This window comes from Tinamus guttatus, unplaced genomic scaffold (genome assembly GCF_059628265.1).
Source record: "Tinamus guttatus ecotype Peru unplaced genomic scaffold, ASM5962826v1 Tinamus_guttatus_pri_ptg000208l, whole genome shotgun sequence".
NCBI lineage: Eukaryota > Metazoa > Chordata > Aves > Tinamiformes > Tinamidae > Tinamus > Tinamus guttatus.
Genome location: NW_028288742.1, coordinates 10,329,760 through 10,473,938, shown reverse-complemented (window position 1 = coordinate 10,473,938; position 144,179 = coordinate 10,329,760). Strand labels below are relative to the sequence as shown.

Here is a 144,179-nt window from a genome sequence, read left to right as displayed (position 1 = left end):
CCTTGCTTTCTTTTTACTGTCTTACTACGTTTACACATAAGCTTCTTTCTTAGGACTCTAATGCCTGCCAGAAAGTAACATCACCATGATAATTAGATCTCCCTTGGTAAAGAAATGACAACTCCAGTCCTTGTTATTCTGCTAGCAAATGCTCATGCAACTTTTCTGATCTTGTAGGATTTCTGTATGAGAAGATTGGAAAATCCCTATGGACATCCAGAAAGCTTCAACCAGAACATCCTTCGAATTCCTTCTCAGGTCTTTCCTCCTCCAGGTCTTCTGGGCAATCGTGGATTTTCTGGAGGGTGAATTAAGACTACTCTGTAGCATGCAGCATCACTTGGAAGAAGCTCTGCCTCCCCTGACACAGACAGCAGCAGCAGTGAGATCTGAGAGTCTTCTGCCGCAGCGAATGGGAGGCTGGGGAGACAGAGGAAACAAGTTTTCTTTATTTTTTTTTTCTGCTTATAAGCACCAAAGACCTTTCATTAGAGAGAGAGAAAAAGAACAAGGTAAAAAATGACACAGTCATCCTCCTGCCAGAGATTTCTACCATCATCGACAGCTCAGTCACATTGTTGGCTTGGTGCTTGGTACAGGTGACAGGGGAAGGCATTTTGAGCAAGCAGTAAGGAAAAGCCAGGACTGTGTGCTGGGAAAGGATAGGAGCCTCTTAAATTGATGATTAATTTTGTGAAGATGATAATTAGAAAGCTGGTCATCATTAACAAGCTTTACTCCACATGCTCCATTCAGAATTTTTTTTTTTTCAACTTAGAGATGCTAATATATTCAGGAAAATGAAAAAATAAAAAAAGACAATGTTAGTATGTAAAATGCATATTAATTCCCATCGTAGTAACTTTAACAAGCTAAGATTTCCTTCGGCTTGGTGGGTAGACGTATCAGTAACTCTGGGTTCTGTGTGGCTGGTTCCTGGCTGCACCTGAATCATAAAGGGAAGGCCTTGGGTTAAGTCTGCACCCAGCACAACACCACGCACTAGACCTGTACTGATGACAAATTCTGTGTTACCTCACTCTCCCATCACAGTAACCACTCTGCCTTTTTTATCTTGTTATCACTAATCTGGGTCAAAGGCCTTGATGTCTGTATGGCTTTAGGAATGTATGGCTTTTAGTTTCGTGGACAAAACTCTAGCTATTTGACTCCTCTGGTTAGGAAAAAAACATGAGTATTTTCATAACTTCTAGTATTTCCTTTTGTAATAGACCTGGTGGGATAGATCTGCGGCAGTTAACCAGCTGAGACAAAACAAAACAAACAGCTGTCAATTTATTTGCCTTGGTTATATGAATAGGAGTGCATTTTGTTTCTCAGATTGTGCTAGGGGAAACTCCAGACGTGACCATCAGCAGAAGTTAGAATTCAGAAGATTGACGAGCACATGAAGGCAGAGAAAGAATGTGACTATTTTCAAGCACAGCTGACCAACAAGGAGGGCGAGATAAACACACGGCTGAAGATGAAAGCACCAAACTGTAGCCTGAGCAAAGCAGCTCAGGCTGAGCTGGAGAAACTGAGGCTGGATGTGAAGCTAATCGCGCTGAATGCCTGTATGAGAAGCAAAGGAAACAGCAGCATGAAGAGAAAACAGAGCTGCAAACATCACCAACAAATGTAAGTCTTGCTTAGAAAGTGAGGACGTTTCCAGAGGTAATAGTTGTGAAGTGTTGTCTCCTTGTGTTCAAAGAAAGTGGATTCCGGGTTAACATAGCTGGATTCCTCGGAAGTTTTGAGCACAAAGGGAGCCACACTTTGGCTTCCTATTCCATCTGGATAATCTGCCTTTCAACAATCCTTCCAAGTAACTAGACAAGGCAGAGGAGAAGCCAGCAGAAGTCCCTGCCCTCCTCAGCACGGCCCCTTCCCACCTAGCTGTAACAACCTTTCCCTCTAGCCCTGGAGAGCTGAAGGGAGCTCCCTCTTACCCTCAGTTGTAGGCGTCAGCTCTGGCATCCAATGAAGGAAGCAAGTCCCTTTTCACTGCCTTGCCCCAAGCCCACTCACTGTTCTCAGGCACCTCCTGGCTTGTGGATATCCTCCAAGGGGCAGCTTCACCATGGAAAAATCTGCCTTTCCAGCATTTCCAGCTAACTTTCTGTGCAATACCTCAGAAACAGCATCCCTCGGCGAGGAGGAGCAAGGCCCAGAGCCTGCTCTCCCCTACAGTACCTGGACGGACAGTCATCTTTCCACAGTTTCTTGCTACAGTCTAACCATGACTGGAGTATATATCCCCAAATTTCTTCGGTTGGAGGGGGAATATAAACAAGGCATAGCTGAGGTTCAAACCTGTATTACCGAGGTCAGATTTTTTTTTCTTTTTCTTTTCAATCAGCTCAAAAAATACCCTGTGGCTGAAAAAATTCTGAAGCAACTGAAGAGGAGATTACAGGACCAAATCCCAAGCAAGGGAAAACAAGCAGTTTTGATGATTAATAGACACAAGGACAGCTCATAGGAAAAGAATAATGAGACATGAAGCATGATGTAAAAGAAACAGGCCAGATGGCAGGACAGCTGTGGAGAAACTCGGCTAGCCCCGAACTGAGAGCCCTCAGTTATTCAAGCTGCTGGCTGCACATCCAAACCCCGGACTGCAGAAAGGCTCAGGGTGTCTCAAGCAAGTGGCAGTTTGTTCACAACCACTGAGCTGAGAGCCAAACGGAGCAGGTGCTGTTGAGAAACCTGCTGCGGCGATCCTGACACAAGAACTCCGCTCTGGTGTGCCTCTCTCTATTCCAACAGCACGGATTCAGCAGATGCTTTGGAAAGTGGAGGTGTGACTTAAACCTTAAGCGACGTGACAGCCAAAGGCTTTATTCTGCACGTGGTTATCCAGATGAGGTCAGTTCCAGGAAGTCTTTCGAGGTCATACAATACCTCCTTTGATAACTCAGCACGAAAATGGGAAAATGAACCCACAAAGGGGCATGATGAAAGAAGCTGAAGATGTATTAGTATGGGATTTCATGTATTTCATTAACTCTTGCAATGACAAAGATCACAAGGGGAAAAAAAAAAACCCTAATCCAAGGAAGTCTTAAGGGACACCCATGCTTAATTTTATCCCTGATCCTCATCAGAAAAATAATCCTACATCTCACTGTTAGAGCAGATAACAGCTGCCTAATACAGAGCATGGTGCTGTTTTTATAACAGTCAAGAGGAGCAGTCAAGTGTTTCAGTTCTGGGGCAGGGAGAGGAATGGAGGTCCCCAGAGCCTGTTCTGGGTGACGGCTCTATGAACTACGAGCAACTCCAAGGGGGTTACAAATGAGCAGCAGCAGCAATGGTTTCAGGGGACCTCACACACACATTCCTACACCCTGCATGTTACTTCTATTGGCTAGGCATCTGAGTTTTATAAATAAATAAAATATAAACAGTGGCCAGAAAATTGCTCTTCCTGCCTATGATACGAGAGCAGAAAAGCAGCTTTGAGCACAAGAATGACAGAATGCAGTGCTAACTAGGTATCCAGAGAATTCTTAGGGTAAACCATAAGGCGCTAGCTGAATGGATTCCCTAATGAAGCAATGCTGCAGTCTGTAATGCATTGGCAAGCTCCCATGCAATTATACTGTTTTTCAGTGCATCATGATAAGAATCGGTGTCAAATGCATGTCCTTCAATATTCATGGCTGGATTAGGCTGTCATTCCAAGGGGAGGTAAACTGTCCACCACAGTCTGAACAGCGCTAGTGAGGGCAGAAATAGTGCATTGCATCTCCCCACCTGAGCTCTCCTCTGGATGTCACCAGTTCCTGCTGTGTTTTTTCCACAGCCCGTTGAAAGATTACAGGACCTCTGTGCGCCCCAAGACCAATTTGTTCTGTTCTTGTACTGCTCCATCTTCATCTATCTTATCTTTGCTTTTCTTTTTTGCTGAAAAGCATTACTTGTTTGTGACTGCAGTGACCCTGCATATCATATTAAAAATCTCTGGAATTGTTTGCTTGTTACCAGTTCTTCCTTTCCACTATCAACCTTTGCTGAAATTCCTAATTGTAGTGCACAGTGCTCAAATGTGAGAGTGAAAGAAGGATTACAAGGCAGATTAGTCATGCGATATGAGTCATTGGTGAGTTTTTTTGTACTTTGCTCCTGAGGAGCTCGTCTTCCTATTTTATTGATATTTAACTATTTTGCCTTTCAAAAAACACCCAAACGTTTAACTAATTTCGTACAGTTAGGGAATGGATGTGCCAAAGACTGGCTACATGATCTGATCAGCTTCTTAGGAGCTAACAAGGTACTTTCCCTAACGGTCTGTGCAATGCCATCTTAGATAACCCAAGCAAGAGGATCTCATTTTCCTACGAGAGGCTACTCTAAAATACAAAAACTATTGCCAGGAACATCTCATGACATGTAACATTTTCCTTTTGATATTTCCATGATTTCTTCTCCAGGTATTAGTTGAGAGCTCTGCTTTTAATAAGTAATGGCCAGATTGTGCTCGCTTTAAACAGTGCTGAGTAGTCAGGCTCTAGATTAAAGAGACTTCTGTCAGGCGCCTTGATTCTGGATGACTGGTAAGCAGGAAAAAGAAAAGCAATAGCTAAGCAAAAACAAGTGAGGAAAGAGAAACTAATGGAAGATCAGAAGAGCAAAGAAAGAAAAGGGGAAGAAAATAGTAGGAAAGATTTGTTAAAAGGAAGACTGAGGTTTCCAGATAAAGTCCTAATACATTGCTGAGATGGGCAGAAGGTGCTAAGAGGTTGTTCTGAGCCCTGAGGAAGTTCACTTGAGACACTGCACACAGTCCATTATTTTTACGCTGATTAGAGTCGACTGAAGGGCATAAAGGACATTGTATGGCATGGCTGCCTGCAAGAGCTGGGGACAGAAACCAGGAAGTCAGTTCCAGTCTTGTCTTTCCAATTCAACCTGCATTATACATTATACAAAAACCCCACTGTGAGCCTGGAAACCATTTAGAAAGAATAGATTCATGTACTCAAACCTCTCTCCAGGCATCTATCACACTGCTGCATTTTAGAAGTCCTCTGTGAACCTTAGCTTTGACGTTGCTGTAAATACTGTGCGCTATGCTAGTGTCCTCACTCGCATTATTACATTTAAATAATGCTAGTTTAGCATAAAAATAATTTTAGGTTTTATTAATTTATTTAAATATTGAAAGCCATTCATACAAAAATGTCCACTGCCTCCCTTTCTTCCAGTAGCAGAGATATAGCAAATACTTGGGAAACCTTAAGTTATTTTATTTAAATTATGCTAGCTTAGACTCGCTCAAAATGAGCAAGCAAAAAGGCAAAACATATATCAAAACCTCATTCTGTACTCTCTAACTCAATTTAGTGAATAAAACCAGCCGTAAATTCTGAAAATGTTCTCAGCTGATTCTTTTTTATTAAACTTTATTGCCCATGCAAGCCTGGATTATCAGCTAGACACGAACACTAATAAAGAGGAAGGACTTTTACTGCAGCCAATGTGAAATAGGAACCTTGTGCTTGATTTAGAGTTGGATGGAGAAGGAAACGCTTTGCCTCCGCACGTGCTTTTGCAGCTAGGTTGGCATTCCTGGGGAAGAAGGGAGCGAGCGGCTGCCGTCCTGCTGCTGCAGCCCTCTGCTCCCTACCGCAAGGTGCAGCCCTGCTCGTGCGTGTCACCCCCTCACACCGTCAGTCACCCTCAGTCACCGTCAGTCACCTGTCACCCGCCTTGCGCTTCCAGCCTCGCGGCTGCTTCTGCTCCCGCCCTCCCCTGGCTTCCTGGTCCCTTCGGCTGTTCTCCAGCTACTCCAGGAGATAAGGGATGGTAAGTATAAATGTTTCACAAGCTGCAGACTGCTTAAAATCCTAAAAGGGGAATGGTAGGGAAGGTTTCCTTAAAAGCCTCTTGTCTCACCACATGCACTGCTTTGTTTTTGAAAAAAAAAAAAAAAAGATTATTTGCTTTTTTACAGAGAATTATCTTGGTTTCAGTAGAAGGCCACAGTGTGGATTTCCAGCTGTGCTGTGGATTTTGGGCTGTCCCAAAGGGGTTTCTTGCCTGGTGTGAGAAGCTGTTCTAGCTGACCCAGAAGACACACAGCAGTATAAGAACTCTGCCATTACCCAAAAGGCTGCAGATTTCTGTGTTTTGGTCCTTTTCATGAATGCAGCATTGCACAGTCCTGTCACGGCACAAAGCCCCTGATGAGAGGCCGTCTCATCACCTCATCAGAAAATTCAAGTTCTTCCACAGAACCTGTGATCAGAGCTTCCCTGTGCAAAGTTACAAGTGCTTTCATGCATGTATATGCTGCTCAGTGTATGCAATAACCACAACAAACAATTACACTAATTTCTGCAGTCTGATCCTATGAGTTGTGGCTGAAAAGCAACCTGCAGTGGAATGAAGGGTGGATGGCTCGCACCGAGTGGCACACAGCAGCAAGGCCTCTTACTACTCCCACACCTGCACCCCTTTGAGGGGACACCATGGAGGGAGGCACTGGCAGATGCCTGCACTTCTTGACAGAACAGCTTTGCATGCGGACAAACACCTGCCTTGGCTCTGTACCAGACAGTGATATATGGAGCTTACTTCCTTTCTCTCTGCAAGGTAAAGGACCTGGTCAGACTTGAACCAATAGAATTCTATAATTACCCTGAAAACTCGGGTGCAAGAGGTATATTAACTCTTCAAAAGTGGAAGTCAGAAACGGTTATATGATTACCTCTGTAGAAAAGTAGAAAAATAGGTGTTCTAAGCTGACCACACAGCAGAGAAGGACCTGGGCGTCATGGTGGATGACAAGTTGACCATGAGGCAGCAGTGTGCCCTTGTGGCCAAGAAGGCCAATGGGATCCTGGAGTGCATCAAGAAGAGCGTCTCCAGCAGGTCGAGGGAGGTGATCCTGCCCCTCTACTCAGCCCTGGTGAGGCCGCATCTGGAGTATTGTGTCCAGTTCTGGGCCCCACAGTACAAGAGGAATGTGGAGCTGCTGGAGAGAGTCCAGCGCAGGGCCACAAGGATGATCAGGGGCCTGGAACATCTGCCCTATGAGGAGAGGCTGAGGGAGCTGGGCCTGTTCAGCCTGGAGGAGAGAAGACTGAGAGGAGACCTGATCAGTGTCTATAAGTACCTCAAGGGAGGCAGTGAGTAGGATGGGACCAGCTGCTTTTCAGTGGTGGCCACTGGCAGAACTAGAGGTAATGGCCACAAACTGAAACACCAAAAGTTCCACAGGAACTTAAGGAAAAATTTCTTGACAGTGAGGGTGACAGAGCACTAGAACAGGCTGCCCAGAGAGGTTGCAGAGTCTCCTTCTCTGGAGATCTTCAAAACCCGCTTGGACGCAGTCCTGTGCCATGTGCTCTAGGTGACCCTGCGTGTGCAGGGGGGTTGGACTAGATGATCTCTAGAGGTCCCTTCCAACCTTAAGCATTCTGTGATTCTATGATTCTACCCATACACTAAAGGCTAAACCTAGGTGTCACAAGAATCCGTCAGCAGGAGCTGGACTAGGGCTAGGCACACGTGATTCACTCTACACCTTCTGATATTAATCGGATCTTAGGGACAGAAAGGATCCAGCTACCTGGTCTCTGACATGACTCAGAGTCGACTAAAATTAGACCCAGCTTCACTGGGCCAGTGGCTCCTGTGATGCTTCCTTGCTCCGAGGAACATCCATCACTGTGTGGGGGAATGTGGCTGGGTTATCTCCGCTCACAGCAACACGTTTTCTTCATGGAGCCCTGCTGACTTTATTATCGTGGCAGCGTGACCTCACTGAAGAGATCCCCAGAACTCAGGTCCTACACGTTACTGAGGACTTTTGGGGCTATCCCTTCACTGCTAACTCACTTTCCCAGAGCTAAGGGGCAGGTGCTGACACGTGAGTGCGGGCAGCAACAGAAGCAGCAGATGAAAGCTGCTACAGTGACGGAGAGAAGGAAATTAAAGTAGACAGCCATGTGGGCAGGAAAGAAACAAACAGTGGATTTAAGGGGAAGGGCAGGACGGAGCTAAAGGAGGTGATATATGGCCATGTGTGTTTGTGATGGACGCATCTGGCAATGGTGTTTAAGGTGCTTGTCGCTGTGTCGCTCCGGCGGTGTCGCCCGCTCAGCGGCCAGGCCGGCCGCCCCGCGCCGACGTGCCCCGCCGCGCGCCGCTACGTGCGGCCGCGGCCGCCGCTTCCGGGGCCCGCGCGGGCTACGTGCGCGGCGGCAGCCGCGGCGGCGCCTTCCTGCCCGCGCGGCCTGGCGGGCCCCGCGCGGCCTGGCGGGGGGACCCGGCGGCGGAGGGGCCGGGGCCGGGGCGCGGAGCGTGTGAGCAGCGCCCGGGGAGCGGCGTGATCCGGTCTGGAGAGGGGGAGGCTGCGGGGGGACCTCGCGGCTCTCTACAGCGGGGGTTGGTGTCTTCTCCGCGATAACTACTGATAGGACGAGAGGAGACAGCCTCGAGTTGCGCTAGGGGAGGCTCAGGTTAGACATTAGGAAAAATTGCCACGCATAAAGAGTGGAAGATCATTGGAACAGGCTGCCCAGGGAAGTGGTGGAGTCACCGTCCCTGACAGCGCTCAAGAACCGTGTAGATGAGGCACTTAGGGACGTGGTTTAGGGGCAGGGTGCTGAAGGGCTTACGGTTGGACTCAATCAATGGTCTCCAAGATCCCTTCCAACCATAATGATTTTGTGAAAGGGAGGACCGGCCTGGCAGAGCATTGCAGCTGTGCAAACAGGAGAGGCGATCCTGAGCATTTCCAGGATGGGAGAGAGGCATTAAGGAAAAGCAGGTTCAAGGGAGGCAGCTCCGATGCAGTTCTGGTTACTCTGGTCTGAACCGAGGTGAAATGCAGCTTGTGTAGCTGCAGAAAAGGCTTTAAAGGGAAGATAGAGTGGGCAACCTGTAGTTGGAAAGAAACAGAGAAAACATGGCTAGCTCAGCTCAGCAGAACAAGGACCTGAAAACAGATACGATCACTTCCCCAAAGTACTTGAGGTAACTTCAGCCTGGAAAGGGATAAGAGCCATGTAAGTTAAAGGTGGCTGCAAAGAGTGTTTCCACAAAGGCAAATAAGGTGCAAATGGGTCACAAATATGTTTGGGCTGGAAATAATGAGATTTTTTACCTGTAGGGAATGATACAGTCTTTCACTAGTTTGTCCATGAAAGTAGGCTGGGGGGAACAACACTCCATACTTAGCTAGTTAGAGCTCCATGCATTTATGAGGGCAATTATATATCTTGTTTTCAGTAGCAAGGTAACTAGGCATCAGCAGGGTGCCCCTTCCAATCTTGCTTGCCTAAATGGGGAGGGAGTGTACAGAACACAGCGGTAAATCATGCAAATAATGATGACAATAAATAATATTGACATTTCTAATGTACTTTTATCTTATCTTATACTTTTATCTTTATGCCCTGTTATGCCCTTCAGCTGCTACGCAAACCTGAATGGCAGATACATGTAACTCGGGAGAAAGCTGGGCAAGGATTATTAGCTTCACGTAGAGCTGAGAAGACTGGAGCATAGAGAGGCTAAATATCTGGCCAGACATCATGCCAAGGATTTTATTTTCAGTGACAGCAAAATGCCATAGGGCTGAACTAGCAGCATATAGAAACCCTGGAGTGCAAAAGACCATGCAGAAGGTTTTCCAAGAGGATTAAGAGCTCTGTACCTGCTCGGGTTTTAGTTATGGCTTAAGATCGCGTAAGGGACCGCTCAGAGTTTCTTGGGAGAGGCTGTACGTTGTACTGTAATGCCGGCTTTCTTTATACACCGAGGATAACAGAACATGATCAGAAGCAGCCGTGTCGACCAGAGCAGCCTTGAAACAGCTCTGTGTTGCACTGGAGGACATCAGAACAACGGGAGGGTTCTGCCCCTGTGCGAGAGAGCAGCGTGATGGAAAAGCCATGGGACTAAGTGGCAGAACAGGCAAAAAAACACAGTGACCACCGAATTCTCTTCTAACCACGCCATGCACCAGCCTTCATGCACACTCAACGGAGAGCAAAGATGAGAAAGCCTGTTACTTTGCATCAGCCCTCTTTCATTGGCCCTATCTGCATATGGAAGCATATAGAGGCATATAGGCTCTAGCAGCGTATGGAGGACCTCATTAATTTCTATTTGTCACTATTCTCAAACTGTGAGGATAAGCAGCGTGGTGAAAAAAAAAAAAACAGATGTTTGAGCTTGCTAAACCTTGGCTAAAACAAAAAAAAAGATGAAACTTTGTAACAAGTTTTTGACAATCTATCAAAGTACAAAAAAGAGGAAAAGCTGGTGCATCTTTGCAGGCACAAACCTCATTATGAACCTGCTTTTGCAGCGCTGCCCTGCGGGAGGGAATATGAAACAGTCTGTAGCCCTGGTCTCGCTCCTCCCGCTCTGTTCCACCCCCGAGAGACCCCTGTTCCCACGCAAAGCTAAGACACAAATCCTTTTGCATAGAAACCATCACTCTCCCATTATATCCGCGTTCCATGTTGAAAGCATTTGTATACAGCCAGTAGTATATCTATAACATATCCTCTCTTCACTCTTCTTCTACCCATTTTTTTTGATGTTCCGTGCTGTACAGCTTCTCCCTTGAGTCAGAAGAGGCTCGCTGGGCCCTAATACCTTGATTTTGTAGCATTTCCCAAACCCCAACACTTAGGGGCGAGCTGACCTAGATTCCTGCTCTAGGACACTGAGTGAACCCCCGGCTCTCCCACTACTTTGCTGCAAATCTTGTACAAGTCAGTTCCTTTCTATCAGTTTTCCCCCCTGGAAAAAAATATTAGTTCAGTTTAGTCTAATAGCTCAGTTTAAGTACTAATACTGTATTAGTACCTCTTGGGTTGAGGAAGAAACAGTCTATGGGAGAAAAAAGAATCCCCATGCAACTATACCTGTTCACAAGTAACTTTGTTACATGTGAGTTACTGGGCAGCTTCACATTATGATTTTTGATGGTATCTGATTATGTTTCCACAAACAAATCCCAACACTGGAGTTGTTTACCTGGGAAATGAGAAGGAAGGAGTGGAAAGGCTGGCTTTCGGCAGCTTTTTTTTTTAATTTTGTTTTTTCACAGCAGATATCAACATGTTGTTCAGCAGCAACACGACTTTTCTTTGTCATCGCTTTTCCTGTCGGGGAGGTGTTCATCATGTTGACACAGTACATTTGACAGAAAAAGATTCTGTACAGGACTCAGTACTGCACAGTGGGAGGTTGAGTCATTTATACTCTTGCCAGCAACCACCCAGTGAAATTGCTGTGTGCTCCTCACCGAGCCTTTATAAATGATGCCAAATGCACAGCAATGAAATATCCTCTATTTTGTTCTTTCTCTCATATTTTCGACTTCACCTTTGAGCACATACAGTAAAATTCCCCCTGTTTCCAGTCAGTAGCATTCGTATTTAAGGCTGTGCCAATTCCATAAGCTCATATGAGGCCACACTTCTCTTAAATTAAGAATGATAGGTAGAAAAATCCATTTCTTTGGAATTTGTGAATGCTGGATAAGGTTATAGAATTGCTGTATCATGGAAAGGCTTGGGACAAAGTGAATCAGCAACGTGTTGATGTCACATAACTTCCTGAAAGGGGAAAAAAAGACAAGTGAGTCAGTGCATGAAGAGTCTTCCACGTAGACAGGGCTGTCTTTGAAGAAGCCCTGGGCTGCATTTGCACCCACTGGTCTGTAAGAGCTGGGGCTGAAGTCATGGAAAATCCCAGCAGAAAAGAAGGAACAAAGAATAGGAAGTGGCTTTTAAAAACACGGATGTTAAGGGTTTAGGGGATTGAAAGGAGCGCACTTGGACTGAAGGAAGTCTTTTGACCATTGTATTGGGATAAGTGAAGGTGATTTGCTCTGCAGATAGTGACAGGTTTTGGAGAGCACAGGAAAATCTTGGAAGGGCCAGAAAGGGGCCAAAGAGAAAGCAAGTTATGAAGCTACTCGGATTTTCCATGTTTTGCTGAAAATAGGAGTCTGAAAAGGTGGGTGGGGGGCTCAGGAATATGGCCTTTATCTCCAGGCAAGGCCGCTGAGTGCCTGCAGTGAAATCTGCGCGTCTCCTTAACCAGTGCGTGTCTCCTTAGCCAGCAGGGTGGTTTTTAGACCTAGCAGCCTGGCAAGCTGCTAGGGCATCTCCGGTTTGCTGCCGTTTTCATTTCAGGAGCTTGCTTTCCCCTGCCTGCCTGTATCTTTAATCTCCTTGCATGGGGATGGCTGTTCCAAATCGCTCAGTCTTGCAGTCAGTCCCACTCCAGAGTACCCTCCAAGCAGCGTAAGAGCAGGATGAGCCACAGTCATCACGACTTATCTGTGACAAACCAGCCATGCCGGCTGCATTTCCCTGCAGAAAGCAGAGTAAGTGCTAGGCTGTGATAAGGACCCAGGCAGCAATGGAAAAATGGTATTAGGGAAAGGAGCTTTTTCACGCTCATTTCTTTCAGCTCACGACTTCCCGGTGTGGCAAGAGTGCACTGAAGCAAAACAGGGCACAGTTTAGGAGACCGTTCCTCCACTACTGCCATGGGGCTCAACTGACCATAGCCGAACCCTTTGTGAGGGGCAACCTCAGGTTCCTCTTCACCTTGCAGGGAAAACTGAGCCCCAGCACACTCAGCATGAAAAAAATAATCCCTGTGTTCCAGAAATGTTGTGGTTTCATCTGATACGAAATGGATAAATACCTTCAGTCTTCTTGGATAGAAGGGAATTAAGTTGTAGGTATATATGCGTGTATATATATATATATATAAATATGCTATGTGTGTATATATATATATGTAGAAATATGCTATGTGTATATATGTGTATATGTATGAAACAGCAAGTGTGACTTTTATTTTCTAGAGTTATGAAGATGGCAGTAATCACAATGTCGTGACTCAGCACCTGTCTCTCAGTGTGAGCTTTGAAAGGATATTAGTAGGGCAGTGACTATCAGATGGATTTAAACCATCTAGAATCTATGATCTTTTTAATCCTTCATAAAATGTCCTTCCTCATTATTCCTTCTTTTGGCGTTAAAACGGGGTTGAAAAAGGCAAAAATTTTTATATATATATAAGTGTGTGTATATATATATATATATATCATCCTAACCTCTCTATTTGCCCCATACCATCATCTCTGGATGTCAGATTTGCTTAAGCGAGTAGCGCACAGGCCTCAGAAGTACAACACCTCAGCTTGGCTCTTATTCCACGGGCTCCTTTCCTCATCCAAGGGCAAGTTACTTAACCCCACGTTCCCAGATCATGAGGCTGGCTGGTACCATCATCCGTGCCCGGGCTCCCCGTTACGGGCGTCTGGTCCCAAGTCCCAGGCTCAAAAGCAGTTTGGCCTATGCGGAGTGCTGGCAAGTGGCAGCTGATTTTTGTGCTGCGGATGAACTTGCCGCTGTTGCTCAACTGCGTATTCCAGTGTTTGTGTGAGAGCATTTGTGTGAGAAAGAGCATGCATTAAGATAAAGATCAGAAAATTTAGGATGAGTCATCACCATTAATTATTTTGCTGAGACACTTTCCTCAGATGCCACCATTAATGGCCCCCCTACCTGGCTGGCAGAGGCACATTCCCTCCGAGGGGAAACACTTCTATTTTCAGGCAATTTAAAAAAAAAAACAGAGTCTGGAGGCTGATCCATGCCTCAGTGCTGCCATCCTGCCTCGCTGCTCTTACACCAGGCCAAAATGACTCAGTACCTCCTGTTGTTTAAGGAAAGCGAGCTCAAACCATATGTGAATGGAGTCCACAGACTATTTTTTCCTGCATCTGCCTCAAGCAGCAGACAACGGGGAAGACTGGCGGCAGTAAGGGAGAGCGAACAGAGAAATGCTTTCACCAGCGAGGATGCAAAGCTCTGAGGCTCCGTCTCTGCAACTGCCACGTGCTCCTTCTGTAACCTTCATCAATTCACTTAAATTCTGTGTCCAAATCTGGGCATTTATAAAGCAGATCCTGATTCAAAACTCACTTATCTTAAAACACACTATAACTTCAGTATGTTTTGGATTTACTACATTTTTTATACACAAGATAAAGTCACTTTAAACACATAATTCATGCATGTTTGTGGGATGTGAGGCTGAAAAATCTTGCTCTTGAACATATGAATTAAAATCAAATATTTTTTCATTATTTTTTCTTTTTTTCATATTTTATTGTGACTTTCTCGTTTTCAGGAGACATTTTCTCTACCCATTCAAAAAGAAACTTGCACTGGAAAAAAAAGTGTATATATATATATATATGTATGTATGTAAAGGCAAAATAATTGGCATATTTTGAGCAGTTCGTCTAAGTGCTGCTAAATTCACTTTCCTCTCCTCTCCTCTCCTCTCCTCTCCTCTCCTCTTCCCCTTCCCTTCCCTTCCCTTCCCTTCCCTTCCCTTCCCTTCCCTTCCCTTCCCTTCCCTTTTTTTCTTCTCTTCCTTTTTTTTTCTTTTTTCTTTTTTTCTTTTTCCTTCCCTTCCTGTCCCTTTTTTTTTCTTTTTTTCCCCCCCTTTTTTTTTTTCACTGTGAAAGCTGCATATACAAATCAAAAACAACACTGCTGGCTCTTCAGGATTTTAGTGCCTATCACGGTCAGTAATCAGGTATGAAAGTACAAGATGAGTCAGGTACAAGATGATAGAATAAAGCTTTCTTTTCAAGTTTCCTGCTCTCATAATTAAGAATCGAACTTCAGAACAAGAGCTGAAACCCAGAAACCAGATGACAAATTAAAGAACTCTAAGACTGCTATTTGCTTAAAAATAAAAGCCTTGTGAGCTTTATGTCATTCATGGTTTTGGAGTTGGATCATGATTTTTGAAAATGTGAGCTTAGAAAAAATGGGGAAGCGATTGGCTTTGTAGCGCTAAGAACATGTCTGGTGCAGTCCACTGTGAAAGATGGACGCACCTCAAGGAGGCACTAAGTCTGAAACACCATCTTTATGTGAGATTTGTCAAAATTTATTCTTTCTTCTATTTTAATAAATGTATAGCTTAGTTTTTGCTGTGCTTCTTTTTTCTGTATTATATTTTTGCCAACACTGCAGAGCCTTAGGCTCATAATAGAGAGGAGGTCATTTCCGTATGAAAAAGGTGGTTGGTTCAATAAATCTTGAGTCATAAGTGACCAAAAATATCCAGTTTCCCTTCTGTGGGCACCTTCAGAAAGTGCAGTCTAAGCACCTAACTTCTGAAACTTCTTTTACTTCAGCCTGTTTCGGAATTTAGGGGAGGGAGATCTTTTGATTATCACAGAAGTGCTCACTGAGCTGTTATTTTTGATCAAGATGAAACTGGAGAAATTCCACAAGTGTTGCCAAACAAACTATTACTGCCAAAGACAAAAACTGGCGTTAAAGGTCCACCTTTAACGGCGGACCTAGCTCTGTGTTACATATTGAAATTGAAGTTTGATTCATTTTCTACTGATAAGAAGGGATTGAAGAGTGACAACATTAGATCAGAAGACTGGATAGTTTGGGACAATTTCAGTAGGTGCTAAGGGGCCAAGTAGTCAAATACTACTGATAGGACATGTACTGCTGCTCGAGTGAAAACTCTGAGAGCAGTCACTGAAAGAGTGGGGGCTCCAGCTGCTTTTACTCCTCTTTGTGACCACTATCACCTAAACGTGCTGTGCTGCACAGACCATGTCCACATGCAGTGTAGGCTATCAACCACTTGCTTTTTCTTTGGGCAGCTGGTTCAGATAATCGGTTAATGGTAAGCAGCAGTAAATCTCACATGAGCATCTAATCAGAAATTCCCAAGGAGAAGTGTAGCCATGAAAATCAGCAGCTTCCCAGTTTTCCTTCCCATCATACCTAAAGATACTGGACGTATGATCAGATAATACATCCCAAGAAGAGAGACACTGTTAAAACACATAACAGCCTTTGTCTTTCTTTTCCAGTGGCTAATGAATGCAGGACTGAGGTCTACTGTGAAGCCTAAATGGAGTCAGTAATTACCAATATTGCCCGAGGAACTCCTGGACTTTGACTAAGGGCTAATAACCCTATTGCTACCACTTCGGTTCTCTGCGGCCTTGACACAGCACTCCAGCAACTGCAGCTCTGTTCCCTTCCTCCCTGGTTTACCTGAATGAAGCACAACCCTTCTGTGTGGCCTCTGGAGCATGGACTTCATGTCAGTAACGCATCTGCCCGCGCCGGCTCTGGCTGCTGAGTCTTGGGAGCAGCAGCTCCGAGGCACAGTGCAATGGTTGTGGCTCAGTCCCACTGCGGGTGTGTAGAGCGCAGAAGACACTCCGCAGAAGTCTAGTTTAACCGTTCATACCCAAACAGAACAGCAGCATCTTACACACGCCCATGCACTTTTAGTGATACTACTAGGTGCAAGTCTCTCCATTTTCGTGACACCACGTTGTAAGGAGCGAGGCCCAAGCGACAGCACCATGAGCTGGACCAAGCCCTGAGAGAAGGTTCCAGAAGTCGCAGAGACAGGATGTGACATGTGTATTGTACACGCAGAAGTGCCTTATTGCTGAAGTTACCCCCATGTGAGCACTCAGCAGGTGCATTACCATCATATATATATATATATATATATATAAACAATAAACACAGATGCAGTTTCATTTACTGAATATTCTCCTTTGTTTGTGTTTGACAACTCTATTACGATCAGGGCTTAGTGTTCTGCATTTTTCCATAGGAAAACCCACTTCCATGCAAGAGAGGCTGGCTGCCTTCTGTGAAATTCAAGTGCAAGCCCTAGTTGTAATTTGAATACTTATGAGATATACGAGTAGAGATGTCCAAGTTGCTAACAGAACCCTGACGTGTTGCTCCGTGCTATTTGCCCCATGTATTTACCTTCTCTCAGTTCAGAATGGGGAATAATGCTAAAGCTCAGGAAATACTGTGAGCAAAACTGCCTGGCTTTTGAAGGAACCCACCACAGTATTAGGGAAACACTGGGAGAATAATGGCTTTTCTGTCCTTTGGTGTGATTAAGCACATGAATACCCAGAGGTTTAAGGGCAAATTGGTAACTCAGATGTTCTAGCATTTGCAGCCATAGGATATATGTCAGTTCAAATCCAGAAAACCAGGGATTAGGGTATCAGGGTGCACTTTAATAGAGAAGCCACACAAGATAAAAGGAGATACTTGCTTCTGTTGTCACACAGAGAGCAGGAAAAGCGGCCCTGGAGAGCTCCAGATTTATGCATCATTTATGTCCTGTTCTGATGCTCTAAGTAGAGGCTCGTCACGGCTCTCTGCACAAAGATCCCTGTAACCAAGAGGGAGTAGCCCAGGGCATTTAGTGTTTGTAAGGCACGTTTATAGCAAGATTCCAGCAAAAATCAGATTAAATCATGACATTTTCTTGGAGGAACCCGTGGTCCAAACATTTTATTGAATGATTTTGTAAACCGCAGTACTATATTTTATAAAAGGTATGCGTAATTTTAATAAAATACATTTTGAGACCCCACTGCCTTGTTTATATAATCGGCTGCATCTGTGTGAAAAGGTACCCTATCAAATCATGAAATTATCAGAGGTACTAGTTCTTATCAGACCAAAACTTCCAAGGGTGACTCTGCACAACCAGGGCTAACATCTCTAATGCTATTGTGCCTTGCTGGTATATTTATTTTTAAAGCAATTCAGGAAATGGCAAGGACAGTACACTGGTATGACTGATCTCCACAAGGCTCTGAATATGGGAGTAGCTTCTTAATTGACATGTTTCTTGGCTAAGCAAATCTGAGTAAATAATATTATTGAATGATACAGGGTCAAATCCTGGTCCAGCCTGTATTCTTTACCTCAGACCCAGCAGTTCGAGGGCACAGTATCTGTGAAACAGAAATCCCAGCCTAGACTCCACACGACTACCATCATTCGGTAAAGAAAATCCTTGCTGCTTCCTCTAGCACAGCAGTACTGGAGCGAGTCTTGGGAGGCCACAGCACACAGTCTCTGGCCTATCAGCACAGTTGACTCCTACCAAGTTCAACCAGCTACTGCCCCCAAGAGCCTGGAAGAGACAGACACTCCAGAGCCTGAGCATTCAGAGCACACAGTGCTTCCCTGATCCACCCTCTGAGACACTGAAGGGATCCTGCTTCAGTTGTGCTCTGGGTCCACATTCTTGCCTCACTATCTCTCTTTAACCTCAGAAGCAGGAGGTCCAAGGCACTGGTGGTTTTTGAAGTGAACAGGGGTTACAATGCTGCTGGAACGCATGGCAGGAGCTAGGATCTGTCAGGGTCTGCTTTGTTGTGAATGCATTTTGATATCTAATGGAAACCTTATCCCCTGCTTCATAAGAATGAGCTATTCGCTCAAGCTCTTTGTATGAAGGACAACTCTAATGCTATCTGCTTTAGCTATTCTGCAACACAGGAAATTTGCAGTCTCTCACTGAAATTATAGCAAGTCCCGTATCGTCTGTGTTTATATTATGTAAGAGTTACTATTCTGGGCTGTGCTAAATTTAAAAGAGAAATCTAACAGGGACTCCTACCAGCAATTTGGGCATTGACATGTTCAGGAGGATCTCCTGTTTTTATTATGCGGATTGTGAATAAGAAAGTAGAGTTTAGCAGCTTAATTTAATTCCCGGATCAAATCAAAACAGAAAATTGTAAAGCCCTAGACAAATTGCCAATGATACTGTCATTTAATCTACTGCTAGAATAAAATTTAATCTATTGCAACACGTAATACTCATAAGGGGCCCTATCCTGAGGCTCTTCCACATTAAATTAAGTTTCCTTCCCAGGGAATTTCCCAGCCAGGGAGGTCTGGTACATAAGTCATATAAAACGACAGGTGGTCTACGCTCAAGCCATGTGGTCTTATTGGAGACTTGTAAAAATAAGATTTCTCTGCTCCTGAATGTGCAGGGTGTAGGTGATGCTGACACAGAGGCCTTGCACTACCTTAGCTCATAAAAGCGATTTCTTTACCTTTGTCATATGAATGCCACAGAATGTGAGCTAAGTTCAAAGTCTTTGATGTTTTCAGCCTAACAGCTTTTAATCTTAATTACTGCAATATCTTGATAATTATTTAATGAATGAGTACTAAGAAAGCAAAGAAAAAAATGAGCTAAACGCTAGCAGCTAGATTTCCAAATGTATACAGGCACCTACAGGTAGGGGAGACCTTAACGCTCTCTACAACTTACCCAAAGGGAGGCTGTAGTGAGCCTCCAAAATAACTTATCCAAAAGTCTCTTCTCCAGAATAACTTCCGATAGGACAGGAGGAAATGGCAAGTGCGCCAGGGGAGGGTGAGGTTGGGTATTAGGAAAAATTCCCACACAGAAAGATCATTGGAACAGGCTTCCCAGGGAAGTGGTGGGGTCACCATTCCTGGCAGTGTTGAAGAAACGTGTAGATGAGGCACTTGAGGACATGGTTTAACAGGTGTGGTGGTGAGGGGCTTATGGTTGAACTCGATTGTCTCAAACGGCTTTTCCAACCGTAACGATTCTGTGATTCTGTGAGCCTGGCTAAAGACAGAAAGAGGTGCCTGCGGATTTTGCTTCTTAGTGAAACGCAGAGAAGGTGCCTGGGCTTGGTGACACGTTTGGATCCATGGAGAAGGCACTAGGGTTAGTGAAGCACTGGAGGCCCCATACCTGCATGGCTCCTGCCATCACCAAGTGCCTGCAAGGCTCACAGGGCTGCCAGAGCAGCTGGCCTCTCCCCTGGCTCGCTGCCATAAGAAGCAGGCAGCCATGACAGGCTTTGAAACGCTTCTATTAATCTCCAAACGCTTTTATTTATCTCCAAACCGGAACGCGTGGTGGCTCCGAGCCGCGGGCCACCACAAGACGGCGCCGCGCCAGGCCCGACCTGACCGGACATGGTGGTGGGGCCAGCCGCCCTCCCGCTCCTCTTGGCGCAGGGGGCCTCCCCGCTGCCTCGGCAGGGCCTCCCGAGCAGCAGTGATGCCCGAGAGCACCCGGGGCCACGGCCCTGACAGAAACCGGCTTGCCCAGTGCCAAGGCAGGGCACAAGGGGCCAGGCCAGCAAATGGCTACGTTAGCACTTCTGAAGCAATGATCATAGTAAAGGTTAACGGGTCCAGTCAGAGATTCTCAAGCTAAAGCTTTGCTGGAGTTGAAACGGAAATTTGCCTGAAACCCTCTTTATCAAAAGCAGAGAAACTCCATCCTGCTCTGATACACCATCAATATTAACAGTACACTTTAATTGCTGTAAAGCATTACCGATGCAATCGGTAAATTAGAATACCGTGATGCATTTCAATCTGAAGGGCAGATAAGCAATATGAAACAATAGAAAAAAGAGCTAGACTAGAACAACTGTTTGGAAAAATCTCATCTTTTAGCTTTTGAACAATACTGGAGCAGTACTGGGAAGCTTCGGGCCAATATTCTAAGAGCAGCTTTAAATTGGAGATCTGTTTGTGAGAAAACTCTAAAACATATAAAAACCTCTCCACTACTGCAGCCCTTTTCACTAAGAGATCTCAGCAAGTAATTGCTACTGTCATTTCCTACACGGTGTAATTTGCCCGGTGTCGCCAAGGGGTCAGTGCCAAAACTGAGGCTTTAATTTAGAACTTTTAACCCGCAGCCTGCCCTGGCGCTGGTCCCTGTGTAACCACGGTATGAGAGGAAACGACCTCCACGGGGCTGATTGCACCTGAGGAAATTGCCAATGTGGGTTCCCCTTTGTGAGAACATCATCACATCACGTCTTCCCAGGAACCTCCCGGGACCCGTGCGGTCCAAAATCTATGCAAAGAAAAAAAGAAGAAAGAAAGGGCAGGCACACTCAGTGCTCCTGGAAAATCTCCAGGAAATTAAATGCCATTCCAAGCCATTCTGTCCTTCTGGGAAGTTCCAGGGCTCTATAGTGAAGTGAAAGCGGCAGAGGCTCTGCCACTTCCAAAGAAACCCTTGTGGTGGAGTGACTGCTGCAGCAGTGGTGGAGACAACCTCCTTATTGCTGCAGCGTCTCCCAAGAGGCTCCTGGATGACACCTGAGCTTGCAGCAGCCCTGTCATCTCTCTGTTCATCCTCTAAACAGATCAGAAAAGCATTTCTTTCCTTGACAGCCCCTTCCAGCAGATTTTGCATTGGGAAGGGATGACCTAAACCCACGTGATTTGGGAGTCTGTATTTTTGCCATGACAGTCAGCAGCTGTAATGTGCTTCCCAAGTGAAAACAGAGTTTTTGCATAATCATTGCTATTGAGAAGTTGCTTCGTGGTCTGACCTTTCCAAAGTGCATCTGCGTTGCCCAGATTCAGGCTTCTCCTTTAAGTAACTTAGAAAGTAGCCTTGTGTAAATGCCTTCTGCTTATTTAAGTGCCAGCACTGCCCTCAGCGCTGGGGGAGGAGGGGAGGAAGCCGAAATATGAGGTCATGCTCTAGTCACATGGCTGCTGCAGCATCTGTCAGCTGTGAGACAATTAACTAAGCTCTAACTCTGCTTTTATGACATTCAAACCCGCTCGCAAAGCCTCCCCTCCTTTGGTGTTGCTCCACTTAGGGATCATCTTAAAAGTTGTCTAAGCCAAGCAGTACTATGCATCGTAGCGCATGCGTTTTGGCAGTCGCTTATTATACTGAATATTGCAGCCTACCATGAAAATCACATTCTGAGACTTCATTTAATTAAATCCTTGCCCTGTGAAAAGCTCCAGGGCAGTCTCCTGGGTAGCATTGTTTGGAGTGGGAAATTTAACCTTTATGTTTCAGCAGAACTCCAAGCCTGCTGGTCTTAGCAGAAGCGAACACAGTCTCCTTCCTGGAGAAGCTGGGGCTTGAGGCTTGAATTACCAGATATTGGATTGCATGATTCTCACCTCAGCTGCAACATGACTGCACGGAGTGTTCGATCACTGGAAAAGTAAAATACTTGTAGTATTTTTTATTTGATGACTATCTAATGACTATAAAAGAATGGCCACATCTGTTGCAGATTGTGTCAGCAAGGACAGCAGTATACCAGTGTTTTCTGTTGTTCTGTAGCATGCTGTCTGCATCAGTATTTCCAAGCACAAATGATGTACAGATTCCCATTCTTTCATGAATTTCCATTTAACGCCCACATATTTACAGAAAGTAAAGAGTAAAGGAGGGTTTTTTTTTTTTTCCTTTGTGATCCATGGCACAGGAGACTGATTACTGTCTGTTTAATAGGTAATACCTGAGTTACTGGAATCGTAAATACATTTTATTGCTCAAGGTCCCGCAAGGCCCCTATTGGATGCAGGTCATAAACTCACTAGAACTGTACCAATCCATATAGATGAGCACCTACATTGTACTTATCACCTTATAAAATCTGTTAGCCAAATGCAGAATGGTAGGCAAAATTCAAGAAAAGTCATTCTGTGCTCCAGTCCAGCTGGCCGGATATCATAGCGTCACCAGAGACCAAGAGCGGGTGCTTGGGAAAGTCTCTCTGTAAAGAGTGGATCTTATCCTAGAACATTACAGCAGATTTTGGCAAATAACATTCAGCAGTGTCCTGGTCAGAGGTTGCCTGGACCATCATATTTGATGGCCAAGGATAGAACCACCATCCACAAATCTTTGCATTTTTGCTGCAGCAACAACTCACTGCTATGTGTTCCACAACGACAGTATGCACTGTGTGAAATTAATTTTTTTCTGTTTGTTTTAAACCTGCTGCCTGGTAATTTCCTGAGATTTCAGTTCACATTTATTTCACATGTTAAGTACAATAAAACAGTTACTAATATCTAATGAGTTTTAAACTGGTGAAGATACATGACTCCCCATACGCAGGAAATGGTGTGTGTTCCCACCTATTTTTGGACTGTGCCCTTAGCTTTCCTAGCTTTCTCCTATTCCCTTTTTCCATTATCACACACCTCAGCTACCAAAATGCCCTACAAGGCTGCCTGCTTTGGCTGGTGGATCGATGCTACCTTATCAGCAAACTCTGTAGCTATACTCTGCTATGTTCACTGCGGGAGGGAACAGCTAAGAACTGAAGGAGGGCGGTTAAGGGTGGCAGAGTATCAAGCTGAGGGAAGTTGTACATATGTCTGTGCTGCAGAAAAGCATTTTGGATTCACATAGGTTCTGCTCGAAACCTGCATAATCTGTCTTCCAGGACTGTGCAAATTCTCAGCAGTTGCTGATGCTGTAAGCTCAATACCTATATGAAGTAGAAATAGATTATGAAAGTGCCATCAAGTATATTAAAGAGTGGTAGACTAGGCAAGAAAGGATGTGAAGAAGAATATTCTCTAACCTTGGGCCCTGCTGGGTCCTAATTAAGTCAAGTAGCAGAGAAGTTAGTGCTGCATATACAAACTTGGGATCACTACAAATGTGAGAGAGAAAACAACGATATTTAGAGGAGGAAGGGTATCTAAAGGATAATCTCAAGACTTTCAACTTTCCTACTTTATTCTTTTTTTTTTCATTTATAAAGTTTTCAGGTTTTTAAAATGAGCTGCATTCAACTCATGCTTTCCATCATTCTGCAGCACATCCTCAAATACACACCTCAGCAAGCTGTTCTCTTGCCTTTCTACCTATCTCCAAAGGTTATAGAAAAGAACAAGCCCTGTAGCAAGTATCCTGCAGTATCGCCCTACAGCTGCTCCTGCTTTTGGTGAAGCACTTTTAGCTGAGTCTTCCAAAAACAAGAAGGCTGGGCAGATCTTCAGCGTGCCTCAGCACAGTTGGGTCCAGTGCCCCAGGCAGCATGGAAATAAAGTGGCATATGTTAGGGGATACTGAGGGATGGATGGATGGATGGATTAAACACCCAATTATATGTTTTCTTTCCACCTTAGTTTTCTAGGTTTGTTTAAAATAATAGAGGAGGACGAGAAGTAAGGCATATGTTCTAGAACAACTGAGTGATACATCTGCCTCTCCTTGAATCAGTTACGCACCAAGTTTCATTTATATGTATCCCTGGGAAGTCACAACTCCATGTACTGCTTAATCTGGTAGAAAATGTTATACGTTGCCTCCTACTGTTTTCCAGTGCTCTTAGCATCTGCCACTTGTATATCAAATTAGTTCAGAGCTCGCTGATACCTTGTTTGTGCTAGTAACAAAGTCTGGTAACCGCAGGAATGCTTAGATAAGGTTGCTGCTAGCAGACGTCTGGTAATGCATTTTTGGTCACCGTAGAACGAACTTTTGCCTTTCAGCTAAGCCAGTGTGTCTGTAGCTCTAGGGCAGATTTGAACTGTCACTGAAATCAGGGAGCAGAAAGTAAACAAGTTATTGATGGGAAGGAGCAGCTGGCAGCATTTGGTCTCCCTGTGACACTGGTGTTGGGGATGTGGGAAGCGAGCTGTTCTGGGAGGCTGCCCCGTGAGACCATTCTATGCCCTCAAAGGAGAGAGGCAATGCAGTAGAGGAGGAATGGCTCTTCTAGGCTCTTCTCTAAGGGTCTGCTAGCTGTTAATGGGAAAGGGTGAACCGAAGAGAAGAAAAAATCACCAGCAATTACCTCTCAAAACTCTGGGTGCCTTCTGCTCCTGTGGGCCTTTTGAAGAGAGATTAAAGATGCTGAAGTCTCATAATCTTTAGTTCTCACGAGGACGCCTTCCCCAGGTGGTAGTAAACTGAGTGTTAGGGAGCGTTATAGATTAGAAATAACTTAATGCACTAAAATGCCATGACTGGAGGATGTGTTGGGCAGTAATAGCTCAGGATGGAAACTGCAGGCACTAGGAAATTTGTGACCCTGGATAATTTCTACAGGGCCTGCAAAAAATGGCAGAAGCAGCTATAATTGATTAAGTTAATATTTAAGGGAGAGATTTCTGTAAATGCTGGAAAGGGAGAACTTGAACAGGTCTTGAATACAATTTAGCAGCAAAATCCTTAGGAGTAATGCAGCTCTGGTACAAGTATCAATAATTGCAGGAAAGAGGACATCATTTACACAGTCAAATTTGAATCACTTAAATCTTCATACAATGTTTTAGTGTTTAATTAGAATGTGTGGTGCTAATGCATCGCTTGCAGTCCTCAGTGGCCTAAATCCTTGGGCAGAAAATGGAATTGCATGTCTGCAGGAAACAGGGAGGATATCCTATTTATGGCACATACAGAGCCAAATCACTTCCACAGTATCTAATAAATGAAGAAACAGAGTCAGGCCCCTCTTTTGCTCACTTTGGGCTGTTAAGGTGCAATTCAGGCTGTGGGCTGCAAGTTCTGTTTGCATTATCTGTAACAGTTAAGTGTGTGCCCTGCCTGGTCTTCTCTCAGTTGCTTCTGGCCTTTTTTTGTTGCATTTTGGATACCTGTGAAGTATGCTGATTTATTCAGATTGAAATCTCCTTGAAGAAGGCAACGTCTTACTATAGACCATGGTACAACGGAGGCTCCAACTGTGGCAAGTTCTTGAGGAACCGCTGTGTTACTGCATTTGTTTGCAGAGGTCTGCTTTTGCATTTGATAAATAAGCTGTGCAATGAGAGAGTTTTATAGATGCAAGAAATTCTCTGAGAACTTCCTTAATAGAAAAAGCATACAAGTTGGCACTGCATCTGAACCTTTTACAACAGCCTGATTCACATCCTGTCTCCAAATGTGAATTAATCCGGATTGGGAAATGTTGGAATTCTGAAGCAATGTGTGTGATTTGGTACTAGTCTAGTGTGAGGAAGGAAGAATATAAGGAAACATCAAACTCTTGTGTGACATTAAGGCATTTTTTCAAGGTTTCCTAGTGTAGCAACTAGCAGTGTTGCTAGACCCAAACATTCAGCACCTGTGAGCCTGACCCCAAAATTCCACCATCAGACCCTCTGAAAAATCTTGATTCCTTTTTATTTGTGATTTCTACTGTTTGCAACTTTAGGGTTCACATTTCTATCTTTTCTTCATAATTAGAAGGACAAAAATTATAATGAAAATAAGTAAGGTGGAAGTCACATGAAATTATGACAACAGAGCAAGGATTTTTAGGAAAAAATAATCTCATTAGTTTCTTAATAAAAGCAAGATGGTAGAAAAACCGCATTATTGCTAAAAAAAAGAGCTTGCAATCTGTATACAGGACAACACAGACATACTGACTCTGGTTTGGAAATGCTGTGTTCAGTTTTCAGTGATGCTCTCTAACGCGGTTGCAATCTTTTGAAAAAAAAATCCCTTATAATGATGGCTCTTAAAAATGGCAACTTCCCATTAAAATCACACCTAAGCACGGGACACAGGGTGGCATCCAGGCGGGTTTTGAAGATCTCCAGAGAAGGAGACTCCACAACCTCTCTGGGCAGCCTGTTCCAGGGCTCTGTCACCCTCACAGGAAAGAAGTTCTTCCTCACATGGAGGTGGAACTTCCTCTGCTTCAAATTGTACCCATTACCCCTTGTCCTGTCCACTGTCCAGAGGGAAAGGCTGGCGTCCTGCAGTTAGCGATACAGGTGGCAGGGCGCTTGCACCAAAGCTGTTGTTAGCAGAAGCGCCCTTCCTCTGCTTCTGCTGCAGCTTTCTGCGCTTAACTCTTTCCCTTTTTCTTTTGAAAGTAGAGTTGGATCAGGCTCCTGAGCTGGGAGTCAGCTGGGAGGTCTGTGAACATTTACATATGTGATGCGAATGAGCTCCAAGGGATTTTGCTCCTATAGAGTACCACTTAGGAAAGGCACAGCAGAGTAAATTCACTTCACTGTGGCTACAGAAGAAGTAAAGTGTTCTGATGGCTTTTCTGGCTACATGAAGCCGGATGACCAACATGGGAACTAGAATTAGAAGCAACAGACAATCCAAAATAGCAATCAAGAGATCCACAACCTTTACCCCTGGCATTTTTGCAGCCATTCTAAAGCACTCTGGTCATACTTCTTTTGGGTAGAGGAATGGGGCATTAGTTGGAACATGTGAGAAGACTTCCGCTTTCAATCTTAGAATTTGTGAATTCGAAAGTAAGTCATATTTTTTGTAGATCTTAGAGGTTCTTTAGGTGGGTGCAATTACTATTGTAACAACAACATCCTGAAATGAATTAAAGGGAACCCACGGATTCTGAGGTATTACTCTGCCCATTTCATGCACATTGTTATATTGGAAAAGGGCTTATCATCCCTCACTGAAATTTTTGGAAAGTGAAATTATAGGCAGTGTGATGACAAAAGAACAGCTAAAAAAAAATGATGGGTCTCTGCTTCCCTCTGTTTCCTATCAGGAGATACATAGCCCTGCTTGAGAAAATTTCCAGCTCACTTTTCTCTTCCAGCCCTGATAAGCCACTAGCACTTTAGACGCTATTAACCCTTAAAGAATTCCTTTATGCTGTCTGATACACTGTCCTTATGCTGTCTCTGATGCTGCAGGCATGTTTAACAGCGAGCAGCTTACAGTCCCAAGGATAAATTAGATTCCCCAAGTCTGCATCTGTATCCTCAGGTCTGGTAATTCCCTTCAGTGTCCTCCATGTGCAAAATTGCATGACAAGCAATGCAAGAGGACAACCAAGGACTCATCCTTTCCCTGACAGTGCAGTGACTTCAGATGCTGGAGCACGACCAAGAGGGAAACCCTGCAGGTTTCCCAGACTTTCCACGCTGCCTTACACCCATTTCCCAGAATCGCATCTATCACCATTCTTTACCTTCCCATGACACTAGATTTTACAAGCAGTTTCAGGAGGAAACTGTCAAGAGGCATGGGCTAAAATATAGTTAAATTTTCCTGTGTGAAGCATTCCTAAATTAAGAAAAATGTTTGCTTCAGCATTTGACCTTAAAGTTGAATCTTAAGAGTGTGCAGAAGATGAACTAGTTTTGGGATTTGGTTTCATTTATCAAGCAGATCAAGATTAGATCCAGACTTCATCAATGTTCACACTCATATCCAGAGTTATCAAAAGTTAATGAACACTGGTAAGAATCAAAGGAATTAATTTGCATTGGAATTAGTAGATACACTAAAAAAGAGATTAATGGCACTTAAGCCTTGCAATCACAATGATTACATCTATCCTAGTAAATTAAACAAGGCCAGGGAACATTCTTGGGTGCTAGATGTGTGTTGTCAGCACTGCTGCATCCCTGGAACAGTTCCTCCTCCTGGAGCAACTAGGACTCTCCCAGGCAGCACTGCTCAGGAGTCCACCCGGGCACGGCGATATTCCCAGTGATTAGCTTCATTCCAATATACATGCTAACAGGAAGGTGATGTCTCCCTATAAAAACCCGGTCGCATCCTTCTAACAAGAATGCCTCTTGCGGTCTGGTTTGGAGCCAAGGTCCAAGACCTCAGTTCATTCTCCCTTTTGCTGGATTGTCCAAGCTGGAGCACTGGAATGATTCAGAGTGCATAGTCCTCAGGGTGACTGCAACCATGAAAGGGATGCTCGGATACTATGGTGCTGTGGAAAGCCATGTAGGTAACATACAGAGAGTATGGTAAGTGTATAGAGAAAGTGCTTGCGTGGTCCTCTCTGCCATACCTGAGAATGGTGATAACTGTAACTGCATAAATAAAACAAACAAAAACAAAAAGGAAAACACTGAGAAACAGACTTTTTTCCCTACAAAATGTATAGTGAACTGCAAGTAATTGTCACCAGATCGCAGCCCAAGGGAATTGCCTTCTTTTAACACATAGCCCAGTAATAAATAACTGAATAGTCATTTATCCTGTTCAGTCTCTGAATAGGGAGGAGCATCAAGACCTCTGTTCTGGATCACAGGGAGCAGCCACTGAGAGCAGTGAAAACTATCCTAACAACTAGCTGGACACTCTTATAATATGAAGGGGGGTTTTCCTGGCAGTGAGATTGGGTGGATCGCTTTACTCTTCTGCCCACAGGATGTACTGAGAGGACCAGGAAAGGCTGGAAATCAGAGTTAGGACTACGCACACCGTGAGCGCCTCTGCCTGAGCTGTGGTGTAGTCACAGTTGTAGAGGCCAGTGAGATACAGCCCAGCAATGGCAACCCAATGTTGCCATTGAGTTGTCCTTGATTTTAGTCAAGTTGAATTTGTTTTGACAGCCTATCCGCTATCTTCACTGTTCATGGATGATGGATGGTGCATTTGATAGTCACTTAAGGGCTACGGTTTGAAGCTACAATCGCATCCAAGGAGCAGGTATCTGGCGAGTGCCTTTGTATGGAAGAAAGTGGCAGAGGAAAGATGGCCTGATCTGCTTCCTCATTCTCTACTGGAAGCACAACTTTGTAGATCCTCAAGCGAAATCTATGCAGGGCCTTCTGCCCTCTTAGGACCCTCCCATTATTCTCTGCAGGTAGGAATGGTTTGGGATATTTTGTTATAGCCTGAAAGCTTCCCTTCGTAAGAAATATCAAGCAAAGTGCAATGAAGGATTTCTCTCCACTAGTCATTCCACTGCCTCCAACTCTTCCACAGTGATCGCTGTTGCTATTACGTGTTCAGTAATGATATTACAGAAAAATTAGTAGTTAATGGATACATAGAATTAACTCTGACTTTTCATTTTTTTTCTGTGTTGTGTTTTTTACGGAATGTGATAGAGAGCAATAGCTCTGGTTATCGTTATCTCATATAAAATGGGATGTTTATATGAGATAACCAACTGGCTTTGCCCATCATCTGCTTCCAGCGTATCCATTCCAATGGATCTCCATGTAAGTGCCGAGTCAGTAGACCTTTTTCAAGCATGGAGAGCACATCTGAACAGCATTTCAAATGTTTTCTGCATATCACACTAGCAACATTTTTTAAAGTGTGAGATTGTATAGTTTACACATTAGGAAAAGCACAGATTTTTCAAGAAACTGGAGGGAGGAAGGTGCCATAATCTTAAGTTTCCAAGAGATTTATTCCCTCTGGTGCTTTACATACTTGTGTATAAAATTGAAATTTATTTTGGCTTGAATAAAATAAAAGCTTAATTATTGGCATGGGCTTAAGTTTGTGAATTTCTTGTATTTGAAATTAAGTAGCTACTCAGAGGTTAATTGACTGGGAGACTGTTGTTCCCTTTTTTAGTTGGTTGTTTCTCTTTCCTTTTTTTAATGTATCTTCCACCCCCACTTTACAGTATCTCTTCCTTTATTTGTCTCCCTCCACCTTCATCTTAAATCCTTCGTTCTGCTTTTGGCTATTACCTCTCTTTTTCCTTCTTCTTTTCTCCTTCAAGAATCTTCACTTCCAGCTGTAGCAAAGTAATGTTTTATTTAATTTCTTCTTTAATATCCCAAGAAGGGCTGGTAAAGAGCATGCCAATGAACTTGGCAGCAAACACTAACTTGGGAGGTATTACAGAGGTCAGCATGAGATAAATAAACCTACAGAAATCAATGTACAGAGAGAAAATAATAAAAAAAAGAGATCTCAAGAAAAGTAGCCAGAAAAAAACAATTCAACAGCTATTTCTTAGGAGAGAAAAACTCAGAGATAGGCAGGTACCTGCTGTTTGTATGAGCTGGCTTGTGTCATTTTTAATTCTGACCGCACTCACATGCTCTCCCTTTTTTTGTGCTGGGTGCTGGTTGAATTTTTTCAGGGATTGGATCACAAATTCTTTGAGAGATAAATTGTTTTCTACTCTATATTTGAATAGTTTCTATCCAAAACAAACATCTTAACTAATGACAATAGACTCTGTTGTAATATGGTATAATACTGATTAATTAGTGTGCCAGTGCACTCTTTTCTCAAGAGCCAATGTGTTCTTGGGATGGATGCTTAGAGGAATCAAAGACCAGAGGTGAATGGTACTTGTTGGCTATGATACTAAGCTATGATGTTGAAATCGGGGCACTTTATTACCGAAAACTCTGTCAAACAAAGAGAATTCAAAATAAAAATAAAATATTACTCAGAAGGGAAGTTTATGAGGAGTATACTATATTCCCTGCTGTTTGGCTTGCCATGAGCATCTTATTTTCATGGAAGTCATATGATTCAAAGAGGTTCTCCTTTTTTTTTTTTTTTTGGACCACCTTTAAAGCTTAGGTACTAGAGTTATTAAGAAAAAGCCTATAAACTAGTGATGGTGACACTTTCACTGTCTAGTGCCAACTTTATTTTTAAACATTGTACCTCATTGTCACTAATGGGTTCCAGAGACTGGTGCCATCACTTTGCTGCTGCAAAACATAAAGCCACACAATAAAGTTAATTACAGACTGCCAGCAGTATCAGTGAACTTTACACCAGTTACTTATTCACGCAAAGAAGGAAAGAAATTTTTCAGAGTGATTAATCAGGTATCACAAGCTTTAATAGCACAATATAATGAGACAATTTAAGAGAAGAATGAGAGAACTTTCCATACAGAGACTGTACCTGGGTGGTCTCCTAAGTGAACAAGTGGCATTGCCTGTGCTGCTCTGCCCTGTTCGGGGATGAGAATCAGGGGCTCTAAAGACCATGTGCGCTCTCACAGTCGGGTGACTTCAGCAGATGACCCAATTCGTGTCATTCTTTCTCGCTCTGATTTTATATATTGCATGCCTTTACTCAAAGACTGTATTCATGCAGAATGTTATGAGGGAAACAAGCACATGCTCAGGAACTTTTAAACTAGGAGGAAATTAGCACCAGTGCTCTTGTAAAAGGAAAAAAAAAGTGATGAAAAAATATTTGGAATGGAATAGATACTGCCATTCACAAAGATTTTATCTAAAGCTGTTGAATTGCCTACCCATTTTCAGCACATTAGAGAAATACAATTTGTTTCCTCTATACTTAGCTTTAAAACATAAACATTGTCTGCATTACATAATCTTGGATAGACTACCAAAATTGTAATGATGTGATTCATAAATTGTAAAAATGTTCTTGTCACTTATGACAACAATAATTCGTTCCAATTCAGATATGGGCTTTTGTTATGTCCATTGAGTATCATCTTCTGCTGCTTACCCCAGTGAAGGCAAACTCTGAAAATGAGAGATTGATTGGGCTGGCAGATGCTATAAACGGGGCATTCAAATGACATTGTCCTTTTTACTGACTTTCATAAAGACTTAATTTCTTGCAAGTTTAAAGGTTGTTTTAGAGACTCATAAGGCATGGCTTCAACATTGTGAATGCAGGCATGCTTAAAAAAATGAATCATCTAATAGGCTTGGAATGTTATTTGCATATCAGTTTGAGATTTTCCTGGGAATGGGCATTTTATGTACTGAGTAGTCCCATGAAATCACTTTACCCACCGTCTACCTACCTCTGTACTGAGATGTGTGGCCAGTAAAGAATGGTGCAGATTCAGTGTCCAAGTGAGACTGTGCAGGTTATCTAACAGGATGAACAAGAGCATTTGGACGGAGAATGCAAGAGTGTATGCAGCACAGAGTGGCAGCACACTGAGGAAAATAAAAATGCTGAGTAAATTCAGAGATTAAATGATGTGTTGATAATTTAGACAGACAGATTTATCTTTTCAAAGTTTCTGAATCTTAGCTAGGTTAATAATACTTACTGCCTTCTTCCATAGACCAAATAGGGCTTTCACTGCTGCTGCTATGGCCTGGTCGACTACATTCCTTTCCCCGGTATTTTACCCACTGCTGGTAACTCACATCAAGGACTTTATGATTCATAGAATCACGGAATCACAGAATCATTATGGTTGGAAAAGACCTTCAAGATCATCAAGTCCAACCATCAGCTCTTCCTCACCATGTCTAATAACCACGTCCCTAAGTGCCTCATCTACACGGTTCTTGAGCACTGCCAGGGACGGTGACTCCACCACTTGCCTGGGTAGCCTGTTCCAATGATCTTCCACGCTTTCTGTGCAGAAATTCTTGCTAATGTCTAACCTGAGCCTCCCCTGGTGCAACCTGAGGCCATTTCCTCATGTCCTATCAGTAGTTATTCTGGAGAAGAGACTGACCCCACCTCACTACAACCTCCTTTCAGGTAGTTACAAGAACTGCATGGTCCCACTCCACGTTCTCATTTGTAAAAGTTGGTATATCCTAAAAATTGCCTCCCAAGAAACATTTTTCTTCTTTCATCTAGCTGGATTTTACTATATTTGTTTCCTCATGGAATATCCATAGTTTTTTAGAGCTTCTTCTCTGCACATCTTTCTCCATTATTGGCCTCAATACTCAGCATACGGCTGTATTTCGAAAGCCAAACCAGCTGTGTTTCTTCCTCTCAGGGAGTGATCAGCCTCATATAAAGAGGTCTTACAGAAGTCCTACAAAACAAAATTTTCATTCTGCAAAGGAAAAAAAAAATAGCCTGCCCAGAATTCATTTGCAATGCGGAGGTAGGAGTTCAGTGCATGAGTTATAACTGGTTACAAATTGACCTTAGACTTTTTTTTTTTTTGAGAAAACTCAGAGATTTTTCTGGACTGTTTTCCATTTCCCAACAACTTTATAGTAAACAAAGAAACATAAAAGTACATTTTAAAGACCAGTAAGATAATAAGATGCCTTTTAACCTTTAATGCTTGTTTATTTTACTACCTTATGAAAGAAATCAGGAAAAAACTACTAGATTTAGTATCTTTAAATGAAGACATTTAAAAAGCATTTGTCTTAGGCAATTATTTTAACACTTTATGTTTGTACCACTGAAAAATGGGATACTCAGTATTACACATAACGGATTGCTAATCTATTTGAATGAAGGATGTGATTTCTTTGTGTTGTTTTGCCAAAATAAAACTGAGTTGAGTTCTACTATGGAACTAAGTCAGTTTATGTCAGGGTTTGACATGTTCTTAGGAAGCCACTGCAATTTGGAAAAGATAAAAGAAAATCCACTTAAAGGAGTTCTCAATGAGCGTATTTATTCTCCTTGTTCCACTCTCCTTACTGTATCATTATGGATGCTTGCATGAAAACAGCATTGGAAAAAGGTGCAAAACGAGCACAAGAAATGCTCTTCGCAGATGAAATAGCCTGAGCATTTGCAGTTCTGTCCCCCCCAGGGTGGAGTGGTTTAGACCTGGGGCCATTTGAGGTTTTAAGAGGTTCCAGTTTGCCAGCTGCACTGTTCACCAGGACTGTGTGATAAGCCGGGCTCTCGAGGAGATCCAGGCTTAGCATTTTAGTTTGCTGGTTCTGTACCTTCATTTTCTCTCAGTATTTGGGGCAGTGCAGTCAGCTGCGCAATGCCTGGGCGAGGTGGGGGAATGGAGGAGAATGATGTGGCTGAGGTTGTGCAAGCTCCACACACTGATTACAGGAACAGTGGAGCAACGCTGGCGTGACCAAGCACCCCGGCTGAGGAAACATGCTTCCCATTTCCCGTGCAGGCTGCAGCCTGGGCTCTGGTTGCCCGTAACTGTGGTGGTGTTTGCTCTTCAATGTATCCTTTATACTGGCAGTGCGGCAAATGGGACGTGGATGTCACCTGGGCCACTGACCCATCTGAGTATTTACTTGCTTTCAACTCCCTCGAGCGCACCTTGATGCCTCTCAAAGGTGCTCTCTGAGAGGTAGCACGAGTCACACTGCAACCAAGCAGTTACCCTGGACCTGTTCCCAAAACCCATCCCGAAGTTGCTGCTCATGCAAGACATACCTGCTTAGTAGGCAAAGGTGCTCCCTGGGAGGCCAGGGCACCTGGATGCCGAGTCCCGTGCTGGCTGCCAGCTGACTTCTCTGTAAATGCTAAGGTGCTGCCTTCCATTTATAGCTGACATATTTTCTGGAGGGCTGAGAATACAGCTCGTGGTGTTAGAACAAAGCTGTCTGTGCTCAGCGGTCCGGACTGACACAGTTTCTGGAAGAGAGAGCAACAGAGCAGTCTTGGGTGGACTGCTTCAGCGGTCAGGAGCCATGGAAAGTTTGACCAAACTGAAAAGAAATGCATAATGCATTTTTTTTTCTTCTATTTTGTCTAGATTTGAGAATAGGTTTTACTGAGTACTCAGATAGGCTTTGGGATATGGGGTTTACATTTATCTTTCTGCATCAAGCATGTTTGTGTCGAACAGAAACAAACTATACTACGTAGAGTGCTTGTGCTTTGCATCTCTATGCACTCTGTCTTGTTATCGCTAGGTTGGACTTACAGCAGAAATCTCTGAATAAATACTGACTAGCAAAGGCGAATACCTTCTGTTAGTGTAGTCCACACCAGTCGAAAACGTGAAGCTCATGAAATCCCTGCATTTCTGAGCGGTTTTGCCAGGGTCATTCGAGGGAGGGGGGTTTCACCCGCGGTTCTTCACGCGGTGTCCAGTCTCGTTAGCCCTCGCTCTGCGGCTCGTCAGGCTGTCAGGTACGAACTCGGGACTGCTCAGAGCACGTGGCGATGTTCACAGATACTTACTCAGTCATGAACCGCAGACCCAAAGACAATAAACTCACTCTTGGAAAAAACATATTATTGATAATAGAGAAATGAATTGTTTCCCGCTGGTTCTTCTCGCACTTACGGGCCCGGCGGGACGCGATGCAGTCTGCGGCGGGATGAGCGATGCAGCATGGCCAGGTGCCCGGCGCCCCGCTCGCCGGGGGAAGGAGGCGCCGGCAGGGCCGAGGCCGCGCCGGGGCCGCGCAGAGGCGCGGGGCTCCGCGGGGCGCCCCGGCGCCGTCTGCCGCTCGCTCCCAAACCTCCCCCCGGCGCCCACGCGCGGGGCGCCGCCGCCGCCGCACTCCCCGCCCCGGCCGCGCCCCGCCGCGGGGCCGTCCCCGCCGCCGCGGGCGGGCAGTTCCCGTGCGCGCTGCCGCCGCGGCCGGGGAAGGCGCTGCCGCCGGGCCCAGCGCGGCGGCGGCGGGGCCGCGCCCGGCGGGGGCGCCCGCTGAGCGGCGGCGGCGGCGGCGGCGATGCCGGGGGGCCCGGCGCGGCGGGGCGCGCCCGCGGGGCCATGAGGGGCCGGCTCCCGCCATGGCCCATGGCAGCGGCGCCGTCATGCTCAAGTGCGTGGTGGTGGGGGACGGCGCCGTGGGCAAGACGTGCCTGCTCATGAGCTACGCCAACGACGCCTTCCCCGAGGAGTACGTGCCCACCGTCTTCGACCACTACGCAGGTGAGCGCCGCGGGGCAGCGGCCGTTTAACGGTCGTTCCCTCTCCCCCCTTCTCCGTGCCCCGCGGCGGCTCCTCCAGCGCGGCCGTTTAACGGTCGTTCCCCCTCCTTCCTCCTCGGTGCCCCGCGGCCGTTTAACGGTCGTTCCGCCGCCGGCGTCCCCCTTTCTGGGCGCCCCGGTAGCGACGCGCGTTGTTTCTGCCTTGCAGTGAGCGTCACGGTGGCGGGCAAGCAGTATCTGCTGGGGCTCTACGACACCGCCGGGCAGGTGAGTCCCCGTGCGCCGCCGTGTTTGCTAGCGGGGCGAGTGATTAACAAAATACAGCCCCCATACACACGCACAAGCGCGAGTTTTCAGAGGCGGTCGCTGATCAAACTCTTCCTCCCCGGCGCGGACTTTATTTTTAGTTGCGGAGCGAACCTGCCGCCTCAAACGGCAGCGGGCCCGGGAGGGCGCCAGGCTCCCGCAGGCTGCCTTGTTTACACTCGGCTGCTCCTAAATAACCAAAAAGACGTTTTTCAGCCGCAGAGGCGGGAGAAAATAAATCACAGTTCTTAGCTACCCGTATCTTGTGCATGTGTGTGTGTGTGTGTATATAATATACATATATATGTACATGTTTCAAGAACTCAAATGACTTTGTTAAGATGATTGTAGGCTGTGATTGCAGGATGTTGTGAAAGATGCTATGTCAGCACGGGTTTTAAAGCAGCTTTAATGACAGATGAAATGTTGGATGTCTGGGCGCTAAGGAGCTCCTTTATTAAAGTCTCTTCCTGGTTAGCTGAACTTTCAGTGCCTTCGCTGCGGGCTCAGCACCGACTCCAGAGTGCTCGGAGCTGTTTCCAGAGGGCTTGTCTGAAACAAAATAGCTTGTAAAAGGCCTGACCCGCTGAGGTGCCGGAGTCACCTCAGAAGATGTGGAGCAGTGCTGAATGTGTGTGTTTTTTTGTTTGTTTGTTTGTTTGTTTTCCTGCAAAGTTGTGCATTCATTCCTTATATTCAGACTACTTTCAGTGTGGTGTGTATATAGGTCTTGTATGGCCCCCCATTAGACATGCCTCTCTGTTGTAAAGGAAGAACAACTAGTCAAATGATCTCATTAAGCTAATCCCAGTATTTTTTTTTTATCAAGTTATTCCTATACTCAGTTGAGTAGCTAATGTCTAAACTACTTTTTCAGATCTGCATATAGCTTTAAGTAAGAGAACCAGCTTTAAGTAAGGAAAACTGCTGGTTTTTTATATCTTTGTTGGGCCTGAGATCAGAAATAAAATTCATCTGAGGAGAATATGGGAACCTGCCTCATTTCCAGAAAGCTGCTCTCAGACGGAGGAGGCTGTTACCAGAAAGAACGGCTTCGTGCCTGGGATCTCGCTGATACAAGCACAAGCTGGGCAAATTTATGCAAACCAAACTCATATGTTACTACGGTCACAGTTCTATTTCTCAGAAGTAAATAGCTCAGTATCCAGTCTGTTGTGAAACCTTTCTTGAATCATGCTAGAAGATAAGGATCCTAATGCTTAGGCAAATAAAGCATTTGGTTAACATTTAGTTTTTTAAAAAGAGCATTCTAAAATGCAATAGAAGTCAGCACTGCTGAATGTATGTATGGCTTATTTGTGGATGCTGTCTCAAACAGCTTGGGCTGGCCTGTTACTATTAATGGGACCGTGTCTTGTTCACTATGTGTAGCCTTAACTGAGCTGATTTTGTGGTATCCTGCTCTGTCTGAATGTGCTGAGTACAAAACAGAGTGACCTTTGGCCTCCTGTAAAGCCAGTAGGATAAACTGCCTAATTTGCAGCAAACCACAAGTGAAGTTATTGCTCTCACACTAAGCAAAACTCTTCAGTGTTGCACTGTATATTCACACCGTGTACAATGTTGAGGTAAACTTTTTAAATTATGAAGAGGCAAATCTTAAATTTAAATTACAGAATATGGACCAAGTCTTGCTGTCCAAATGCAATGGAGCCTTAGCTCCTTAGGGTGTTTTAGTGAGAATATCTTTTGAAATTGACCTAATGTTGGCAAAACTCCCCTTCTGAAGTTATCCCAACAGTGGAAGCTTAAAGTAAGTGAGAGGAGGTGATGGGCAACCCCTGGGTCTGTGGCCTGCAAGGACAGCTAGTGGCCTAGCTGGGGTTTTCTGTTCAGTGCAGCTGGTAAGCAGAGAGGCTCAGAATCACTGTGAGGAGGAGACAGCTGGAGGAGATAGGGTGCCCTGTGGAAAATCTATGGAAAAGTGAGAAATCAAAATATGTGATCTTTCTTGCAGTGCTCTTATGTGGCGGGCCTCTCTCCCTTCAAAGCACAGGGAGGAGTTATCAGAGGTGTGTGGAAGGTGGCAGGGAATGGGGACAGCAGCTGGCAGCTGGTACCCAGGGAGCTCAATCAGATCTGCAGTGATGATAAAATCTTTACCATTATCCTTATTCTGGTTCAGAATATTTGGGGAACACGTGGAGTTCTAGGGCTGCCCACAAAAGCCTCATCCCAACATCCAGAACAACTGAGATCCCTGCGGGACATCCTGTAAATTTTATTATCCCTTTCTGTAAAGACCCCCAGTCCATCAATTCTGTTTTTTCTACCAGTTCATCACAAGAGAGTTTGCTGACAAGTCCTTCTGCCCAGAGCCATGGGGTAACAGAAAACTTACTGAAAAGCTTTATATAGATAGATAGAAATAGAATACATGCATGCATACACACTCACACTATATATATACATATATACATACACACACACACACTAAATATATAATATATATATACATATAAAAAATAACTGATGGTGCCTTCTTCATGTTGACAAAATAGTATGCTTCATCTGGTACATGCCTGCTGTTTGTACAGACTTTTGCATAGCTTGGATTCTTTACCATTCAAAGACCTGGGACTTCAGATATATGCCAGCATATATTACTAGAAAGTCTGTCTCATTATTTTTATTTCTAATGCTTTCACCCCCAAACAGAATTGCCGTAAGATACTGGCCTGATAGGACCCTTTTCTTCAAAACTTCACGGGAGATGATTGTGGTGGTATCTGAGGAGTTTCCGAACTTCGTGCATTTATATTCCTAGCTCTGGGCTCAGTATGTAGCAGCTGCCATTTTCATTTTGTGGGGGAAGATAGGGAGTATAGTGAAATTCAGAATAGCATGAACTCCAGGTTAATGCAAGAAGCATGTAGGAGAGCAAGGATTAAGCACCTTTTGATTTCTAGCTGATGCCCAGTGGGCTCATAGGCTGAAATACTGACTTTTCCTACCAGTCTGTGTGTCTCCTAACTTGTGTGCGTTTAGCAACTTGTGCTAGACTGCTGTTTGGCAGAAGGGCTGTAAGCTTCTGATTCCATGAAATGCGGTGTTTGTTTTTAGCTTGTTTTTTCTCAGCATACACAGAAACATACACAGTAACTATACTGAACAGATAATGCCTCACAGTTCATGCACCTAAAACAGGGTGAGAATAAATGCCATTTCTGGGGGGTTGTATCTGGGAGTGGGTGAGCAATGACGCTGGTGGGTCACCAATTTCTTATGCGTTTGTGTGAATTCAGGCAGACTTTTTTTCTAGCTGAAAATATTAAGGTTTTATTCAGCAGAATACAGCTAGTACAGCTGCTGGACAGTGGAAGCACCCAGAGCCTGTTTAGCTTTGCAGCTATGGAAGCTAAGTCCTGCTGTGCGGAGGTGGACGGCGATGATGTCCCTCTGGAGGCTATGCCATACTTGAGGGGACATTCCACAGGCAATTCCTCCCAGAGGTGGAGCCTGCAGCTCCTTTTAGCTCCACTGCTGCACATGGCCATTCATTGAGACCAGGGAGGCTGAGAGAATTTGGAGTAGATTATAGTTTGTCTGGATCTTAATTTACAGTACTTCTTTTAACAGTATCACGTTGGCATGTTTTTGAACTAGTAACAGATTATTATCATTTTGATCTTACATAATACTAAAACTAATACTCTGATTCTGCAGACTCTCATGATTCTGAAGTTAGGGAGAAAGTTCTTTAAGGCTTTGCAGAGAGAGGTGTGCTGTTTGTGCCCTTGCCAAACTCAGAATTATCTGAGTAAGTAGAAGGAGACACAGGATTTGCCTTTGACAGTTGTACTCCACAGTGAAGGATGCTGCTCAAAATGGCACTGACAGGCCATCTTCTATCCCTTTCAATGTGGGCTTTCATTCACAGCGTGGCCCCTCTTCTCGTGAGTGTTGTAGCCCCGTACTCTGTGCTTTGCTGTAAAGGACTGTCAGTAACTGGAGGGGGGACGGGCAAGATGCAGGAGCAGAGCTCCTGCCGTGCTGGTCCCTGGTACCCAGGGAAAGGCACGGGGGGCTGCTCAGTGCAAGTCTGGCCCCATGCCTGGCATCGGGGCAGTACAACGCAGGGTACAGAACTAGAAGAATGGCCATGACTATGGTACAGTGCATCAGAATAATCTTTTGGTATGTTTATGTTGCCCACTGCTCACAAAAAATTCTTACATGCTGAAAGGGGCCAATGCTGAAGTAAACAGCCTTCCTGGAGCATGAGCTTTCCCACCTGTGACTATATCTCTGCCTTAAAGGCCTTATTATGCATGTAGGGCAAGCTGTACGGTTGGTCAGACTGTTAAGTTAGCATAAAGCTAATACAAATACTGTTAGAAAGATCAGTGCCTGTGTTAAGATCTGGCTTGAAAGCAAATGATTGTAACTGTAAATGTGCCTGTGAGAAAGGGGAAGGAATGGAAGTATAGTTACAAAAATGTATGGTCACAAAACTCGTGGTAGTTGCTATAAATAAAACAAGAAATAGCAGTAATCCTTGTAATCCTTGCTGGCTATTTGTCTTGGCCTTGGTAGGCAGCCCCAGTTTAGTAGGTATCAATTCAATATCCCACAGAAAGGAGAGGCAGCTGCTGATCATTTTGGCCACTCTGTCCTGAAATAGAATTTGCCTTCCTTAGGCCACATCTGTTTCTTCTGCATTGTACGTACAGCTCAGCTGTGGGTCACATGCAAACCTGGAACACGCAAATACAACTGCATGGAACCCAAAGCCCATGCAGTTGTAAATATTTAATTCTATAACATAATTTTGGCGCATCTAAAAATTGAATGTTGGGAATTAATGTTCTGTCCCCCTCAACTTCCCCCTTGCACCTCCCTTCTCCCACTTGCAGTCCCTTGCTCCCATGACACTGTCCCAGGAAAGCTGGCAGCAGCTGCTAGGAACCTGGGAACTCGCTGCAGGACAGAGCCCCATCCTGTGCCTAGCTCAAGACTCTGCTGGAGCTGCTGGGTGCTGAAAGATGCTGCCAGCTCTGCAGCAGCAACTGCATGTAAGCAGATTATTTTAAAGCCTAAATGTCCTTAGGCTCCATCTCTGCAATGCAAGTTTTTCAAGGCAAAAGAAAGAAGTGATTTGTGTGATCTCTGTGTTGAGAGTTCTGTAAGCAAATACTTAAGCAAAGACAGACTTTCTCTTTAAAGACACGCTTGACTCTGGATCTTCAGACTGGCTTTGAAAATGATCTTTGAATAATATTAATAGCAATGTCAACTTTACATTCAAGCACCTCCTTGTTAACTGGGACTCACAATTTAAAAAGTGTCCACTAAGTATACATGCCAAACTCAAGACAGTTATGTTTAATTTTCACAGCATCGAAAGCCCCAAAGAACTGCTGAAAATCAAAACTGAATTACTCTTACTAAAATGTAAAGGGCTATGTTTGAAAATGAAGATGTAAAAAAATGCCTTGGCCAAATTAACAGTAAATTAATACAGTAAATTAATAGCAGAGCTGAGTAAAGAACCCAAAGCAAAGCAAGTCACTTTTCTTCACAAAAGCCAGTCTGCAACTTCACTTTGTGATTTCAGAAGCACATTTTGACGAAGTCCACTGACTAGAGATACTTTTGCTAAACGTTGTGTAGTCAGGTAAAAATCCTTCTTTTCTGAGTTAAGAGTCAGTAGATATCCCTTAATTTGAGATAGAATTCCCTCTGAATTTCAGTCTTGTTTCTAATTTCTTTGAGATATAGTGACACTTCTCAATATTCTCCAATTATCGCAGCCTAAAAAGCCAATCCTCTTATTTCATTTTAAGGTGATATGCACACCTGCAATCATTTTGTTGTCATATAATCTACAATTGTCCTGGAAGAAACAAGAGTAATGAGACAGATGTATATAGGTGGTACAAGCTGGCATAGATTTTCTGATTGAGAATATATGGGACCCATGGGAAATTTGGGAAGGACTGTAGTCATACTTCGTGACTGAAATTAGTTTCTTTTGGAAAGCTCAGTAAGCATGAAAAGTACCAGAAATGAAAAAAACTTACTTTTCATTTGTAGTCTTAACTCTATTCTGAGCATCCAAACTACCTTTTAAAACAAACTAAATTTGGAGTACTGCTTCCATTGCAGAGACCTACTTTCTCCTACTCAGAATACTGTAAGTCCCTTTTCACTGTTTCTTGCCATGTATATCAGGGTGTGATCTGAAGCTCTGTGTCAGCAGGTACCTATTGCTGATTTGAATATGTTTTGTTTCAGATCCTTTATTCAGAGCACATGGAGAAAACGAACGTAAAACTTATTTCAGCAGGGCGAACAGTTTCTCACTCCCAGGCGTTCAAAATGATGAGTGAGCTGTTCTAGCCTCAGTCACCATTGTGAAGTACCTTTAAAAACTATGAAATCAAAATGCTTAAAGACATTTTCTTTTGCCCTTTGCTGTATGTGGGCTTTTTTCTTTTTTCTTTCTTTCTTTCTTTCTTTCTTTTTTTTTTTTTTCTGTTAAGCCTCTGGGCTTTGTATGTTCAGGCTTTATCTATACCTGTGGAGACTAAAAATTTGTTCTTTATTTTAAGATGAAAAGACTGTGATTTTCTTTCTTTTTTTTTCCTTCATATAATCATGAGACTACAGGAAGCTGTAAAAATAATATAAAATACACTGATTTCAAGTCCTGCAGTTTTACTGTGAATAGTATATATTTAAAAAGAAAGTATTAATGAGTATTTTGAGACAGAACTTAAGATTTTTTTTTTCTTTTTAAACTAGCAGTTATATTTCTAACAGAATTGTCCACCCTTTAATTAAAAAGCATGAAATGGAGGAAACTGAACATTTTTACAGCTCTGTCTTGTGTTTTTTTAAGTATTTTATTGGTTTGGATTGGTGATTGGATGATTTGTGTTAAGGAAAATATGTCCAAATGCCAAATGCCACTTCCAGCAGTTCTGAAAAGGTTATATGATTTGCCTGGGTAGCTACTACTGTTATCATTCTCTTTGGTGTTGCTCTGAAGTGCATCCGTTTTGCAGCCCATTTGAAATAATTCTTTGCAATGGGCAGCACTTGCCAGTGGGTTTGTAAAAAGGCAGGTGGCTCTATTCTCCTCCAGAACAGAGGAACATTAATCGGCATCCTAGGCGACCTTACTGCTGTAGATGAATAAAACACAGGCTGCATCTGCCTCAAGCAGCTTGCACTTTAAATTAGCTGTAGCAGTGAATGCTGAAAGATCTACTGTAGGGCCTATTGCTACTTCCTTGTTGGGTTGGGTTTCCAATTGGGATGAAGAGGCTGAATGAATAGTGGGATAGATGCCAGGAATGATCTGGGCTGCATCTTTACTTATCACCAGCAGACAAACCAGCCAGGGGAGTGAGATGGTTGACATTTTATACACTTAAGAAAGAAAAACCCTAGGCAGTTTTTCAGCTGCCTTTACATCTGCTGCAGTGAAATTACTGGATGTTTTACTGTATTCCACACTGGGAGCTGTTAGCCCTGCACTGTGCATTCCTAACAAATCAGGACTTGACATAAAATGTGTGCAGAAGACTCTTAGGAGCTCCTCTAATTCCAGAAAGTCTTTCATTTATAAAATGTGCACATGATGGCCCTGCTGCTCTGTCACTCTATGTCTTCTTAATAATTGTATAGTGAGGCTTAACCTTGAGGAGTCTGTCTAAACTCTTATTCATGTATCTTAAAAAGCTCCTTCTCAACACTGGATGAAGAACATAATTTGGGGTTTTGGTTGTAGAAGGTAAAAGAGAATTGGATGTGTAACTGGTCAATCCTGCTTCTCTGGACAGAGTTTATCTAGTTAGTTAATGAAAAGACACATTTTATAAGACACGGATAACTATATTATACCATCTCTATTCCATAATGCTTGGATCTTTGGATTTCTTGATGGTTGTATCCTTCTGTAAGAATGCAGTGAAAGGACCTCTCTTTTCCAGAAGCAAGTTCTGCAGAGGATCTGACCAAATCCTCTGGCTCAGCATGTTTCAGGTCTTTTGTTGTTGTTTTTGGTTTGTGTGTTCCTTCTCTCCTGATTCCCATGAGGAAAAGAGGGAAAGATCTGCACTGGTCCATGGCTGCAGTCACCAAAACTGGGGTGAACTCCCTTCCTGCAGAAAGTGAAAATCCGATGTGGGAAGAATGCTATTTGGAAAACCACCAATGCCCAGAAAGAAACCGGCACAGCAACTCGTATCAGCCATGTGGTTTTCCCTGGATAATGAGGGAAAGGTTTTGCCAGTGCCGATTATTCTGCCCCTTCTCGGGAGTTCCACATTGGACCAGCAACTGATCCAGGTGTTTTAAGTGAACTGTGCTCGCTGAAATTGCTTGCAGTCAGTGGAATGCACGCCATGCTCTTGCAGGCTCTAAAACAATAAGCTTTCAGAGAAAATTCAGGCAGTCCTACATTTAGACAGCCATGAATGATGAAGACAGTAAAGTCAAGTTACTGTTGTCACAGAGAGGAGAGAGGGAGTATACTGGTAATACTGTCTAGGCAATAGCTTAGCATCATCACATAGCAAGATGCAAGATTTAGATAATATTTGATTCCACGTGGAAAGATCTCAATCTTGATCACTTAAAGGCAAATTGTGCGTAATAAAAGGAATACTCTGCTCTTGTCTTTAATATGCAAAAATTCATCTTAATAAGCTCAATCTTCCAGCTAGTTATTTCTCTCTATTAAAAAAAAAGCTTCTCAGACATGTCAGCAGCTGCAGAGTCCTCAACTATGCCAGAAGGAAATGTATATTAAAAAAAAAAATCAAAAACTCTCGGCTTTTTGCCATGTATAATTCATACCTGCCCTTCTCAGAGGAATTTAGAAACGGATTTAGATTAGCTTACCTCATTTTTAGAATATGATGGGAGGGCATTACCCTGTATTCTTGGAGCATTTTCTATAAATTAAAAATAGATGCTGGACCCAAATCAGCAGTGTTCTGCACTCCTTGGGAGTGCACCAGCCCCACCATGCTCCGTTTAGAACTGCAAGCAGTATCCTCGGAAGCCTGCAAAGAGATAGAGGGTCAGCCAGGAAATACCCCCCAGATCATGTTCTGCACGCTGAGAAGCTTGTGAACGTGAAAAACCAGCTGTAGCCATCAGTGTGTAGGGCTTTGAGAGTGCAGAACAGGACAAGCAGTCACTTTGTGGCAGTGCTGTGTCAGACCACACTGCAAATTGCCAAGCTGCAGTACAGGCGTCTTGGGAGCAGCAGCAGCAGGATGCTAAGGACGCTCCCCCTGCCTTTGCTGCACAGGGCTGTGGAGGATGTGCAGCCACCGCTGGAAAACTGCAGAGTGTTTTAGCCACGGCAGCAATTTCATATAGGGCTGTCGCAGAGCACTTCCCTCTCTCTCTCCTCCCCCAGCTGTGTATCTGTGAGAATCGGAAACCAGAGCATGATTCGGCTGGTTAAACTCTGTTTCCTGGTCTGCTTCTGGCGTAGAGAGTTGCTCACAGAGGCCTTGCTTGGTGCTTACGGCAAAGCTGCAGATCAGCCTTTAATTCCAAATAAGCTGTGGGAGACAGCAGCATGTGCCCACTGAGGTAACTACGAGCTGCTTTTAAGACCCTGGGGCACATGTTTAGATACAGCAATGATTATGGTTCTGTCATTATATTTAGTATTTCCCAAAGTATTGCAGGAGCCATTTCTGAAATGGGAATCTCTGGGAAGAAAACTGTCAGCAATGCAGTTTTGAAGGACAGCTTTGAAATGCACTTCAGAGCGGTAAAGTTAAAGCACAGCAGTGCAAGCAGGACCTTTAGACAGTCATTACCAAGCTCTACTATAAAATGGATTAAAACTTAAACCTATAGCTGCAATTTTGCTCCACAGAACACAGCTCCAGCTGTGTCTGCACGTCTCCCTGAGGCACGTGGAGCTGCAGTAGCCTTTACCCTTCACTACATGAAGGTTGGATTCCTCTAGCAATTCTGCCTGATGTCTATTTTTGGCTTCCGCTCTAAAAACAGATGGTTGGGAGTGAGAACCTCCTCTTGTGATTGCTGCTGTAAGCTGTGAAAGCAACAGATGGTTGCTAACACAGAGATCACAAACCCAGAGCTGTCAAGTTCCAGCTTTTCTGCCAGAGCAGTGCAATCTTTACCCTCCCCCCAGTCTTGCACCTTCCTAGGATATAAAAGAAACATGCTTACCCTTGTGCTGTAAGACCATTTCAGTTTTATGTGAACGTGTAGAGTTAAGCTTCTAAGTTGCGAAACACAAAATCCTTTACTTCAGTTTTCATAAAAGTACAACAAACCAGGCTTGGATTAAAATGTAAGCATGGCACACCTTGCCACTAAAGGTAAGATATTTAAGAATTTGGTTTCTCTTGTTTGTTAGAAGAAGCTAGTCCGCATATTTGTGAGGAAAAAACCTAAAGTATCTAGATTAAAATCTTTTGATGACCTTTACAAGCAGATCCAAGAGGTGTGAATCTGCCCAAACACTTTGTCAAGGTGCCAGAAGGTACTGACTACCAAGAAGGCTTCTCTAGTAGCCTGTCATCTCCAAAGGGTACAGAGAGACCCTAGTATCATTCCCTAGTATCATTCCAAAACAACCACTGTTTTCATCACTTGATCATGGAGGAGGCTGACATGATAACACAGGGGAGCTAGAGGCTTTAATAATGCGGCGCTCAGGTATGACTGTACCTCTTATTTCGGTTTCATAATAACTACGAGCAAATACTGTTTTGTGTGGGTCAAGAAGGTTGCCCAGAGCATTATTAAACTTCAGCATGTCTTAATTATTTTTTTAAAAATACCCCATTGCACATAAGCTGTGTGTATCAAAGGCTTTTGGAGTGCTTTGCAAAGACTAGTGTATTATTAAGCCAGCAAACCCCTATGGGGCACCCTAACAGATGGGAAGAAGCAAGTAAAGAGAGGATAATGATTTGCTTAGGGCTGCATAATGTGTCAGTGGCAGAGTTGGGAATACACTCTGTATGTTTTTAACCATGCCTTCCAGCTCACATCCATGGCATTGGGCAAAAGTATTAATATAAAATCAATTATAAAACTTGCTTGAAATGCAGCAGTGCATTCTGCTTTTAGTCTGAGTAAACCCTTGAAACAAAGAAGGATATTCTTCCGTGGAACTGCAAGACTGTTCTTCAGTCTGCAGGGAAAAAGTTCCCAGAGATAACTTTTCCTGACCTTTAGCTACTTGCAAAAGAAATGGACAGGTTTTGGACATGCTAAAACAAATCTATCCAAACATCCACAGCACAGTGAAATTTAGTGATTCAGTATTCCAAAACAAGGCAAAAAGAAAAACACAGAGAGAGGTCAATTATTAGGTACTATACTAGTTGAAAGAACAGGCGTAAAGGAGAGATTTTAAAGGGCTAAAATGAAGGAAATGCTAGACTCGCCTTTAGAAAATTAAATCCGGGGGGAAGCAAAATTTTAAAAGTATGAATTTCCTTTCTTCCCTCCTACCAGAAACAAATAAACCAACCAACCCACCAGTTTGTAGTTAAGAAGCTGAGACAAATCCCTAGTTCCTACATCTTCCCTCTTTTCCATATTGGCAGCTGTCTTGAGTTATCACAGTGATAACAATTGACAGCCTTGTTGCAATATAAAACCTTTTACAGGGCGTCCATGGAGGATTGCAGCTCTGTATACCATTAATTCAGATGATACACTTGCATCTAGTTTGTTTAAAGTTGTTAATACCCTCTTTATATTTATGTTTTCTTATCCGTATTCATCTGCTTCAGCAGATGGCAAACAATACCGAGTATATTGTAGAATAAGCTACCTCACTAAACTGGATTTTTTGAGAAGGGTACTGTACGTTATTGATCCTCAGTGGATTTCCTGCCCATCACATTCTTAAAATATGCCAGTTAAATTCTTTAAATGTTTTTAGTGCCACAAAATATATGCAATGCCTCCCCAAATTAATTTGGAAGTTTAATTGCTGTACAATGTGTGCGCTCAAATTGGAATTTATGTTGACTGAGTATAATTAGATTTTGCCCTTGCATTTAATTTTAGACTAACACACATTTATTTCATTTATGCTAGATTTAGGAAATAAATGACAGCTGAAGCAATCAGATTTTTCCAGGCTTCTCTAATATGCAGTCTAAATTCTTATGGTGTTTCTGATCCTTCTACCAAGTGCAGCAATTATTTTTGCCCAATACCTGAGAGAGAGATTTCAGTTGTTAATCATTATTTCTGTGGGTTGTTGGGGAGTGGAATCTGTAGCATAGATGGACTACTGGATGTTGGTAATATTTAAGCCATGATCTGTCTTAGGAGTACCCAGGACCACAGTAATCATCATAGTACTGAATACGGTGCAAGGCTACATTAGAATTAAGAGTCTCATTAAAACAACTATATTAGTATGACGATGATTTTTGTAGCACAGACAAGGCTTAAGTAAGAGATGCCTGAGAGTGTTGACTTGTTGCAACTAGTAGGACTGGGGGGGATAGCCCTAATTTTCTGTTAATTTAAGAAAGAAGAAATGCAGTGAAGTTACTGCAGTGAATACCATGTGCAGCTCTGTACATAAAGTGCCCAAACACACAGTAGCTGTCTTCTGTTTAGAATGTTAATTAAACAGCACAGACCCATAGCCCGCTCACAGATGATTGAACATTTTAATAAATGCAGGAGCAAGAGAGGTGTTCAGCAATGCACAGCACTTGAGAAGGGGTGAAATCGTTCACTTCCAGGAGTCCACTGATACTTAGAAGGTGAGGTGCAGTAACCAAGATGTGGATCAATGTACAAAGATTAGTATCCAGTAGGTCTTGATAAATCCAATATGCAAGTGTTTAAGTCACGCAAATGTAACTTGCCTTTCAGATCTGAAAATGAGAAGTATTTGCAGGCATAAAAAGTTTGTCTGCAGAAATGCACTAACTAGGGTCACTGGGCTAAGAGTAACTCCTGGTGACAGTGAGATGCTTTTACCAATCCAGTATTTAATGTAGACAGTGCTCTTAATTACTGTCACCCAGGATGAGACTTTGTAGTGACGGAACTCTTTGGTGAATGGAATAAATTATGATTACAAACTAGGATTTCTTTCAGTTACTTTAAAGATAGTTACTTTGTCAGTCATACCCAACATATCATTTAGTAAATCTGAATTTGAGAATGATTGACTGATCTGCCTGCATGTTCTCATGTACTAATAGGAAGACTGGATAGTCCAGAGACCAGTCCAATTTGCAACTGAGAAGCTTCTTTTAGGATTTTGATCTCCACAAAAGAAAACAGAGTGACTACTCCGAGCAGGCTCTAACTACATCAAGTAGTAGAAGTGAAACATAAAATACACAGTTAAAAAAAGAATGTTGAATAGATTCAAGTTCTTGTGAATTTTAAACTAAGAGTTTATTTTTGCTTTCTGTAATAAATACCACTCAGGTTGTACTGCTGTGGAGACTAGTTTTTTCTTGTGAAGAGGGATAGGAGCTGACCTTAGTAGAGAAGAACAACTGGTTTCCAAAAAGGCCTGCCAAATATTTCATGTAGGGTTGCAAATTTGTGTAACCGTGTTTACAGCTAGGCATGGTCTACTTTACTGGCAAAACCACAGCACATATATTGCTGGATGAGTCTCTATAGAGAGCTGCGCGTGAGAATATGGATTGCAAACAAGAATATTCTGAAAACAGACAATGATGTGGACTACTGGCAAATGGTCACCTTCTTAAACAGGCACCTTGAAGGGGATATTCTCATATGTCTTTTCTCTATGTAATGATGCGAGCAAAAAGCCCTTTTCCCATAGGTGTCCCCTTCCAAAAGGAAAGTGGTCTAGCAGACACTATCTTGGGGAAGTTTCCCTATGTTTTCTGAAATTCTAGTGACACAGTCTTTCAAACTTAACAATTAGTCAGTGAAGACCTTTTTGCGGGTGCAACTGTACAATTAATATCTGATAATGTGATAGTTGCCAAGGAAATGAAAATTGAATTTTCTGGCTTGTTTCAAAGTGTTGAATTACACTTCTGTCTTTGCATTTCATGAACAAATCGTTCCGGTATTTGTGAGATTTAATTAAGATGGAGAGCTTACATGGGGAGGAGGAGGCAGCTGCAGCCCACTGATTAACCCTGCACCGGTGTTTGCCGTGGAGAAGAGAACACGAACCCAGCGCTGCTCTCTGTGCAGCGCCTGGGCTCAGTCTTAGTTAATGTTTGACAAAAAAGTGTGAGGTAGGAGCAGTAGGGCGTTTGTTTGGTGCCGCTGACCAACACAAGCCTTGCAGAGAGAAGCTGGGCCTGTTCTCCCCTTTAGCCCAAAAACGTGGCGAAAGGTGCCTTACACCTCTTCTCCCGCAGGCCCGGATCCTGTTCCAGCGTGCCACCCGCTGCTCACTGCCCTGCTGCTGCGGCAGGGCCTGCCGTGCGGCCAGCTGCAGCCCAAACCACAGCAGCTATCACTGTGCACAGGGATTCACCTGCATCCTTCTCCCTGTCCCACAAGAAGGCACTAATGTCTTCTGAGTGGCTTTTTCTTCTGATAAACGCTATTCTCACTCTTTAATTTTGCTCTTTAAAACACACTTGCTCTTTGACTTCGGTTCCTTCCCTCTGTTAGCTGGGGTTACTCTGCTACACAAAGCAACATCTAGAAAACGGAACTCCCTTCTGGTCAATACTGTGTCTGACCTGATCTTCAGCAACAAGACAGTATTCTTTTTACTCCACAAAATGCAAAGGAGGGACTTAATATCACCTCAAGCTCCAAAAGAAAAAAGGCCCTTGGTAAAGTGCATGGGACAGGCATAGTCTAGCCCAGCTTTGCCTAAGTTGGATTGCTCTGCGGCAGGTACATCTACCCATTTCTCTTCAAACAGATTCTAGCAAGTATATTTTAACCATAAACCTTTTAAATGAGAATGTTTTAAAGGAAAGTCTCCTGTAGATCTTAATACAGAGGTAAGTTTCTACTGGTAGTAACACAGCCAAAGTGTTTTTTCATATATATATTCACATATATCACCTTCGTATGCAGATTTTGCACTGAAAGCTACACTAACTAACCTGGAATAGTTGCAAACAGCCGGAAGGTTTGCTTCAGCAAACTTCCTGAAATATGAATACAGTTCACTGTTAAAATGAACAAAATATAAGCGACAGTTGAATATTGCAGATAACAGAATTTTTCTTTCTCAGGAAGACTATGATCGACTGAGACCTTTATCTTACCCTATGACCGATGTCTTCCTTATCTGCTTCTCAGTGGTAAACCCTGCTTCATTTCAAAATGTGAAGGAAGAGTGGGTACCGGAGTTAAAGGAATATGCACCTAATGTACCCTTTTTATTAGTAGGAACACAGGTATATCTGGTTCTGTTCTATTTTATTTAAATATTTCTGATCACTCTGTGGTGTCCTGTCTTTGGGCTTCAAGTGTAAGCAACAGGACCTGAGCAGCACCTCCTTTTTGGCCTTGGAGGAACTGCTCCAATGAAAAAAACCTACATCTGTGGTGCTCTCTAAAAGAAGACCTCTCTTTTGTTACCGCAAATGTACTGTGACATGAGTATGTGGGGATCTTAAACAGGGTAGCTAGACTGGCTGCTTTTCTCTGTGTGATTCTAGAAAAAGTCATGGGACTTACCACATAAAAATGCCTGTTCTATTGATGTGGTGCTATTACATGAATAAAGACTATTCATGTAACAACATGGGGAGGGGTGTTACAGTTACTTCAGTCTGCAACTCTTGGTCAGGTCCAGTATGTGTAGAAGCTAAAGAGGAAGAGTGAGATAATTTCCTCTCTCTTTTGTGGGCTGTGAACTGGACTTCAATAGTAAGATGACCCACATTGCTTCTATTAATCCTGCTGCCACTTCTGGAGATACATTCTGGTATTCCGACAGAGGCAACCACATGTAATTGAAAAGCTGAATTAGGAAATAAATATTTACTCTTGCTGAACCGAAGGTTCAGAAACAGCTTAAATTTCCAGGGCTTTTAGATCAATAAGGATACATGTGATCCATTTTTTATATAATTAAATAATGTTTTTAAAAGAGGGTATCATATAGCCTGCAGACTTGTGTTTAAAATGTGTATAGCTGTTCCACATGACTGCAATCTTTCTTGCTAGATTGATCTTCGTGATGACCCAAAAACTCTGGCAAGACTGAATGATATGAAAGAGAAGCCTGTATCTGTGGATCAAGGACAGAAGTTAGCAAAAGAGGTAAACTGGATACTCCTAAAAGAAACTAAATAGCAAAGAAACAAAAAACTATTTTGAATTGATTTTTTCCTTCTTCCTTTCCCTGTTTTGCTCATTTATTTTACTGGCCACTGTATGATTGCTTACCAGCGAGCAAGATGTTGTTATTGTTGCGCAAAGCTAGACAGTATGCTTACATAAATAGCATTCCCTTTTACGAATGGTTCTAACTTGGTGCGTATAAACTCCGTAAAAACTACACAAGCAGGAGTTACAGATAATTAGAATACTGGAAGTGTCTTCGGGAAGATATTTCAGAATGCTGTACAACCCGCGGAGAGTCCTCGGTTGGACTCTGTGGATCAGGACACTTATAAAGGCTTATTTTTGAAAGATAAATTGGCCATGTATTTTTTGTTGTTGTTGTTATCTACATTAGTTATCAAAAATGCCAGAGGTTTCTACTGCCAGCACAAAGAACTGCTTTTATGTGCTTTCTTCTGAAACTAACTCAGCTTAAGTAAGTTGCAGATCTGTGTCTTTTGGCCAATCTTTTGTTTTGTTAGAGGGGAAACCATGCTGAGATGACTTTCCTGGATCACATCCAAATACTGAAGTATCACTATGGAAATAAATTGCAGAAGTTGCCGGTAGTTCTGAGTATAGCTGAAATACATTCCTATTGAACTAATTTGTTTTCTTGACAGATAGGAGCCTACTGCTATGTGGAGTGTTCAGCTCTAACACAGAAAGGACTGAAGACTGTTTTTGATGAAGCTATTATAGCCATTCTAACTCCAAAGAAACACACGGTGAAGAAGAGAATAGGCTCAAGGTGCATAAACTGCTGCTTGATCACGTGAGATACATTTGACAACGGCCAGGCTTACTGTGAAATTCTATCGACTTTAAATACAATGCATTAAGTACACAGCCAACTTGTTACAGGCTTGAAAGCTAAAACTATGATTCTGCCTTCTGCAACCAGTGGAATCCAGAGGGACAAAATCAAACTCAATGAACTTGTAATAAGAAACCACCACATCTGTTGCAAATATTTTATTCAGACTGGAAGGTGTACTCTCTCAGGGTTACATTGTCTAGAGAAAGCAACTGCACCATGTTGAAACAGCATCCATGTGATGCTGTTGAGTGGAGATGCTTGGCCCAAAATATTCAAAATGAATTTGGATAGCCTTTTGCTTTGATTATACATATATATATATAAATATATCTCTATAAAACTTTTGCACAGTCTGTATGAATCTGCACAAAGAAATACCTTGTCTCTCTCTGCTCCAGTTATCTGCTTTTATATGTAAGCTGCTTCCGGTTCCAATGTATCCACAAAGGTGCAATAATCAGACCAGCCAGATAGCCAAAGGTAGCTCCGAGGGAACAGGAAATGGGCCAGACCTGAGGATAGCGTAACAGGTAAAAGCAGACAATGAGAAAATCTTTTTCTGTTTTTTTTTTTTGTACTTTGTGAGCACAAGTTCTCAGTGTAATCTAGATACTGGAAGACAATAATCTTATTCTAGGAAGTTTGACATGCTCTCCTAAAAATGCTGAAAAGGTAACAATCATGTATACATCAACATGAACACTAAATGCTGCTGTACAGTTTTAAGTAGAGTGCATTAAAATGTAACCAGGCTTCTGGCTATTGCAGTTTGATAGCTTTGGTAGGTAGTTGGGTATTCTCCAAACTATGTGAGTAACTTAAGTTTATATTCCCTAAAGAATTCAGCTGTATTTACTGAAGATCTAACTTCCCATTCTGTTGCACACATTTGGAAGTGTGCATCCCTTTGCAAATTCTTCTCCCATGGAATTCTGAACCTGTTAGAGGAGTGCATAAATGAACTCATTTTCAAATCAGGCCATGTACTGAGAGGGAAATAGAGATTTTTTTTCTTCCTTTTGGTCTTTAAAAGTAGGCAAAGGGATGAATTTCCCTCTGGCTAGCAGTAGGAAGGTAATGGAAATTTGGAAACCAACTGAACTAACTTGCCTCTAGTTCAACAAACATGTAGCAAGTCAATGAGGTTGAAGAATCCAACAATCCTTCATTTCGTAGTATAAGGCCAGGAAACTCAATACAGAGGACTGACTTACTTTCACAAAGCCTCTAGCATTGAGACAAAGAAGTAATGCAATTTCTCATTTTTTAAGTTGGTACTGATTTTCTTGGAGGAGGGAACTTTAACCAGTACTAGTCAACTAAATATTGCATTAAATGAAATCCCAAATCAGTTGGTGGTTAAAACTGTTTACTGCAGGATAAACTGTGTTCCCATCACTCCTCAAAACTACTTTGTGTATTTTTTTCCCAAGGGCAATTTTACAGCTCTTGCCGTTCAGCTCATTTCCCTGAAGCAAATATGGACTGTGTTCTCCTCACCTTTTTTATTTTTCTAATTTTTTTAGTAGGGGCAATGTTTCTACCTTCTACAGTCCTTGAGCAGACTGAGAGCTGCACTAGACATTAAAGAAAATATCCACCTCTCAGTGTCCAGCCTTCTTAATTACTTTATTTTGACTTGCAATTCCTGAGTACCAAATCAACTTACTCCAAATGGTACTGTTCCTCCTTTCACTAATTTTTCAGCTCTGTATCCTCACTTTACTTCACTATGGCATGGAGAAGTATATTCCATCATATTTTTTGATCATAGGTATTTTAACATGGAGTAAAAGTAACTTTTTTTTTGTCCTTTGTGATTTCATCTTCACATTCCTTAGCACTTGCAGTTTTATATGTTTTTTGGAGGTCTTAAGGAGTGTAGCAAAGATGACTATAAACAAGGTGCCTTAGGTACTCTTTATTGACCTTGTTTCATTCTTCTATTTCTGGCCATTTCTGCTCTTTGTTTCTGTTGCAGAATATTTTGGCTATTGCCTGTCAAACCAAAGACTTGTTTGTTTCCATTCATTTAACGATGTCATTACGGATTTTCTATAAAAAGCCTTGAGATATTTAAGCATGATAAGATACTGTGCATATTTAAAACTCAGTTGAGTTTGTGGCCTTGGCTAAACTTACGCTTCAGGTGGATCTTTTCAACTGTTAAATGTAATATAATCAAGTTATTTTCTAGGCTTTTGCGGGTCAGTATGTATGTGTAAAGTACAAAGCAACAAAAATGTCCCTGCAGAAATAGGATGTTTACCTTAGCTATGAAAGCCGCTCACTCGGTAAGACTTAGCTGAAACATAAATCATGTTTTCCTATCCACTGGTCAAGTCAAATACCTCTTTAATAACCACAAAACAAAGGCTTCAGAATTTAACAACTTTTTTTTTTTTTTTTTGCATTCAAGTTCACTATCTGTGACTGATCAATAATTCTTCATTAAATTTTACCTACATTAGGTGAATCTGTAGCTGCCTGTCTGCTTTTCAGAAGTATAGGTTGATGTTGTTAGTATTGCTTAAATCTTTTGTTCCTTTAGCTAATAAATATCCCTGATAATCTCCCAGCCCCTGTATCTTTTGCTACTGTGTGTATAACGAGCCATTTGTTGGTTTGATTAAAAGGATCTCTGATGATGGTGCAGCTTATTCTACCTGACTGAATTACAACTTGGAGTTCAGCTTCTGAACAGTTCTCCTGAGTTATTCAACTTTTGATATTAACAGTGCCTGTGTCTGCCTTCCAAACCATGCAGTGCTTGCTTCTCTTTTCAAAGACATTCCAGACTGTCACTCAACACACGACCCTCTGACACTCACCCCTCACTAATGGCAGTTGGCAAAGATACTGGGTCAAGGAGAGGAATGACAGACCCTGCATCCATGACTAACTCATCTCTTCTAGTGGCACAAAACAGAAGGACACCAGGCCAGATAGATACTCACATGGCTCCGATGGCCCAGAGCAGTTCTGAGGGCAGTTTAAAATGGCCTTCTCAGGCCAGGTGGCCCTCCCTAAGCCCGGGAGTTAAAGCCTTGGATTTAAGGGAGTTGCTTTTTTTCCTCTAACCCCAAGGAAGGGCAAGCCCCCCTGAAGGTAATGGCAGTAGCTCTGCATCCTTCCTGCAGGACTGCCGGCCTGGCCTTCAGGCTGCGCAGAAGCAGCTACCCCAGGGCGTGTCTAAGCTTGCACATCAAGGAAAGGGGGCTGCCTTATTTTGCATTAGCTTCTGGCCTTACTTTCTGAGATCCAGCCACTCGCTGACTTCATTGGTCTGGTTCTGACCTGTGTTCTGTACTGCCTCTTAAATTTAGTTTGGTCTCCCTGACTAAGTACTAACTGCCTAAATCTAAGTTCCCTCTGCATATTCAGAAGGATTTAATTCCACTTGTTTAAAGTATGCACCTCATAAGCCAGTGCTTTCACCCTTCAAAAACTGCACAGCGCAGTTTCTCCTACTGACACTTCTACCCCAACACAGAAGGTTCAAGTTGGGTCAGCAGTGGGGTAGAAGGTAGGAGACAACTTCTCTAACTGTACATTTTTTGAAGTGGAAGAAGGTTGTTTTTTGGAGAGAAGAGTGTGAGGAGCAAGGAGGACAGGCTGTAATATTCTTCAGAAACGTCATCAACTGCCTTGGCTATTTCAGCAGCTGAGAAGCAGCACGTAGCACCCTCACAGGCTGAGGTGAAATCAGGAAGTTTCGATGTCGAGTGCACGTGGAACCGGGCCAATTCTAGCACTATGTATATGATTACTAGCACTCTGCACAGTTGCTTGGGAATAAAAGAGTCTACACATACATGCTTAACAAGCAAAAATGATTGCATTCTAAGGGACAGAACATGGGCCAGCAGTTAATGCAAAACAAGCCTGACTTCTGCTGTTTGCTTCAAGCGATAGTTTTCCTTGCACCTGTTTTTTTTTTCTTTTTTTTTTTTTCTCCTTCCCATCAGGCTGTGGGGATTGCATTAGGTGCACTGTGCGTCAGTATTTAACAGGGATTGCATTAGGTCAGCTGAACAGGCCCCACAGAAGCGCTCAGTTTCTCACCTGTCCTGGAACTTACTCTAAGCACAAGGGCTGCGCTGCTCTGCACGCAGTTGCTAAACCACAGCATGGGCTGCACGCAAGCTTTGCCCCGTTACAAGATGCGATGGGAATCGCATATATATATATACATATATATGGATAAGGACATAAACGCCAGGTTCTTAGAGGCCAGAGCTGACAGCAACATGCTAATAAAGCTGTTTAATGCCGTATTAAGGGCAATTAATGCAATATGACTGCTGGGAGTTTAATAATATAAATGCAAATCTCGTGGGGTAATCTACTGTACTTGTTTCTTTTAGAAAAATGATTCATTCCATTTCCTAGCTGAGCGCTCTTGCTCATATTCCTGACCTGTGATTTTTTTTGTGTGTGCTTACTCTTTCAAAAGATCCATTTCTGTGAATTAAAAAAAAGCTATGTAAGAACTTCAGTGAGTTTCCTTTAAAAACTGAATAAATGAGCACAATCACTTTCCCTCCCACTTTCTAACATGCCTTAAATTCATGATTATTTAATCCATAGTGTCTTAAAATTATTTCACTACCTGCCTTTAATCTGTTGTGGCTGCATGTGCACATTAAGTGGAAGTTCCTTACTGTGCTGTACAGAGTGTGGGTGTTGCCAAGCACATACTGAGGAGAGGAAAGTGGGAGTTTCTTCAGGGTGACATTTGTAGCTAGAAGTTGTTTTCATGAGTTGGTGTTGTAAAGTCATAGAAAATAGCACTGGCTTTGATCTCCCCAGCAAAGGTTTACATAAAGAAAACAAACCATTAAATGCACAGTGATAACCCCACTGAAGTGGAACCAACTTCTATGTCTGCTAGGGCAATTTCCTTTACAGCCCAAGTTTCACAGTTGGTAATAGATCTAAAAGCAAAACAGCAATGAAAGCCTCTGGCTGCATTAGGAGTAGCAAGACAGTGCAGGAAGGTGCAGTCCGGTTTCAGAAGACTAACAAATGGACACAAGATTCTCACAGAGATGCCTGTGAGGTATTCTAGGCTAATATTTACAGTCACATTAGCTAAATCACACGGTAATCAAGTCATTTGTGTTAAATCAACAGTACGAAGTAAGAACAGATGCTTTGTTTTTTACTTTGATTATATGAAAACACTTTAGACAATGTTGTTTCAAAGTCACTTTTTATTCAGTAGCTACAATTACTGTAGATCAAAACTACACTCTGGAAGAGACACGTGGGTGCATGTGTTTATGCTTGTGTGCGTGTGTGTACAGAACATGAAGAGAAGCAGATATTATAAGAAACTTGTAGTAAAATAATGCAATCAAACAAGAAACTTTACCATTTTCAAAATTCGGTTTTTGTGAAAGAAGAATGGAGTACAGGGTGTCTGGAGATTATACCTCCGCATTCTGCAACTAAATTATATCAAGCTATGCACAGAGAAATAAATAAATAAATAAAGTGTTACACTGTGTCTAGTTACACCTATTTGACTCCATTCTGCTTCAGTGATGTAGGTAGGATAGTGCTCTAAGGTGCCACTTCTCAGGTGACATGTGAAGCTAAGATCCTAATAACACTCAGTTGTTAAAAGTACAACATCAACTTGAAATCATCAGCCTGAAAAGTTACCATTTTTTTGTAACTTTACAGGGCTACTACCCACACAAATCTGACTCCAAAGAGGCCAGAGCACTTTCGTGAGCACATGGGGATTTGAATGCTGACACTTAGCAAAGCGCCCCAGCAGTTTGACCATACTGCAACTGCCGTTTCGCTCACTTCTGCATAGCCTGTCACGGCCACCAGTGCTAGCAGCGAACGTGTTCCACCTTCTAGGTGCCTCCAGGGTACTTTTTATAAGCTCCACCATAATTACGTAGTGTTTTGTAAAGCACCTTTAATGAAGGAGAATGCGCGCGCGCGTGTGTACACATGCAATGTGCATTTCTAAAAACTGTTAGCAACTGCAGCAAAGGAAACCGTTTCCTACTTCTTGGCTAGAACCCTTACATAGCCCTTATGCACAGGGAGCTGGAGGCAACAAGACAAGCATGCAAAATTCTTCAAGCCCTTTGAACAACATCCAGGCTAGCCTCATTTAAAGGATCACAATTAAATCCCACAAAGATTATTTTAAAAATAAAGAATTAGATAGTAATCTCAAGACATTTCCAAATCATTATGCTCCAAGTCTGACACTTGCAATAAGCTGAAATATGTCCTGTACAGGATGCCGTTTGAAAGGTTTTTTGTAATGTAACCTTAATGTAGGGACTACCTTGCTTGCATTCTTGTAAAGACAAATACTTTTTATATCTTTACCTTTGCCTCTGGTAGGTATGCAGAATTACACCTACACCAGTAAGAACTGCACACTGAGTAGGTCCACTTAGGCTGTTTTACAGAGTGACAAAGGACAAATAAAAAGTTGCTTCTCTTTAAAGATCGACAGAATAATTAAGAACAATCAATTGTCCAAATACCAACTTTTAGCAATATATTTTATATTTCTAACAAAAGTGCTTTTTCACTTCCATCTTGAAACATTATTCAATGAATATTAGTTTATTTTCAAAGCAATATTCTCTTCCTATTAAGTTTTATTTCAAGTAAAAATTGCTGTATGCTGAGAAAAAAAATGAATTTTACATCCTCTTTTGAAATGTAGACAGGTTCAGTAGTCTGAATATCCCCTGTATGAAATATATTTTTCCAAATATAAACATGGAAAATAAAGTTTTTCCGAGACATCTGTTTTTAACCTTGGTTTGGTTGTCTGTGTGTAAAGCAACAGTGTGGGTTCCTTGCTTTATAAAAAATGAAGGATGAAGTGGCATTCTGATTTTAGTCATTAACAGATCAATTGGAACTCCTGATGATGAATCTCCTATCATGTTCACTCCATGTGATCTTGAAGTGACAGTGAATTATTGTGAAAGATAAGCCAGACAAACTGAAGTGTGATTTTCTGATCAGGCAGACACAGGGAACGGTACTATGCATTTCTGTGAAGACGGCACTATAAATTAATAGCTCAGCCATGACGTGAAGGAATGGCCCCTGGTCATTTCTCAGTTCTGCTGCGTGGGACAAGATTTCAGCAACAATATAGAGGGGGAAAAAAAAAAAAAAAAAAAAAGAGTATTACTGGCCTCAAGTGCTCTTCTTTTTCTTTCTCTATTTCTCAAAGTGGTATGAGAAGAGCTGTCATATATATCAGCTCCTTCAGACAGCAGGCACCTCCCAAGCCAGGGACTACAAGCTATTGTCAGCTGAAGCCCTTTCTATGTCACTTCTGTCACTTCACAGAAGTGGCTTTAAGAATGAAGCGCTCTCTGGACTGTACTACACTCAAAATTAGACGCTAGATTTGACAAAGCATCTGCTAAATCCCGATCAAGCAGAGATACAGACCCGTTCCAGATACAGTGCTTAACTGCTGGGATGGCCTATTTTCAATGCCATGGGATACGCTGGTATTTTTATATCCAGGTTTATATGCTCATGGCTAGCATCAGTCACCCAGGACACCAACAATCCACACGGAAGATACTCTTTCCAAGCAAGGAGACCTTTCAGAGCCACCCATTTCTGTATGAGGCCCATTCTCGTTCCCTTTAAGCTGCACTGTAAAGCACCTCTCCTGTCACTGCTTTAGGGAAAGAACCTACCAGGAGTTTCCCTGGTCACCTGGCATCGGGTAGGAAACAGGGAACAGCTTCAGAAGAACAGAAGCGTCTACTAACTTTTAATATCCTAACATTTTGATATCCTAACTGAAGAAGTGCTGGTCTCTTGTTGAGACAAGAGGGGAAGACTTTCAAGATAACGAGCATTGACTCTCAATTTTTGAATGACATTCAGGAATCTCCATCAACAACAGACTAGTGCCATCAGACACCTTCCTCAGAAAAAAATCCTGATTTTATACTCAATATATTCACCAATTACAGACGTTTGTTATATTTAATGGGCTAGTTTTTTCCATGCCAATAAAAATAACAGACTAGTATGGACATGTGAACTTGCAAAAACGGAATCTGTCATGCCTGCTTCACATTTTTCACTATGGAACCATGGAGCTAATTCTTGTCAGATGTTCCTTTGAACACATTGCCTTAGCCACACTATTTCCACAAATCACACCGAATCCACTTTAAATGCATCCCTGTTACTACTTCCATGGAAGATAAAGGGGACTAAAACACTAGGAAACCACCTTCCCTATCCATAAGCAAAAAATATGCAAGATTATAGGGAGACACTCAGAGCCACCTTCATCATTTCACCTTTCTCTTCTACTTGTGTATCTTCCTCCTATCAAAATCTTTGAACGATAGATGTATTTCATTATAAAAGTTACAGACATCCTCACAAATCTATAATAAAAAAACTATTAAAATGGAGGTTAAAAAAAATCTACATTTCCAGTAGACATGAAAAATAGATGCTTATAATGATATTTTAAATATAGTTTAGCACAACTCTATAGAAGTAATTTATCAGTAAGCTCAAAATACCTTTACAGTTCCACAGTAATTTTTATACAGCGTGCATATCCAGAAGATACATGTGTATATTTATAATAAAGGTACAGATACTAACCTGCCAAGGTCGATCCCAATCGAGAGGAATAGGAAATGCTCCAAACCAGGCCCCTAGAACGCTGCACACTGTCGTAATCTGAAGATTGTTATCCCAGATGGACATGGCTCTGTAAGAAGAGTATGTTACAGTATTTCAACAGCAGCAAAAGTCACCGCATGAGAATATCTGATCTATTGTTTCTAGCAAGTGAGACTACAAACAGATGCAAATGCATTTGATAAAGAAGATGCAGATTTCTCCCAAAAGATACAAAAATGGACAAATAGTTCTTACCTTTCAACTCAAAGCACCTACAATTCTCATGTACATATTTGCTTCACTGCTTTCCAAAGAGGCTTTGGGAAGAAGAATGAGTCACTTTCCACTTGTGTCATCTTAAAACCCCAAGCACAGAGGAACAGCTTGCCATCTCTGCAGCACTCTTAATCCCTGACAAATATGGTGTTAGGCATGAAACTTTGGGTTTCAGCAGGCAAACCTAGCACAGAAGTTTGCACTTTGCAGTTATTAATGTTCAAACTGCTAGTGCTAATACCTCTACTAACAATATGGTCAATATTAAGTGTAAATTCAAGACAGAGGCAAACATTCAAACTATCACTTACAGGTGCTCACTGATCTCTTTAGATTAAGGCATCAAGTATGTTTTCTGAAACATTTTATTTTTGCCACAATAAGCTTGCTTTTTTATGTGATAATATCTCTATATGTTAGTTTTTGAAATCAGCCTGAGGAATACTTTTGTAAGCCAGGCAAATGCTAACAGATGCCACTTATCTTCCCATTAGGATTACACTTGGTGCTGCAAGGCCCTAAAAGTTTCTGCTGTGTTGAGCCCAACTCAAATCTGAACCTGGAGCTTGACCTCCATCCTGTGAGGGCAAATTGCTTATGGTGAGCCCTAAACTGTACTATAGCCCTGCAGCTGAATGAGCTGCCCTCACTTTTGTTGCTCCTAAGTGGTCAGCCTGTTCTAGCCTCTGTCCCTTTATCCCACACTCCCACTGCCCAAGGTCATGGCCTTCCCCAGTCCAACAACTGATCCGGCCACTCTGTAACAGGCTCTGTGAAATGTTCCCTGCCAAAAGCCACCACTGTCCCAGTATAACATGAAGGGGGATTCATTCTGCGAATAATTAACCTTTTCCTTAAAAAGGAAAAAAAAAGAATCTTTTCAGAATAATGCTACTCACTGAGCATGTGAGAGTTGTTTTGTCCCCTGCCAGTTACTGTATCATTCAGAGCAGGTTCCATAACATCCTCAATCAAAAGCAGCCTTGGGCACCGTACAAAGTTCCAAGTACGGAGCAGATGATGCGGGAGTTTCTCGCTGCCAGGAGTTGCAACCAGCATTGACATTAGGCATTACAGTTTGGTAGCCAAATTGGAGAAAGGATTACACACTACAAGCAATTTTGAGAAAAGATGTCTTGGAGCAACCAATGCCCCACGGCTGTGGCAGATGCATAGATGCTTTAGCTCTATTTAGTCTAGAGAAATTGGCAGTATTTGGAGTTTTCTGTGCAATTTTAAACGCCACTTCGCATATAGCACACCTCTTAAATATTTTTGTTAGTCATGGCTAACAACAGGGTGAAGATCAACACACTTTCTCCATTTATTCCTATCTACATTCAAGGGTTAGATGAAGTTTATCCTGCTGAGAGCCTCAGAGTGGAAGGCTTGCTTTATCTAGCTGGCATAACAGGCAGAACTAACAGGATGCTTAAACAGGATTTAACACTAAATTTAATTATCTTATGGGATTTGCATGCCCACAAAAAGTTTATAATCACAGAACATACTTCCTCCCTCCCCCCGCCCTGCCTTTCCCTTTAAAGTAGGGGAATTTCCAGGTTGACCGTGTGGCAGATGTAATGGCTGGAAAGGTTTGGCAGTCTTCAGATGCTCTCTCTAGGACACACCAAAACACGGTATGTTCTGTCCAGCCTTGGCCCTGTCCTAACGAGCCCTGCCCTAACGAACAGAGCTCCACGGGTGGTGCAAAAAAGGAGGTATAGGCATCAGGCAGCTCCAACAACACAACGCACCATGAGGATGCTGCCTAGAAATACAAAAACAGCCCATGGAGAACCCAGCACACGGGGTCAGATTCCAAAACAGAAGGGTTGAACAGGCTGAATTTCACAAAATATTTGGGAGATGAAGGAGACAAAAGCAAAGTGTATTGTAACGCCACAACAGATAACAGTTTTGAGGTTTTCTTGTTTGGGGCATCCTTGAGAGCTTCGATCTCCTATTAGTGGTTCTAATCAGTTCATACACAGCACTGCAGTTCCCCCTATAGAAACACCTCCTAATAAAACACACAAACCATCACAGCAACACACAAATGTCAAACAATGATACAGCCTTATGACCCTAGCACTGCAGCACTAATATCTTCCTTATGTTATTGATATAAGGATACATGAGCTATATACAAAATGTATATCACATATTTTAGCTACAGTCACAGTCTTTCTATACCACATATTCATGAGATTTTTTTCCTCTTAAGAAGTTTTCTGTAAAAACTAATTTAATCTGGAAATTCTCCTATCGACCTTTGCTGCTGTTGGGCTGAGCGAGTTAAAATAAAGACACTGCAGGCATTGCAAGGGGGGAGAAAAAAACAAAACAAATGATTGCAGAAAAAAAGGTACAAGCACAACTGCAAAGGGTATAGATATCTTGCTATTAATTTGATGACTACAACACCTTGGAATTTAAAATAAAAATTCACTATGTAAATATTTCAAAACAAACGTTCATTACCTGAAAATACTGAAGAGTAAAAGCAGTCTGCATATTGCAGCTCTTCAACAATTTTACCTTTCACAGAAGGCCTCAAGGTTAAAGCTCCAAGTTCAGCTATACTGGTTGAAGGCCGACTTTACTGCACATTGAAAAACTCCTCTGCACAAGCAATCATGGCACAGACTGGATCACCGCAGGTATTGATGACTACAGTCCTCAGTTCACTCCAACCTCCAGCCATTTCCCAAATTTTGAACAATTGGGTTTCTGTTTGATCGTGCCTGAAGCACTTATTTTTGCATCACTGCTCTAGCAAGTGATTCTTTTGCTATCAGGGGCCATAAGTACTGCAGTACTTTGTACCAGCTAAGAAACAGGAAAGAGATGTTCAGCAGATAGTAAAGCATTACACAGAGACAGGAGGCCTGGATTCAAGCCCCTGCTCCAAATGGGAAAGAGATCTGGATGCAAGTTTGTCACCTCTTGGATGATGAGCAAACCTTGCTTTAGATCAGAGAAGAAAGATGGGCATTTTAGGAGTAGGATGCTAGAGAGATAGCAAACCCTAAAGCTCACAGATTCTGGTTAGGCTGCATGGCTGCCTTTTCTGGTTAGGCTGCACACATACTGCTGCATCGTATTGAGATATAAACTTGGGTTCAAAAGCCAAATGACAGCATTAGCAAGGCACAGTGCCTAAGCCAAGAAGGAAAGTCATGGGTAGTTTAAAGAACAACAGTTTGAGCTGCTAATTCATCCACCCTGCAGCATCAACAATGGCTGCCTGAATAAGGCCTTGCTTGTCTTCCAAGCGTCTCCACAGCAGAGTGGTAACGCCAATTTGCTTATTCTTCTCAGCATGGAATGGCACCCACCAGGGCACCTGCAGGTATTCATTAACCTACTACAAAAATCCCTCGGTTGCATGAGGCTAACAGCAGCAGCAACACACACATGTATATATATTCAAATATGAATGTTTTTTAAAGCAAATCTAGCGATATTTTAAGATTATTAGGCACGGGTAACACAAAAGCCTTTTACAGCCCACAGTAATTATTTTAATCTGTTAAATAACACAATACTTTAAGTGCTATTTTAAATAATGCTTGCAGTAAGAGATTAGTTAACACTTCGCATTTATCAAGATAGCCCTTGGGTAGATAAGGCCCCCAAATTCTGCACTATGGCAGCACTGAAATACGAGGCTGCCCAGCACTTCGGTGACGTGCGCCTCTGCAAAGGCCATTTCCAAGTCTGTAAAAGCAGGCAGTGCACAAGGAATGAAATAGGAGGACACAAGGAGAGATAGGAATGAAACCTGGAGACAGCCCTAAAGCTACGGTGTTGTACTATGTCTTGAGGAGCTCCAAACACTATATATTGCCTACTCAGGCCTGACAGTTTATTGGTGACATCTAACAATTGCTCTCGTGTCAGAAATTTCAACACAATTACCCCAACTAGTGGCTTGAATTGAACAGTCCCCAGAAGAAGCAATTGCAAGCTGATTGCTAAAGGCTTTTATGCAGAATGCTATTTTAGCTGACAATTACTCAGGAGCTCCTGCTCCCATTAGTACCAGCAACCATTTTGATAGCTTTTGCTTCTCATTATCTGCTCGCAGAGGCGCATAATCACATGGGATCAGAGTCATGACCCTGGCCACAATGCTGGATGTCAGAACGTGCTGCATCCAGAAGCAGCTGGACAGGACCTACCTAATCCGAAATGCAGGACTGGGGAGTGGGGAAGGAGGGAAGGTGAAGCTCTGTTTACATCTTACTTAAAATTGGACTGAAATTATTGTTACAGAGCATACAAGAGCTCACTTTTCTCTCACACATTTCACATGTACATAGACTGTAAAGACTAAGGTAAGAACTAGCTGTTTGAAATCCTTAAAACAAAAGTACTTGAAAAAAAAATCTGGTCCATCAAATCAATGTTTCCAATTCGGAAGTGCACTCAGTTTGATAGCAAGAAGCACATGCAATTTTCTGTCTGAACTACAACCAGATTTCGTGCAATTGTTTCATGTATTCGAAATGAAGCAAAAAAGCCTCAACATCACCAAACTCCTACAAGGCAGATAAAAAGCCTGCAGTGCCACAGAATACACGTTATCATGAGACTAATCGCCTTTCTAGAGCAAAGGGGCCTTCGAGACTGACTTTGTAATAATGTGAATTGATTTTACCAGCAGTGACTGCTTTCAAAAGCTACAAATGAAGACAGAAGCATCTGAAAAGAAAAAGCTCTTTGCAGGAACATCCCCAAAATATTTATGCAAAGTTGTCTCAGCTACACCTTAGCCAGGATGATGCAATGGATTATACGCACTAAGGCACTGCAATGCAACTTTGAATAGTCCTGGGAGAAGATATTATGCACACAGTATTTCCATCCTAGACCACCTTAAAAACGGCAAAAAAAATTAAAAAAGATACAAAGAAAGAGATGGATAATATTAACATCTTTCACCTTTTATACCCTTTATATACTAAATTTCTTTTTCTGCTTTTCTTAGGAACAAAAACACACGTTGATCTTATGAAGACCACATGGATAAATAAGATAAATAACAAATAACAAAAATAAACTCTGATCTGATAATTAATCTAAGCTTGTTCTGATTTTTTTTTTAAACAAAGTCCTTTTTTGCTCCAAGCTATACTCTCAGACAGACTTTCCAATTTGCAGCCCCTGTGCAATTCAGCTCATCGAACTCTTCTTCCTAAGCAAACAGGCTCCCTGATCTTACCCTTACATGGTGAAGTGCGGGGACACAACCTAGGAATAAGTCATGCCTACACTCCACGCATGCCCAACTCCACCTCATTTATACAGTCAAACAAAGAACTATAGAATTATTTTTAAAAGAGCAGTCTACTACTGCATAAAGAAATCCTACAGTATTTACTTCTAGACTACTTTCATACAGAGGCTTGCAAACATCACTATATTAAATAAGCATTTCATTCAGACAATATTGCATGTCTCACTAGGATGTAAGTGGTATGTGCAAGCCGTCACTGAAAAAGAAAACTCCTGTTTCCTACGCAATAATTATGTAGAAGTAACACTGAGGAAAGAAATAAACTGACATATATTAAAAATCTAACCTGGCACAAAGGAAGACTGCTGTCAAACATTGCTTACTTAAATGCACCTATTATTTCCAGATGCAAAATTCCAGACATGACCAAGTGAATCACCCATAATTTGTTCTGGCTAAAAGACTCCATGTTGTTCATAAATTCTCACAAATTGTCATTTCTATTACTCTGCTCACTGAAAATAAAAACTTGGTATAACTGACTTGAGTCAGGATTTAAGATATTTTTCAGTAAGCTGAAAACTAATATACTACAAAAGCCAATACATTAAACTACACATAGTAAAAAAACCTACTGCTGGCTATGTCTACACAAGTTTAAATCAAACGTAACTCCTTATGTCAGTGGGGTTATACAACTTTAACTTTTGTTTGAGATTAGACTTCACTCTTAGGGCACTTTACAGAGGCATTAACACCAACATATTGTTAGAACCACAAGCATATAGGGAGCTTTTTGTTTTTTTCTTCAGAGTTCCAATCTGGACACTAGAAATAAAAAGCCAGTTTTCCAATCAGTAACATCTTCAAGATAGTTAAGAGTTTTCATTGCCAAAAAAAACTTTCACGATCCCTTAATTATGCGTATGAAAATAAGTTATAATTCAGGATGTTTTATTTGCTTTACAAGAAACTCCATGATATATTGTTTATGATAAGTCCATTCCATCTATTTCTTCCATGGATAGTAATAGAGAAAAATTAAAATAGAACTTACCCATTTTTACTAAATACCCGTATCCACGCTTGAATGTTTGGTCCCAGCATACACAAGCATTGTAAAGTAGTAAAGGTAGATAGGAGAACTGCAAACAAAAATGTCTCAGTCACTGACCTACAAAGAAGGAATGCAACAAAATCAACTCAAGTAGAATTGCTACATTTCTAAGAGTTTCAAGAATTAAGAAAAAGACTCTAAAACAACTTGAAAACATGCATTCTTTCTTAAATTTGTCTAAGGAAAAATAAAGTTTTTTTCTTCTTTCTGTGTAGAAGACAAAAGAAAGATGGAAAGAATTCTAACATACATTCCTTATCCCAACAAAACCTGAAATGTATTAGCTTACTTTAAACGTCCAATACCTGTAACATTTTAACAATCACAGCAATACCCCACATGGAAAGTTATTTTCCAGTTGAAGTAGATTTGGATATTTACTCTATTATTCCATTTATATTTCTAGTTTGACTTAATGGAAACAACCATGAAACCAAGCCACATGTCATCACCACTATTCTGAAAATTAAAATCAGTTAAGAGAGATGTGAAACAGACTTTTTTTTTTTAAAAAAAAAAAACACCCCTATAGATTAAAAGACTAATAAGAAAAGGGTGAAAGATATGAGATATGTACATTCTAGAGTCTTAATGGAAAAATGACTAATTGAAACTCAGAAAACGTTTGTAACAATGTATATGACATACAAGTGTCAAGTATGCCTATACCTGCACATCTCCAACTAGATAAAATTGCAAGAGACAGTTTCTGTAAGAAACTGCCACCACTTCTCCCCCAGCCAGGAGGTTATCATTTAATTCCCAATTATTAAGTACTTATACCAATATTTGCAAGAACTGCCCCTTAAAGTGCTTAGAGAAAGAAAGGTTCTTCCAACTTACTCTATGAGAGGTGCTCCATAAAGAACAACAATCACATGAAACAGTATGCAAGATATGCAAAAGTACATACAGCATTTTAGAAATCTGGATATCTAAAAAAGAGCAACAAAATATCAGAACAACATTTCAAAATAAAAATGAGCAATGAACTATGTATATAGTCAATATCCTAACAGTGGCATCTCACTCTGCCTACTTCCTTAGACAGTTAATTTCAACTGCTGCACAGTACGATTATACCTTGGTGTGTTTTCCGACAACTTTCCTCATGTTTAGTAATTAAAAACATTGATTAAAGACATGATTACAATCTGATCTAAAAATCTTCTCATTATCATGCTATTATAATCCATCCATACAAAAAGCAATTGGAAACAACAGAATAAACAGAAAAAGCGTCTTGCATATTTTTGTTTGTTTTACATTTCAGCTTTATATCTATTTGTTTCACAGAATATGCAAACGCAGCTTTCACAGCTCTCACAGAATATGCAAAACTATTTATAAAGAAGAAAGTATGTAATATGCATATATAAAAGATTTTAAGAATCAAATGCAATACTTAAAACTACATAAAATAAAACACACTGTATCTTTAAACTGTCAAGTCTAAATCTACCTGAGAAATGTCTGTCTACGACTTTCTAAAGTTATAAAATGCATTTAGTTTTCCAGGATTTAAACAAGAGTTTCTGGATATCCATTACACCATACAGAAACACAGTCACTTGGTAAGCTCTTCACCAATAAAAACTCATACTTTGTAGCTGTACTCACCCATGGGATGAAATCTCACCTAAAACCTGAAGCCTGCTTTGTGTTTTTAACAAACACATGATTAAAATGCTTGTTGTCCACAGTGATTCCATATACTTCATGTCCCCCCTCAGTCAGCAAGACTAGATAGCAGTTTTACAGACAAAGTTACTGCTGTCAAGGACGGAGCCTTCATTTACATAACTTTCTTATAATTATTTAAGAATGTTAAGTTTTGCCTGATTCAGCACATAGGATGCACAAACTGGCCAGCTCTCTGCTGACTGCAGCCATGTCCCACCACTCCTGGAGCAGCTGAGTGCTGCTCCAGATCTGCTCTGTTCACAAGTATTTTACTGGAACTCCCACCTTTATTGCTTCTGTTCAAATAGCAACAATTACAGGCTTAAAGCCTTCTCTGGGCAGATTTAGCTGTTCAAGAATATGCAAGCATTTCAAGCTCTTTCACAACATCCTTTAAAATTGCTTTGTTTTAAACAAGCGTGTTTTAAATCTTAGTGAGTCTTTTGTTTTCTATTTGACCACCAACAGCTTTTCAAAGAGTGCTTTTCTTCTTTTAGCTATTAGTAACTTCTAACCACTCAGACGAAAAAGCGTCTCGTTTTGTAACAGGGGGCTTCAGGCTCTTGAGGTGACGCCTGCAACCCCTCCGATTTGCCCCGATTTTTGGCAGCACATAAACTGCCGGGGGATCAAGGACTAAGACTACAAGCCACAGAGCATGACACGGAAAAGGAAAGGCAAGGAATCGCTCACTTGTGGAGGTTATTCATGGGTAGAAAATAAATACATGGGCAATGTTGAAAACCTCACTTCCCAGTTCATTCATGGAAAGCAAGATTTCCCCACCAAAAAATATAAGTCGTTTTCTCTTCTACATTTGATTCTCCCAGTAAGAGAGTCCAGCTCTGCCGGCGGCTGGCAGCAGTGCACGGCCGAACACCTACCTTGTGGGCGAGGGAGCTCCTCCGGTGAGGCGGGCTCGGCCGGAGCGCCGCGCACAGCACGACGCTGAAGGCGCCGACGGACGCGGAGCAGATGCAGAGCCAGGTGAGCGGCGTCCCCAGCACCGAGAAGCTCTCGAGGAAGAAGCGCGGCGCGGTCGCCGCCAGAGCAACCGCGCAGCCGCAGAGCAGGTTCGCAGCCCAGAGCCGCCTCGCTCCCGCCTCGCTCATGGCGCTCCCGCCGCGCCGGCGCAACGGCCGCTCGGCGCAACGGTCGCTCGGCGGGCGCGTCACTTCCGGCGCGGGGCGAGGCCAGAGGCCGGTTTGTTGTGGCTGCGGGGCCCGCCATGGTGTGCGAGAAGTGTGAGTGGGGCCGAGGCCGGGATCGGGATATCCGCGGATCCGAGCGTCTCGGGATGGGCTATGGGATCTCCTGCCCGCGGGGGCGGCGGGGAGCGGCGGCGGGCCCGCGGCCGGTGTGCTGCTCGGTGCCCGTGTCGCTTTGGGCCCGCTCAGCCTCGCGCTCGGCTCTTGTCTCCCCGTGCAGGCGAGAGGAAGCTGGGCACGGTGATCACGCCCGACACCTGGAAGGACGGCGCGAGAAACACCACAGGTAGCTCGCGGCCTGGGTTGTGCGTGGAAACGCCGCTGCCTGCGGCGTGCTGGAGCCCCCTGCGCACCCGTGTTGTCCCTCAGGCCCAGCAGGAGGGCGGTAACCGCTTTGGAGCCTTTGCTGGCTTTCAGCAGCCGCGGTTTCCGTAGTGTGTTAACTTAGGCCATGGGGGGAGTTACTCCCAAGAGCTCTTTAGTGCTGAATTTGTCTGGAATGTTACCTTCCCTCCCATGCCAGGGAGTGGAGTGGTGGTGCACAAACAGAACATGAGGGGTTCTCCTGTTCTCTGCTTTAATTCTACGTGTTATACGATTACCTGATTTATCTCCCTCTCTGACCCCATTTACAAATGTGCAAAACTTGCAAACTAAGCTTTTCCCAAGCATGATTGATACTCAGAAACCTCTTTTTTTTTTTTTTTTTTTAATAGAAAGTGGTGGCCGAAAGCTGAATGAAAACAAGGCTTTGACTTCAAAGAAGGCAAGGTCAGTAGTTATTCCTGATTTTAGTTGGTAATTTTCTGTGCAATTAGGCACCTATGGGAGTCATGTCCAAAATGTACTTTTTAAATAAAATTCTTTGTGGGCATGTAAGCATGTTATTAGTAAATAGTTAGTAAAAACAGGTTTCTTACATTTTGCACAGATGCTTTTATGTTGAATCAAATATACTATTTTAGTTCTCACAAAAATTGAATATTAAGTTTGATATTCATGTTAGGAGAAAAGCTGGAAAAAGTTCATTCTCATGCCAGGACCACCTCTACACGCTCTTCAGCAATATTTAATGCCCAGGGGCTATTTTGTTATCTTTTGTGAGATTTAGTTCATTTTCTGCTGAGGAGGCAAGCCTCTGATAGAAGGTGCTTGATTCGCAATAGCCTAGTATCTCAATAAAAAGACATATTGTGTTTTCATAATGTGGGAGAAGAGGTCTCCTCTCCTTATAGTGGGTCACTTTCTGTAGACTCTTGAGTGCAACCTATTTGAAACAATCTTTGTTTGTCCCTTTCTAAATCATAGTTTCCCATGGAATTTATTTTTGTGGCATAGTCTTTTTAGCACGAGGTAGTGGAAACACTTTATTTCATGATGTATAAACAGAGTGTGTTTCCTTTCTCCTTTTCTTTAGGTTCGATCCTTATGGAAAGAACAAATTTGCAATCTGTCGGATTTGTAAGAGTTCCGTCCATCAGCCAGGGTCTCACTACTGTCAAGGATGTGCCTATAAAAAAGGTGAGATTGCCTGAGGATTGAATTACCCCAATTTGGTTTGAAATTAGTGAGCAAGCGGCGCTTGTTCGGCCTTACTAAGAAAAGACTAAGATGAGATTTAATTGCTGTCTTCAGATCTTCAGCTAGTAATGGGAGGATTTAGAGAAGGTGGAACCAGACTTTTCTGAGGTGTCCAGTTATCACTGGAATAAGAGGCAGTGTGTTAGGGTTTGGCAACCTGCTGTAGCAATGGTGGATTTTTTTGTCCTTGCTTGGATGCTCATTTGAAACAATATCTTGTTCTGGTTGTTTTGGGTGGGCTTCAGGACTTCTGCTCATGTATCTAACCAGGTAGAAACTTACTTCATAACAGTTACAACTTTAACTGCTTTATGTCTCATTCTGACCATCAAAGACTGTGCTTATGACCTGTTTCTTGAAACAGGTGTGGTCTTGTGACTCAGAGACTTAGTGCTTCAACTGTTGTGTGTCTCTGAAATCTAGAGACTGTTCAGCCTTCCACAGTTAATTACTCCTGTTTACACTTGGGGTTAACAGCCTGTGGGCTGGATTTTGCACGGCAGACTGACTCATGTGGCATGTTCCCTGCTGTTAGCCTTCCTAATAGCCTCTTAGCTGTGTGTCTGGTAGCATGATGTCTATATATGAAAGCACATGATTCAGGGCAAGGCAACCAAAGAAGCTGTCACTTGGTGTTCTTTTGTCTGTTGGTGTGTGATCTTGTAAAATGATATATTTCTGTTTTAGGCAGAAAGCAAGAAATATTAGGCCACCAAAAGAAAGCCAACAACAACAAAACAAAAAAAAACCCAGTTTGTATACTTTTTTGCTGCTCTAGATGTTCTGCTTGCTGCTCTTGGGTCTTAGGTTAAGGTCCCCTAGGACATCAGTGTTCATCTCTGCTTCAGTTCTCATATATTCTTGATGTCTATTGTCTTGATGTCTTCCTCTTCTCTGCAAAGAGCTTAATAAAATGAAACTGTATTTCCAACTTTCTCCATTGCCTTATGCTTCCCACCTGTTAGTCTTTCATTTAGTAGTCAGCTTATGTGGGTGAGTAAATTTTCTTAGCTTCGTTGTTTTCTGTCCAGCTTGGGTCTCAGTTTCACTATAGAACTTGCAAAGTTTAATTACATGACATTTTTACCTCTTTGCCAGATAGGAGCCTTTCTTGGCTCTGAGTATTTCAGTAAAACAGGAGACCTCAGGCATTTTTACATGCTCTCAAAATAGAGGTTTTTTTAAGTGGAAGTACATAGACATTTGCTGCAAATACTAATTTGTATTAGAAGACATATTGTTACTTCTGAATTTGCAATATCTGGTGAGAAAATATGCAGTTTTTAATGGACTCTCATTGATAATTACTTTCGCAAAAAGATCTTTGCAAAAACGTAACTGTGCTTTTAAAGAAAACCTACTGACTTAACATATGCACCTTTTGTGTGCTTATAGGCATCTGCTCAATGTGTGGCAAGAAAGTCTTGGATACGAAGAACTACAAGCAAACCTCTGTCTAATTATGTTGATGAGTCTTTTCATGAACTTCTACAGCTTTGTACAGTAACTTCTCACCAAACCCATTTGTGAATTTTGCTTTCTAGAAGATACTACATCTTGGAATGGGATGAGAGTTGAAGAAAACATGATGGTTTGCCAAGAAATCTGTATGATACTGGAATTTTGTTTTAGCACTGGCATTAACACTTATTTAAAGGTTATGGTTTCTGGCACCTGAGAAAGTTCCAAATGAATGAGAAGGGGTCTTATTGGATAGGCTGAAACTGTACTACCCTCAGAATGCAGATCCTTGAACTTAAAAGCTTGTATGTTGCTATATCTTGAGTCTTCTGTTTGCCTGGTAGCATTGTTTTATGGATCTGTAAAATCAGAGTTTACCACCTAAGTAAAGTGAAGTAGTATCTTCATTTAGTCCTATGCTTATATGTATTTATAATTATTTTCATCCCAAACTGCTGTGTCCTGCACTTTGACATACTATTCTTTATGTTTCGATACAATTGTCCTTATGAGATTTATTCAAGTGTACAGTAGATTTGATTACATCACAAACTGTTTGCCTGTGGAAGTCTAATGTGTTGCTCTAGACTGATGAACTGTTGTCAGCCTCTAAAGAGGTTTTACACGTGACATCTGCTGGCCTAAGGCAATAAAATGAGCAGCAATTTTTAATGCCACATCTCAGTCTCGTCATTTCCTGAGTTAGTCAGCACAGCTCTGAGGTGCGGGAGAGGGCTCAGTTTGAGCCCTTTAAATGCTCAGTTTGAAATTGGTCCTTGCTTAAGTAAGTGTAAAATTGGAAAAATCAAAACGCTGTCCCCTCTCTTCGGCAGTAGTTTGAGATAGGACTTTAAATTGATAACTTTTAACAAGTGGGTCTGATCGTGGCTCTGCATTTCTTTTGTGCCTTTTTGATATCTATACAAGAAAACAAATCCTGTTATGAAGAGTAGTGTTTACCCTGCATAGGGATTCTTTCTAGCACTTTAAAGGAAAAGAATGTTACTCTGATACAGAATGGGGGGCTAACTTAGAGCTGCTTAAGTGCTTACTCCTCTAAGCAATCTTTCATGCTTTTGTAGCATTCTCTCAACTAGAATGAAAAACTTGTCAATGAGTTTCATGTCTTTCTTAACTATTCGTTCTCAAGCATTTGACACGCATTCTGCTGATATTCTGCAATTGCTAAAGTATAAATTCTTTGGAATGTATTATGTCTGCTAAAAGCTTTGTCAGGATGAAATACGCAAAGTTCCCTCCAAAGAAAAGAGGAATTGCCATTTTTTCCTGTCAATAAGAATGCCAAAGTCTGGAAGTCTAGAATTGAAAACTCCTCTGACCTATTAGCATTGATGGTTAAGATAAAACTGTATGGATTACAGCTCTTAAAAGAGGTGCATTAACCTGAAAAGTAACCTATCACCCAATGGTTGTGAAAAGAAATATTTATGATTGTATGGAATTGTTGCTGCAGAGGGCAGCGACCCATAGTACCTGCAACAGCCATGGGGCACGACCGTGCTTAGTGCGGAGCGCGCGTTCTGGAGGAAATCCTTCCTGCTCATGCTGGGAAAAACAGCTTGTACGGAGGCAAGAGGTGCTTGTCTGGGTTTGAATACTGCATGCTCATTTGATGTAAAGAAGTTTCATCAAAACACCTTGCTTGAAAGAACTCGCTGCCTGACCTCTTTGGTGCTGTCCTTTGCCAGGGTGTTTTCTATGAAACTGCTACTCATTACTGTACCATAGAATGTACAGTATGTTAAATGTGTGAGGCCTGCTAGAAGTGAGAGCTTCAAAACAAGTTATTCAAGTCACTTCAAATTGTTAACCAGACCTTATAGCTAGACAGCTAAATGAATCCATTTTATGCTAATAAGGAACATTTTCAAAATGATTGCAAGGGGCAAGCTCATAAATGAAAATCTAAAAAAAAAAAATCTTTTTTTTAATTTATGATCTTCTTTGTAATATATTGATAGGACTTCTGTGCTTTTCTGAAACACAAATTTAATTATTTTTGTTTATTTTTGTTGTTTGTTTTTGTTTCTCCTCCCTTAATGAAATTAGATGTGCAGCATGTTTCCAATTTAGTCTTCACCTGTATGAAGTCAGATTTTTGGTGAAATTTGCTACAAGTGACTCCATGGTGGCAGATAGTGTGGTGTTAGAGAATGTTTCACACTCTGAAGGTGTTGTGTAAGACTGGTTTTACCATTTTGTGAATAAAACAATCTTCCCTGTTTTCCTAACACTTGCTTTACTTCCAAAGCATGACTGAGTAATTCTTGAACTCATTGTACAAATTGAATGCATATTGTGTTCTCTAGATACTGGCTTTGAATGAAGTCTTTTCTTATGTTGCAATTTATTTAAGAGCAAAGTACATTTAAGTAGTGTGGACCTCTCTTCACTTCCTAATTATTTTGTGAATACAGCTTTTCTCTATATTCTATTACTGTGCAACTGCTTTTGCATGTTATCTCAGGGAAAAAAAAAAGAGGAAGAAAAATGTTTTTGCTTTCGGCTTTGTTTGTTTGCTTTAATATGAGTAGCATGAGTTTGTTTTGGTTCTGTCTGAAGATCTCAAATTTTTCAGTCTCAGGAGAGTGTCAGTGTAAAATTTGTTGATATAATAGTGGACTTCCATAAAAGCCTCTTTTCCTCAGACAGCCTGGGAGACCCATTGCTTTAGATTTAGAGCACAAGTCCTCTCCTGCACTTCAGAGCTGCACCAGAGATCGTGGAGATCTTGGTAAGCATGTACTTAGAGTTAACATTTAATCTTTTATATTGCTCTACTGTGATTTAGTTATATAAAAGCATTTTATATTGATATTAAGAATTTCTTATTAGTATGTACTGTCTTTCCAGAGATATTACGAAATGAAATGCACAAAAAAAAAGTCTGTAGTGGAATGTTGCCATTTTTATTTAATGTATTCTTCCTAGTACGTTAATATTCCCAGATGATCCTCTAGATCACAAATTACATGAGATTTGTGCTGCCAAATTTAGCTAAATTAGAATTTTCTGTAGTACTTCAGAATTCCTATGCTGTCCTTGCTCTGCATGATTACCAGCTAGAACAGTTACTGATCCAAGTATAAGCAACATTTGGTACAGATTGCTGAGAGAAAGGTTACCTATGATGCAAAGAGTATTACTGTTCATGTAGCCAGTGCCCACAGGCACAGCAGTCAGATGGAAATCTAACAGGCCCCCCTGGAGTGTCCATTGGCTCCAGGCGTTCCCATATATTTTCACATCCTTCCCAAGTGTTGCTGTGACTTTTACCCCATTCATACTGCTACATAAGCTAGAGAAAGAGCCATCCAGGATAGTCATTTGGAAATGCCCTACCAAGGCACTATGACTATTTTCATTTTCTGCTTGTAGAAACTTTTCATTTTTCCCACCCTCCCAGGCTTATTTGTTGTTGGAAGGATGGCAAGAAAATCTTTATACCTTATCCAGGAGTATCCCTGAATTCTTCTTTGCATTGTCTTTTTCTTGAAAATGGCTCAGTCTTGCACAAATGTTTCAATAAAATTAAGAGATGCACAGCTTTAAGACTATTAACCTGTTACCTAACTGTAAGCCACCTGTCTGTTTGTTTGGTATCATTAGCACATTTCCACACTGCCTCAGAACAGAAAGGGCACTTGCATTCCCTTTCTCTACTAGCTGAGCATCGCTGTAGCCAGACACGCTTAGGCCAGTCTCACTGTTGCAATTTCTAGGGCAAGAACGAACAGTGCCTTTGTGTTATCTGTAAACACGAGGTAGGTACAAAAAGTGGGGGAAAAAAAAGAAAGAAAGAAAGAAAGAAAACAATAGATTTGAGTACATAGAGTAATGCAGAGAACCATCTCACTATTTTCTCAACACATAAAAGAGGATGAGATATTCATTGCTCTATGAAAGACAGTAATCCAAGAGAAGGAGCAAGTAACACGGCTAGGGACAGTAACAAGAAAGACAAACGTAAGGTTTCTCAGGCATATAATGAGACAAAAGGGTTTCATGGAATACGTATAAATGTGATGTGAGAACATTTGTATTTCCAAGCTTTCTGTGCTAAGAATTCAAAACATTGAAATGTTTGGTATTGAAATTAAGTGCATAACCTTTCTCCTTTTGTTTGAATATAGTTTTCTAGTGCACAGCCATGTGCTGCTAGCAGTATATTAAGTTAGTGTTAAAACAAGTGCTTATTGTTTACAAGAAGCCTTGTTCTTGCTGCTTCAGTGTGAGGGCAGTGCCTCTAGTTAGTAGGATGAGCTTGTGGATTCACATATCTCTTCCTTGTATGGCAGATCTTCTCTAACAGGCTCCTGTTTTGTCATGTTACCCACTAGTTCCTGCCCCTTGGACCTGCATTTGTTTTTTAACCTGCATTGGTGAATTGATATGGTTTAAAAACAAACAAAAAGAAGCCCTGAGGGAGGGAACTTACCAGAGCCAGTACAGAAATAAACCAGTGGTTTATTGGAACTGGTGCAATCCAAGTCCTCTCTCCAGCAGAGCGAGAGGGTGGGAGCCAGAGACTAGCAGTAGTGCAGATGAGTTGTTTGTGTGAAACCCTCCTAAATCAGATCTGCCTCTACTGGCAGAGTATCATGGAGTCGGGGCTGTGGCTTTTTGCATTTTCTGTGATGAAGTTTCATTTGAGCTAGGATCTCTACACTGAAAATGAGATTCTGGAGGTAAGAGACAAGTCCTTATTTTTCTGGATTGAGACTGTATGTGTTGTAAAGATAGACTCATTTCTGTGATTTGAGCCGGAGGCTGGAGAATCCAGGAGTGGTTTTTAGGATGTTGGAGATGTGGAAAGTGGGTGCATTGCTGTGATGTGGCAATGAGGAACAGTATTTTTGCTACCCCTATCAGCAGAACTGGATGGGCAATCTGATCTGTATGCCAATCTGATTGGCATGATGATAGTCCTTAAAAATAAGAGCCGAATGTTTCTTTCAGTGAGGATTATATATCTGTCTAGTAGTGAAGAACAGTTGTTTTTGAACTGCTTCTCTTTCTCCCAGGCTTGTGCTGTTAGGAAAGAAGTTATCATCTGAAATTCATCAGAAGCTGATCTCTCACTGCCTTGCACCAGTGGGGTGAGAGGTAGTTTGCTTAGAAGGCCAAACTTACACAATCTCATCACATCTGGCTACCAACAGCAGAGAACAAGTTCTCTGTTGATAAGGAATACTTTTCCCTGTAAGGAATACTTGCTTTTCCCTGCTTAAGGCAACAGGAACAGATGTGTTAAAGGGAGCTGGAAGAATTTGTTTGAAATCTTGCCGAGAAATTGAAGGACGGGCTGAGAGGAGTAGTCTTCCTTTGGGCTTTGCTGGTAAAGATGATTTACTTGCAGGGTTCTTGAGGCCACTTCAGAAAAGCTATTATTATTTTTTTGTCTTGCTGCATGTAACTCATTTGCAGATGAGCAAAGATAGCAAGCAGATTATTCAGGCACCACTGAAATGATGGCCAAAAAAGCTACCAAACTAAGCAGGCATTTCCAGATTGGCTTTCTTGTGGTAGAAAAACTCCAGAAACTAGGGCTTTCTTCTCCTCTCCTCTTTCGGATTCTCTTTCCAACTGAAGGTGCAAACTGAACTCCACAATGTTAGCAATTCATTCAGGGTGGTTTTCAGAAATAAAACACTTAGAGTAAATGCACTTGTATGCTTGTCTGCCAAGAGGCATTGAAAAAACGAATATTTAGATTTTTTTCCTCATGGTTATGATGATTAAATATTAATGTTGTTAACTGTTTCAGCTCACATACAAAGGCACAAAGCTTGCAGTTGCTATTTTCGACTGGCTCATGGGTCTCTTAGGCATCTTAAACACGTCATTGTCAGGCTGTTCATCAGGAAATTATTCCTTACGATTACTTTTCCGTTACTGATTTTGCTGGTGGAAAAATGTTAAGGTCACAGATTGTTGTGGACATTTACTGTTCTGACACTTTTTACTCTTGTTTGGTAATGCTGCAGTGTTACTGCTCGGGCCGTATGTGGAGAAAGGCACTCACTGCTCCTGGGGAGCTGGCATCTAGCCCTGTTCCACAGCCATTTGTTATTAATTGCTGATTGGAATAAGCAAAACCATTACTCTGCTGTCTGAAATATCTCCTTCCTCGTGGAAGGTTATTGGAAAAAGAGATGACATGCAACTTCAGTGATAGTTAACTTCCTTTCATGGCATCCACAGTAATTTTTTCCTAAAGGGTGGGAAGTACATAAAAGTCATATAAGGGAAGATTTATTATACTGATTCTCAGATCTATCTATTTATTTTTAGATAATCTTATTTTAGGTAAAACAGAAATCATTAAAAGGTCAGGTGTATTTTGCACATCTCAGTGGCGTCGACCTGAGTTTGCAGAGATCCCGAGGCAGAGATTCGGATTAGTTGCTCTATGCTTAAAATAGATCCTTGCTTGAATGATTGGATGTTAGTAGTATTAATTGCATTGTTCTCAACAGAACGTGTAAAATCTTCATTCAGAAGTTCACCAGAATGGCACGTTTCTCCAAGAGCACTTTTCCCCAAGCAGTCTGCTTTGGGAGGAGGCAGATAGCTTTAATGTTTGTTGCAGATGATTAAACATTACAAATGCTGACCTGTGCGAGTGACTCTATGAAGACTTGCAAAGACTTTGCAGAGAATGGTGAAAACAACTGAATTCTTAAGATTTTCCTGACTACACCCACCTCCATATCTTTTCTTTCATCTGGATTTTGTGTAATAACCACTCTTCCACACCTGCCTAACATACAGGCGTGTGTTATCACTGAACTTTGAATGTGGCATTAGTAAAAATAAAAAGTAAAAATAAAAGATAGACAACCTGTACATGAAGTGTAAAAAATGCTTTTGAAATCATTCATTACAAAGGGCAAAACTTTTTTAAAAAACTATTGATTTCAGCTAAGTTCAAAACAAATGATCATGCGGATACCAGGGATGTAAAATCACTTTGAATCTCCATGCATTTTTATTCTAGAAAAGATATGTTTTTTCAAAACGATGGGAACTGGGTGCCAGGTACAATTTTTCAAAGATTTGTTAAATCTAGAGGATAAGATAATGAAAAGTTTCAGATTGTTCATATATTAGGCTATATATGACATAAAGATTCTTTGCATGTGAATATAGGGGTTACCTGGATTTTGATGGGAGCACCTGTCACATGCTCAATGCAAAATGCAATTTTATAAAGACTGCTCTGCCATAAAGTACCGTCTGTTCCAGCCTTGTTTCTGTCTTTACATTAGTAATGAAAAATCGATGCTCAGATTGAGGCAGGAAATTGTAGTACGAGCAACAATAAAAGTGTGTCGTATATAAATAGGCACTTCTGTCACTGAGCCCTTTGTCCGTATTAATTTCCCCTCACAGCACCCTGGGAGGTAGATAAAGAGGAAGCGTTTACGTGGTCTGTCCATGAGTGCCGAGGGAGCTGGGCTCAGGTTGGAGCTCACATTGGGCACAGAGGATGCCCGTACACGTGCGCACAGGAGTTTTACTGGGTTCTTTTGAGTTACAGAGCTCTTTATTCATACAAGCACTTTCTTCTAGTATTTGTTCCATTTTCAATTTGAATAAAATTTGTTAGGAAATATGTGATTATATTTATCGAATGTTTCACACACAAAGCAGTTATTTATCAGTTTAACTTGTTCTTGTTTGGACACCCATGGGTTCCATATATTCTCTTATTCCAACAAAGATTAACGCACGTTGCAGCTTGTTGTAGGACAGTGTTTCATCAACAATATGGGTAAATGGGACAATTCAGTGGGGAATGAACAGCTGTATCTCAAAGTATGTTTGTGTGTGAGAAATGTAATATATATAAAATTGTTACAACTGAGAATGTTGCAGAGGTATTAAAATCAAGTAGGCATTAAAATCAATCCGTAATCTAACAGAAAAAATATATAGAAAATAAACTTTGAATTCAAATTCAGATTAACAATCAGCATCTGCCCTTTGGCCTGATGTAAAATAGTTCGTTTTTCTCCAAATGGTGTTCCCAGTTTGGTTCAAAAGCCCAGGTAGGTAGGAAAATAGTTAACAATACCTAATTAGTATCTTTTTTTTTTTTCATCGAGGAAGAAACACATTCACATCGAACTGTGTGGCAATATTCACAGTATGGTTATGGGACAAAATGCGGCCTGTTAATATTTATGGTGTCCTGGAGACTTATTCTGTGTGGTTTAGGTTTGCTCTCTGGTTACTCAAGGGTTATTTATGGTTTATTTCAGAAATAACAGTTATTTCAGCTTGCCACCAAGAGATAAATAGTGATAGTGGTAGTTGATTTTTTTTTCCTGTGTGTTAGGATCTGTAAAGTCTACCTGATCCCAGAGATCTTAACAAAAATCCAATCCTGGAACCACATTGTTGGTTGTATGTTTTCTTCAAAAGTGGCAAATCAGATTTCTGTTGAGCTGGAATTTTCATCTAGCACTGAAAAAACTGCTTGCTGGGTATGAATCAGCCTGCTAATTGGAGCACTTAGCATGTATTGAAACAGGTTCATAGTACACTGCTGATGTACTGTGATATAATGCAACCCTGTGAGCATCTATCCTGGGATATTGTTTCAGATTAAGGAAAAGGGATTAAAACATATTTTTGGCCAGAGGGCTAAACAAATACAGCTTCATCCTCCCTTCTTTAGATTTTGCAGAAGACCCATGTAAAAATGTGTGTATTTATGTGCATGTTTTATCTATATCTAATTTCAAGATGTGGAATCAGCCATGCTGAGGAAGGGACCAGTTCTGGACTCTCCATATCCACCTACCCATATTTCATTGTAGTCTGCTTAACCAAATTTCTGCTGGTGACTTCCAGGAACAGGCCAATAGTTACCTCACAATTTCTCCCATGGGCTGTGACTTCCAAACGGCAGCTTCCCAAGACAGCCATTCCCAAGACTCTGTGGCACTTGTGTCCTGCTGTACCGCCTGGGAATTATAGCATGCACTTTAATTTTGCCCACCAGAAAAAAAACAGAGGCCAGTGAAGAAGCAGATTACATCAGTCCTGTGTCTTTTGGCTACTTCACTGAGGGGAATGTGCCTGAGAAGACCTATTATTTTCCCAAAAGCATCCTTGAAAAGGTCACCCACGGTATCCTTTGGAGCAGGACGGAGTCCTGAAAGAAAAGATTAGGCTCCAGGTCCTTAAAGGTGTGCGGTCATCTGAAATCTGGCTAATGCCTGAATATCTTTGGGAAACTGGGATTAAGTTTGTCTTCTGTAGGCCTTGTTAGTTGTCACTCAGCATGAGTTGCCCTAGTTTTGATTTTTTTGGAAGAGGATGAGTAGATTTGAGCTAGTACAGAATTACAGTGACATTATCCTGTGAACAGTGAGAAAATATCTTGTCTCTTTTCATTTGGGAGGGTATAACTTAAATACTGAATTCTTCAGCAAGAGTTTTAGGAGACTGTAAGGTGCTAATGAGAAGTGAGAATAAAGCTGTGAAGTAGCTGTTTCTCATACAAGGATCACATCTTCAACCTTACTTTAATATTCTGAAAATCTTGTATGCCTGGGTAAAAGTTTGCAGGAGCAACATTCTTCTGAAGAATAGCTCTGAAATTAACTGCCAGTATTTGTTTTCCAATAATCAATATTTAAATATGTTTCAGTTAATGAAACCCGCCCACCCCTGTAGCAATCTCTGTTTATTTTTCGTACTCGTAAGAATCGTTGGGTCCTTTCATCTCTTAGAACAGAGTTCGTGGCTGAGAATTGAAAAGTCCATTTCTTCATCTTGGGAGTTAGATATCCTGGTAATTTTAAAGGGGTAAGGTCTGGACTCGGCTTGTGTGGCTTTTTGTGCAGCTTGTTGCTTTCTGAGCATCTCATGCTTCAGCCTCCAACAGCATGCAGGCTTTAGTGCAGGAGAGTGGCATAGAATAGTTTAAGTTTTATAGTATGTAAAAGGCTGTTATCCTGGCTATTAGGGAATACTGTACACCACAATAGACTACTTTAAAAAAAAATGACACCCAGGTGTATTTATCATATCTTAGTTACCATTATTATTCTTTATAGATTTTTGTAAATGTTTTTGCTATGTTTTTAATATTCAGCTGTTATTACAGTTTATATTGTATGAGTGTTATGGTTGTTTTGGGGTGCATTAGGGACCCAAGCTGCCATTGGCATTGGCATAAGCCAGTGATGAAGTACGTACCTCACATCATGTCATTGAGCCACTTGCAACCCGTCCAAGCCCAGTCTTTATCAGGCTGGAGCTGCATCAGCACCCACCTATTTTAATCCCTGTGGTTTATAAATAGATTTATGGTCTTCAGTAGTCAGCACATGAAAACCTCTGCTTTTCCGGTGAGACAATTGTCACCCAAAACAAAGAGATCATATTTAATCAATATATTTTCCAGAATATAAAGCACCACAAATATAAAGCAAGCTCCAATATCAGAATGTGCTGCAGTTCAGAATACACCAGGAATATAGAAGTGTCATCGGCAAGTATTTAATTCTATTTGCCTCTATGCTATGTGGATTCTTTTTTTTTTTTTTCCTCAAAGACGTGTGCAGCATATTCATTATTTGGCACCTTACAAACTAATCTGCCAAATGTGGGAGGTGACAGTCAGGGCCATCAGTAGGTGCCCAGCAAGACACCAGGCGCTTGGTGGTTAGCTCCGAACTGAACGGATAACAGAATATGGCCTTCATGCAGACGTAGCTCTCTGTCAACTCCTCCCCGCGTGGAGGTCTGGGCAATAGGAAAATGTCTGCAGCGTGTCTGCGAGGCTGTTCCTGCTCGCGGTCAGGAGCCAGCTCCTCAGCTAGCACCTCTCACAGAGAGCTCTCTCCTGCCGTCCCCTTTCCGACGGGAGGTGATGGCAGGGATTTGCCTGCAGGTTTTCCCTGGGAAATGTTGTCAGGAAAGGCGGTGAAAGGGAGAAGGTATCGCAGGACTTGCAGTGAGGGCAGTTTCCACCTGTGCAGCTGCTCCCTGCAGCAGGTAGGCCAGAGCATCAAGGCTTCAGGCCCAGGTGTCAGTCCAGCCCTTTCCATGGTTTCATCACCACTTATTCCTCGTTCTGCAAATCAGCCCCTTCCTATAGCACCCCGCACGCTATCTGATGGGGAATGTATGTGTAGCTACTTTGGGAGTTCACCTAGGGCAAACACTTTCTTTCTTGGGAAATTTTCAACATACATCTGAAAATAGAAAGGGCACAAATGCCGATTGATTGGTGGGAATGATCCTGGAGGGAAAGGTGAAGTCTAAATAAAGGAAGCACTGAAGAGGATTTCCGTGCCCATTTCCGTGGGGCTGTCCATGGTCACAGCAGTGTTAAGTGCAAACCAGAAACTGTAAACACTGAGCACTCAAACTGTGGTCTTTGAGCCTGCATGTTTTCCTATTAATACCAATAGGAAATTTAATACTGCACTGGAAATTCTGAAGAGGTTCTCAGAAAGTCAGACACATAAAGCACGTTAGTTGTAGAAGTAGTGCACATTTAAAGAGACTTTACAGCTGAGATGCTAAGCCCCTGAGAAACTGCTTTGGAGTTGAAAACATGGTCAACACTTGCGCTTCTACCCCAGTTTCAGAATAGAAATAATCTTTCACATTATGAAGGATAAAATGCTTAATCTGATTTTATTTTACTAATGAAATACAACATTAGAATTCAGGATATTGGCATTATAGCTGAATTTCATTTTCCATACAAATGTAGCTTAAAACTAATCCTGAATTCCAATTTGCATCCAAATGTAGCTTAAAACTAATCGTGAATAAAAAATCTATCAGTTCTAAGAATTTAGTTAACCTTTTCCTAAAATATAAAGTTTGAATTCTGGCATATTTCAATCCTAGTCCCAATGTGACAAATCTCTAGAATTAAGGTTTTTTTTTTTTTTTTTTTTTCTAGGATTAAGGCACAAAAGCAAAGCAAACACAGTGACATGTCCTTCTAAATGCAATGTCTCAAAATATAAAGTCACCTTCAGTGTTTTGTCAAATGCATTGGATTTGTTAAAAAGCATTTGAAAAATCAAGCTGGAGCTCCAAGTTTACAAGTAGTGACAGTGCTGAGGTGAAAGGATGAGAAGAAAGATCTCCCAAGCAAACTGCAGCACCAGAGAAAATGAGTGCCAGACATTAGAATTACTATGAAAGGAAAATCCACTTGACACAGAGGACTCATAATCCCTGAATGAAATGAGAGTCATGGATAAATCACTACTTTTAGTCTCACAAATAAAAGAGGGAAGACCAGAAAGTTGTGATAAGCAGAGCCCTCCAAGAGCCCTCCTCAGCACCCTGGCAGAAGAGCAGGTTTGTAGCTTTAGGGCCTGATGAGGAGAGACCTCTGTTCACAGCAACTTGGCTAGCAAGAGAGTAGGTAGAAAAGAATCCAGTTATCTCCACTTTTGGGAATGCATCTCCTTGTTGACCATTATTGAATTTTATGTTTTCTGAGGAAAGGATCTCTGTACAAACTGCCAAGATGTTCCTTCAGAAAGCACAGGCTTTACTGACTGCAGGATGGCTCCACTTACTTGTAGTGATCTGAACCAGAAAATACGAACACTGATGAGCTGAACAATTAATTTCACATTACAGATGGCAATTCCTACCAGCTCCATCCGGGATGGAGAAACTGGGAAGAGGCAAACCCATGGGAGACCTGCACATCCACCAGTGGGTGAGCAGGACACAACAGAGGTAAGAGAGGTCCAATTTCCCAGTGCATGAATGTTTGGCATAAAAAAGGCCATCCTCAGCTGTTCTTCATCCTTAACGTAGTAGAATATTTTCTATATTAAGCATGTATCTTCATTGCTGAAAATTACACCAATTTTCATAATTTCATCATTATTTTCATCATGTTAAGAGTTAGAACTTACTGTTTAGGAATACTGTGTAATTGCCTTCATTTAAAGGAAACAGACAAATATCCTTGCATCTAAACACGCTTGAGCTATCTTTAATGCATGGAGTTGGACTATACTATCTACCAGCCAGCTTTATGGCTCAAAATTTCTGATCTAATTCATTCACACAGTGTGGAATTTTCACCAGATTTCCCATTCTTCATAGAAAGCAAACCTAAAAACCCTACCAAATAACTATCCACAGGCACCCTTAGTCCTAAAGGAAAAAACAACTGTTCCCAACCACCAAAGTGCTTTCCACTCACAACAGTCTCCTGGGATGAAGGGTGTTTATGCAGGGATGCCCGTTTTACTTGAATTGGACCAGCTCATTGAATGACCCTGTATTGTACTTTAAAAAGAGCCTTAGAGAGGAATGAGAATAAGAAGCAACCTTTCCCACCTCTAGCTGAGCTTCACAGAAACCGTATAAATAAGAACTAAGAAAAAAATGCTGAAGAGAAGAGCAGTTGGAAAGGAAGATAGGGAGACCCTGTCAGTGCTTAAGGAGGAGAGTAATCCATCAAGAATTCAGGGGAGAGGGATGAGATGATCTCCAGAGGTCCAAATCAACTATTCTGTGATTCTGATGCTGTGACAATGTTATAGCATGCAGATAACGTACAATAAGTTCCCTGAAATCCTGTACATTATGCCCTAATTTGGTGAGGGGTTCTGCATGCACCTTATGGATCAGAATGCAGTGGAAAGATATAGGAATACAAAATCAGTCATCTGAACACCACAAGCACTTATAAGGGTAGCATAAAACAACCAAATAGGTAAGGCTAATAAACTATTTAGATTTTTTTTTATGAGCAGTATGTAATGTAACTGCTCTTGTGATAGTTTCTAAGTTGCAGAAGTTTGGGTACAGGGGATGAGCAGTAGATTTTATACAGAATTACTGTTATACTATATAATTACTTATACAGAATGGGACTGTCAGGAATCATTTTTGTAACAAGTCTCTTGGAATTTCAAATAGTTTTTCAAATATGCATAAGCATTCATATGTATGTTTGCCTACACCATATTGTATTTTATATATGAGTCTAGTAAAAACAGTGATCCATTCTTATACGTTTCTGCAGAAGGTCTTCTAACATCCGTTTCAGTTCAATTTTGTATAGGACCAAAGCAAATTACAAAGCTTAGTTTAAACAGCAATTCTTCTATTCATTTGCATGTGTGCTCTTGCTAAAATTAATTTTGCTAGCATTCTATTTGTCTCTTTCCATTTTTAAGTTTTGGCTTTTTGGGCAGTCCCAGGTTTTGGAACTATTATAGCACAAAGAATAAATTATCCATCATAGTGAGACTGAGGTATTAACAATAGAAAAAAAAAATTCAATCAGCCCTCCAAACTCTGAAGCTGGATTTAAAAAGCATAGCACTTGCCACGATTGCCTATTTGAGGGAAATGGCTCCATCTCTTTATTTTTGAGTTTTTAGGATTTATATTTTTCACCTTTTGCTATAGTCTTAAAAGTCTTAACTGTTCTCCTTTTCATCCTTTTTTTTTTTAATGAACGCTGAGAGGACTTTTAGTGACATCTGAGCTGGAAACTTGAAGTCAAAAGATTACATTTCATGAAATTCATACAATAATTACAAGAGTTTACAGCACTGGGATCCTACCTTCTATCCAAGATAGTAAAGACACTGAAAGGGCAAAAGCCTCTGTTTTTTATATTAGGTTCTCACTTTCTGGAATAAGTCTTGGAGTACATGTAGCCCTGATATTCAACTGCAGTTCAGTTTCCAATGTGGTAAATGGAATGTCGTCTATTGATTTCAGAGAGAACAGGAGCAAACTCTTATGGACAATACAGTTTTTCATGTAACCATGTCCAGAAAAAAAAAAAACCTAGAAATTGGTACTTTGGGCGTTCACTAACCCATTTTAAATTTGGGGAACCTAGTGGAATAAAAGAATTTTAATGTCAGATCAAAGCAGGCACAGAAGCATGCCTTGATCTAAGTTCCTTTAGGCCGATAGAAACTTCCCATCGGGTGGTGGGCATTGAATCAAGCTGGATAAATCAAAGCCTCGCCATAAATTTAAAATCCGAAAGGACTTTAAATAAAACTGGCAGCTTAGAGGAGATTTTGGGTAATAAGCTTAATATACGACCAGACCAGAATTCAGAGGGCAGGCGCACAGCATTGTAACAAAACGTAGGCAGACTGCATGGGAGCGCTGGGGAAGCAGATTCCTTTGCTGTTAAAAGCATACGTGGGTAGATTTAAATACAGAAGTAAGTTAAACCCAGGTTAAATTATCAAACATGTTTAAAGCTATTTAATATGTAAAAAAAATCTAGATGCATCTTTTGATTGGGTTGTTGCTGCAATATCTGCAGGTCTGGCTTTAGTCTTTCTTGGTGCCTTCAACCAAAAGTGGCTCAGAACAAGACTTTTGTGAATATGGTAATAGATGTATCAAATCAGGCCCTGTGAATATCCTATGCAAGTGATATTCATTAATACTTGCCTCTGTTAAGACACTTCAGGGCTTAACTGTCCTTGTACTATAACTTTATCTAGTATAAATCTCCCTTATTAAAAATGAAGCTGTTTTACAAGTGATTCAATTCACACTGGAAATGGAGAACAGTTATCCTCTTGTCTTCCTTTTGCATCCAAGAACAGTTATCCTATGTCCTGCTCAGTTTTTGTCTTTTCTGAAATCTATTGTTTTTTAAAAAAATTACATTGCAGTAACTAACAAATACGCTCTTTGTACTGCAAACAAGTGGGGTTCTTCGAGAAAGGTAGAACCCAACGTGCTGCCATAAATCTGCCATAAATGCCATCACTGTTGGAGTGCCAGAGGGAAAAGAGACAAAATTCAGGGTTGAACAGAAGTATCCTTATCCCTCCAAAGGAATAAGAAGACGTTAAACATTGGTGAGGCCTAGGGATGGGGACAAACTACCAAGGAGTAGCAACCCGAGTAGTAGTCTGGATGTGCCAAGGTCGTTATTTGTATGCCTTCACCCTAAGGCAAATACCATATTTTGTGTTACAGTTGACATTTGATCCACTTCTGCAAAGCAGAACAAATAGTTAAGTGTTGCACTGTACAGTGTTATTACACATCAGACCATGAGTTTATATAATTTTCCAGGCCCCCTGGCCTTGAGTGCTTGCTGAGTAAAGGGTTGGGAGTTTCAATCACTATTGTGAATGTTTATTTGGGTCTACAAGTGTTAATGGAGCTTTTGATATGAGTCATGAGAGCTCAGACTGTGATTCATCTAATTTCTACTGAAAAGTCTCCCCAGCTGAGAATGCTTTGTCCAAAACTCTCATGTGCTTCATTCCCGTCTATGTGATCTGATTTATTCTCTTAGCACAAGTCTTGAGCTTGGCTTAACTTGAATGGCTTTTGCAATATTAAGGTACAATTTACCTTTTGTCTTAAAGTATTTCCTCATGCACTTTTGTTATCATTTCAGAGTGTTCCTGGTCGCTTCTTCCTGTAGTTTATCCTTTAGATTGCTGTTCTCCTTTCTTTGGTGCTTAGCCATGTCTTATACTCAGAAAATAAAGTTCTCCTGTGACTCATATTCCAGGCAAAATGCCATTCATTCTAATAGAGTGAAGAAGAGTCTATCTTCCTCCTATTGATTTACCCAATTCTGGTTTTTGTTGAGGTCATTTTCTATATAAGTAGACCTTGTCTACTCCCAACATGTTCTATCTGAGGATGTCATCACACTGTACAGTTTAATAAATTCTAGCTTCACTATGAAGTATGTAAATCCTGAGATTTCTTTTCTGCAAAAGAAAAATTTAGACATAGATAATTTAGAAAATTTGTTAATGGCCACAAACTGGTAAATGAGCAGTGATCTGAATCAGGGTGTGCCATGACTCCTTCCCTTGAGCTTAACTCCTGTTTACTTTATACATGAGCAGAATTCCCTAGGACAGCACATGTGTAAAACTCTTTCTCATTCCAAAAACAGTTTTGGGGGTGAAATTTCTGGCATGATCTGTATCACAGTGTAAGTTTAATTTTAAAGAAAAGTTGGAAAATATAATTCTGTCATCCAAGGCCATTTTAAGGTTTGATGAACAATTCTATCTTGTAGGTTGAAAATTCTGTGGTGCAGATCAAAAAATTATTCTGTACCACAAAATGACTTAATTTTTTAAGCCAGCTGCCGATGTGCAAGAGAATGAGCATCCTCTTCACGGACGACTCATAAACCAGCCCATCAGTTCCTCTTCTTTGTGCCTGAACATCAAACCGTGAGTATAGTCACAGGAGAGCAGTGATTTATCGTCTCAGCCAGCCCTGATAGCCTTCGGAGGAGGATTAGGATGGGTCTATTCCCAATATCAGGAATGAAGTGGTAGACCCATGCATTGTGTATGCTCCAGGCTGTCTATGTCCTGGCAGGAGATATGGTGGTATTTTTCTTTTTATCTTGTCTTCAGTAAAAAAGGGTCAAATCAAAACCATTCACTTGACTCTTCACTTGTTGGTGAGGAAATCCACTTACTGGGATTGCAGCATCATCATTTGATTTTCAGATTTCACTTGAGCTGGTGCTGGGTACGTGGTTTCATAAGGATACTTAAAAATTGAAGTGGGCCTTTTGAAGCTAATCAATCTTAGGCGGATACCCTGCAATTAAGATGCTGGGAAATTAAGCTGTCCTTGTGAAGTACTGCTTAAGACAGGGCTGCTCACCCTCTGGGCAAGAGGCTGCATGCAGCCCATGAGGGCAGCAGCACTCCCGATTACGCTCCTTCCCAGAGGGTGAATTCTAGCTGTGTGTCCACAGCTTCCTCTGGGCAGCTGTAATTTTCCCTCCCTGGCCCCATGGTGCTCCACGCACTAGACATGGTGTTGCACACAGATTGAATGCCTTCAGTGTATATGTTCAATAAGCCACTTCACCATGAGCTATGTGGGGCTTATTGTGCACAAGGCAAAATATCATGGGCACTGTCTGTGTGCTCAGAGCTTCCCTGGGCCTGAGGTGCCAGAGTGATGGTGACAGGGGACACTCACGTACACATGGGAAATGGGGGCAAGTGAATGTCCTGTCAGCAGTGTGAAGTTTCTGCATCATTTTTAGGCAAGATGCTGTCTATCTTGCAGAAGGGGGTATTTGAACTGGGGCTGTTAGCTTTGGTCCACGAGCACAACTGATAATCAAACATAAAAACTAACCTCCAAACCCAGCAACAAAATTCTAGCAGCTTGCAGCATTCCCTCTCACTGTCTAGATCACGTAACCAAGCTAGCAGGATTGAAAATGACCGATCCAAGGAACCTGATCTACCTAGGTACTGTAAGCTCAACACCTTGGATGCAGTGGGCATATGAAACATAGCTGATCTGCAGAGTAATTGCACAGGATCTTATGATCTTACGCTTATTTCAAAAGTAAAGCAAAGCACATTCCTGGAATCCTTTACTACAAAATGTTTTCCACTTTTTAATGGCACTTGAGTGTCTTCTCTTAACCCTTTCAGTGACTCCACACTGAATTTAGTGGAGATCAATCACAGAATGTCAAATAGGACTCCACTTTTGATCTATATGTACACTTACGGATTGCATTAGCTCTCTTGGCTCCTGAATTACATTAGAAGATAATGCTCAGTAGACAACTCATATTATGCACTGCCAAATCTTTCCTGGGTCACATCTTCTCGGGATAAAGCTTCCAGCTTCTATCTGTTCGCTGAGTATGATTTGCATTCTTTCCTCCTAGACCTGTAACATTATGGCTGGTTAGATTTTCTGACTGTGTCCTGTTTGCCCAGATTGTTCTGTATTATTGACCTGCCTTTGTTCTTCACAGCTCCTGCAGTCTCTGTTGTATCTTTAAACATCATCATCAGTTAGGCCTAGGTGTATGTGCTGCTAGGGCCTGAACAACAGGCCCGAGTCGGGGGTGACTCGCAGATGAATAGGGCGCTGCCCTTGTAGAAGTCCACAGAACTCGCCTGTAGAGCTGCTCATGCTAATGTGCACCTAGGCCTACCGGACTGCTTATGCTAACCTGCACAAAGGCTTATTAACCTGTAACTTTTGTAGGCTCTCGTGCAAGTGTTTTTGACCTTGAAGAGAACCCTCCCATCCAAGGCCTGGGCTCTGGCCAAATACCAGGCCTGGAGGATAGGGAGATATGCCCTACCAGATGTTATCGCTCACAAAGAGAATGCAAGTTATCTTGATTAGCTGATTTGGCTCTATAAAGCTGGACCCTCTTGCCGCAGCTTTGGAGACCTCACTCGCAGGTGGACACACCGCGTAAGACCTCCCAGTTGCCAGCGAGGTTCTCCAAATCCTCACTGCAACAGGGGTTCCCCAGTGACTGTGGATCTGGATGATGGTAACGTATTTAGGCAATTGGTGATGTATCTTTTTCTTAATTTCTATTCTCTTTCTTGTATAGTAATGGTTAGGGTCATTACCTTGCTTATTTTGTCTGTTGTCTCTTACTGAGTGCGTAATAAGCTTGTTTTTTTTTTTTGTTGAATGTATCGTTCTGTATTGCCTTAATATTAACAGTGAAATAAGACCATTCTTTCCAGTGATGTCTGGTTCTTTCAGTGGCTCCCCCATCAATTGGCAAAACAGTGTACTTGCCTTTTACTATCAGTGTGTTTGTTTGCCTTATGCACTTCCCACCCAAACTTCCCACACAAACTACTCAGGAGTTTGATGAAGCAGCACAGACCTGGCAAATGCAGGATACACAAGTCTTCAGTTTTGCTCAATCTCTTTTCTGGTGGCCTATATCACGTCATTTATGCTGCCTATGGGCTGCCTTGCTTGTCATAAGCTAAGAGTGGTCTTGCAGACTAGCCTTCTAGGAGGAACTTCATTTGTTTGTGCTCATACTATCACCAAAAGACGTGGAGTCACAGCGCTGTGTGGACATTGCAGCCCAGTTCCAAGGGGGAGCTACATAAAGTCTGGCTACAAGAAACCCTCTGAAAAACTCAGGCTGGAAAGACTGAAAAAAAGGTATGGTACTCACTTGTCTGTCAAGATGCATTGACATGCATGAGATGTACCTTAAGATAATTAGAGCCATCTGTACTGACAAATGAGTACACAAACTCCTCCAGAGACCCTGAAAAGCTATTTGCACCCTCTTGTATAATTGTAACAGGCAAAACTTCCCCATTCCAAGAACTCGAGTTGTGTACAAACGCAAAATCTGTACTGGAAAAAGAGAAAAGTGTCAAGAACTTGAAACAACAGAATATCAGAATAGAAATGCCAATGAGGCATCAAACATTCATTCTCTGTCTTTTCCTGATAGTAACTTAATAACAGGTTTCCTCCAAACTGTCATGTGATTCCTTCACAGGTAATAGGAATTCCCTAGTATGTAGTGGGCATTATGCACTTCTGGTTTAAAATTATGGTATTCTTTTTCTTATTCACTAGTTAAAGTGTTTGGTCATGTAGTGAGAGTAATAACGCTATTAGGTGAGCAAATATGATATTGCTATTCAAAACACTAAACCTAAATAAAGCTAACTTTTCTTTTTTTTTTTTTTTTTTTTTTGTGTGTGTGTGTGTGTGTGTTTGCTAGCTAGTATCAATCAACCTTTAAGTGTTTGACCTGCCAGAGGAGCAGGCACTTTGTACTGGTCCCTGTAGGAGACGCGGTTTTGGACCAAATAAATCTGTACCTATCTGCTCTGGTAGCATCCCTATTTTGAAACTTCATTTCTGAATTGCTGTGCTCTCTGTAGACTTGGGTTGCTAGCTCCCTGTATATATTTTTTCATGTCATTTCCTAGATAATGATATATTTTAACAGTAGATCTTGAACTATTTAACAGAATTGCCCAGAGACCAAACTATGTCAATTTTCCATTGAAACGGAACGTTTTTTGTTTTCTAAGTTAGACTTTCTTTATATGTAGACCCTTGGCACCACCTAGTGTTTCAATATGCAGATCAACTCTTTAGCTGTCTGGGCACAGCATAGCTTTACAAAAAGGTTTAGTTGGCTGTCATAAAAACTAGTGGTGCTGGCAACCATCTTCTAATAAATTTCATGCAATTAAGTCTTTGTAGTTACAGAATGCAAATAGGAGAATATGCAAACTCCTTTTCATGCTTGTGGCTTCCAATCCTTCTTCTGACTCGTGATAAGAACTGGAAATAACAAATTATTCAGGCTTCCTAGTGGTGTCATAAATGGGCATTTGGGTTTCTTTAGTGACAAATGTACTATACTTACCATGGAAATAAGGAGAATGTTAGATGTAGCTTATGGAGCTTGGCTGCTCCTCTTCTAGACTGGTGCCAGTTCCTCACCCAAGCCATAACAGCAGCCCTCTGCACCCTAAATTTAGCTGATGCTTCTCCCCCTCTCTAGGGAATGATGTTGACCTGCTGATTCATGGAGTTCTGCAGAAAAAGTATATGTAAGCTGTAATTATATTGCTGCTCTGCAAAAAATCTATTAACAAAGCTTTTCTGTCAAAAAGGTTTGGTTTGCTACCAAAGCATTGATTTCATTGAGATCAGTAAAAAATATATAGTTTTAGTATAGAATTCTGTGGCTTCTAGTGAAGCTGAGAGAATGTAATTTCTGATATATTGGGACCATAACTTGCAGCAGCTGAGTGAAAAGATCTGTGGGAAATGTACAGTGTGGTTAGGCAAGTGTGACGGGGGAATAAAAATGCTGTGATAGCAAATTACACTTCCTTCTATGTGCTGTGAGGAATATGGTCAAGCAAAAAAAATCCCCTCTCATTGTCAGTTCATGCCAGGCCTAATAAAAGTCAAGGCGAGGCAACATCATTTTGAACTGATACTTTTGCTTCTTTCTTGTGACTCTGTGAATGTGACCCAGCTGCTGGTTATTGAGGTATTGCCAGGAATGGCTGGGAAAAGACAATCTGCTATAGATAGCTGGAGATAGAGGCAGAGGATGCGTAAAAGAAAGAACAGAGAGGATATTCAGCATTTGAATAAAACTTTTATGGATTATCATTCATACATTGAGTTTGGCTATGCAAGGAACAGATTCTGAGTGCTTTCCTGGAAAGGTAATCAGATGGATTAGAAAGCTTGACCTGTTATTAAGGAAATAATTGTGATATCTTTTTCTGTGGCTGTGAAAGAACTGGGCATCTGGCCTAAGGCTATTCTTTGTGCTCCATCTCTAGCAAATGGAGAGAGAAAGCATTTTCAGAAAGTGATTCATTTTGTGTATCTGAGATTTATTTCAGCACAAGATGAATCCAGAGCTCAAGGGGTAGTTTCTTCATTCCTGGGCTACAGAGGAGGTCTAAAGGACAAGCTTAGACAGGATGCCAATTTTAGATGAGTTAGCTGAGATGAATTCTGTACTAAGCCAGAGGTAAGAGGCAAGGCGAGGAGAACACAAGTGAAGAAAACTGCACTGATTAATATTGTGAATCACCCTTCCTCTCTCAGGTGCCTGTTATTTATCCAACATAAAGGTGAAAGGCCAGACATTCTTGAGACCTATGTCCTGTAAGTGCACAAACAAATGTGCAGCATTCGGCATCTCCATTCCTGATTGCCCTTCCATGGACTTCTTCTATATCTGTTTTAGATTGCTTTTTGTTGTAGTAGATGGTCTGGTGAATGCATGAATCTCCTCATAAAGCAAGTGGCAAGTGGCAGGATTAAGCATTTCTCTGGGAGCTGATCACACGGGTTGACAGGGCCTTGCCTGAGTTGTATCCCGCTTGCCTGTGGCTGGTGAATATAGACCCTGAGGCTTTCTTCTCTCACAGCTGTTGCAACACACACAATAGCCTAGTCTGTCCTTTAGAGTGAGCACAAAATCCTTGTGGAGGGTCCACATCAGCCATTTCCATAGAAAAGAATCTGAGGTTACATGGATCATAAGTTGCATGTGAGTCAGGCATGTGATAGGGTTGCAGAACAGACAAATGATGTTCTGGGAAGAGTTAATAACAGGGTCATGCACAAGACAAAGAAGGTCATTCTTCTGGTCTGTTTGGCACTGAATTTTTATTCTTCAGCTGAAAGAGAGTCTCTTATTTTGGGCACTGTGCTTTAAAAAAGATGTAGAAAACCTGGGAAGAGTTGAGAAAAGAGCAATGCAAATGACAGGCAGCTCAGAAAACCTAAACTCTGAGGAATGATAGGAGGAAGTTAGGCTTAAAAAAAAAATTAAACAACAAAAAACAGAAGAAACTGAGGGAAGAGGAATATAGCAATTTTTAAAGTATGTTTTCAATTGTTCCACAGCACAGCAACTGTTGTCTGTTTGGTGCAGATAAGAAGTTACAAAGTTACAAAGTAATTAATTTACAACAAAAGATATTTAGATTAGCAATTTTTCTAGTCTGAAGGGCAACGAAATGGGGGGAAGAAATGCTGTCTGAAGTCCTTGCTGAATCACTGTCACCGGAAGCTGTTGAGAAGAGAGCATCTGTCAGGAATAGCTTGCTATATGTTGTTCTGTGTTGGTGCTGGGATGGACTAAATGATATCAGGGAGTCTCTTCTAGTCTTAGTTTCCTAACTCTCTGTGTGTCAAATATCAATAAAAACTGTATTTACTTTGCTCAGATGGAGTGGCAGATGTATGTGACCTTCCCCATCAATTTAGTCATACACCCACCTTTTCTTCCTGCAGCTTGCATTCCTTGGCTGCCTCTTGATGTCCAAATTGCAGTGGAGCCTGACTGGCAGCCTGCGAGTACCTGCCTTGGACAAGGGCCTTGCTGCCTCTCTCTGTTCATTTCTCGCTTCCTTCCTGGATCACTGCGCTCACTTTCATTAAAGGTAACCGGAGCTAATTCCAAGGAAGGCTGTACCTGCACTCAGTATTGCAGCCTCCTCAGAGCACATTTCCTCTCTCTTGTATAGCATTGACTTCCACTTAATTTCCAGCTATTTTAAAACATTTATTTTGCTATTAAAAACTCTGTAAAGTTTGTGCTCTGTATATTTAGGGATATCCCTACATTAATGGCAATAGGGTGACTCTATTGTGCCTGAGGTATTCCTGTTAGTTTTGGTGCTAACAGCAGTCTAATCAATAGCAACATGAACCTAAGTACAAGATGAAGAATCTACCTAAGATACTGACTACTAGTCTGTGAGGAAGCTCCATGATGCTACAACTACACCTAGATAGAAATCCATGATATGTAGTTTACAGCCAATTCAAGTGTGTGTGACTGTACATAGATGTTTTTGAGGATTTTTTGAGGATTCTGCTCTTCTGGCCCTTTACGCAAGCCAGTGAGATCATCATAGCTGGTTACCCAAAATATAAAGGTCTGGGGGCTAGCTTTTTTCAAAGGAGAACACTTGCATTTGAGTCTTTCCCTTAGTTTCCACAACCTGTAAGACTTGCAGAACTGATTGGAAACTATTATTCAACTCTGATCTGGTCTAGAAAAATTATCAATAGGATATACTTTTTGTCACCACTGTTTTTTATGTATTTGTGTAAGTTTGATGATAGCCCACAAAAAATAGCCTTCCTGTCACCTGAGTAGAACCATCTTCCTGAAATACCCCAATCCTTCGTTAAAATTCCTGCCTTGGCAAAAGAGCGGCCTAAGCGTACTCTCAGTACACTAGTGTTGGCCAGTGTGAACCAGTGCAGGTTCCGTGGGGCACAGGCTTCCCGTAGAGACATGGCCCAAGCGCAGAGGCTTTTGCTTTTCTTTTGTGGAAGAGGGATTTCTTTCAGAGTCATTTTTTGACATCATATTAACTTTGTTAGCTTATCTTCCGTGTTCTTGAGTTTTTTTATATTGTACATGTCCGTAATGTCATAACAGGCAAAGCACAAACATCAAATACCTAATGGTGAGCCTGAATAAGGATGTCAGACTGCAGCTCTATATAAATTAATGTTTGTAATCCTAACTAAATTCTGAGGGGTCATTATTACTCTGTTTTGAACTGTCTCTGAATATTTAAAGTTTGTACTATATTTAAGCTGATAAACTGCGCTCACTGACTGCTGCAATGTGAAGGATTAAATCTAGTGATTCTAAATAATAGAAAAAAAAAAAAAAAGATGTATTTTGAAAACTGCCTGGAAATAAGCCCAGACTGCCAACTTCAGCTCTGGACACCACATTTTCATCATTTAGTTGACTACATTTTGTTAATTGTTTGGAAAGTAGCTTTCATCTCCTGTATCTGTGAACTTCCTTACTTCCTTAGACATAATCATATTTTCCTGCAGTTTATCTCCCTGTTAGAATAGGATTGAATGGTTTGAAAATATGAATAGACTAGATTGCTCTGGTATGGCTCAGAGGAAGAGGGCAAAAGGTAGCTCTGACCCTTTCTTCCACACTTTACCCATTCTCAGAAACTGGAGGTTGTTTAGAGAGAGATCATTTTCATACTCCTGAGTTTGAAAACAGCATATTCTGGTTGTATTTTCTTGTGCTTATGCTCATGATCAGTATAGGACAGGGTGACAGATGGTGGAGAGGGGAAAGGGGAAAAAGCTGGTGGAACACAGCTGACTATGCTGGCACCCTCCGGGAGCCCACAGCCCCTTTACTGGCGTTTCTCTCCAGGGTATTTATGTAGTTTGGGGATCTTGTGAACTTTAGAGCACTGGTGGTGAAGTCCTAGGTTCTGGTTTAAATTTTCATGCATGTTGGATTTCTATTGTTGCTGATTTCTAGTGTGTAAGCATGCTTTAGAGCTTTTCCCTCTTCTCGGGGCATGCCTAAGGAGTTCGGAGATCAGTCACTCCAAAGCTCTTATTATCCCAAAGGGAATTAATAAATGTGTCACCAGTAGAAACTTCATGCAATGAACCTTTTAAAATATGTATATTGCATGTATTTTTAATGTACAGACCAATATAGAATGTAAGATCCCATGAAAGACACATTCCTCATCGAATCCTGCCATGTAGCAACCATAGGGACAACAGTTTACAGTTTATTGAAGCAAGTACTTAGAAAGTGCTCCAGCTGTCCAGTGTATCTTCTATTGTATCTAGGAGATAAAAATCATTTTTTACTCTCTGGTGCAGAAACAGAAGAGGAAAGAAGCGGTGTATAATGGTAACTGTCACTGGGTAAGAGGAAGAGATAAGGGAGCTGTAAGGATGAAATGCCAAATGCTCCCGTGCATCCATTCGCACAGCTGCTGCCTCCAGCAGGATACAGAGGTCAGAGCCTGGTAGCCAGAGGGATGTCCTGCCTCACTCCCTAAGGTGTTCATAGCTGTCAGTCACCCTGCAGATTCTACATCTGGCACTAAAAATAGATCAGTTCATTAACACATGTGACTTGGAGGTTATTGCACTCTTCAAATAATGATGTTGTCACGTAGCAACTGAACAAAAGAGGAAGACATAGTGGTTAAGCTCACATTTCTTCCAATCCTACTATATAGCATTTTAAATAATAAGCTGTCATATAACACATGCAGGTATTCCTGCAAGGGATTTTCTCCATCCTTTCACCTGGAGTATTAGGTTCAAGGAGGATCTTGAGGTTCCTGCCGCTTCTCTTCTGTGGTAAATTCCCTAGCTGTAACATCCTTAGCTATAACATTAATACTATGACCATCTTGCCATGGTTCCTATACAGAGGAAAGACGGACAGAATTCTTTAGGGGCATGCAGTAGCTTGCTGCAGGAGCCTGCAAAAGGCTGTCTGAGCCTTCTCTTTTATCTTCATGACTAGAGTCAGGCCCACTGGCATAGGACATCCCAGGGAGACTCTTCCTGTAAGAACTCACCCATCCTGCATCACTGCTGGTGTCTTTTAAGTAATCCCGTTCTGTCACATGCCAACATGTCCAGTGGGTGATATCTGAGCTCCTGCCTGAGCCTTCTAACATCCTTGCAAGATTTCATACACTACTGGTAGGAAAAATGAAAAGGGCAGAGAGCCAATTTGTTAACAGTGGCTCCTGAACAAGACATGGTCCCTGAAATGTGTGTGCGCAAAATCAACAACTCCTCTAAAAAGAATTACTTGCATATCCAGATGCAGGAGTTGGTGAACATTGCAGATTGTATGGGCTTTGTCAGCTATTCTGTTCAGGTGCACATATAAATGTGCATTAGGGGTGGGACTCAATTGCTTGATCAGGATATCTGGTGTTTTTTAGATCCCTCTGTTGCTGCAGAAGGGCTCAGGTCTCCTGTAGAACCTTACCATATCTGGCTGCTCATTATGGTGTCTTGATCATCCTAGGACATCTAAAATGGCACAGATCTCCAGTTCAGGCACTCTGATCACTACTGAACATATATTTGAAGTTCAAAGTCCATATTTTCTGGGTAGAATAAAAGGTTTCTTTTGGAAGAAAGTAAAAACCATAATATATGGCCTAGTTGCCTCAATTAAACGGATCATTAGGAGAACTACAAGCCCTTCATGCTTTTGTAGGCAAAAGGAAAGCTGAAAGGTCATGAGCTGTTACATGCAGCTAAAAACTGTAAGTGTAAATGTATCTATAATTTGTCTGTGAAGAATGCCCGTCTTGATGCCACTTGACTGTGTTCATACAGTCAAAGATTGTGTGATCCTTTGATAAAGAATAATTATAATAATAAAGAAAGATGCTGGGCTTTAGATTCTCAAGCTATGTCTTCAGCTTCCCATGGCTGTTCAAGCACGACACAGCCTGTGTCTTGGTAAACCTCAGTTTTCCCGTTAGCACCAGACCAGAGCTCAGCAGGCTCTGCTGTTCAGCGGTCACTCAAGTGACCTTCACATCCATATTAACTGCTGAGCAGAGCTATGTACACAGGAAAGGTGTCAAAACTCACAGCTCTCGGATTTACTGACTTCTTGTGTGCCTTTTAGACCAAACTAGCAGAATTCTCCTCTAATCTGGATGTTGAATCTACGATGTATGTAAATATGTTATTGAACAACTTCATAGTGGTCAGTCTTGTCTTTCTAAGACAAGACGCATTTTTTCCTCTTTCAAAAGCCCCATCTCTCCTGATGAGATAAAGAGATGAGTCTTTCTATTTATTTCTTTTTTCCCCTGCAACTCTCCTACTTTAGCTTTCTTCTATATCTTTAACTCTCCAAGGTGGAACTAGTTTGTTCAAAGCTTGTTCTATATGACCCTGAAGGTCAGATGTTCAAATACTGCAAAAACATCTCATTTGTGCATGCAAAAAATGCTTCAGCATTTATTGCTGTCGCGTGACCCCAGGCAGTTAGTTTCGTGCAGTTTGTTGCGTGGATAAAGAGGGAGAGGCGGGATGGAGCGTGCGCCGACGGAGGGTGTTGCACAGATGGATTGCACCAGGCCCCGGAGGGAGCTTCCACTCTGGGCAGCAAAGGGGCACTTGAAAGGCTGCCACTACATCATTCTCCAGGATCTGTACATCTTGGAAAATTATATTTATTTAATATAAATTTATATGGCAACTCAGCAGACACGCTTAGCTAAAGTCTTGGGTTTATTTTCTTTATTTTTTTTTTTCCCAGAAAGCAAAAGGGAAATGAAGAAAAACAAACAAGGTAGCCAGTTATCTAAACAATAAGCTTTATTGCAAAAATATGCACTGGGCCTCTAAAAGACAATTTCATATGGTGCCATTGTAAGTCCTGAAAAGAGTGTTGGAACATTGAAAAGCTGACTGGCGTTTAACTGTAATTGAGCTGTAATACCAAGATAAATTTATTTGAAAAAATATTAAAAGTGCCAGGATAATAAATGTACTTATAAAGCTCTGTACACTCGTGCAAAGCCCTTTATTCTTCCCTGCTGATTTTTCCTGTAAAACAAAATAAATGTTAGCAATAATATTGGCTCATATCACCTTGCAAAGCTGTAGAATCATATATCATAAGAAATGGAATTTCTTTGCCAACGAAAATAGAAAAAGATTTTCACATTCTCCAATGTCTCTGCTTTTGGCATTCAGAATAAAATCACCCATTTTTGAAAAATAAAACACTTTTTAAATGGAAAACGTATGTTCCTTAAGATGTTAAAAGCTATAAAGAGGGGCTTTTTTGGAACAACTGCAATTTAAAAAACAAATGTGTTTTCTAAAACAAATATAGTTTTAGTAAATATCTCACAAAAAGAATAAACTTTTCTAGTAAGATCATACTAGACCCTGATTTTTTCAGTGTCTGTATTGTAGCGTATTGATGAGATCAGGCAACAAAAGTTCAAGAAAATTTCAGAGAGGAAAAAACATGATAGGACTGACTGACTGACACATGGGAATTGTGCATCCGTACTGTCAGTACTGCTAGAGTCTGTGTCAGCACTTCTCTGTCAGGAGGAGAATGCAATTACTCCATAAGAATAATAAATCTTAGCAGAGCGTCATTCTAAATGCAGGAATAAAAGTGTCAGAAGTGTTCAAATTAAAAATGAATTCCCTGGGAAAGCCTTTACCCTAAAAGAGTATTAAGCCAAATGCATGAAACTTAGGAAATAGTATTTTGAAGGTCATCTAAGCCTCTCCAACTCTAGTTTCTCGTGCATGCAATCGTATTCACTGTTTGTCAGGTGAGAGGGGACTCCCCTGGACCACAGGCTTCTCTCTCGATGTCTCTTCATCTCTTCATTTATTCATAAGCCCTGCAGCCAGACCGCGCCATCTCCTATCATCCTGTCTCACTCTGGCATGACACAGGTGGTTGAATTTCACAGACCAAGCTCACTCTCTCTAGTAGAAGGATACTCAGTCTGCCTTTAGAAATGGCAAATGCCAAGGAATTGACAATCCAGCTGTGTCCTATTGGAATGAGAATTACTTGCAGAGCATAGGAAAGTAACCAGGATTCCTTCTCAGACCCACTTGTTGAAGGAAAGCTCCATTTATTGGGGCAGAATTTTCTAAAATTGCATGCCCACACAGGCACAGGAGTACACAGCATTGGATAACTAGAAGGATAGACTGGTGAAAAATCCAGGAAAAGCAAGATTTCCTTTTCAAGCTTTTTAACTTTCACAATGTTTACTGCCCATCACAGATGTCGCATCAGCCATACGAGTACTAATTTTCTACCAGAAAATCTCAGATCAATCAACGGTGCTAAACAACTAGAAAAGAAAAATAGTAATTTATTTTAAGTCCTTTTCTTGCCTTAGTCTCAAACACAAGACATTTGACTTGAACAGATACTACAAAAAAGCTTTTTGCAGAGTATGTACATGCCCTATTTTAGCCCCAAGGAAGAGGAGAAAATGTTTCCAGAGGACTTTTGAAATTACCAAGTGCTGTATTGCTGCAACATCAGGAATCACAGCCTGGTGCAGGAGCACTGTAATTCCATAATGTGTGAAAGGAAGGCTGACAAAGTCAGAGAGATTTATCATGCATTCAGATTTGAAGGAAAAGTGAAAAAAAAATCACTTGTCTTTATACAAAGCAGAAGGAATTTCTGCATTCTGCAAATTTTTTCTTTGAAAAGCACTGTTTTTTACCAGCATAAGTTCAGAGCATGTCGAAAAGAGCTCTGAAGATGGTTGAAAGACCATCTTCATAATCATTCTGTAATTGGAAGTGTTACTGGCAATAATGATTAACATTAAGTACAAATATTTGGGGGAGGAGGGGTTAGTGAAACATGAAATTACAGAATCAAGGAAAAAAACAGTGCTGAAACAGGCCTTCCACTACAGGGAAAGGTATCAGAGATTTAGAAGCACAACTGAATAGCTATGAAAGTTCATATCGAAGCTGCCTATCTTGACAGTGTCAGACACAAGGATATGGCATAGCATTAGGAGGATGAAAGATAAATTCATTATAAACATTATTCTTGGTTGTTGATTAAAATCTGTGAAATCTCTGCTGTGACGCAACCTGTGAAGTTTTAGCACTTGATACCTTTAAATCAGAATGAGAAACTAGTGCAATATACTCAGAACCTCAATTTACACTTTTCCAGCAACTCACCACCAAAAAAGAAAAAAAAAAAAAGAAAAGAAAAAATTGAAGACAGAGTTAAACAAACCGAAACACTGACAAAACTAAATGAATTCCCAGTAATATGAAAAGTTTGGCTCTCTGAAGTGATATTCCAGATGGAGATTGTTTGGATTAACAGTAATGACCTGTGTAAAACTAAAAGAATAGTAATAAAGAATGAAAATGAATCTGATTATTAAATGGAGGAGACAAGAAAATGTACAGTTGAAAGATGAGAGTGTTAGTCAGCAATGTGAAACAGGATACTCTTTGCAAGAAATTGGCTACAAAGCTGACAGCCCTGCACCATGTCAATTCTTTTTCAAAACAAAACCAGCAACTCTTAATCTGATCATCTGTGGTGAGTTATGAAACCTGACTTCTGCCTGCACCCTTGTTTGACGACAGGAAACGGAGGAGGGGTAAAATAAACCCATCCATCCTTCTCTTGCTCCCCGGCCTGGCTAGCAGAGCTGCTTCGAAGCGTTAAACCTGGGAGGCTGCTGCTGCTGCTGGTGAAAGCTTATGGGGCACCCCACTGCTCAGGGAAATGGGTCCTGCAGTGCCTTGGCCCTAACCTGAAGGATAGCGGGGGTATCTAGTGACCACCTTCCACCTTCGTCTTCAATCTGAAGGGTAATGGGCAAAGGATAAAGAGGTTCTCTGGGGGCGAGGGAGAGTTTGAAGGGGGCACCCCAGTGCCATCCAAACTAGCCACAATGAAGACCTTAGGGGCTGCGTAGGTTTCTAAACTTTTGTGCCTCAGGTGTGTGGCTAGTTCAGCACTGATGAAGAGTTTGGCTGCTCCCTTGTCCTGCTCTTCTTCATCTTTGTAATGCTTTTGAAAGCACTCACATCAGAGCAGGGGTTGGTTCCTACTTTTCTTGTTTGATTACAAGTTCAGGTTCACCCATGAAGGAGCAGATTAGTTCAGGTCTGTCCTGAGAGTAGAAAAAAAAAAAAAAAAAAAAAACAGAAAGCAGAGTAGAGCAGAGTCCTGACAGAAACCAGGTCAGATTAAAGGTTTAGCAGTAGGAAAACTGTTTGAGAGGAGAACTTGGTATGCAAAATACTACTTTGTATGGGGTAAAAATGCCAAGTTACAAGCCACCGAAATCCTTGAGTTAACATGTTCTGGTAGAATTCCTATGCGAAGAAAATACCTATGTTTAAAGCCTTCTGTTTCTATATTGTTCTTAAGTTATATTTGTTGCTTGACAGTGAAAAATTGATCTACACCTGTTTTATCTCAATCTCTTAATGATCTATTTGACATTTAAAAGAATGAGACAGTTGTGTACTGTATTTAACTGTGACACTGTCAATCAGCTCATTTTTATGTATAATATGTTGTGCTCACAAAAATGTGTCAAATGTTTTCTAGACACAATGGAGAGTGTAATCCTGAACTTCAAAAAAGAATAAAATCTACATAGTTCACTTACGTTTGGCTGCTAAGAGTATTATTTAGCACAATCCTAAAACGGAGACTTTTATCGGGACTAGCATAGAGCAGAAAGAAAAATTCATGCCCCAATTTAAACAGTGTCAGTCTCTTCCTCACTTTCAGTGATATGTTCCAAATGGGTGACAGTCAGGTGGTAATTATAGATCTTTGCTTTCAGCTCTCTGACTTGAGCAATATCCAAGATAGATGGTGGGCACCTCTGAAATAGCTTACACAGTCACCTCAAAGACCTCAAAGCAAGACCTCAGAGTTGCTGTCATCCTATAGGACTTACATGGTAAAGTGTCTTCCCATATCAGTTTAAACTCTGCTCATTTTTCACTCTGTTGCAACTTGAGAAGGCTTTGGGCAGCAGCAGACACTGGAATTATCTTTTGCAGACTCAGGAGGATGGTATATGTGTCATTCTCCAATCACCCTTTTTTTTTTTTTTTAGGAATAATGCTAGACAAATGAAAATGATTGGCATTCATGTGGGTATGTCCTTACTTATGCTGAGTGAATTTTTAGACCCTTTTAATCAGATCCGATGCTTTTATCTGTCATTAACTTATACATATATGCTAATATTATTTTGAGGATAATGTACTGATACTCTTAATCTCTGAAAACTACAGACTAGGTAGGTTTCTGGTTTGCGTTTTCCACTTGCACAATTTACAGAATACTGTGACATGTTCCAGCAAATTCAGGCTGGAGTAATCTTATAACAGCTAGGGAAGGTGTTGGATACACAAAAACTGAAGAGTGGGCTGTAGTCACTCCATTGAAACAAAGGGCCCGTTAGAAAGCAAGATTAAGAATAAGAATACATAAGTGTATTTCAAACAAGGGTCCTAAATCGGATGACATTTGAGCAGATCCTGAATGTTCTGCACTGTGAGTAGCTCCATATAAATGAATGATGCTCTTCACAGCATGTAAAACTTCACACATGCAGGGCCAAAGATTTTTTAGAGGAGTGTGACTTGCTTGGAGATATTCCAGAGGGGAAAAAAAGGGTGTGGGGCTTTCTATAAAATTGCTGGCTCTATTCTGCTTATCAAACAGGCACGAATACACTCATGTAAGATAAGATATACATATTTATATCAAGTAGGTGAAGGTTTGTGCCTATTCCTATATGAAAAGATTAGCAACAATATTTCCAGATTTGTATGCTGAGTTGATTTCTTCATTAACTTAAAGAATTTTATATAATTATCTTTCTTACCTATTAGAACCCTGCTACCAGGCAATATTTACTCTGCATTAACCAATAAGTAACAGTAACTTTCAAAGAGACTGCATGGAAAACAGTTTCTATTACTTGCTTTATGTCCTTAGATGTGGCAAAAAGTAAATCTTCCTACCTTACCTCAAGCTAATTCAGCCTGAAGTCTATGAGACAAGAATTTACTGTTCAATTTGCAGCTTGCGGGTTGAAGAACAACATATTCATTTCAGGAACAGAATCTAATTTTAGATCAGTATTGAAGGTGCTATGAAAATGAGAATGCCAGGAGTGTCAGTAGGACTTTTCAAGAGCAATCCCAGGACAGGTCTTGAACAACGACTGCAAGGTGAAAGGAATCATGGAATAGTCTTCACTGCTCTCAACAGAACCTGCAATATCTGAAATCATTCACCCTTCAGTTGTTATCATGGACGTGGCCTCAAACTATTTCAGATAAACACTTCAACGTTAAAGCTCTCTTCAAGAAAACAGAAATAGTATTTGGCCCACTTGGTGCTGGACTGCTTAGTGATAGATGATGCCAACACTTTAAATAAGCTGTCTGGGGAGACCCGTGGAACATCTGGCAAGAGCAGCTACTTTTAGTCACACGGGCACTCAGTCACATTGTATGACGGTGCACAAAGTCTGTGGCACATTTAGCAAAACAGATTTACTTGATCGCAGAAACTCTTGAGATCAGAGTTAAAAGTTTCTGGAGATGTAGGCAGGAACCTGTGGGATTTTCACAAGTGCCTAAGTGCCCATCTCCCATCGGTTTCTCACTGGGACCTTCTTTATATTGCTATTTGAAAAATGCTTAAGAAATTATGGCACTAGGTGTCTCAAAACACACTGCCTTGCCTTGGGTCCCAGAAAGTTGGTAGCTGCCTGCTAGGTAACTCTCATTCCATCTGTAGTTACTTTTAGGACAGGTGCCCCATGTCTATGCCAAGTTCTTCTCAAAGCTCCTAGCCTAGGATTGCATGAGGCCTGTGTGAGCTGATGGAGGCAATCACTACACAGATCAACTACATTTTAGTTAATCAAACTGCATAAACAGCCTTGAAGTCTCTTTGATCTCCCAGGGTGCAGTAATCCCTAGGGATATTTCAGCAGAGAGTGCACCCCAGGTGTGCTGATTCCTTCACTCTTTGGGCTGGTCCTAGTGCTTAGAGGTCACCTTTGCATGCAAGGATGCCCCTCCTTTCCTCTCCAGCACTCTCCAATCCCACACGCAGGCCGGCCACGCCAGAATGCACCAGGCCCTGCATCCAATCTCTCTTTCCTGAGAAACTTCCTCATGCCTATTTTTAAAAGTTGCACATTTTGAAGATACTGGAACACATGCTCTTTGCGAGCATACTCTCCAGCTCCTTCCCCATTCCACACAGTCACACTGCTTAGTGCCAATTTTTAATGCATGGCATTGCTGCAAGGTCTGTTACAAAAATATATATAATCTATAGTATGACTTGCCTGAGGGAAAAAAAGGGGTAGAGGGAATGTTCCTGAGGAGATGAATCACAGTTTCAGGATTTCAGAGTGTTTAGAGTTGGAAGTAATGAGTAGAAAGCAATGTCCTCAGAAAATGTTGTTCAGTGCATGCAAGGATCAGCAAAGTAGCACTAGATGGCACTATGGTAATTTTTGGTCAGAAAGAGTAGGCCAAAACCTGGGAAAGATGGAGTGCGATGCAGCTCCGAATGGGCAGCTCTAGATCACTTGGGTAGCCTAGGGAAATTCCGAAGATGAGACCCAGCAGTCCGTCCAAAGATTATAATATACCCTTCAGAAGGCTGGTATGTGATACACATGATGATGAAACGTGTGAAAATCTATCTGAATGCTTCCATCTCACAAAGATAGACAGACTGCAAAGCTGTTGTGTTCCATTAGATCCACGCAAGGCTACTTGCATTCAGTGGTAACTCCAATACCTCCTAAACCAGCTCACTCAAAAACACCAGTTATTTTGGGTCATCTAGGCACTGGGACAGTTCAGTGTCAGTCTGCACCTATGAGCAGAGTGTTCATAACCACAGTATTTTGTGCCAAAACAAAGAAAATTGCTAGACTTTAGCATCAGCCTCATGGGTTGCATCTTCTCTTCTTGCAGAGTTAAATGCTGACTGCTGGCCATTTCTTTTAGTATTTCACACAACTATTAGCTAACATAAAGCTTCATAAATATCATGATCATAATAATAGACAATGGTCTGTTGTGTCTAACAGCTACTGAAACAAACTTAATTTCTGAGCCTGCTTTTAGAACTTTTCATCAGCAGTCTTTTATGATAACAAGTCAGTATTTCTGTGGCTTGTATTACCAAATACATGCGGGAGAAAATAGGGACTATTTAAAAATCATACCAGTTTTGTAAATAGTACTGATCTAAAATCAATTTAGGAGGCTGTTACTGTATAAATGACATGGTCTATCCCAGGCTTGAATTCTAAAATTTTATAAATTCTTTTAAAGGAAATATTTAAGTATGAATTATTTACTACAACAGCACTACAAGCTTTACATGTATATATAAATATATATATAAAATGTCATAATTATTTTTCTATTATGCATTTATGTGAGTTACATTTTGTCTTCTGTTATACTCTAGGTTCAAATTCTCAAACTGTGATTAGTATCTATTTCACTGGAGTCAGTGGGAGTTAGCTAGCTTAGAGATATGCTACTTTGACATTTAAGTTTAAGGAGAGATTGGCATGAATGTTTAAGTTTCTAGAAGTAAATCCTATTCTAGTCTTATAGCTACATAATGCTTGGGAATATTTCCAGCTAAATGGCTATCTCCTTGTGAGTCATAAATAATAATAATAACAGAAAAAGAGTAATACCTTTCTTTGCTATGAAAATGGTCTTTATTAAGGTAAGTAGCCTGACTAGCAACAATAGGATTGTTTAGAAAAATATGCGCTATAACCAGTTATCATTATTGGCCATATGATGTGCTCCCGCTCGGGCAATTTGTGCAGATTAATTCGCATGGGCCTTCAGTACATGGAGGATGAGGGGTCTTCAGGTCAGAGCGGGAGAGTCTTGCATTGCACCATTGCGTCCAACAACGCAGACCTTTAAGCAGCATAGCTATATAGGAAATGAAACCTCTCTTGCGTTGGAATTGTACTGTTTGTCCATGCAAAGCTAAACCTGTGGTAAAGATGAGAGACACATGATGCCCAAAAACACTTTATACTGGCTCTTTTAGTCATATGCCACTGCTCTTTGAAACAATTCTTGTGAGCACATCCTGAGAAAATGTTCTAGTTGTCCTACTTCTTCTAATGTGTGCTCTAATAAGGACTCCTTTAATCTGTGCTTTAAAACGCCTTTAATCTGGTCAATGTTTTAGACTTTGAGAGGTACCCTTGGGGCCTCCTCTTGCCTCAGAACAGGCTGAAAACAACCATAACTTGCTGCTTGCTTTTTCAGACATGCCTATGTCCACATTCCTGAAGCCAATGTGGGTCCTGATAGACATGTCCTACAAGCAGCCTCTACCCTAAATGTAAGATTGGTCTGGGTAGTTAGGAAGCAGAGATACTGCCGAAGGGAAGGTCTGATGAGAGATGACGTCCAGCCCAATTTGCAGGCAGGGTGGCTTACCAAAAGGTGATCCTATCAATCCACTGGAAGCCCAGAAAAGCAGCTGGAGAGACTCCTGAAGAAGTTGTCAAGACAGTACGGTAGGGCTGTGCAAAGCAATGGCCATGCCCCAGAGCTCACTGTTTTTGCTGGCACTGCAACCATCCAGGGCGACACAGAAGGGGATCAAAGAGTGCCTAGTCCTGGTGCGTGTACGCGTGGGTTTGTGAGGAGGGGGACAGAGCAGCTCACCTTGCCGAATTTATTACCTGAGCACCAGGTAGCTTGTCTAAGCTTGTCCCTTACACTCCCTTTTCTGCCAGTGTCAATATAGGGTAATACATCCTGCTCTAAAGAGCCTAAGCTTGGAAAAACAATTTAGAAAATAGTTGCCTACTACCTAGTTAGCTAAACATGGATGTGACCAAAGTATCACTATTTATTCTAGTGTGTGAAATCCACATCTAAAACCTTTCTCAGCTTCCTTAGTTACTGTTTGGACTTACTTTAAAAAAGAAAAAAAACTTCAAGTCTTTGTTGAGGTGGTGCTCTAAGACCTATATCTTTTAATGTTCAATCTGTAGTAAGTCCAGACAGTCCTGGTACATGAAATAAGTGCTAATTTTATCATAAACCTGGTTTACCCTGACGTAAGTGACACCAAATTCAGATGATCTGTATGATGACTAGTATTGCATCAATTTTCTTCTCATTTGCCTTTAATTTGCATTTGCACAGCTCTCTTCACTCGTGGCTTTATTTGTATTTTTCAGTTTGCATTTTTCTCCCAATGGAAACATTCCTCATGGAGAGTTAAAAGAAAATTTGAGGCACACTCTCTCTTACATTTGCTTATCTTCTTGATGTCGATTATTATCTATGCATACATTCACACACACACTCACACACAGGATCATTTCTTTTAAATCATTCGGGTGTTTTGACATCATATTGAACTGTTTCACTGCTCCCTCCATTCTTTTAAGCTTAGCAGTGAGCCTTCAGAAATGACATTAGTAGCCATTACCACAGAACATTACAAATTATAATCAGATTATTACAAGAATAAATAGCCTAAATCCCTGGTCTGACATCCGTGCTCCGAAACCACAGAGCGAGTTTAGAATTACTGTGCCGCGAGTGTGGGAATTTCCAAGGGCCGCGGCCGCGCTGCAGCCGGGAGGTCCCACGGCACCTCCTGGCACGCGCTGTGGCAGAGCTCGTGTGGCCTGGGCTTAAGTCTCTGGCTCCTTAGGACTTTCCGATCGCTCTCTTCCAGCGCAGCCTCTTGGCTGCCTCAGTTTATGCTAAGATTGCGCTGATAGTCAAGTGACCCCAAACCTGGGGAATGCAAAAGTATTTTAAATCAATTTTGTAGGTCTCCCATACCTAAATTCAAAACCTTGGCCATCTGCTTTCCATCCTTTACCTGTTTGCATCTAAATTACACTCTACTCCTCACAAAGATGAAGCCATTTATTATTTGTACACCTTACTTTGTAGAACCCATAGGTCAGGATCAAGAAAAAAAGAAGTTTCATACTATAGGCTATTGCCTAAAGACAAAGCCTAAACTTCAGTACCTACAGTTATATATATGTATTTATATTTGTATATACTTACATGCATATAAACACAGATTCTCTTAACACTGGATTCTGTTGTAAGAATTTGGCTTTTTAAAAATGGCATCAATATTTGTAGGGCTGTAGGACAATGTCCCACACAATGAGAGGTGACATCTTTTTTGAGGATATATGGGGCACCACGGGCACCTGAGCTCCACATCAGCTTGCTTAGCCTCTTTCTAAAGAACTAGGGCACCTACAGCTGCAAAGTGCTTTATCAGTGTTGAAAATTGGCCTTCCACGTTGAATATTGCCTGGCAGTGACTGCGAATATTTCAGTGCAATCGCGGGGAACCAGCACTAAAAATGCAAACCTAGCAGCCTGTTTGGGTGGCATTAACTAGGTGGCAACCCAACCTTTTCCTACTGTTACTGTAGCCTGAAAAACTATGCAAATGCATTGCAGCTGAAGCAAGGAGGAAAAACTAAACAAGCCCAGACAACAGAACAAGCCAGCTCACATTAGTATTCTGCCACAGTGAAATAAAGCAGAACATTCAGACCAAAGAGGCCCGAATGAAAGTCTTATAGGGAATATAGCTGGTTGAATAGGAATAGTTTTAATCTCTTAGTGGTGCCACAAATCCCCTTGGAGAGATGAACAGTGGAACACTCTACATTTTTAACTGTTTTCCAGTTTCTCTGGAATAGTACCATGCCTCAGGCCAACCTAATAACATTCCTGGCTTGCCCTGCTGTAACAATCTGTTTGTAAAAACTCATCCAGTCAGATGATTTGGGTTTTTATATCAAATTGCTTTGGAGAACATCCATAGTTGGAAGTGCATAATAATATATTTTATTATTGCTGTAAAAAAATATATATAAAAAGAAAACCTAGAAGTGGTTTGCTTTTTCCCATTGGGGAGGCCTGGTTTGTTATTACATTCTACTCAGTGAAAATTAATGACTCCACCATGAGCACTGCAAAAAGTGTTCCCTAGATAAAATTTTCAAAAGTAACTAATGATTTGGAGTGTCTTTGCTTTTATGTGTTCAGTTTGAAATACCTTAAAAACAGACCTGGTTTTCAGAAAATGCAAATCACTTTCTGCAGATCATCTGCATATACTTTTAAAACCTTCAGCCTCTGCCGTCGTAGATGCTATTTACTGCTAACAAAATGCAAGTATGTTAACTCCTCGCCAATTAGTAACAGTACACTACAGCATACTTACATAGCATGGATAAATGCATTTCAAAGAAAAATATTTTAAAATATAGCTTTTTCCTTGCATCTGCAAGAACCAAGAACTCTTGGGATGCTCTGCAGCTGGACAAGCATGTAAGCAGTAGAAAGTGGACCAGGGAACAGTCCATTTAATGTGGAATGTAAATGAAAGATCAAGACAACATCCTGCAGTCTCAGGAGGTGCTTGGGCATGGTGTAGTACTTTTTAATGCCTTTGATGGAGATGGAACAAAATTCATCCTTATAAAAATTGTCTTGTCTCTCATTTTAGGATATTTCTAATTTTCCTTTTATAAACGCTACTTGTAGCATTATGTGCTACCAGGCTCTCTAACAGAATCGCAGAATAGCTGAGGTTGGCAAGGAGCTCTGGAGATCACCTGGTCCAGCTCCCCTGCTCAAGCAGAATCCACTCAAGCCAACCAGACCATGCCCAGTCAGGTTTTGAATATCTCCAATGGACGGAGTCTCCACAGCCTCTCTGATCAACCTGTTCCAAAGCTCAACCACCGTCACAGTGAAAAAGTGTTTTCTTATGTTCAAGTGGAATTTCCTGTGCTTCACTTTGTGCCTGTTGACTCCCATCTGGTCACTGGGCACCACTGAGAAGAGTCAGGCTCCATTCTCTTTACTCCCTCCATCAAGTGCTCATGCACATTGGTAAGATCCCCCTGAGCTGTCTCTTCTCCAGTCTGAACGGTTCGAGCAATCTCAGCCTCTGCTCATATGAGAGATGCCTCTATCCCTTATCCCTCTATGTGGCCCTTCTCTGGATTTGCTCCAGTATGTCCATGTCTCTTATACTGGGGAGCCCAGAACTGGACCCACCACTGCAGATGTGGCCTCCCCAGTGCTGAGCAGAGGGGAAGGATCCCTTCCCTTGATCTGCTGGCAACGCTGCCAAATGTAGCTCAGGATACCATTGGCCTTCCTGGCTGCAAGGGCACGTTGCTGGCCCACGTTTAACTTGGTGTCCACCAGGATCCCCAGGACCTCTCTGCAGAGCTGCTCTCCAGCTGGTTGGCCTCCAGCCTGTACTCGTGCATGGGATTACCCCTCCCCAGGAGCAGGACCCTTTTTTCTCACCTCTTTTCAGTGGTGGCCAGTGATAAGACAAGAGGAAACGGCCACCAACTGAAGCACCAAAAGTTCTGTAGGAACCTAAATAAATAAATTCTTGACAGTGAGGGTCATAGAGCACTGGAACAGGTTGCCAAGAGAGGTTGTGGAGTCTCTCTCTCTCTCTCTTCACGTGTGCCACGTGCTCTAGGTGACCCTGCGTGTCACCTAGAGGGGGGTGGGGACTAGATGATCTCTAGAGGTCCCTTCCAACCTTAACAATTCTATGATTCTATGATTCTAGAACCTGCCAGTTGCCTGCGTGGAACTTCATGAGTTTCCTCTCTGCCCATTTCTCCATCCTGTTAAGTTTACTCTGAATAGCAGCACAACCATCTGGTGTAACACCCACTCCTCTGAGTTTTACACCATCTGCAAACTTGCTGAGGATGCATTCAGTCCCAATACTCAGGTCACTAATGAAGATGTTAAACAGCATTGGCTCCGATATCAATACCACTGGTGACTGACCACAGCTGGACTTTGCTCCACTGATGACAACCCAGAATGTCACTGCATTGGAGGGCCCAAAGTCGACCCGGAGCCTGCCTGTCCCTTCCTCAGCAGGAAGAAAAGCTGTTAAAACCTGTACAAATCTGGAGACCAACAACTGAATTAGGAAGCTGATGTTCCAGCTTGTTCAAGTATGCAACAGTAGAGAAAGAAGCATCATAGCTGTTCTTATTCCAACCACTCAAATGACTCAGCTTCAAGAAAATCCAGGACATCTTAATCTTTTCCTCAGCTCAGCTGCACAGGAGCAGGCAGAAGAAAGCAGGGGACTGAAGGAGAAAGCAAGGAATTGGCTTCCAGACTCTTCCTCAGCCACAGTGATTAGACAGTAGTCATAGGAAAACACACACACTAATGTATAAGGCTATTTCACTTCCTTCTTTTCTGGAGATACACTCTAATTCTAGTCATGCCTAACCGGACCAAATTAAAAACCTGCTTTGGATACGTTTCTCTGCAGCTTGGTTCCATGCAGTTAATGCAGCCTTGCCTTTTCTTAGAAGAGTTCCACAGCTCTTGCTCCTAAATCTGTGCCATGTCAGGATTGTTGTTGTTGCATTAGCCACAATGGCATCCAGAGGCACCAGGCAAGGGTCAGCACTTCCTTTAACTTCCCAGGGATTGTCCACTTTTGCTTTGCAGAGGTCTCTGTCAGCAGGAATTCCTCCGCAGGAGAACAAAAATAGTTATTGTCCTTGTAATAGCTATGTGTCCTTGCTTTTACCTTAGGAATAGTCACCAGTACTTCTGCTTGTCTGATTGTGGGAAAAGAGGAGTGTTTTTCCAGCTCCCATCTGAAAAGACCTGGATATGAGGAAACAGCATCAGATGATCACACTGCTGATGACTGACTTTCCAGGGCAATCCTTAGGTCAGAAGAAGCACTTCTTCATCCAAGCCTGGGAGAGCCCTAATGCTATAGATGAATCATCATGGTACTCACAGACATTGGGATACAGGGCAGAGACACTTGGTCTGCAGAGAAGCCTGCTACTTTAGCAAAAATTAAAGGAGTGCCTGCTATTTTGCTTTGCTGTGGTTCAGTTTTATAACTCCTGACACACTAACTAAGGTTTCGTATGTGATAACGTTGCAGGGAGTGAGGGGAGAACGTGCACACTGCCTCATTTCATCCCTGCTGCGGAGCTTGCAAAGGGCAGGTAGTTCCTCGTGCAGGACCAGCGCTAGCCGGGGGCACCTGGAGAAGTAGCGGCCAGGGCGAGGTGGGCTGGGGAGAAGCAGCCAGGGCAGCAGCTCCGGGCGGCTGAAGCAGCCTCGGTGGCTCGTGGCGCTCGGGTGCCCCAGGTGCCCCCGGCTCGGCCTCGGTGCCGGGCATGCCCAGCGCTGCCGCTGCTGCTGCTGGCAGAATGCGCCGGAGCTGGCCACGAGCCCGGGAAATAAACATGGAAAAATGAGAGCAGGCCAAGGTGGGAGGGAGCAGCCCGCTCCACACTCCGATCCTCTTCTTCCAAGCCCTGTCTCCTCAGAGTGTCGACCTCCAAAAATAAATGGATCTCTGTCCTCCTTCAGGAAAATGACCCACCCTCTGGAAAAAGGGATTCCCCACGTTTCCCCAGTGAACTGCTTTGCATTCAAGGGTGTGTGCATGACCTGAGAAGGGATATGATCTGATTTCTTTTAATAGACTCCGGGCATCCTCGTAGTCTGGAGCATCTATTATTGTCCATGACGTTCTACTATCCTGTCTCGAAGAGCCTGTATCTTACGGATACAGCTCTTTAAGATGTCCATACTGACACAGCATGAATTTTCAAAGGGATATATGACATCCAGGGGATACAAGGAGACCGGGACTTGAAGTACTGAGAACAGAAGAAAGTCGAGAGACTGGTAAAAAGGCCTAGGAGGTTGTAGAGTGGGAATTGGTCCTACCAGAATACAGAAAACTGTGAAGTCTTACACAGTGCATGGAAGTTACATAACGCTTCTAAAATATCTTGAACAGATTTATACTGGCTGGGACCAGGCTCTTTTCTGTGGTGGCCAGTGACAGTATGAGGGATAACAGGTACAACTTGAAACACAGGCAGTTCTATCTCCATGTGAAGAAGAACTTCTTTCCTGTGAGGGTGACAGAGCCCTGGAACAGGCTGCCCAGAGAGGCTGTGGAGTCTCCTTCTCTGGAGATCTTCAAAACTCACCTGGATGCCACCCTGTGCCACGTACCCTAGGTGTCCCTGCTGGAGCAGGGGGTTGGACTAGATGATCTCTGGAGATCCCTTCCACCCGTAACCATTCCGTGATTCTGTGAATTTTGTTTGAAGAGGCCATGGCACTTCTGATCTATTTCTGCATGTCCTAGGCCTGCATTTACTTTTTTTCTGGGGAATTAACACTTTTTTTCCCCTCGACTTTGAAGATATTTGTAATTGAAATATTTTAGAAATAGAGAGATGCTGCATACAGCAAAGTCTGACTGTATTTCACAAACATCCTGAATAACGGAGAATCAACTGTGCTAGCTCCCAGTCTTCAGCAATTTTTCCATGTTAAATAAAAAATCCTCCCAAGGCTAATGTATCCCGTTTTCTTGCAGACACAGGTGGGATTCTTTTCTATCACCCAATTTGATGAATGGTTTGAAAGAGTTATTTGAATTCCCAGTGCACATTCTTTGCTTTAGGAGTTACATATTTATCAGTACTACACTCCATTTCTCCCCCAGGCACAGTAAAAGTGCATCTCAAGTTTCATTCTAATCCAGCAGTAACTCCTCAATTTACAAATCAACAAACGTAATCCTGTTTATTTTTCCTGACTTTAGTAAGACATTTGAAACACAAAAATGCTGACAAAATAAATGTGTGCAAGAACACAACAAACAATAATATAATGTGAATATGAAAAAGCAAAAGGAAAGTGGTTCTGATAAAAGCACCATTATGTGGACTCAGAATTGACAACAAGACAATAAACTTTGGCTTCATGACGGCTATACAAGGAATAAGGCTGACGGATGCACAGAGAGCAGAGTGATTCAGGAGCTCCCACACTGTTCCCCTGCTTTTGCCTCCACTTTGTGCATGCTGAGACTATCACCATGGAAGGAACCTACTACCACCAGGCTTGGAAATATTACAGCATATTAATTTAGCACATACAGTTTTGAGATTTTTTATTTTGGTTTGACTGTTAATTTTCTGGGAAATACAGCAAGGGAATTCATTGGATACATCAAGCAGATGCTTTATTTATATATACTTTCCAAGTGTAAAGTGCTATTGAATAGAACAATCACAGTTTACACTTCCCTTCCAGATGTGTAAATAATTACACAGGAGACCATGTACAAAATAATCAGGCTCTTCCTTTCATTCACCGAAGCCAGTGGATATGGTTTAATGGAAGGTTATAAGTTAAGGTCTGGACCCTGCAAACACTTTATCCAGTGAAAAGCTCTGTCTGTGTGAACTGGCCCTGCTGACCAACCCGTGTGGATCCAGCTAGTCCTGTGTATAAAGGCTGATGTGATGACAGCCGTGACAGAGCTCAGCCAAGCCAGCATGTAAGGAGTATCTTATGCAAACACAGCACACCACACATCTGTGCTGCCTCACGGAAATGAGAAAAGGTCTCAACTTTAACAGCTTCTGCCTCAGAATCAGAACTTGTTTGTCTCTTCCTATCCCCAGTCACGAATTTCTGGAACCCTACTGGAGTATCACATCTCTGACACTTTTACCTGTGCTAAATGCAGTTGAAATTGGCCCACTACTTCAAAAGCTTTCAGAGGGCAGCTGGCAGAGACACAAGCAGGACAGAACTGGGGACTCATTGTGCCCACCCACGGCTGATGAAGGCTGCCCTCCAAGTGATAAAAGAATCATGTTCCTTTCGTATAAAAATTCTTACAGGTGTGATAAAAACATCTTCCTCATGGAGGAAATAGAGGGAGAAAAGAGGCAAATAGCATCCTGCTTCCTTCCAGCCCTTCACGGCACAGCACTTCACGGTTATCACTCCTACTCACAGCAGCTAACACTCTGACTTCCAGCTCACCCTTGTCTAGTCCTTGTCCTGCTTCCTTGTCCAAAGTCGCTTCTCGGAGCACAAGGGAGCTAAAAGCTGGGCAGGACAAAGTCACGCTCTCTCTGTGAAACTGCGCTTTCTGTGCTCGTTCTGCTACTGCTGATGAGAACTGCCTTTTGCTCCTATTGATCAGAGAAGCTTTTTGCTCTAAAGTTCACACACAGTAATGCCCTTGATTTTCTTTAATAGCGGCAAAGTCAGGAAGGAATTTCCTATTCTTATGTTTGTCGCTTGGCAAGAGATGAAGAACATCAAAGCTTCCGGGAGCGCCAGTCAAAGCCGGCTGTAGTCTGGCCATTGAAAAGACTCAAAGATCAGAAGGGACCGTCTCAATAATCTGAAACACAGACCACAGGAGCGCCTTGAGTCAATTCTTGTGTATATTTCAGCGTATTAAGCGAGCAATCTTGACTTTAGTGATGGATAAAGATCACAAAATCCTTGTTGAACTGTTTCAGGTTGTTTAAAACACCCTGGTTTCAGTCTAAACGTAATGAGGTTCAACCTCCAGCTGATTCTTCTTGTTATACCTTTCCATGACAGATACTAGAGAGCCTTCATTACTTTAGTTTGCTCACTGCATATTCACTTACAGGCTGCAATCAAGTCATCTCATGACCTCTCCTTTGGTTAGGTAAAGAGCTTGAACTCCTGAAACCTCATGGTAAAGAATGTGTTCCCTTCTCTAGACATTTGAAGGCTCTTCTGTGAGCCTGCTCTAATGTGTCTTAGTCACTAACTCAGCACAGTGATCCAACTGCACTGCCCTGTTTGAGGAATTCATGGATTCAGGAATACAATAAGCCCTGCAAAGCCTTCTATTGGTAATTATTCTAAATGCTATCTCTCTCTCTATATATATATATAAATATTTGTTTGTTTGTTTTTTGGGCAAGCTTGTTCCCTTTCATTTCATTTTTTTAAAAGGAATGAGAAGAATGTGCATATATGCACATGTATCTGCCTTAGTGATGGTGCACTGCCTCTGGATATAAAGATATAGACATGATTAAAGTTGACATGTTTTCCTGTTTCTAGCCAAGATGGCAACACCATATTATTCCAAAGACGAGGAAGGTGATTGCTACCGGTTTCTAGAGAACCGAGTTTATTAGCAGTTGGTCAGACGGCAGGAGCTGCCCTTCCCAGCCGGGATGCACATGCGGGGAGGGCTCCAGCTGTGACCCGGCTAGTGACGGCTCCACAGCTGCAGGGCCGTCCCGTCCGCCCCGTCCCGTCCCGCGTGAGTCAGAGCCGCAGCAGCGCACGCAGGAAGCAGGGAAGGGACCGGCCTTCCAGGGAATCCCGTGGCGGCCCAATCTGGGAACTCACAATAAAAGCACACTGCTCTGGTATGCGATGACTAGCTACATAAAAGCTGGGGAAATGCTTCCTTTGATGTGTATCTGCTCTTCAGACTGATCTAGACCTAGGTAAACTCCCTCAGCTACCAGTAACTTTCTAGCCATTGCACCCCAGGGCTGATTAGCTTATTCTCCTGGTCTTAAAAATGATTCCTTTAGCCTGAATCACCACATGCGCAATCTCCTATCATGAACAGCAACACAGAAGGGAGGAGATCAATATAGGCATCTGTCTCAGGGGACTTTCCTGCCTGCCTGTACTGCTAGATGGCTTTTAGCAGTGCCAGCACCATACCAAATTTTTTAATTCAAACATGTTTATTTCTCTTAAAACCGCATGAGATAAAATTTACTCAAAAAAACCCCAACTTGATCCCAAATTCATTACACCCTTGGTACTGGGGCACTGTGGTTTACTTTTGCCTGCTTTTTCTTCTCAAAGTTAACATCGCAGGTGAGTAACTGATTAATTAATTTTATATGAACAATTTAAAATTGGGATAACAATTGACTGCCCCCTCTGCCGTCATTGGGAAGTAGTGTGCAGATGTCTAGCTTAAGAACTAACAGAAACGATTATTTCTGACTGGAGGGTAATGGCAAGGAAATCCTTGGCCTTGAATCCTCTGAGAGAGCCAGTGCCATAATTTGATGGACAACCTGTCAAACCAAATGCAGACCTATTGCACGTAATTGACTGGCAACAAGCAAAGGATTTTTAATTGTAGAACAATTGTGATTGCACAGGAAATCATAAAAGATGTTAGATTAGTTGAAGCAGAAAACCCTTGATGATAAATGCTTTTCAAGACTGTGTGTAGACACAAAATTCATTCAAATGTAAAAAAAAATTATTTCTACAAAAATTCTTGATCCTTTAGTCTCTCTGCTCTCTAAATTCTCTCTAGGCATATGTTTAAGAATTAGATTTTGCAGAAAAACTCCATATAAGTTTAATTTATATCTGTATTTTGACCAGTTAGTGCTTAGTGCTAAAGAATGCTTTTTTTTTTTTTTTGCAAAACAACCTCAAGAGTTTAACTTCTGTTTCTACAGATGGAGACAATATTTTTGAATCTTCAACATGAATAAATGGATATTAGGAATTTTTCCTTCCTTAATAGTAAGTAGCACCTTATTTTCTTTCTTTTCCTCTATCCCATCTTCAGATCTCCCAAATGAAATATATGGCACACAGATAATTTCAAATACCGAAGCAGTTGGTAATTCCCCTCCATTCGGTTGCTGGCTCTTTGGCTGAGTAGCAGAGCAGAATGGAAGGTGTTTTTATCAGATGAAGACGACCCTTGCTCCCTGGTTGCAAAATCACTGTGTATTTGCTCTTCAGCTGCGATGGTGGAGGAGCAGCACAGGCCGTGGACAGAGCTGGTGCGAGCGGCAGCCCCGAGGGAAGGAGGGAGGCTGCGGTGCTCTGCTGTAGAATTCCCTCGGGATGATCCTGTCAACTACCCGCTCTCTCAACAGTCCGTGCACAGATCTCAAAATATGGAGTGAACCCTCCTATAACAGTATGCTTGGCACAGAGGGCAGGTAATATCTAGAAGGCAGCTTATATGCTTAACAGTCTTTCAGTTACACTTCTAGGTCTGCCTGATAAATCGTCTAAAAAATCAAAATGAAGTTTTTGAGTGTGTTCAAAATGGGAGAAGAATCACAGAATAATTAGGGTTGAGAGGGTCCTCAGAAGATCATCTGGCCCACCTTCCTCTTAAGATGGTGGATTTTACGGAGGTGCTCGGGGGGTTGGAGCTCCCCTAATCGCACTCTGTGGCGCAGACGCTCCACATAGATGGCATCATGTGGGAGCAGCTGCATATCTGCCCCTCTCTGCCTGCTGCCTAAAAGCAACTGCATCTGACCATGGTCAGTCAACCAGTCAACAGGAAGATTTGAAATCATTAAAGTAGCCCTGCACTTGTTGACTTATTAAGGCTTAAAAAGCCTCACACTGAGGCTTTTTTTAATGCGAATATATAAGTGCAAATATATAAGTGCAGTTGAGCTAAAACATTCTGAGGCAAACATTCATTGCTCAGGCTTCAGGATGAGACAGCAAGGCTCTGATTTTTATAAGTGCTGAGGCTGAAACACAATTAAAGCAGTCAGACTGTATGCATGTGCCAAGACTTTACATTTGCTGATTTAGCTGTGTACTTGATGTGACAAAATCCAGAGCGTCTGGGTGAGCATGTGGAGGCAGCTGAGAATTTCTGAAAATCCCCATGGAACGGACAATCCCTCTTCTATATCCCAGAGTTGTTCTTTCCCTTGAGCCCTGAGGGGATTTGGGTGCAACTAATAAGGAATTCTACTAATTCCCCAAATGCTGATGCATGCACCAAATCACATTACATCCCCTGGCCTGCTCTACTGTAAATGCAGCACAAATGAGTTTTCCAGAGTCACAGTGGAAGCCAGAGAGCCCCAATTCCCAGTCCTGTAATCATACTCCTGGACCACATAGATCGTTAGAGAATCAGAAATAGGAGAAAGCTATCTATTTACTTTGTCAGGAGAGACTATTTAAAAAGCAAAACCAAAGAAAATCTGAGCAGCTCTCAAAACTTCTGTGGCAGCAGTGAAACTCCCTTTCAGATGTCGTCTTCTGAACAGCAGTTTTCTACAGCTTTAAAAGCTTTCTTTTTCCCCTATTGCCAATTTTAAGCAATGAACTATTTAGATTTATAAAATGGAGTATAATGAAAGAATTCACTATACCCCCAGGAGTGCCACATTTAGGTTCACAAACAGTAAGTAACTTGATTGACCAAAATTGAATAGAGGTTGTCAGTTAATACTGGCTGTGCTGCTAGCATCGGTTCATTACAATCACACAGCATTTTGTTATTCATCTCTTTGCTCTGTTATACTGCTTTTCTTTCTTTTTTTCCCTCTGTGTTTCCATGAAGGGGTTAATCCAGTTGGCAATTAAGAAAAGACCTGAAAAATACTGCTGGCTGTGGAAATAAAAGGAAGGAAATAAAAGTGAGAAGGAAGTTCTTTAGAGAAGCAGATTTGCAAAAGCAGAGTTGAAAGAAGTTGGGTTTGAGGAAGACGAAATAATTATTAAACTGAAGACCTTAATTCAGCTTGATAAACTGAAAAGGTCTGACAGTGAGTAGATGGGAGTTCAATTAAATGGGTCTAATCCCAACTGGGGGCATGCGATGCTGTTTCACTGTAGTATATTAGTGCTTTGTTTCCTGCACAAAAGGACTCGGTTTTGAGATGCTCCTTTTTTGACTAGGGAAGCATCGTTCCCATATTTGTGTAAGGGGCAAACCCTGAAGTAAGGGTTTCCTTCCAGTCCATGTGGAAAAGCTTGAAGGAGAGCAGCCAACATGGATCTCTGATGGTGCTCTGAAGCTCCTTCAGCTTCTGCTGAACCATTGCTCCACACTCTATGAGCAGCTTGAAATCTTTGCTCTGCTTCACCAGCCATTTTGGTCTTGGGATGTCAGACTTTACACATGCACTAAAATAACTGCTTTATCAGATGAAAATATTTAATGGCCTTTGTGTGGATGCAGGATTAGCTGATATTTTTCTAGCTAAAACTGAACCTTAATCCTGACAGAAACAGTAACATCAAGAGGATTTGCTCTATGAATAACAACAGATACAGTAAATCTGGGGGTTTATTTTAATAAACTTTATACTTCTTAGAAGTCTGTAACTATCTAGCATAAAAATATTTACTACAGGCTATGACTGGAAATGAGTGCTAGTTTGCTACAGAAGTTATTTAAAGGGAAACAGTCTGAAAGTTGAAGTAAAAAAAAAAGACTTTGAACTGTTATACAAGGGGGTTCAGGACTGCAGAAAAAAGAAGCTGGTTTAATCTTAAATTATGCTTTTGAAGCAGAACCTCTTTGGTGATGCGCCGATGTTAACTGTTACACTAATGATCCTGCCACCATCTGGTTATATATATATACACGTATATATTGTCCATTGTTTCATGCAACCTCCTTCTCTTTCCTTCAGTTGTTTATATAGGCCTGCCGAGGGGCAATCCTAGCTGCATCTGAGCAGGATGCACATGAATCCTTCATGAGTGCTGTTCTATTCTAGAGATGTAGAATCACGCATTGGCCTAATCAGTATCATTTTGAATGCAACTGGCATCCATTATGTATGGCTCATTATATTTTTTTTTGTCCTCTTCCAAGGTGCAGTGTACTGTTTCATCTTGTTTTTTTTTTTTTCTTTTTTCTTTTTCCCCAGTGGTAATGAATAGACTAGGCTGTATTTTGTGTGCAGGAAGCAAGGTCACAAAAGCACATTGCATATTTAGAGGAGGAGGTTGTGAGCTGTGAAGCAGTTTTTGCGGTCCATGGGAGACTGTTCTACAGCCTCACACTGACCAAGAAACTTTTCCAGCACTGACTGTTCTCTTATTGCTCTAGAAAAGGCTATGACGGAGGCAAGAAGTTGCAAACACTAGATCCTTTTCTAGATTTGGAGGAAATTCTTCATACTAAACTTCTATCACTTTGCTTATATCAACTGTCTAATGACCCAGAAGCCTATTTTGAGTGACCATCTACTACTCTCTTTAGATGTAAAGTAGCAACTTTTGCTGACGCCGCTGATCAGGGAGCAATGTTGGTCACGGAAAGTAGACAGAATTCATCTAAAATATGTCTGTGACATTTTATGCCCCTTGAGCCAATGAAATTTAGTAACATGTTTGTACCGTGTGTTTTAGGATGATGGATTGGAAGGGACTTGAGAAGGGAATTCACCAGTCACTCCAGCCCAGCCTTCTGCTCTAAGCAGGGCAGCTGTGAGTCCATGCCAGGTTGCTTTACCCAGACAGGTCTTGAAAACTTCCAAGGATGGAGACTGCACAGCCTTTCTGGACAACCCATTCCATGGCCTGATTGTCCTCATGGGAAAAATGGTTTCTAGTGTCCCCAAAACCACCTTTTATCCGGGCCGAACCAGCCCTGCTCCCTCAGCCTCTCCTCACAGGGCAAGTGAGGCTCCAGCCTCATGCGCCCCCACGGCGGCAGAGGACCACTCGCCCCGGTTTGTTGATGACTTCCTCGTGCCCAATGCTGGCAGCAGCTGTGGTTCTAGCAGAGGGCTCATTGCTTCTCTCTGCTTGCTGGCTATGCTGCTGGCGACGCGGCCCGGGCGCCGCTGGCCTCCCTGGCTGCCAGGACACGCCGCTGGCTCGTGCCCAGCTTGCTGCCTGCTGAGACCCGCAGCTCCTTTCCCGCAGAGCTGCTCCCCAGCCTGTCCCGCTGCAGGGCTCTTCCTTCCTTCCCAAGCGCAGGACTTTGCACTTGGCCTCGCTGAAGCACTTGCCTTAAAGCTCCTGTCCAGCCCATTCCTCCATCCTGCCTGTGTCCCTCTGAATGGCAGCTCTGCCCTCGAGCATGTTGTCCGGTCCCCCCATTTAGACACCACCCTTCACATGGAAATGCCCCACTTCCCTAGCAGACACAGGGAGAAGAAATGCCCTCCGTCATCTGGAATCTCGGGTGCTTTTTCTGCTCCGGAGCAGCGATGGGCAGTGGTGTTGCTTGATGCAGTTAGATGCCCCAGCCAAGGAATGAGCCTGTTCCCTGCTAACGGCAGGGAGGGAAGGAGAGGAAACTATTGTGAACATGGCGCTAATCCCCTCCAATAATAAACAACTTTCCTCAGGAATCCGTGTTTGTAAGCACTGAGCAGCCCTTTCCGGTTCCAAGGAAAGTGTGGGACTTCTCCCAGCTCCATGCTGGGGCCACTGGGGCACTGCCCAGGGGGAAGCTATTGCAGCAGGCCAAACAGCCGTCTTGTGAAAAACGGAAATTACATTGGGAACGCTCCTAAAAGCTTTTGGCAGCTTGGGGAAAGCCCCGAGGTGCCATAGCCAGGGTTGCCAGTGCAGGTGGACATTGAGTGGGAGGCTTGGGGACTGCACAGAGGGGACATGACATGGGGTAATGTGGCAGGGCTGCAGGGGACATGACACAGGGCGACATGGCAGGGCTGGCGCTAACGCCATGCCTAGGCCCGGGAAAGATGGCAGAGGAAGCGACACGCAAACACAGTCACAACGTTTATTATTGTTATTTCGCGTTTATTATTGTTCTTTGGGGTTTATCATCGTCTCTTGGCACCGGGGGCCGCAAGGCCTCGGCTGCAGCCCGTGCTCGCCAGCAGCGCGGCCCTGGCCCCGGCCCCGGCCCAGGCCGCGACGCCACCTCCGCCACCTCCTCCTCCTCCTCCTCTTCCTCCCCTCCCTGCCGCCGCCGCCACGTGACCGGCGCCCTCCGAGGAGCCCCGCGCCCGGACCCAAAATGGCCGCCGGCGAGCCCCCCCCTTCCCAGAGCGGGCACCGTGCCCGGCTCCAAGATGGTGCTCAATAGAGGCGAGCCGGAGCCAGCCTAGCGGGTCAGTCCCGATGCGGCGACCCCATAGGTCACACTTAGCCCCGCCCCTTCCTCGCTGCCGCTCCCATTGGCGCCGCGGCGGGGCCGGGCGGCTCCCATTGGCTGCCGAGGTGTCGCTCCCGCTCTTCCCCGCTCCGGGGCCCGGGGAACTATTTTCCATTCGGCGCAAGGAGGGAGGGAGGGGGCGCGCGGGCGCTCCCGGATCGCGGCGGCGGCGGCGGCACCGGCGGCGGCAGCGCGGCGGCATCGGGAGGATGAGGACGACGCCGCGGCCGTTGGAGCCGCCGCCGCGGCGTTGAGGCGTCGCCGCCGCCGTAGCGCAGCGGGCCGGTAGGTGCTGCGGGGGGAGGGGGCAGGAGCGGCGCCGCTCGCCCCCCGGCGGCCGCTCGCCCGCGGCGCCGTCCCGGAGGCCCCGGAGCGGCGAGGCAGGGCGGGAGGCGGCGGCAGCGGGAACGCCGGAGCCGGGCGGGCCCGGCCGCTGCGCGGGGGCGGCCCCGGCTCGGCCCGGTTCGGTTCCCCGCGGCCGGTGCCGGAGCCCGGCCCTGGACGCGCTCCCGGCCCCCGCTCCGTGGCGCCCTGCAGCGCAGCCCCGTGTGCGGGGGCTTCGCCCCGCGCCGCCCGCGGGCTGCGTCTGCGGCCCCGGCCCGTGTCCCCCGGAGCCCCCGGGCCCTGCCGGCCGCTCGGGGGGCCGCGGCTCGCGGTGCGGGGTGACCCGGCCCCGCTGCGGAGCCCCCGCGGGAGGGATGCGGCCCGAGTGGAGACCTGTGCCTGGGAAGTGCCCCTGGGGCTTGCGTTTGTGTAACCCCCCTTGAAAATAAATATGTGCCCCCCGAAACGGCACGGAAGGCAACTGCGGCTCGTGTGGGGTTGGTTTGCCTCCTCTAGGAGACAGGTGAATTGGGCATGTGTGTTGAATATGAAAAGCGGAGTGGAAATCCTTTTTCCTGACTTTAAAAGGTTGTGCACAAGGCTGCAAACTGCTTTCCTCCATGGGTGTCTGAATGCTACAGATACTTCATGTATGTTGAAGGGATCTGTGTTCTTGAGCTTTCATATTATAGTATGTCTTTGTGTTCTCTTTCTTTTAAAGTTAAATTTCTCTTTGAGACAAGCAATTTCCTTTTATGGCATTTTTTTTCTGCCCTTATTTCTGGGTGACTGGCTATAAAGACCCTTCTGCAATTGCAAGCGGCATGGCAAATATTCTGGATGATTAAGTACATTAGCAATTAAAAGGTAACTGTAGAGTAGTTTAATTGTGCTTTTGTTAATATCACATGCCTTACGTCCTGGGACTGGAAGGAGATTGATTAGTCAGTAGACCCTTTTCTGTGAGCTTCAGTACTGAATTCGTGTCTGAGCCTGGCTTTTTGGAAGTGCTTTTACTTTTAATGTAGTCGTGATAACATAGCTCCTAATTCCCCTTCACGTAAGCCTGGCTAATTACAGTTGGGGGACGTTATTCCTAAATGTAGTACTCTTTTTGTAAGAGTATTTCCGGCCGTGTTCTTGCCCACAAATTATACTTGTGCAGCATTGAGGTGGCCAGTTATGTGCACCAGAAGTTTTGAGCCCCAACAAGTTATCAGTGGGGGGAATGTCCTTTCACAAGTCCATTTCCAGAAGGAAAATCGGGGTTGTGTCACTCGCCAATGACCACGTGGTACATCGTGTCTCCAAAATGCAATTCATTGGATTGATGAAGGTCCCGTAGCTCTTTCTCCCCTGTGCTTGCGGATGACACCAGAGCAATTTCTTTGTTTTGTCCTGGGAATCTTGAGGCCTGGCTCAGGTGGTCACGCGTCGTTTTTGAGATGAGGCACGTCTCCAAGTTGGCAATCTCTTAATTCAGACAGTTGTTAATCTATAAACCAGGATATTTGAATAGAGCTGATACCAAAGCAACAGCCCCAGTGATAGGGCCTGTATAAGAATAGGTTTGACTTTTGTCTCCTGTGGTTTTTTATATGTTAATAGCTATGGTAGAGTGAATTAACTATACTTTCAGGAGGTATGGTTTGTCAGTCCAAAGCTAACTACAAGGAAAGAGAAGTTGAAGTCTCAGAGCGTTTCTGAAGGGTGATAGGTCGAGCTGCTTGGTTTTTCCATTTGCTCCAAATGTTTTTTGTCTACTCTGTATTATATTAGCAGTAGAGTGAATAGGTGAATTCAGACAGCTGACTGCTAGGCAATAGGTTGGCATGACTTCATGTATGTAAGAGCCTTGAAAAAAATGGTTGCTTCAGACCCTGCAGGAATATCTAGAATTTCTCCTCTGTAACTTTGTTTGTTTTTAATGGTAGCAGGTACATCTGAGAGAGAGAGCAGATGGAAGGGATTAGGAAAGAAATGTGTTTTATTAGCAAGATTTTTTTTTCTAGTCTTCTTTGAAACATGTGAAACTTGTCACTCTGAGGCAAGGTCCTAGTAAGTGACTGTTCAGCTGATTCTGTGGCAATTCACCTGTTTTCCTAAAGGACTAATAGTGCAAGGTGGTCTGTCATGAGCTCTTCTGATCTCATTCATCAGGTTTAAACCTACTCAACGTTGCAGTTCAGTAAGAAATGAATTTTAGCCCAATCAAGGGAAAACATTAAGAATAGTGGTGATTGTTGTTGATACTTGTAAATAACCTGATTCTGTGTCACCCTGTTGGTAAATAGCCCAGTTCTTACTAAATGCCTCCTGAGATTGAGGTGGCTTTAAAAATAGGCAAGGTTATTGTATTAAGATTCCCTTAAAGTGATGTTTCATTCACTGTTGTAAATAGTGAAAGCAAATATAAAATCCAAGAAAGGCCCTACCTTCTTCATTGAAAAGCTTAAATTGCTGAAGTGTGCCTGACTTTGTGGAATGAAAACAAACAAAAAATCTTCCCAAAACCAAAGTGACAATAAAACCTTTGCAGTGATTTCATACACTCTGAAGACACTGATTCCTGAAATGGGGTAGATAGACAGCTTTTTGCGAAACACCTATTCTAGACTGACTTTTTTGTTTTCTCCTTGGTTTCATCAAACTTGATGGGGAATGAGGACCTCATGTTCATGTCGAGGCAGTGCCTGGAGGCCTCAGTAGGGCCTCAGTGTGTGTTCACAGTGAGTGATGTGCAGTGCGTCTCCTCCGTGTGGTCGTGGCCTGCGCCCTGTTGAGATGCCCGCTGTCTTCTAAGATCATCTTCCGGGATTAAAAAGTGCATCCTCATTCATGGAGCTTGGAAGAATTATTGACTTTTCTGATGCCGTTAGTCTGAAACAAGTGTATAGTTCATCTGTTAAATAAAGTGCACTCAAACTATGCATATTCCTGTGGTTTGGTTATTTGAGAGCTTATTTTAATCTGAGCTATATCTAGTTAAAGTATAATATTTAAACTTTTGTAAATGTATGCTATACCTTCTGGAGCCCTTATACTTTGTCAGCTCTATAAATTAACTCTGACACACTGAATATTTTTCACCACCTAACATAGCTGTTGCTTCAGTTAAAGGAAAAAAAAAAACCCACATGCTCTTTCCATGCATACAGCTGGACATCTCATTTTTTTCAACAAAAATGAAGTTTTGATTGCTTTTTTTAAATCTTCATGAATACACTAATTGGTGAATCATCTAATGCGCCGTTTGGTTTCAGGAAGCACGAATGGCTCACTAACTTCATGGTTCTAAGATTATGCAGACCTTCTGAAAGTCTCAGTAAGAATGTGTGTGCCGTGGTGGTGCTTGGTATTTTTGGCTGTGAGAGAGGTTGGCTAAAACTCAATGTAGCTATGCATAGGCTGTGATAGTTTATATAGTGGAAACTGCTTTGAAGAATTATCTAGAAAGAAAAAAAAGTAATTTTACAGGTTTATCTACTCTTGAAGCCTTATTCATATTTTGTTAAAGTAATTTGCAGCTGGGAGCCTCTTCCGTGCCTCTAGCTGGTCACAAATTCCTGGGTAGCATGGTGGTGGATTCTTTCTTGCCTGTACTTCTACCCAGCCGTCGTCGCTGAATTCTTCAGCCTTAATGTTGGACAGCTGCACAACGTTTAAAGCCTTTCTTTGAAAGATTGGGATAAGAAACCAGGGGGCGATCGGGGCTGCTCAGATAAGTGATATTTCTTTGATGGCTCCGTAGTATTTTCTTTATATGGCCATACAAGGCATTGTCCTGACTATCTGGGTATTGCTTGATTATATACTGTGTTATCAGCTGATGTATTATCACCATGTGAAGGTTTGGGTCTGTGCAATGTGTAATAAGAAGCTAAATTTCAGTGTACCACATAACCTCGTGTTAACATATAGACCTTTCCATAATACAAGCCTCTGTTCCCTTTGAAGGTGCTCGGAGCATTCTTGGAATATTGTTATATTGCTTATTACTGCAAACTTATTACTACAGGCACCAGTTTCTTATAGCCTGAAGTTTTTGTTGTGCTTGGAAGTGCTTCATGGAGTTGGAGTATTTACCAAGGTGGAACTTCAGAGATTGTCCAAAAAAAAAAAAAAAAACTAAATATGGTAGTAATACTGAATCTGATTTTAAATATATATATATATATATATATATATATATATATATTCTGCTCTTCCTCTGCAGGATGAATTAGTAATTCAAAAGTCAGTCTGATATGTAGATGAAATCATTTGGGCCCCATAGTTCAACCTACATGTTAATCCTGGGATTAAGAACTGTAATTCTGGGATAAAAGGACCTGGTACTTAGCACCTTGTAAATAATTCCATTAACTTAATAGGAGCTCAGGAGTGCAGTTGAATGAATTAGGTAGACTTGATGAAAACGACAATAAAAAGCTAATCAAGATTGTCTCATAGAATATTTGGCCTTAAAAACAAATAGTAAAATTTAGATGGTAGAGATTGTTTGTAGCAGTTTGACTTAATTTTCTTCAAGAAACTTGGCTAGGTAAGATGAGACTTTGTGTAAGAGTGTGTCTGTTAGGACAGACTCCTGAATACCCTGCTTCTTGAAAAGAAATTGAAGACCATGAGCTCAGCCTCTGAAATATTTTTAACTTTGAATGCCTTGAATTCTGTCTGCTTAGGTACATCTGCTTTCATACCTATCTGCTTTAGGTTTTGGGTTTTTTTTTGCAGTGTGACTTTGAGGTAGAGCTTGATTCACTCCCTTACTTGCTGATGGAAAAGGTACCCGTTTACTAAATTTAAGCTTTGGAGAACTTTTAAATTTTGGCTGGCCTTTATGGAGTAGGAAGTGTTCTATTATTCTACTAATATAATAAGAGGATTCTTAGTCTTTTGAAACAACATATGCATAAAATGAATGAGTCTTGGATTACAAATTATCTTTAATCTTCAATCGGCTCTGATGGCTTGGTGTCTTTGTGTGATAGCTTTGGTTAAGCATTTATACTGCTTAATTCATGCTTTGTTTTGTTTCTCAGATCTTTTATGCTCACATTTCAGTTAGGGAATGGTGAGTTGTCTTTTTTAACTTGTGTTACACGAGTTGGATAGATATTAGAATTCAATTAAATACACAAATAACGTTTTAAAATTGATGTGCACTTCAGGTGTGCTGGATGAGCAGTAAACCCAGTGATTTTATCAAAACATATTTTCCATTTAAAATTAGCTCAGTAAAAGGACCCATTCACTTGTATCCTGCAATATTTTAGACTTGGGAGATGTCATTTCTCATTCATTGTTCTTACCCCTTCCTCGGAAGGGGAGAATAACTGTGTTTTCAAGCTGCCAAGCAATTTCTCAACTTCTTATTCAACCACATCATTTAACCGCTCGAGCAGCAGTGAGCCGAGGCTGCAGAGATGGTGACCTCAGCGGAGGGGAGATGCCGCTCTGGTTCGCTCTGCGGCTTGGAGAGCTAAAGGAGATGGCCAGGGAGTGGGCTGCTCCGGGGAGCGTGCCGGGGAAGGAGGTGGTCGGGTAGTTGTTATGTTACCCCTGCGGGTTGCAGTGATTTGCTCTCCCTTAAGCCTGTCTCATCTAACTGCACCCTTAATGTAAGAAAAGAGTCCCTTTGCTCCAACAAACAGAGCTTCTGCTGTTAGGATCTCGCTGGCCATTTCGGGAAGCTCTGGTCAGTGCGTGGGTGGGGACTTCCACCCTGTAGGTCATTAGACAGTCCTTTAAAGATTGGTGACAAATGTGTTGGATTGGATTCACGGTTTTAGTATCAGGCCAGCTGTATCTTTAAAAGTGTGGGTGCTTCATCTACCAGAGAAGTTGCTTTATAAATATCTTGCTTAAAATCTGGATGTCTTGTCTCTGAAGGAAGACAAGGAACTTGACAGCAGGGCTTCTCTTACTGGAAGTCACAGATGTAAGGCAAGTTAACAGGGTTCATTAGGAGGTGTGTTGTTGTTAATGTGATCTTGGAGAATGCAAAGGTACCTACCCCTGAGTTTGAAAGTGCCTGAATTGCAAAATACTGGTGCAGGAAGAGGATATTGGACTTGTATTATTAAATACGTCACCTATCCTTGTACTCTCCTTTGCAGCACGTATGGGTCTGAATGGTCCTTAACCAGGTGCACCCTCTGACATGCCAGGCCAAGGTGGTACTTGATGACTTTATTAGCTTACAGGGTGGTCTAAAAAAACTTTAATTTGACAATTATCCAAATTTTGTATTTTTAAAACCTGCCTTATATGCTAAAAGTCATGTTGGATTATGATCCTGGCTGGTAACTTCCTTTGGTGACTACTTTACCTTTTGAAGTGATATTCAATGAAACATTTTTGGAGAAAATCTGTATTGTTTTGGAAGTTTAATATATTGTGCACTGGTAAAATCCATGTGAAACCGAGTTCCTTATTTTTATCTAGTATTTTGAAGTGGTTTTAAGTGTCAGTTAAAATTTTTAAAAGTTCTGTGTATTAGCAAGGTAGTTTGTAAACTAGTGGTTTCTTTATGTTGATTGAATTGGATTCTAGCAGAATTTATTTGAATAAGTGCAAGAGCTCTTGCAAAGTGGCCTGCTGAAATACTTCTTACTGAAGCAGGAAAGGGAAAATCTGTGAATATGTCAACTTAGAAGCTTTAATTTCTATGATACTGAAATAATTGTGCTGTAAGAAGGGAGAAAACTGCCTTCTCTCAACCTGAATTGACCAGTGTCGATTTTTAGTATAGATGGAAAGGTTTTTGTTCTCAAGCTCCTTGGTGCCTGAAGCATCTGTTGGAGGATTTTAGCATTTTTGTCAGTGGGAGTATCAGTCCTATATGCATATGACGTGGTTTTGTTCTCTCAAACTCCTTTGGGAGTGAAGCATCTGTTAAAGGATTTTTAATGTTTTTGTCAGAAGGAGTGTGACTAAAATTCAAAGACTGTCAAGTAATGCTCTCAGCTAAGTCTCAGAGTTGCTTGAGTGGATGACTGATGACCACAGCATTGAACAAGCTTTTATTTTTATATTTGCCTTGTGCCCAGTCATGAACAGAATAAATAAGAGGTGAAGGGCCTTATTTCTTTCCGAAAAGCAGTAGTTGTCGTTCTGTATTTTTGATTAAGATTTGGACTTGGGATTTAGTATGACACTTGGATTTGGAGCTGAAAGGACATTTTGTTCTGCTGTAGACCAGAGGAAATGTATGCAAGCCAGGCAGAACTGACTTTTCATTGATTAAGCTTAGAAATTTGTTTCCAGGTTGGGTCTAGAAACTAGCTTCCAGTGCCTAAGTTTGGCTAACTTAAGTGGTTTGAAAGCTTGTAAACTTGGTGTTTTAGTACTGTTTGGGTCTTCCCTTCCCCAAGACCACTGATATCTGTGTGTGTGTGTGTGTGTTTGTTTGTTTGTTTGTTTTGTTTTTTTCTCCTTGTGTTTGTCTGGGGTTTCCTGTTTTTGTTTTCCCTCCCCACCCCCCCCACTGTGTACCTGATGTTTGGATATCCTCATTGGGAATCAACTATAGAGGAATTATATCCCTCTCCCCAGCAATACAGTTGGCTTATTTGAAGAGAAAATACATCCTTGTTGAGTGTGATGGATGACCATCCATAAGATGAAGATTTGTAATGCTACTTCATTGGTTGATCTTAAGAAATGAATGACTGATTGTGGTCTTAGTTCTGAAGGTTCTTGCTTCTAAGCTCAGTAAATGTAATTTTATGAAATTGCAGTGTTTGTTATGTGGCTAACTATTTTGCTGCTACTGGGCAGCATAGAAACAGAGACTGAAAATGATTCACTTAGCCTATATATTAATTCTGTAATTCTTAAACTTCTCAAATTGAGAGATGAATCAATTTTGTACTGTGATAAGCTAATCATTTAACACTGCTAAGAAGTACAGTGACTTGCTAACAGTTTGTCCATGTGTAGTTCAGGAATCTATCAGCTGCTTCATTTGCTTTAAAGCCTATAATAAGAGTTTCATACTTGACAAGGGCATGTATAGTTTCACCCAAATGTCTTAATGGAACATCTGTAATGGCATTTTTTTTGTTTTGCTTAAAAAATGTAAAGGCACTTAAAATTTTTCTTCTGTCCAAATCCCAAATAACAAAAGTGAATAAAGTCAACCTGGACATTCTGGAGAAAAGAGAACATTGTTATGTAAGCAGAAAAATTGTGGTGCAGCTGTGGTTTACAGTTTGTTCATTACTACAAAATTTGATAGAATTATATTCCACTGTTTGAATATTATGCTTGATGTTTGACAAATCTTTGGCACAGCAGAGATGTGGAAAGAATTAGTTTGGCTTTTTTGTCATGCAGTGCAAATCTAAAGTATGGTTACTCATGTTCAGGATACAGAGGGAGAAGAAAAAAGAGTAAATTCACTGCTCATATCTCATTTTTGGAGTTGTCACAAATGGGCTTCATTTGCTCTGTTACTCCCCAACTCGCTCTTTGTACAATTAGGTTATAGCTTTAATGCCAAAAAAACTACTTTGCAATTTAATATTGGCTGACTTGATGAGGGTCAGTAATTACAGTTCATGTTTCCAGCAATTTGAGTTTTTCCAGCAGTCTTTCTATGAAGAATGCAACTGTAGATTAATTTAACAAAAAAAAAAAAAGAGTCCAAAAATGTGTTTTCTGCCAAAGTCAGAGGGGTATGCTCTAGCAAGCTTTTCAGAACTCTTTGTTACTGACTAATTTGTAGATCTGCTGTGAGCTATTGCTCAAGGATATATAAGTTTGATTTAGTACAGTGAGAAGGTTATTGAGATACATCTAACTTACAAAATTGCTCTATTAAATTTTACTTCCTTTTTTTTTTTTAATTTCAAGCTTCCTGCCAACAGTGAGGATGTCATCTGTAAAGTACGGTCCCGTGTCTTTTTCCAACTTATTCTGAATTTGGAGAGGGCAGTAAGGTAATAATAAGGTAATAACAGTTCTTGATTTAAGAAGATGTCTCTACTTGGCTAGTAGCGTTTTCTCGCGGGCCCTGCTGTCTTGTGAGCAGTGTGTGGTAGCCTGGAGAGGCTTGGGAGGAAGGAGCAGCGCTCTGCAGCGCTAGGAAGATGCACTTGACCCGTGGCATGGCATGTAACAGCAGTTAGCTGATGCCTCTGCTCTGAAGGGTGTTTTCCTTCAGTAATTTCTCCTAAAACTCAATGTGCAGTCCTTCTGTAAGGACTAAGAAGTGATCCAGAGATAAATACCTTGAATGTAGCTGAGTTTTAGAGACAGGGAAAAAAGCAGCCTTCATCTTAACCATGGTTGTTATACTGTCAGAAACCCTGAGGCTCAGTTCTAGCAGCCTGTATGGTGGAGTTGCAGCGATGTTGGCAAAGACCCTGGTGTTGGACTTGGGGTGGTGGTGGAAACCAAATTTGGAGCAGGACTTTACACAAAGCTTTCCCTTTGGCACAGGGTAGAGCTTAGCTCCATTTGCAATTCCTTTAACTATAGATCCATCCGATGCTTAGGCCCCATGCTACGTCATCAGTTTGTTGTGCATATATATTTGTTACCAACATAATTCCCTGATTTTGGAATTGACCCATATTTTTAGCTTACTTGATAGGAAGGGATTGTGCACTAGCAGGTTTTGGAAATTTTGGTGTGATCTTTGAGAGGTTATTGCTAATGGATTCTTCTGTTAGAAGGTATGTGTATCACTAATGCCATATGAAGCTTTAGTGAAAGATATTTGGTGATGACTTCTTGACTTTGGAGATCTATACCTGAATCCTGGGATGCCTGTCACAGAACAGGGAGTGAAATGCAATTTGTAACTGCCTCTTTGTAACTCAGGAGCTAACGCTGGGGCCCATGTACATGCATATAGAGGATTACTAGTCAGGAAGGCTTGCAGGCATATGTTTAATATGTTAGACCAGGGCAATGCATAGCTGGGACTGAGCTGGGAGGGAGCAGGCAGCAAAGCAAGCAGGTGAGGAGGAGAAGCAGCGAGGAAGCGTGTTGCAAAATAGTGGGGGAGAAGGCGAGGGAGTCAAGTCCTGCGTGTGTGTGTGGCCCAGAGCTGAAGCGTGGGGGCTCTCGGTGGCCCCGCAGCCGCTCGCGGTGGTGCTGGGGCGGTGCGGCCTCGCTGGGCTGCGTGCCGCAGGTGGAGCCGCGCAGACCCGCGCCTCTCTGCGTCTTCCACCGCCTGCGACTCCAGTGCAGCAGGAGTCACGTGAACGCGGAAAATAAATCAGAATGCACAAACTGCCTTATAAACAAACCATACAAAAAAGTCCAAACCCAACAGACCTATCGACCAGTATTGGGAAGAAATTATAACTGTGGACTAGGCCTAGCTGTGTGCAAAAGTACTTCCAGTTATAGCTTGGCTCTAAGTAGTGTATTCTTTTTAGTTCTGTGATACTTCTAGAAGCTTTAAGTTGACCACAGTGGAAAATGAGCAATGGAAACTGGAAGTAGAAAAGCTGGCGGCCATGGCTATTCCTGTTTTTATTTATGTATGACTTGAAGTTAAATACGATATTCAGGGTTGAGATGAGAACAGTCAGAAGAATGAAGAAAATGCTCCTGGTCTTTTTTTTTTTTTTTTTTTTTTTTTTTTTTTTTTTTTTTTAAACCATGGTGGTAGGGTTCTTTTTCTTCTCCAGACTGTCTAAAAAGCCTTACCTAGTCTGCAGAGTTGTCATCTCTGCATATTGTCCGTGTCACTTGGTTCTGTCCTTCCCCTCTGCGCCTCACTGTTCTTAGAATGGGCGAGATCATTTGGTGCCATTAGCTCCCCACGTTCTGTGCAGTATCTCTGAGGCTTGCTGAGGTCGGCACGAGCCATCTTTGAAGTGATGTTGGCCCGAGGAAATGGAGATGGCAAAAGGGCTGGTGTGTTACCTGATCTCTTGTCTTTGTGTACTCAGTAAACAAATGAATAGTTGGGTATTTTTTAGAGAGGAAGGTAGGTTTTTCCCTTAGTTTGCTAGGTCCAGTTTCTCAGTCATGGCACTGAGCATGACATTTGGCCATTGCACAAATCTCAAAGAATCTAGTTGCTCATCTGTCAGTCTGCCAACATTACATGGGCTATTTGAATGATGTGGTTTTGCATCGCTGCCAAAATGTTTCATTTTGTTGCACTGCTGTGAACTGCTGTAGCAAACTACATAGCTGAGAATGGGATTTAATACATGAGTCCTTGTTCCCCTTGCTGTTCTTCCTTCATCTCTTATTTCCATTAAAAATAGGAAGCCATAGAAAATTTTAAAAGATGCTGTATTCAGTTGTTTATAACTTTGCTGAACTCTAGTCTTTTGGGTCTGGCATAATTTATGCTTTATCTTTGCCTTGGATTTAATTTTGTTTAAAGCTTTCAGCCAGAATTGTTCGTTTGTTTCCAGAAACAAAACTAGAATAATGGTCTGTTCCATTCTTTTACGGCAGCTTTTCTTTGAAATATGCTAGTGTACCTCTGAACTGGAACATGGGCTCGAAATTTGTCAGCGGATGATCCCTGGCAGAGATGTAGCGTTTCATTTTTATATGATAATCTGCCAAAATTCAGCCGGTTGCCATTTTGAAAACTTTCAGTCTGCGCATGCTGGTGTTTGTGTGGAATGCCCTGGAGAGCGTCCGCGCTCCGCGTGCTCGGCAGGATTCCCTGGCAGGTCCCGCTGGGAGCGCACGGGCCTGGGAACCGGCGCTGTGGGCAGGAGGGCCGTCGGGGAGCCGCCACGCAGGACAGGCCTCCTTGAGGCCGGCCTGGGGTGGCACCCTGCTCGCCCCGAGCTTGTTTCTCCTCCTTCCTTCTCCCTTTAGCACCCCAGTGCCTCCAAACAGCAACCAGCAGGTGACCTTCGCCCGCGGTGTCCTCGCGGCCTGCGTTGCCAGTGGCTCTGCCAAGACTTTTGGTGAGCGTAGCAAGGGCTCTGCTCTCCATCCTCACCCGTGGACGTGGGCTGGAGGGAGACAGAACAGGGTCTGTGCGTTTGGGCAGAGCTCAATATTGTGGCAGTCATCCAGGAGGCCCAGTTCTGAGAACTCTTGGAGAACTCGGCAGGTAAAATCTGGAAAGACTAAAACCATGAACCTAAAGTTGTTGGGGTGTGTGTTTTTTTTTTTTTTTTTTTTTTTTTTCCTTCTCCTCTCAGAGATTTATAACTGTACTAAATTTATCTGTACTTCTAAAAGGATAGTAGGTTTTTTGTTTGTTTTTAGGATAGGTGGGATATAACTTTTTTTTAACACTTATTTTCCTAAAACAGTCTCACCTTTGAAAAATCAGCCCCAAATGGGGAAGCTGCAGTAAGCCACTGAATGTGATAGGATAATGGGAAGCATTAGGCGATGTTAATGACATTAATAAAAAACTTCAAGATATATTCACTGTTGCTTTTGAGGTATGTATTTCAAGCTTGTAAAGATGGCTTTGTTGATACTGTAGAGCTTTAAGTAACCTTTTGTTTTTTCTTTTTTAAGGATTTCCTCTGTAAAGCAAATTTTTCTCCAAATTTAATTAGCAGAAATGCATGCCAATTTTATAGATGCTTGAAGTTATATGAAATAACCTTCCCTCAGTCTTAATTGCCCTCATTTTTACCGCCCTTCCTTCCTCTGAACTAGAAGCAGAAAAACTTGCTGCAGCAGCATGAACCTCACTAGAGCTGTGTTCATTCAATATAGCAGAGAACAGACAGTTTGGTGAAAAAAGTTATGATCTGACAGGTTATTGGAGTTCTTACACAAGATGCACCTTTGTGTGTGTGTGTGTTTGTTTTTCTTAAAATCACAACTGATTTTTAAGTTACCTGCTAGTTAGTGCTGTGTGCTTCTGCCACAGATCCCAGTGCTTATGGGACCAGCTCAATTGCTAGACAGAGTGTTCTGGGCTTTGCTGCTGCTTCTTCCTTGCCCCCAGCCCAACCAGAATCTTTGGCCAATCTGTAGCAGAGAGTTTGAGATCTGTGCAAAGTTGCAAAACCGATTTAGCTATTCATCCCTTTCAGCTCTATCTGATGTTTTGTGATGTGCTTAATTTGTGGATTGTTAAAAGTATTTTCAGAAAACTTCTTAGCTTTCATTTACTAATAAGAAACAGATTTTTGTAGCTGTCATTCTTGTGATCACCTTGTGCATTTTTCCATTCAGGAATTTGTCTACTATATGACAACAGCTAGACGTGGAAACTGCTATCTGGCCTGGTGATAAATTGAGGAAACTTGTATTTCCTAAATCGAGAACTAATTCTTTTCATCACACAGGATGCTTAAGGATCTTATTTTTCAATGAATGATTTCAGTAGTTTTTTTTCATATTTCCTTAAATATGCTTATGCAAGTGGTTTGGTTTCAAGTAACAGATGAATCTTCCTTATGGATAAATGAAAGGGAATAGTTCTTCAGTTTTCATAGTAGTTTTTCCTTTTAGCAATTACATGGCTCAGATCGTTTTAAATTCTGAATTTTTCTATATGGCTAATCTAGATTTGATATTTCTGAATTTAAAATAATATTTTCCTAGGTGATCCTTGTCTGAGGTCTTCATTTCTAGCTTTTTGCTGTGCAATTATGACTTTGATTTAATAAAACAACTGTTTCTTAGCATAAGGAGAACTTGGTCTCACAGTGAGGGTTTGAGCTTTCACGGCAATGTCTGAACCCTCCCTAGCAGCTCAGTGCTGCTGGTAGAGCTGCTTCTACTCCCTCTTGTTCTTCATGGTCAACCCTGGAGTTTCTCAGACCCATGTCAAACATGGGATACTTTGTGCCCTCTCAATCCCGAGTGAGCTGTTGCATCTGCTGAGCATTGAGGAGTGCTGTTCACGAGCTACTGTAATGGACTCTTTTCACATTAATCTTGAGAAATGTACAGTAGCTGTACACTGGGTTACTAATCTAGGACTAGGTCTTGGTGCAACGATGAGAATCATCATCAGGGAAGATAGCTGGCAGCTTTAAATAGATGACATCAAAAGGCAAAGGATTTATATAACTTATTTGCAGGGTAATATAGGAGCTAATCAAACCCATACACTTGAAAACTCGTGCTGTGGGGGCTCCCTCAGTTAACATACACAGATGTTTCTTTGCCAGAATAAGCATTTTATTCAAAGAGTTTTACTGTACCTGATTGCATTATGTAAGGCCGAGAAGACAGCTATAACTGCATCTTGATAAAATTATTGCTTCCTTGAATCTTATTATGAAATGGAAACCAGCTTCTTACAGCTAATGTAGTAACATAATTATGTTCTGGGTAACTCCTCAGTTGAAATGGATCGTAAAGTAGCAGATGCTCCTTAAGACAAAGGACAAACCCGACTTCCTTACCAGCAGTTGTTCTTTCTCTGGTGCATGTCTTTTGCACAGTGATACTCTTACACTGTGGCTATGAGAAGAGTTAGCTTTTTTGCTTCTTCTGTGCTGCACCCTGAGATTTAACCACTTCTGTGTTTCAAGTCATGAGTCACTCCATCTCTGCATAGCATTAAAAATAAGCGTTTTTCTGTTAGAAATGTGAAAGTCTCTTTAGTTCTTCACCAGCAAAGATCAAAAGAGCCTCTAAATCATTAATAAATGTCTTGTTTATGCAAGGTCCTAGAATACAAAAGGGCAACAAATACTGCAGAGGACCATGATTTTTCTGCCTGGTTACTACTTTGAACAACTCTTTTTGGTTAGAGCAGTAACTCTAAGCTTATTAATTTATAATCTCATTTTGCCTTTTAAGGGCTACTAATAGATGTTGGTGTTAGTACTGATTAACATCACTAGCAGCTAAAAGGATGGTGCAGTTGTTTATACAAGGTGCTCAATTAAAAACAGAGCTTCCATGCTACTTGCCCAGGATTTCAGCAGTGATGCTACTGGTTTATTGGTGCAAAAGTTCCATTATAACCTCTGCTTTCACAAACTCTAATTCAGCATTAATACTTCTCTGTTTGAAAGTTAAGGCCATGTGCAAGAATGACTTCTTAAACATAAATCTGAAACTATGAGTTATGGAGATATCTGACCTACTGTCTACCATTAGAATTCTCGAGTAAAAAGTCAAAAGAAGTAAAAGTGCTAAAACGTGAAACTTGGCAGAGGTAAAGATGTAGTCTCTGCTGAGCACTTGCTTTAAGGAAATGCAGTTTCAGCTTTCCAATATTTGTGTTTAAACTGTCTTGCTGGCACAAAAAATGAAAAACTGAAGATGTATTGATGTGATGTATGTGTAATTAGACATTTGTTGGTTCAAAAATGTAAAACTTTGCTGGTAAAGCTACAGACTGATATGTACTTTTTCCCTTTGCTACTTAAAAAAGGGGAGCAATGGGAGCCTCCCTGCTTTGGAGGCTGAACCTTTAAGGTTAATGCCTTAAGGCACTTTTGACTTGTTCTTGATCTTACAAACAAAAGGCAGGGCAGGATTTCAGAGAGCATCACATTTTACTGAACTCCTGATTCCTGTTGAAAGTCAAAATGTGTATTTGTATTTCTGAAAGTCCTGATTGAGGTGGTTCATCCAACCTACTTCTAGCTAGTTTCCAGAATGTTTTTTTCCCTCTTACAAAGCCAATTACATTGGATCTTTATTTTAAAGATGTTTGCACATGTTTTATACGTGCAAGGCACAGAAGGTCGTCTGTGCCAAAATTGCTCTTTCCAGCCCAGTGTCACTTTTGATTTCCTAAGGTACAAGCCCTTATTTTTAAAGTAATGCATTTAACCTGACTTTGGGGTTTGTTTGAAAACCTCCCTTTCAATTCCTTAACTATTTAGTGCTTCAAGTGGCTGTGCTTGGCTGTGCTGCAGTGCGAGCCCACACGGGAGGAT

General features: G+C 42.0%; 3 protein-coding genes across 3 annotated transcripts; 2 read left to right on the top strand and 1 right to left on the bottom strand.

The window, feature by feature from the left end:
- Window positions 1-35,703: 35,703 nt before the first annotated feature.
- RHOQ (ras homolog family member Q) lies at window positions 35,704-53,884 on the top strand. Its single transcript, XM_088524278.1, has 5 exons — window positions 35,704-35,908; window positions 36,116-36,174; window positions 51,414-51,578; window positions 52,354-52,449; window positions 53,136-53,884. Exons 1-5 carry the CDS (start codon window positions 35,767-35,769, stop codon window positions 53,289-53,291), a joined length of 618 nt encoding a protein of 205 aa, XP_088380404.1. The 5' UTR covers window positions 35,704-35,766; the 3' UTR covers window positions 53,292-53,884.
- Window positions 53,477-71,432, bottom strand: PIGF (phosphatidylinositol glycan anchor biosynthesis class F). The gene is made up of 5 exons (XM_010222576.2): window positions 71,205-71,432; window positions 69,481-69,572; window positions 68,578-68,694; window positions 61,979-62,087; window positions 53,477-53,844 (listed from the first exon to the last, which is right to left on the bottom strand). The coding sequence occupies exons 1-5, from the start codon at window positions 71,430-71,432 to the stop codon at window positions 53,731-53,733; spliced, it is 660 nt and encodes a 219-aa protein (XP_010220878.2). The 3' UTR covers window positions 53,477-53,730.
- A 95-nt stretch (window positions 71,433-71,527) lies between these two features.
- On the top strand, window positions 71,528-74,757 carry CRIPT (CXXC repeat containing interactor of PDZ3 domain). Its single transcript, XM_088524270.1, has 5 exons — window positions 71,528-71,564; window positions 71,749-71,814; window positions 72,245-72,299; window positions 72,946-73,049; window positions 74,505-74,757. The coding sequence occupies exons 1-5, from the start codon at window positions 71,549-71,551 to the stop codon at window positions 74,567-74,569; spliced, it is 306 nt and encodes a 101-aa protein (XP_088380396.1). The 5' UTR covers window positions 71,528-71,548; the 3' UTR covers window positions 74,570-74,757.
- The last annotated feature ends 69,422 nt before the right edge of the window (window positions 74,758-144,179 follow it).

What these genes read in the sequence shown, in the direction of transcription:
- RHOQ (XM_088524278.1), top strand. Translation starts at nt 35,767, where the DNA reads ATGGCCCATGGCAGCGGCGCCGTCATGCTCAAGTGCGTGGTGGTGGGG. An exon ending in TCTACGACACCGCCGGGCAG is followed by an intron (nt 36,175 to 51,413) that starts GTGAGTCCCCGT and finishes TTTCTTTCTCAG; the next exon opens with GAAGACTATGATCGACTGAG. An exon ending in TTTTATTAGTAGGAACACAG is followed by an intron (nt 51,579 to 52,353) that starts GTATATCTGGTT and finishes CTTTCTTGCTAG; the next exon opens with ATTGATCTTCGTGATGACCC.
- CRIPT (XM_088524270.1), top strand. An exon ending in CGGCGCGAGAAACACCACAG is followed by an intron (nt 71,815 to 72,244) that starts GTAGCTCGCGGC and finishes TTTTTTTAATAG; the next exon opens with AAAGTGGTGGCCGAAAGCTG. An exon ending in TTGACTTCAAAGAAGGCAAG is followed by an intron (nt 72,300 to 72,945) that starts GTCAGTAGTTAT and finishes CCTTTTCTTTAG; the next exon opens with GTTCGATCCTTATGGAAAGA.
- PIGF (XM_010222576.2), bottom strand. Translation starts at nt 71,432, where the DNA reads ATGAGCGAGGCGGGAGCGAGGCGGCTCTGGGCTGCGAACCTGCTCTGC. An exon ending in TATGGAGCACCTCTCATAGA is followed by an intron (nt 68,695 to 69,480) that starts GTAAGTTGGAAG and finishes CCTTCTTTGTAG; the next exon opens with GTCAGTGACTGAGACATTTT. An exon ending in ATTGGGATCGACCTTGGCAG is followed by an intron (nt 53,845 to 61,978) that starts GTTAGTATCTGT and finishes CGCTATCCTCAG; the next exon opens with GTCTGGCCCATTTCCTGTTC.